Here is a 144,179-nt window from a genome sequence, read left to right as displayed (position 1 = left end):
GTGGGTGAGGGGGAACAGCAGGGAAGGGACCAGGGGCTTTCTCCCTAAGCTCCTAAATTCCAAAGTTACTTTTGAAAATGGGACTTAGGCACTTTTAAAAAAATGACCTGGAGTTCTTATGGTCTGAGCATCTTCTTTTCTGTCTTTCCTCTGTTTCTACTGAACGGTCAGCCTCAGCACTGCTTCTTTCTGAACCTCCTCCCTCTCCCATTCTATGTGTGATGTTTTGGTGACCACCCAGACCAGTAAGTGGTTCTGTCACCTGTTGCCCTGTAACCTTGCAGGCCTTAATTCTGTGCATGGTTCAGTAGCTTGGTTCTGTAGTGTATGGTTCAGGAGCCTGACTGCAAGAATAAGGTCTCAGCCTGGCTCTCATCACCCTAATTACACCTTAAAAGGTGACACCAAGAGGCCTTTCAGTCCAGAGTCTCCCAAAATATGTCCTCCCTGAGTTCCTACTATGGGAAACTTATAGACTCATAGACTTTAAGGTCAGAAGGGACCATTATAATCATCTAGTCCGAACTCCTGCACAAAGCAGGCCACAGAATCTTACCCAGCTTGGATCATTCCCCTCTGGTTTGTCACCCCACAAGTGTGAAACCAGCCCCCCCAGATACCAGCTTACTTTGGTGCACACACTCCATGCAGTTTGCACACCAGAGAACTGCTTGGGAAGAAAATAAACAAAGTTTATTTAATAGAAAACAACCACAGATTCAAAGATGAGACAGTAAAGGAAGCAAACCTACTCAAGTTACACAGAAAATAAACAAAGTCGCAACCTCAGTCTTTACACTTTCAAATTAGATAAAATCTCTTATCTTAAAACAGTTTCCCATTGTACCACCTGGCTAAGGGGGGGATCTAGCTTTCACAGACAGCCTCCACCTGGACAGTCGCCCTCAAGTTCAGGATAAAAAAAACTCTGTTCCAAGCCTCTTTTTAAATGGTGGTTTTCGTTTCTTTTCTTCCCCTCCTCCTCCCCCGCTTCCCCCAACACACACACCATATTGACTAATGGTTATTCAGATTGGTGAAATTCCCTCTTGACTTGATGCTGGGGGGGGGGGGGGGGAGGGGATTTTTTTTGCAACTGTAGGTTATCTCAATGTCTTTCTATTAACTCTAATGGTCAACCATTGTCCTTTCCCTACAATGGATAATTAGGTTGTGTAAACAACTGGCTTGGAAAGTACCCTCCCTGCTTGATTGCTTCACCACCCTGATGTGGGGTGTAGTTGACTTGGCCCCACAGATTGAGCACAGTTTTATATATATTCAAATTCATAACCATAGTCTGTATATTTCATAATGAGCATCAAGTTCAGAACATTACAAGCTCTCATAAAAGATCTTACTCGATATATTTTATAATACAATAACACCGTATGCAATCAGTTGATTTTACCTGCTTATTTTTTGGGTAAACCTTCTGTTTTTCCCTTGTGGTGCCTTGACCCAGCTTGTTACACAGCCCCTTGTGAGTTTGATGCTGGAGTTTTGGCCACAACATAAGGTTCACCTCTGCTCCCTTTTTTTGGATAGGGTGTTGGCTATTTTGTTCTGCAACCCCTCCGCACGTTTAATCTCCACATCCTACTCCTACAAAGCTATGTTGCAGCATAGCAAGGTGGAGTTGTTTCCTTTTATTCTGTGGAGCCATACTAATAGTGAGTAGTCTGTTAACAACTGGAACCACCTATTGAACAGGTAGGGTCTGGGTTGCTTTACAGCCCACAGTATAGCATAACATTCCTTTCTTATTATGCAATACTTCTGCTTAGTGGGATAGTTTTTTGCTGAGAAATGCCATGGGGTGTTTCTTGTTATCTTATTCCATCCCCCTCAGATTTAATTACATCTCAAATGACCACCCTAAACCCATAGGTTAGGGGACATCTTTCTCCCTCCTTGACATCTATACTTCTCTCAGTGCTTGTTTCCCATTCTTTTCTGGGTAGCATGAATTTGCCCGTGCTTTTATCACCCAGAGTCTTCCTCATTCCAGAGCAGCTCTAGCACCGTCACATAACAGCCATGCCTAGTTTTCCTGTTCCTAGTGGCGTTCTGGCTCACAGCACCTTTTAGTACCAGTGTCTTACCACACCTGGCAGTCTTCCCTGCTGCCAACAGAGTTCTGGCCCACAGCATTTCCTAGCTGTACCAGTGACTCCCTGCTCCCAGAAGATTCTGGGTCACAGCACCTTCAGCTGTGCCACAAACATACTCAGCACTTGCCAAGGTAGAAAGTGAGTTCATTCCCTTGACAACTGAGTCTGGCCATGGCAGGCTTGTGTCTGAGTCCTCAGGGTTTAATCCTGTTATATAATAATGTTGGTGTCGGCGACAATAACTTCCCACATTACCACCAGCAGAATCTCAGAACAAGCTTAAAGTCCACAATGACTCAGGCTACAGACTGAATGAGGGGGTCAACCGCATCCACATCTGTTTGTCTGCTAGCTCTTGATCAGGCATATCCTTATGTCCTTCCTTCCTGGGTCCCTGGGCCTGCCTTGACCCTCTTCTGTTCAAGCTGCCTGTGTTTGTCCTGCTCGGCAAGCTTTTTGTGGCACCAGCTCTGCCCCCTCTCTGTGACGTCAAGCCTCCAGCTCCATCCATCCATCTCTCCTCCTCGAGCAGTCTTCTCCTCTCCAGATCACCACCTACCTTGTGACATTGGGGAGCTTTGTGCTGTGCAGCTATGGTGCAGATCCCTGATGCTATAGCTTGTCCCCAAGCATAAGGTCTCACCCTAGTTCTCATCAGCTTAGTTACTCCTAGTATAGTGACACCAACAGCCCTTCCAGTCCTGAGTATCCCCAAATACATCCTCTCTGAGTTCCTAACTACCAGACACGTGGACCGTTCTGCTCTGCTCTGCTTCATTACCCCTAAAGGCATGGCACCAGTCCCTCAGATACCAGCTTACATTGGCATATACACTCCATACAGTTTGCAGCGAACTGCTTGGGATGAAAATAAGCAAAAAGTTTATTTAACAGAAAAAGCACAGAGTCAAAGATGAAATAGTAAAGGAAGCAAAGATACCCAAATTACACGGAAAACAAACATAGATGCAACTTCACACTTTATACTTTCAAATTAGACAATGGATAATTATTTGAAGCACGTTTCTTCTGAACAACTGGCTTGGGAAGTGCGCCTGCCTGCTTGACCACTCTATTGTGAGGTGTAGTTGAAGTTGACCCACAGATTAAGAGCCCCGTTTTCTATATATATAAATTCAGAATCATAGTCTGTATGGATATTTCATAGTGAGCATCAAAGTCAGAATATTAAAGCTTTCATAAAAGACATTGATATATTTATAGTACAATTAGTTGATTTAACTGCTTATTTGTTGGGTTTAAACCTTCTGTTCTCTCCTTGGGGTTGCTGGAGGCTGATTATCAAACCCTATCCATGATTACAACCTTTTCTCTGGTCTAACAATGCACCAAACCTCTCCTGCCTCCTCTTCCCACTCCTTGCAATTCTACCCTCACATCTTCTTGCTCTTGCAGGTCTCTGGGTACGTCTACACTACGGGATTATTCCGATTTTACATAAACCGGTTTAGTAAAACAGATTGTATAAAATCGAGTGCACGCGGCCACACTAAGCACATTAAATCGGTGGTGTGCGTCCACGGTCCGAGGCTAGCATCGATTTCTGGAGCGTTGCACTGTATTCCGTAGCTATCCCATAGTTCCCGCAGTCTCCCCCACCCCTTGGAATTCTGGGTTGAGATCCCAGTGCCTGATGGGGCAAAAATCATTGTCGCGGGTGGTTCTGGGTAAATGTCGTCAGTCATTTCTTCCTCCAGGGAAGCAACGGCAGACAATCATTTCGCGCCCTTTTTCCCTGGATTGCCCTGACAGACGCCATATCATGGCAACCATGGAGCCTGTTTTGCCTCTTGTCACTGTCACCGTATGTGTACTAGATGCCGCTGACAGAGGCGATTCAGCAGCGCTACACAGCAGCATTCATTTGCTTTTGCATGATAGCAGAGATGGTTATCAGTCATTCTGTACCATCTACCATGCCATTGTAAATTGGCAATGAGATGACGGTTACCAGTCCTTTTGTGCTGCACCATCTGCTGCTGTCATAGGTGCCCCTGGCTGAGATCGGCCGGGGGCGCCAAAGACAAAAATGGGAATGACTCCCCAAGTCAATCCCTCCTTTCTGGTATCTAAAAATAGAATCAGTCCTGCCTAGAATATGGGGCAAGTGTACTAGAGAACCAGTGTATCAGAGAACCAGAGAGCACACCCGCTCCGTGTCAGATCCCGCAGTAATGATGAGCTGCATGCCATTCACAGGGGGTGCCCCTGCAACAACCCCACCTGTTGATTCCCTCCTCCCCCAGCCTTCCTGGGCTACCGTTGCAGTGTCCCCCATTTGTGTGATGAAGTAATAAAGAATGCAGGAATAAGAAACAGTGACTTGTTAATGAGATATGAGGGGAAGGCAGCCTCCAGCTGCTATGATAGTCCAGACAGGACATTAAGCAGTGTGGGGGAGAGGAGCCCAGCATCCCGCTGCTATGATAGTCCAGACAGAACAGAATCTTTTCTTTACACATAAAAGGCAGGGGCTGATGGAGCTCAGCCCCCTGTTGCTATGATGAAGATGGTTACCAGCCGTACTGTACCATCTACTGGGAATGATCAGGAGTTTTTTACCCAGGCGCCCCCAGCCGACCTCACCGGAGGCCAGCCAGGAGCACTCACGGGCTGATGATGGGGACAGATACCAGTCCTTTTGTACTGCACCATCTGCTACAAGGCTGATGATGACGATGGATATCAGCCATATTGTACCATCAGCCACCCATGAGGGGGGGCGAGGATGCTGCCGTTGACTGCTGCAGTATCGCGTCTATCAGCAGCATTCAGTAAACATAGGGTGACATTTAAAAGAGTCAAGAGAGGATTTTTTTCCCTTTTACTTCTGGGGCTGGGTGAGGGGGGTAAATTGACGAGCTATGCCCTGAACCACCGCGGACAATGTGTTTGACACTACAGGCATTGGGAGCTCAGCCAAGAATGCAAATGCTTTTCGGAGACTGCAGGAACTGTGGGATAGCTTGAGTCCTCAGTCCCCCCTCCCTCCCTCCATGAGCGTCCATTTGTTTCTTTGGCTTTCCGTTACGTTTGTCACGCAGCAGAGTGCTGAGTCCCTGCTGTGGCCTCTTTCTGGAGATTTTTTAAAAATGCTTTGGAAATTCGACTTCTGTAATGGAGCTCTGATAGAACAGATTTGCCTGCCCATACAGCGATCACATCCGTACGGTCCATGCTGGAGCTCTTTTTGGATTTTGATTTCGGACTGCATCGCCACCCGTGCTGATCGGAGCTCCACACTAGGCAAACAGGAAATGATATTCAAAAGTTCGCGGGGCTTTTCCTGTCTACCTGGCCACTGCATCCGAGTTCTGATTGCTGTCCAGAGTGGTCAGTGGTGCACTGTGGGATACCGCCCGGAGGCCAATACCGTCGATTTGCGGCCACACTAACCCTAATCCGATATGGTAATACCAATATTAGCGCTACTCCTCTCGTTGGGGAGGAGTACAGAAACCGGTTTAAAGAGCCCTTTATATCGATATAAAGGGCCTCTTAGTATGGAGGGGTGTGGCGTTAAATCAGTTTAACGCTCCTAAAACCGGTTTAAACACATAGTGTAGACCAGGCCTCTGTGTTCCCTGCTCTTTTCTAAGCTGTAGGGGATGACTTAGCACTCTATGGAAGGCTAAATGGGAACTATCTCCCCCTGGGCCTACTATCTTTTATACTGCACCTCCATGCCTGACCTACTTGCACCTGAAAAGACCTAGGTTCCCTTTGCCCAATTATTAATATATATATGTTGTCCTTCTTAGTGCTTATTCTTTCTGGCTAGGCTAACAACCCCTTTGGACACAGCTATCCACCCAGCAAGAACATGCTCAAAGAAAAGATCCACTTCTCTTTGTCCCAGAAAAAGTGTCCATCTCTTGTTTATTCTCCGTAAAGTGGTAGTCCTAGAGATTAAGGCTAGTAGGAACTGCCAGATCATCTAATCTGACCTCTGTATATCACAGGACACCAACACCACCTGCACACTAAGCCGCACAGCCCCAATTAATTTTATTTAACATTTGCATATTCATTGAGCCAAGCAATAGCATTCTCAGTGTCCAAGTAGAACTGTCTGAGTACACCTCTGAATTTGGATGGTGGACACTCCTTGACAATGTGTATCATTGTTTGATCTGTGCTGCAGCTTGGATTGTCTCAAAGACCCCAACAGTGCGGGGCTGGAATTGGTTAAGAAGGGCCCACTGATGATGTGGCAGGTTGAAGCTGGGCAGGTGAGCAGTAGGGTCTGTGACAAGGAAGGAACTGATTGGTGGTTGATGTTAAGCGCCAGTCTTCCTGCCACAAGGACTGTACTGTCATGTCCTGGTGGCAGCCTCAACCACAGTGGGTGTCATGATGAAAGATGTGTAGCTGAACAAGGGCAAGCTTGGTTTGGCATGCAGCTTCTCATGGAGCTTGCCAGCTGCAGTTTCCCTACTGATGTAAGGGGGAGCAATGTGGCTCAGAACTGGAAACCATGGAAGATGAGTTGGTCGGAGAGTTCTTGTGATGACTTGCATTGTTGAGTTTCACGTCAACAAATCTGGTGTGTGCTGAGTGACTCCATGCTGGCATACAATACTCTGGGTGGCAATGGATCAACATTCTCATCACACCTCCTGTCAGTACCTAGCACAGTCTGGGAAAGCTAATGATCCTCCTAGCAAACTGAATTCTGGTAGCTCATGCTTGGAGAATCCCAGTAGCACTGCTTCTGGTAACCCTAATGTGCAATCCCACGGCTTTCATACCTGACAACGTTGAGGGTTTGTTGATAGCTAACCCCAACTAGAACACGATATTACAGCTTGACTATTATGTGCCACAGGAAGAGACTAGACTGAACCAGTGCACCAGTGCCTGAGAGACCCATAGTGGCAGGAAATTATTAAGTGAGATACACCCAGATAATCCTGGCAAGTGACTGCATGCTGCAGAGGAAGTTGTAAAAAACCCTGTGGTCACTGCCAATTGGAGCTGGGAGAAAATTCCTTCTGACCCAACATGTGGCCAGCAGTTAGACCCTGAGCCTGTGAGGGTTGAACCAAACCCTGAAAGGCGGGGGCGGGGTGGGGGTGGTGTACTCCATGCCACAGCAGGGCTCTGGCTGTCTGGGTCCAATGTCCCATCTCCAACCAGGGCCATCCCTGATGCTTCAGAGGAAGATGATTTCGGAGAGCTCTTGGGAGGCGACCGGGTCATGTCCAGCCATTTACAAGTTTCCTCCCAGGGCTTCTATAAAAGGGGGTGGGGTGGGGGGCTGTGCAAAGGAGAGGAACGGATGGGTGCGCCGGCTCCTGGGAGCAGGGCGCAGCCAGAGGGCGCCGGAGTGGCTGCCTAGGGGCTTCGGGACTCTGCGCTCGCCCCTCCGGGCGCCTCCGGCAGGGCCCCCCAGCCCGCGAGCGGCGACTCCCACCTGCCGCAGCCCGTGCGGCTCAGCCGGAGGGGCGGGCGCTGGGCTGGCCCAGCAGGGTGCAGCCCGGCCCAGCCGGTTACATGGGCGGGGCCGGGGGGAAGGTGACTCAGGGCTCCCCCTCCCAGTGGGGAGCGTGTGTGTGTGGCCGGCGCCGCTGCCACTAGCGCTTGCTGGCTGCCGGGCAGGTGCGGTCCGCGCTCGGGTCTCGCCGCTGGTGAGTGGCCGCGGGGGCTCCGGGCAACTTCCCGGAAACTTTCGGGCCGGGGCGTGAGGCTGGGTCGCCAAGGGCGGGGGAAGGTGGCTGGGCTGGGGGGCAGGCAGGGTGCGGAGGAGGGAGGCTGGGGAAGGGGGATCTTAGGGGCTGCGGTGGGGAAGGGAGTTAGGGGCTGCGGGGGGTGGCAGGTCTAATGGGTGGGGGGTTTGGGGAAAAACGCTGCTCGTTTCCCATCCCCCTTCAGGCTTTGGGCGAGGTGAGACCCACGTCCGGCTCCGGGAAGAGGGGCGGGGGCGCTGCAGCCACTCAGCTGACTCCGCCCGTTGCCCGGGCCCCGCTCTAACAAATGGTTGCTGACTGATGGGATTAAAGCCTCAGCGGCTGCAGGCTGGACGTAAGGGACAAAAAGGTGTTTCTAGGCTGACCTACAAAGGCGCGGCAGCATGGCTGCCTGCAGCTAAAATCGCCTCCCCGGGGAATGCGCGCTTGTTTCCCTGTCCGGGAGGGCAGGAGAGGAGAGACAGGTGCAGGGGGTGTGTTTGTTCTCGGTTCAGTTTCAGGTCGCAAGCCCTCCTCCCCGCTGAGTAATGTGTGACTTTCACTGGAACTGAGCAGAGCTCTTTCCTGAGAGAATCCGTCCCACTCCTACCCGGTACTGGTCTGAATTCTTCATATCTCTTTCCATTCCCTCACGCTCCTACGGCACTTGTGCTCATGAAGTTGGTATAAACTGTGGGTTGGGCTTGCTTGACAATATCCCTAACTCATTCTCTTTCCTCCAAACTGCTGCGTGCATTGAGATAATAAGCCCAACTTGCAGAACAAGTCATGCCGAGGATGGAAGAGGGGAACAGAACACATTTGTATTGTGCAAGAGACTGCATCAGTGGCTTTATCTGCTGGGAAATGTGTGGCTGGCTTTTAAAAACTCCACACCCTGCCCAAAGAGAGAGAGACTCAAGGGAGGGACTGTAGATTCAAGACTCCTCAATAGGCTAAAATGGGGAGGGAAGAAGAGGATGTCGGGATGGTTAAGGTACTGAGAGTCTGTACACTTGGATTTGCTGTAGACTTTGTCTGATGCTGTTGGACAAATCACTTAGTGCAGGGGAAAGGAGGCAGAGAAGCTAACATAGGACTAACTAGATCAGGGCTTGAAAAATATACTTGACACTTAATAGACTGAGGACTCTACCTATTAGTTAGACCAGACTTCTCTATATGGGGGAATTAAAATGAATTAACTAAAGGTATAAAGTTAATTGGCATACATTAAAGTGAAATGGCCTTAATCCAAGGAATATTAAGGCTATGTCTACACTTAAAATGTTATAATGGTATATTTGCACCGCTTCAGCATAGACACTACCTACACCAACAGGAGGGGAGTACTTGAGAGGCGGTAGCTAGGTTGATGAGAAGAATTATTCTGTTGACATAGCAGTGTCAGCACTAGGTGTTAGGTTGGCTTAACTAGGCTGCTCGGAGCTGTGGATTTTTCATATCCCTGAGTTACACAGTTAAACTGACTTATTTTTCTAGTGTATGTCAGACCTAAGCTACAGCAAACTAATGCCATTTCACTTCTGAATTAGTGCGCACATGGGAGTTTAATGCACTTTAACTTTTGACAGCTAACTTTGCACCTTTAGTTTATTTGTATTAACTTTCCTGAGTGTCCCTGTATAGACAAATCCAGGGTCTAAAACTGAAACCTGTGCCTGCTATGCTCCTCCAAGGCTGCATCCATTGCAACAGAAAGGAATAAAACAATTGTATGTTATTTCATTGTACCATTGTCAATCAAGCTTATATTGAATGCTTACGTTTTATTAGTACAGTAGGGCAGGTTGAATAGCAGGAAATGCATGGAATGTATTTCAAAAATTCCTTTGGTATTAATCTACTAATTATAGCTGGTTAAATGCTAGTCAGCAAGTAAGGTAGCTGCATACCACAAAGTATTAATCAAGGTAGTCAACAAGTATCAGTAAAAGTAACTAAATAGATTTTTTTTCCTAAGCACTATGTGACCAGCTCTACTTAGTACATTTCCCTGATTTTTATTTTTTTTTCTTATCACCTTTTCCTTCTTGGCTTCACTCTACTCTTTTTGCTACAGTAATCTATTGTATTTGCTTTTGTGAGTTGTCTTCAGTGTCTTTCCTTCTTTTTTCCCCTTGCTCCATTACTATATTTTTTCATCTCTTATCTTTCTTTTCTTCTTTCAAACCTTCTTTCTGTGCACCACTTCCTTTCTCTAACTTACCTAATCACTCCTGCTCATCTCCATTTGTGCACTCACACACAGGATTTTGAAATTTGCCTAAAAGCCAGAGAACGAACTATATGAGCCTAGGGTGACCAGACATCCCAATAAAATTGGGACCGTCCTGATATTTAGGCGTTTGTCCCGTGTCCTGACCGATCTTTGGTTGGGACGCAATTCATCCCGATATTTCACTCTGCTGGCAGCACTGTTTTTTTGTTTTTTGTTTTTGTTTTTGCTCTGCCAGCGGACCCCCTCCCCGCCCCCCCACCATGTGTCCCGATATTTTCTTCCTCTCATCTGGTCACCGTAATCAGCCATAGATTGATACAGAGTGTGGGGGTGGGGAGGAGAAACAGCAGAGATGAAGTCTGTGCGATTAGGGTGACCAGACAGCAAATGTGAAAAATCGGGACGGGGTTGGGGGTAATAGGAGCCTATATAAGAAAAAGACCCCAAAATCAGGACTGTCCCTGTAAAAACAGGACATCTGGTCACCCTAGAGCCGATGCCCTTTCTATGTGTAGGAAGCAGCGGAGTGCTGGGATCCTTACCCTGAACTTTGCTTAGGTACTCTCAGGGGCGGCTCCAGGCCCCAGCATGCCAAGCGCATGCTTGGGGCGGCATGCCACGGGGGGCGCTCTGCCAGTCGCCGGGAGGGCGGCAGGCAGGCAGCCTTCGGCGGCGTGCCTGCGGAGGGTCCGCTGGTCCCGCGGCTTCGGTGGAGCCGCGGGACCAGTGGACCCTCCGCAGGCACGCCTGCAGGAGGTCCACCGGAGCCGCAGGACCGGCGATGGGCAGAGCGCCCCCCGCGGCATGCCGCCGTGCTTGGGGCAGCAAAATGTCTAGAGCCACCCCTGGGTACTCTAACTTTCATATCAGCCTCCAGAGCTAGTAGGTGCCTGATAAATTTACAGCCTCTCTATTCAACTCTACAAAAAACGGGAGAAGGACCAAGGTGTCTCATAGGGTTTCCCCCATCCCTGAGCCCATTAAATGATTTGGAGGTGGGGTTTTTCACTGTCTTACACCTCCTCCTGGCTACTGCAATGAGAAGGGAGGTTCTGCTACTCTACCTTTCCCACTCAGCTTTAACAGCTGCTCTAGTCTGCTATTGCTGGAAGTCCTCTCTCTCTCTCTCTCTCTCCCCTCTCTGTTTTAAAGCTGCAGCAGAGTAGAATTGATATTAAAATTTGTCAGTTTTACTACGGTGGGGATCTGAAAAACAGTGAAAACTGACAACACTGAAGTTTTCACCCACAAAAGCTTATGCTCCAATATGTCTGTTAGTCTATAAGGTGCCACAGGACTGTGTCACTTTTTACAGATCCAAACTAACATGGCTACCCCTCTGATACTGTTGTTATGAAACAGATCTAAAATATGTCCAAGTCTCATTATTATTTTACATTTAACGTTAATAGTTTCTGTCAAGTTTTTTAAATAAAATCATTTTGTGTCACTTAAAAACTAAGTTATTCTGCATTCCCTTACAGCCCTGGAAATCAGAACGTGACATCATTGTACTTGTGCATGAGGAGGGGAAAGTGAAACTGACCAGCCAACTTACTTTTATTGTCCAAACTTGAGTGTGATTAAAAAAAGGTAAATGCAACATTAATGGTGAAAATTAAACTTTAATTTTTTAGTATTATTGGATTATTGAAATAAATAAGATAATTTATTTTGTAAAACTCATGTTTCTTTTGAACAAGAAAATAGAAGCCAAGAAAGGTAATACAAGACAACTTTATTTTGCATATTCTCTGTCATGCATGCTGTACTCAAAGTGCTTTACGGAACTGAATGATATAATAGTTAAATAACAAAGGGGGAGAAAAATTGAGGTAAAATCCAAGAATAATAGAGATTATTTAAGATAATACAAAACCTGCAGTTTTTCATCCAGATCATGCCACTAGTCTGTCTGAATGCTGTCGTCTTGTTTGAGCATTCTTTGGTTTCAGAATATAACTTTACCTGCTGCAGAGGTAGTATTGTTTTACTAAAATCATGTTTAATATAGTAAAAGCTGTTCTGTGTGCACTGCTGGAGTATATCTGGAATGGGATTTTATTAGTTTCATATGCTGATGCAACTTTGTTAGCTACATCTTGGCTGCTTATGAAGATGAAGGTCAAACATGGGCTAAGATACATGCACATTTTAAGTGATATTAATGTTTTTTTAATGGAAAATGACCATTATGTTTTAAGGCCTGTAACTAGCAAAGCTTAGTTTTGTTCTGCTCTGAAAAGCAGCTCTGTAAAAATAGCATTGATTTTCAATTATCTTAATTTTCTTGTAATTGTGCTCAGAATACCAACGGGTTGAATTTCAGTGGGATTTGGGTGCCTAACTTGCTTAGGCTCCTCTGAGGATCCCCAGCAAGATATTCATTTAAATGCCACTGAAGCAAACACAAGGTATGGTCTCTCTTCAGGTACTATTACTCATAATAAAGGTTATCCAGGCCAATGAATCCCTTGGTTCCAACTTTGCAGCCCTATGGTTCTCATTACGATAACTGTTCAAACTCAGGTGTCAGTGAATGGAACTCAGTGAACTGTTCTGATGATTCACAAGAAGGAGTGGAATGAAGACTATGCAGAGCTAATGCAGTTAACAAAAGTACAAAGCAGTAAAAATGTACCTTTTTTTTAATTTAAAAAAACAAAAAAAAACCCCAACCAACCAAAAAAAAACCCTGTCTCCTCTGTGGAAACAATGCTACCATTACTGCACATTAGTTTAACTTTCCCTCAACTTGTCAGGAGTGCTGGAAGCTCCTGAGAAGTGTGTGTGTGGGGGGGCTCACCGGTGCCTGAACCGTGGCCCCCCACACCCTCGTTCTGCTTTTCCCCCCAGGGCGCTGCCCACTGCTTACTCCTCTCTGCCCCACCCTGTTGCTCACCCTTAAGGCAGGAAAAAATTAATGGGGACATGGCCTTCTAGTCCTCCCTCATCCCGCCTGCCTGGTCTGGCCCCTCTGCACTTGAGAGGAGCTCTTTGTAATGGCTCTATAGATTTTTACACTGATTTTACACTCAGGTTTGCTATGTCTGCAAATCACTTGACAGTGGTCATGCAGCTCATGTAATATGACTGCTACTTTGTCCTCCTCTTACCTCTTATGTTTTGTCCATTTGTTTTATAGGTGTGTATTATTGGGGCAGGCACTATCTTTCTTATGTGTGTACACTACCTAATAAAATGAGACCTTGATCCCTGATAGGGATCTCGAGGCACTACTAGAAAATAAATGATTCTGAAAAACCAGAGAATAGATGCGTTGAGTGAGGTTATAATCTTGCAAGGTTTATGTATATGCTTAACACCTGCATTGAAGTGAATAGGGCTACTCACAGTGCATACAATTAAATATATATGTGAGTCGTTGCAGGACCGGGACTTAAGAAAATACTACTTTTTGTTAGTCTTTAAGGTGCCTTCTTTTTGCGGATACAGACTAACACGGCTGCTACTCTGAAAACTACTTTTACCATTACTGTTTACTGTACTCTATGAATATCTCCAAGACAAGAACACAGCTACATTGAAGAATTCCCTCCCTGTTACTCTTGTCTTCTAACAGAAGAAAGGAACAAGCAGTCCCCATTGCAAGGTCTGAAACACCAAGGATTGATTTGTTGTTGACTTGGCAATAACTTGGATTATAAAGTGAAAATCCAAAAATGTCTTAAACTAATGCCAGATTAATTTGATTTAGTATTTTAATGCGTTCTTTTTTGGCTTGGATATATTCCATGTTGGAGCCCTCCATTTGCTTGTGTTCATATTTTTTTCTCTCTAAGAATTAATCTTCATGTAAGTGAATTTTTAGATTTTATTTTATTTATTTTATTTATTTTTGTCTTGTCACTTGGAGAATGAAAAAATGAAAGTGTTTGTAAGTGGCCAGAATTGATGCTTTGTGACTTGTAACTGTTAGGAATACAGGACACCCAATTAAAAAAAGATCTTGAAATATTACCATTGGAGCTGGTTGGGAGAGGGGGGGAGGGATATTTTTCATGAAAAAGTTTGTGGAAAAACTTATCCCTACTTTTTGTTAAAGTTTGAAATACATTTTCCACCCTCTAATGTGCATTTATACACTTCACGCAGCCCTTAGTCAGCCATCACCTTTTTTCAGCCATTTTTCCTGTTTTCTTTTCTTAAACAAGCTTTGCCTATTGGAAAGGTGCTAGCGCAAACATCAAAATATGGGGTTACAGTTAAGACCTGCTAATTTTTATGCTGTCTGACATGTATTTGTTCCATCCCAAGGGTGCTGTGAATAGGTCATTGGTAATTATGTGGGAACAATGATAGTGTATTTTTAAGGTGAATATTGAAAATTGAATGCTGAAAATATTTTTCAAGTTGAACTCCTTTTAAAGTGCACTTTACTCTAATCATTGGATGATTCTGCCTTAAGGATTGACAAGACTGCATGTTGCTCTCTTCTGAGCAAATATTCTGAGTAATGGTATAAAGCTGCTTTAGATTCTCTTGTGGAGCTATTAATGATTGAAAATACATTGCCAAAGTTACGTTCTGTACCTTGATTTTTACAATGTTCATAAGGAATATTGGTTGGTTTGAGATACCACATTGGAGCTGGATCCTGTGTGAGTTTAATAAACGGATTTTTTTATTATTATTAAGGCCAAAAATTGTATTCTCAGCCTGCTTCTGCTGAAATTAATGCCTTAGGTCACTTAAATTTATATTAATGTATCAATAAGACAGAGCCTTTTATTCCATATAAAACTAGTTAAAAAAAAGTCTGCTTAGGTTTAAATTTTATTAAACTTTTTTCCTTTGAGACATAATATTACTGGTAGGAGAATCTTGGAAATCACTTAATGTATATCTTTGGTGTATTTGACATGTTCTTAATTGTAGCAGTCATTTAAAAATAAACTCTGGTCTTGAATCCCTTAGCACGTCAATGGCAGAGGAGAGCAGTCTTCATGGGATACATTGTTGAATAGCTTTGCAGTTACATTATGTGTGTGTAAAGACAAACTTCCCTCCCTGAGAGTTGGAGGGAAGCTCTGTTTTTCTAGTTGGAGGGAAAAACTTCAGTCTTCTTTCTCCCTATCCCCTTTGCCAGCTGCTGGGAAGCGGTGTATGTGGGGAGTTCTTACATCCCATTTCACTGAATTTGCAAGTGAAATATGTACTGTAGGACACCAATTATGACATGGGCTCTAGCAATTGTCGGCATTCTCTAAAAGTATCTAGAATCCTGAAGGAGCCCCTGTAAGCTCTTTGCAACAAGCTTTCTTTTTTTTCCTTTTAGTATTCTTTTTCCCCTACTATAAAAAAGATGCTCACGCTGCACAAATAATAATGCTTGAAAATGGGAAGATCTTTCTGGATCTGAGTCACTCAGGCCAGAAGAGATGAATTTGTTGCCACAGGTCCTTTTTTTAATGAGAAGGCATGGAGATTACATATTTTATATCCCAAAATATAAGAATTTCTGTACTTTGCAAAGCAGTACAGTTTCTATTACCTTGATTTGACAGTGAAGAAACTGGCAATTACTTGGACAGTCATACTGTATAGCCGAATGGATAGACTGGACTGGGATTCAGGAGACCTGGGTTCTGTTCCTGGCTCTGCCACTTGCTGTTATGTGACCTTGAGCAAGTCACTTCACCTCTCTCTACCTCAGTTTCCCTATTTAAAAAATGGAGATGATGATATGGACCTCAGTGAACTGCTTTGAGATCTACTGATGAAAAGCACAATGTCAGAGTGAGTTAGTTGTTAAAATATCTATTACAAACTGTGAACTGATACTAGACTTGTGTTCATGTTTGCCTTGAAAATACTTTTTTCAGTCTTGGGAAAGAGAGCTGTGGGTTTTTTGTTGTTGTTGGTTGTTTTTGTGTTTTTGTTTTTAAATTTTCTTCTAGATACTTCAGTAGGTGGATGGTTTTTTCACTAATGTAGTTCAGAAGTCTCCTTTTTGCAATGGCTAATATTTTTGGGCTTATGCTTTAGATTAATAGATTCCAAGGCCTCCTCTGAAGTTGTCTTGCAGTGATGTAGTGACCAGAGCAATAGCTGTTACCATGCTCAGAAGCTTCACATTGGAGTAAAATGATGAAGGCAGTGGTGCCATTCTTGGTTCAGACAGTCCTGTGTAGAGAGGCAGTGTTGCCTAGTGGTTAGACAACTGGACTGGGACTTGGGAAACCTGGGTTCACTTGCTCAGTGACCCTGGGCAAGTAACTTTCTGTGCCTCAGTTTCCCCGCATGTAAAATAAGGATACTGACCTCCTTTGTAAAGCACTGAGGTTTGTGGATGAAAAGTTGTATATAAGAGGTAGATGCTGTATATGATAGTGAAAACCTGATAATTAAAATAAAGTATCTTGACAAATTCTTTGTCTTCCACTGTATTAGAAAGATTCTAGTGTTTGCCTCTTTGCCCCACCTGATCACTGGTGATTAGACCAGTGCTTCTCAAACTCCCTTGGGGAGCTCTGAAGGGGTCATGGGGGAGCCACAAGTGGCTGGGGTAAAATTTAATCCATACACCTGTTTCTGTTCTTTTCTAAATATGAGGCTATTAAACTAGGCTTAAAAATCACCTGCATCTTATCCATGGGTCTGAGCCTTATGCTGCTGCTGGGGCTGGGAGGCTCTCTGTGCCCTCTGTTCCTGCAGGGGACCTTCAGCAGAGAGGCTTCCTGCAGGAGGAAACATTCAGCAGGAAGGTTTTCTGCTAAAAGCCCCCTGCTGGAGCGAAAGGACAAGAACGTTTCCAGTGGCAGCACGAGCACTAGCAGACATGGCAGGTTCCTTATGTGTGGATTTTTGTGTCTTGATACTATGGCAGAAAATACACAGCCAAACTTGTCATTTGTGAAGTATGAGGCCAGGGAAACTACAGAGACATTTAGAAACCAAACACCTGGACTTTTTAAATGAGAACTCTGATGGCTTTTCCTTCAGAAACAAAAAGAGTTTAAAAGTGGCAATAAGTCATGTCTAAAGACAAGCCTTAAAAGCATCTTATGTTGTGGTCAAGCAAATTGAAAAAGGCAAACAAACCCTCACTATTGATGAGATCCTAATTTCAGTGGCAATAGGTATGTAGAATGATGACTGGGAAATGAGCAGCTATGGCACTGGAAACCATTCCTGTTGCAAATAGGAGCACTGTTGACCTTGCAGAAAATGAGTAGAATGTGTTTGAGAGCCAATATTTTGCACTGCAGCTTGATGATTTCACAGATCTAGCCAACCTGGTTCAGCTTCTGTGTTACCTGATATTTGTCAAAGAAGGTACAGTCACTGAAACACTTGTATTTGGCAAAGCAATCCGAGTCCAAACAGCCGGTGAAGAAATATTCAAGATCCTTGATAAATTCATAGTGGATGAAGGTCTGCGTATTTGGGGCTACACACTGTAGGGGCAGTAACCATGACCTGAAAGAACAGTGGGGTTTGTGAGTGAAGAAAAGAGTCAGCAGCAATTTGGAAACATTGCATGGTTTATTGCTAAGCTGTGGTATCAAATAAATTGCATCCTGAAGTACATAAGGCCCTGGATTGTTGTTAATGTTATAAAATCTCAGGTAGTGAATACACATTTTCAGTGTGCTTCCAGCCAACCCAGAGTCTGGCTTTTCAGCAATGATTTCTGTGAAAACTAAACATAAAAATGGTTTAAACTTGGGAAAACAATTTAAACTCCAGCAATATCAGATTCAACCAAACATTACAAAACTATGCATTTCGAAACAGGCCCATTCTTCTCACTAGAATCTTAGACTATATCTGAACATGCAAAAAAATCCATGTTCTCAAATTATAGTCTAAAACCCTGGATTAGATTAGAATATATGATTATATTACATGCAGTTTAATATTATAATAGTAATTGAATAGTCAGAAAAACTCGTATCCTTCTTGAATCTAGTGTCCTGAACTCTCGACTCTAGTGACGTGAGTCCATTTAAAAAAAAAAGAAAAGAAAAAGTATTTGGTTGTAGGGCATCACTCAAGATTTAAAATATCTGTTGTGGAATCGCAGTGTCGTAACAAATTAGGGAACAGTGGGATTAACCATACTTAAACACTTGCCCAGCAGGCTCTGTTTCTACCACGTTGATATTTTTACTGAATGTATTTGATTTCAACAATATAGACTTGTATTGCAGTGCCCAATACCAACTTAAGTGTGTCCTCTCATCAAGGATATGTGTTTTGGAAATATAGCAGTTGTCTGTAATATTCTGATAGCATGACATATCCATCTCCTGGTATACTTTATTTGGATGAATTTCTTGAGCTATCTGTGCTTGTCCATCTTGGGGGATGGGGAAGGGAAATAACAGTGCAGTATATCCTAGGAAATGCAGTGTTTCTGTGTGGCCAGATCTACCAGGTTTGTCCTTGTATTATGTTAATCTAAATTGATCTGTTTAAACTGTGGAAACATAGACACAGTCCTTTTGTGGCATTTAAGTGCTTAGCAAGAGCATAAAAATTTAAATTCCAACTGTGTGCTCTTGAGGATTGTATTATGAAATGGAAAATATCCGATACCTTTCTCTGATTCATATCTACACTAAATATAATTTATTACTGCATAGTTTGTCCTGTTAGTTCATTAACAGTTGCATACAGTCATGCATGCATATATAATATAATATATTTTCCTTTTGGTACACCTACTTTTTGTTCTCTAGAAAGCCCTTCCCCCTCCTCAACACCATCTATTTTGCATTTTGCTTTAAACTAACCACTGCATATTGATTGACCATGATAGCAGGCATTGTTGTTTACAGTTGAATTAATATAGTGAGAACCAGTTTTTTAAAATGTAATATTGTTTTACATTTTACATGCTCAAGTCAGGTTGCAGCTTTGTTTTGTGAAGCAAAAACTTTCTCCCTTGAGCACATACGGTACCTTGTATAATGCCTGAATTCGTGGTAGGCTTGGCTGTATTCTGATCCTGAAAATACATTCCTCTGCTTCACTTCTCCTGCAAAAAGACTCATGTGCATGCACAATTCTGTACTTCAAACATTTGTAACTTTAAAACTACTGAACTGATTTTATTCACATGTGAGTGGACTTCAGTACATGAGATCACAAAGCAAGCGAAGTTGGATTCAAATGGAGTGATCAGAATGTCATTATGATTGGAACATATGGGCAAAGTGCATGATCTTTGTTTTTTAACTCCCAGAATTAAACTACTTCTGATCAAACTGGCATGGAAAAAATCATTTGGAGTGAAACCAAACATGGAAAATTTCAGTCCCAAAAGAATTGTTCAAGGAAGTTATGAGCGTCTGGGGAAAATAATGGACAGGGAATGTTTGACTAGAACCAGGAACTCAATCTGAATTTTCTAGCTGGGAAGAAATATAACTTAAAGTTTACCTTCTGTGACTGTATAACATCAGCCATGAGATTGCATTTGTTTAGGTTTTTTTCCAGTTGATTCTATTTTAGTTACAGTGCATTCACTAGACATACAGCTCTATGCACAACTTGATCTGATTGTGAGATGTAGTGATAATGCATGTCAAATGTGGCTAGGGGAGAGGATTTAGTAGAGAACTGGCTGAGGGCCCTTGTCTTCAGGCTGACTAGATGCACCAGTCATGTCAAGGCAATCTTGATCTGTATTTCAACTTTTGATGTTCCAGTTCTGTGCTCCCTGTAACCAACTCCGAGCATCTTCACAGAACTCTTTGAGCAGTGGGGTAATGGGTCTTTAGTGACTATGCCTTATTGACATTTCACCTTCCTAAAGATGAGAAGTGAGTTTTGTTCGTTCAGGAAGGTCTAGCAATGGTGAACTCAAGTTTAACTCAGCAGAATCCTGCTCAGTTTCTTAATTGTTTTTTATTAGAAATAAATAGAGACGAGCATAAACATGCCATAGACTAACATTAATAAATATCACTAGGTGGGCTAGAAAGTTTCTAGTGTTGCACTTTCTCAAAATCCTATAAAGAACTTGTCTTGATCTCTGCCATCTCTGTCCAGCTACCAGTGTAGCTGAACTGATGCAATGGCCTAGGCCCCAGTGTAGACAAACTAAGCTGTTAATTTGCGCTGCTGCTTAACCCAGGTTGAAGTCAGCATAAGCTGAATTGGTGCAAATCATAGTTTATAACACTTTACCCTGTTTACATTTGGTTTAGACTGTGAAGCTGCAGTGGTTGCTGGCCACCAATGGTTGTAAGTGGGTCAAATCCACATTGCAGACAAGGTCTTTACATAGTCACTTATAATTTCTCTCACGTGGGTGTTGGCATCTGTTTCTGACTCTGCATCTGCCTCCTCCATCCCAAGAGATTCCGTCTTTTTTATGGCAATTGTATTTTTGTTTGTTTGTTTTTGTTCTCCCTACAGCTGCTACTCATCCTATATCTTGGCAGCTACAGAGAGTTCTTACACATTACATAACCTTCCCCAAAACCAGTTTATGAAGATTTATGGCATGATTTTTAGAAGTGCTGGGTACCCAGAGATCCCATTGACATTAGTGAAATTTGTGGGTACAAGATAGTTTTGAAAATTAAGCCATTAGTCTTTACCCCATCATAGGAATCACTGATAGTAATCTCTGCTCATAGGTGTATCCCAGGTTTGCATATCTCTCACTGTTTGGCTTGTAAGGAATGCAGCACCCTTGTAGTAACAACTTGAAGACTATCTCTTTCATTCTTCTGCTAAATGATGAGTAAACAGAAACTAAGGATTCCGCCTGTTCTCAATAACAAACAGTTCTTGCTGTTGTATTGATTGGATGTACTCAAAGATGTAATTAGTCACCTATTTACTACCATAACACTTAATCATTTTAGGTGGAAGGTTTTTTAATGGACTTTTGTTCATTTATAAGCAACCAAATCAAAAAATCCTCTAAAATTATTAAACATGCTCTAAATAAAAGCAATTCTAACAAAAATACCTAGAAATCAAAAGTTAAAGGAATATCAGTTTTGGAGAAATTCCTTCCTCTTTTGCGTTGAGTGTTTCTCTATCTGGATTTTTCCCATAACTCTCTGGATAATACCAAATGTGCTTCTTGGATAAGGGGGGGTGGGGTCAGGTGCGATAAACTCATACAGGAGGAAGAGATGGAGAATAGAAAAGGTCAGTCTCTGATGTTTACTTCACTGGCTAGTTGTTTGGACAAATCAATCATATTCAGGACCTCTAGTCTCAGAATCACAGCTCTGCTGCCCATTTTGGGATGACATTAGGCAGTCGTCTAGTTTCTTTCCACAAGTTCTCACACCAGTGCAGTGTTTAGCTGCCATGTTGATTACAGTGGCTCTGTGGCAGGGAGCTGGAAGTCCTGGGGTCTCCAGTGGCCCAGCAGGTAAGCTGGTGGGAAACCATGCAGGTTTCTGTCAAAGCACTGTCTGTATTTCATTTAGAGTTTGTTGGAACCACACTGAAACACTCTGGTTTTGATGAATTGGCATTTTCAGATGAAAAACTGTTCTGGGAAAAGTCCTGACCTGCTCTAGTTATGACTCTTAATTGCAAATCATTTAATTTAGAAGTAAGCCTGGAGTTCTTCAGTTCTCCTGAGTGCTTGGCTACACTAGTGGGGGGAGGCCATGGAAGCACTCTGAGATAAAATTTGTTGTTGTCTTTCCTCTCTTAGCTTTACTTTTTCTACACTTAACTAAGTTAACCAGAACTAAAAAATGTAACTGAAGAGACACTAGCCAACTTGGCCAAGAGTTGAAATATTCCAGAATTAGAAAAAAGACGATCAGAGGGAAAACTGAACTCTTCTCAATAAAACCAGCAGTTACAGCCAGCACCCAATTGAAATTTAGAACCAGTTACATAGTACAAATAATACATATGGCTAGTCTACATATTGCAGATAATCTGCATTTGTGTGCTCTGTGACGAGGTGATAATGCAGTTAAAAATAGAACATGCATCCGACGAAGTGGGTATTCACCCACAAAAGCTCATGCTCCAATACGTCTGTTAGTCTATAAGATGCCACAGGACTCTTTGCTGCTGTTAAAAATAGTGTTACTACTTGACCTTGTAAGACAGAAAGGTGAAGTTAATATTTTTTGCGTAATGTTGAGAATGTTTGAAGTGTCTAGATTTAATTGCCTTTTGACCTTTGTCCTTTGCATATGACTATGCTCTTTCGTTGAAGTGACACTGTCAACATCAGAATTTGCACCTGTGTCATAACACTTAAGTATTATTGCTGCCCTTAGGCCCTGATCTTGTAATCAACGTGGGTAGACCCTTGTGGTTTTGCAAAAGCCATTGAATTCTGTTGGGCTCTATCTGGGCCCATGTGGGTCTGCAGGATCAGGGCATCGGATTCTAAATTCTCAAGAACAGAGAAAGCATCTTTCATTTTGTATGGCATTGAACACATTGAGGCACTGATCCTTGTTAGGGCCTTTAAACACTATGGTAATACAAATATTTGACATTGAAAGAGATGATAAAAGTGTGTGTCTGCTTTGAATAGTAAGTTTTGCTGCTTGTTTTGCTGATCTTTCACTCAACAGAGCAGAGGAATTCCCACCCCCCCAACAATTGGATTGTAAAAAAGCCCAAACATTTATCATGGGGATGCAAATATTTGTGTTTAAATTCCCTTGGTGGGGTATTTTTAATTTATTTAAAAAAAGATATATTTTTAGTAGCCCTTTTCCACTAAATGTTATGTAGGGGGAATAAAGGAGGATAAAGAATGACAAATATTTTTCACGTGGGTTATTTAAATAAAGAATGTCAGAAATTCTTAGCTAATGCTTTTTAAAAAGGGAGCAATCTATGCATGCCAATGATTCTAATTACAGTAATCTTTGCTAAGTTTCATCGTGCTAATTGAACTATAATAATTGCACTTAGATGGGAACTTCCATCAGAAGATGACCTCCTAACTAAGGTTTGCTTTGCCATTTGTAGCTTGTTCAGGTCATGTATGTACATTTTACTTACTGGTTTGAACAACTGTGATCATATTATTCACAGAGATGATTTTTTAATTTTTTTTTGTAAAGGTGTTTCACACTTAAGATACTAATCTATGCTTAACAAAGCAAACCGAGAGCCTTATTAATATTCTTATTAGAAGAACATAAATACACACAAATCTGATAAGCAAATAGCTCGTGCTATATTTGCAACCAATACCACCTTTGATATATTGAATTTTCAAATCTCTGTGTAAAAAAATTGCAGTTCTGCTAACAAGTAGTAAACAAGTACAAGACATAGACTTCAGTAATTTTGAACTGAAAATGGGGTGAAAGTGAAGAACTAGCAACATATACAGAAAAATCAATTTTAAATAAAACTCCCAATGCTTTAATTTTTAAAAAGTAATTATTTTATCCTTTCTTCTAAAGCACTATACAGACATTTCTCTTATTCCTAAAATTCATTAGTAAATTCTGATGTAATTAGCACCTTTTAAGGTGTAGAATAGATCCAGTTATCAATTAATTAAATAGCCTTATTAAAAATAAACTTACATTTTGAGATCAAGATATAAGGTTTATATCTATGGCATAAGTTGTAAAAGATAACTCATAAGATAATTTAAGTGTGACTTATATTACAGTAATTATGCACTGACTACTATCTCAGTACCCTTCATGCTGTATATGCAGGCTGCTGTCATAGGGCTATTGTGCACATGTATTCTGCTGCCTGTGATAGCAACACAGAGCACTAATGTTACACAAGCCTCATCTTCACTGCTTTAAAATAAAAAAGTTTTATTACCTTGGGGTAACTAGTGGGTCTGAGCTATCCTGAGGTAAAGACTAGGCACTTTACTTGTAGTAAAACTAAAGTTGAGGTCAACCCCTGCATGGGATAGAGAGCTGGTTACCTTGAATACCTTTTAAAATAGAAAAGACAGGCAAATTAGTGCCACATAAGGCTCAATAATAAAAAGGTGGTGTCATGCTAGCAATTTTTGTAGTATCAGGCAGGGAGTGCAATTCCTACATAAGAAGCTTTAGAGAAAATCATTGTGTAGGAGTTGCTCCCTTGCCTCCAGCTAGCCAGCTTTACAGAGCTCTGAAAATATCTGCTGATAGCTTTGGCTGTACTGCTAAAATATCACAATTACACTGGGTTTTAGGCCACGAAAGCTTATGCCCAAATAAATTTGTTAGTCTCTAAGGTGCCATAAGGACTCCTCATTCTTTTTGCTGATACAGACTAACACGGCTACCACTCTGAAATTGGACACAGACTAGTTAAAAAACGGAAGAGGCAGTAATCTGAGGTGGTTTTTTTCTTATTTTCATTCAACAGTTAGCAAGTCGTCCATTGGCAGCTTAGAAGTGATACATACGTGCAAACTGATTTTTCTGTGAAGATTTAGTCTTTTGAATATAGTGTTAATGTATTTTTTCTACCTCATACTGTAGCATCTCTTTGTAATATCTCCCACCTGTTCCAGCAATTTTAAGTTTACTGCTGGGTAAAACTTCTTCAGCTTTGCTTTGAAGTCTATAACACTGAAAGATTTTGCTCCAATCTCATGCTACTTGATCTGACCTTCAGATTACCCATTCCTATTATTCCTGATGATTGCTAGGCTTTTCCTGTGCACCCAAATTATCTCACCTCTTGTCCTAGCATCACCTTTTGGGAATGGGTATTATACTGGCCTGTGCCTTTTGACCAGGAGATGCAGGCCAGGTACTTCTTGCCCAAACTTCTGTTCCTTACTAAAGGTCAGAAGTTGATTTACCTCTTGTTTTTTACCATTACTCTCATTGGTTATCTCTAGTGACTGCCTAGCTCCAAAGTCACCTTTAAAATAACCATTACCTTATTTAAAAAATCTAGAGAGAAATTAAAGCTACGCATTATGAAATCTAAGGTCTACCTAAAAGCCTTTCTAAATTTAAGCAAAAGAATATTTGGATGTTTTTGAGCTCTAAACCTCTTGCACTGCTGCCAGATGTGTTCGTTCTCTCTCTCCCTGACCTATTCATAGTTCGTCTTGATGTTGAATCCGCATTGCAATCCAATTTCCATTCAAACTCATTTCTGCCATGTAATTTTAATTCACAGTCTTGGTTTCATTGCTATCATTATATGAAATTCACTGTGTTTCAACTCCTCCAACAATAAGTGATCACTAGTAGCCTAGGCAGACAATGATTTCCTTTCCCTTGACCTTGTAATACTACAGAGAATCCCTTGAATCTGGGTAGGTAGTTACGATCTGATAAAATTGAGTTGTTTTAGCCCTTTAACCTGCAAGGTGGTTTGCTGACCTTGTTTGACTCGTTAAGGAAAATGTAACTCTCTGTTTCAGTCCCAATGTTATATTTTGTTAATTACAATTTTTCATGTGATATGACATCTTAAACTCAGCCAATTACCATTTCTCGACATCTGGGTCAACCCTAGTTGCTCAACCATTTAGCAGCTCACCCACCTGCTGCTGAACAGTTTCTTCCTTTCTTCTGCTCTGGAGCTGAGCCCACCCTCTGGGCAGCTGGCTGCTCTCCAACTGGCCTCTCCTTCCCTTCTGGAGAGTAGTTGAATTGTCAGGCTGCTGCCTTCCAAATAGCTAAGCAGCTGCTCTGGAGTCACATCCCTGCCTGTTTGCTAGGCTAGAAACAAAGTGGACTTTGAATGAGAGGAGCCCTGGTTCAGTCTCTCCCCCAGGGATCCCAGCAGCGTTGAGTTCTACCCAAGTGTTTTTAAATTATGGAACAGAGGGAAGGACAGAGTTCAATCCAGCATTGCGGGAGGGCCAGGGCCAGGAAAGAGACACTTTGCCATTGGAATGGACTGAAGAGGGTGGGAAAGATGTTTTCATCCACTGCACGTTCGTTGTATAGGTGAGAGGGTATATATTAAAAGCACTCTGAGGTTGATGTTTCCAGGTTAAAAAAACCAAACCCTTGCTCTTAGCTGCAGTGTTTAGCAGGCATATAAAAGACCATTTGAATCTAGACACGCTATTTCACTAGCTCCCAACACATAACTAAAACAGTGTTGACAAGATGAATATAAATGATGTGTGCGCTTACAATGCAATTGTTGGAATGAGAGGTGTTTGTATTAGTGCAAAAATAATACTGTATAAATGGCAACCACTTTGGCAGCGGCAGCTGTTTCCCAAGTGCTATGGCTTCTTAAGTTCCCATTTAAAGTAATTGAAATCTTTGTTAATTTACTAAAATGTTATACGAATTAATGACTGTCAGTGAATCTGTGTTGCAATAAAGTTTCTATTTCCATTGTGTCAGATAGCCTATGGATATGCTAAGAATTCAGTATGCATGAGTGACTTTTTTTTCCTTTCTTTCTTTAAGGCATTGCTAAATTTAAATGTACTGTGATTTTGAGTAACATATTTTTATGTTTGTTTAAACCATGTTCATTGGGTACCAAAAAAGATAGCATTTGGTTTAATAGAAGCACAAATAGTTATCTGCCATATTACTAACGCAGGTATCCTTCACTTGCCTATTAATATAGTGCTCATATAAAATGGAAATGGATGAGTAGTCACTTAAGCTTTTTAATAATTTTAATTAATGTAAATAGTATAAAAGTATTTGCAATTCTTCTCTCTTCCCTCCCTACCCCCCCGAGAGAGAAAAAACAAGAACACACACAAATTTGTGTTTTTTACTAGAGTCTTTAAGAATTTTGTAGTGGGCTCAGTGCTTCAGAAGCAGGGCCGCCCAGAGGATTCAGGGGGCCTGGGGCAAAGCAATTTTGGGGGCCCCTTCCATAAAAAAAAAAATTACAATACTATATTCTCATGGGGGGGCCCCTGTGGGGCCCGGTGCAAATTGCCCCACTTGCTTCCCCCCCCCCATGGACGGCCCTGGGAAAAATAAACCTTCTGCATCTCGGCACAAATCCAGTTTTGAGAACTTCTTTACAAGGTGTCACTGGTTCTCAGCATCAGCTAGTGCTAAAAGGCACTAAAGCTCATTAAAACGATTGGACAAATATGTGCCGTCAAAACTGTTTCTGGATTGAAAACTATGGGTTTTTAAAAAGCAGAAAAAAATCACGGACAATGTTTGCTTTCCTTTAAAATTTGTTGTGCTTTTTTTAATTGAAAAGCTGAAATTAGTCTGCCATAACCTGAATATGGTTTGGGGTTTCAGAAGTGTGTGGCCAAATATCTGCTGCTTGCTGTGTTTGATTGTTTAAAGAAACAATAAAAAAAATTCTGCTTAAAAAAAAATCCAAAACTTTTTGAACCCACCTCAGCTTGTGACCAAACGCCTGAGCCCATCCAGTCAGAGATTTTTCCAGGTTTCTGATACTCTGCTGGCTTCCTTGACTCATATCTGTCTCCATAACTTTGGGTTCATTTAGGTTAGAATATAAGAACAGCCATACTGGGTCAAACCAAAGGTCCATCCAGCCCAGTATCCTGTCTACCGACAATGGCCAATGCCAAGTGCCCCAGAGGGAGTAAACCTAACAGGTAATGATCAAGTGATCTCTCTCCTGCCGTCCATCTCCACCCTCTGACAAACAGAAGCTAGGGACACCATTCCTTACCCATCCTGGCTAATAGACATTGATGGACTTAACCTCCATGCATTTATCTGTTTCCTAGAGACTGGCTCCATGGGGTCCCTCACAAACTGGAGACGGTTACTGTGGGTTTGTCTTTAGTATAGCTTATGTACATACTCCACAAACTGCGCATTTGAGCTTGTTCCAAATCTGGGATGAGCCTATGTTGTGAAAACTGAAATGCTCAAAATAGCACATGCATGTGAATGGACATAGGGTGTTAAAATTACATTACCCCTCAGGGGGTCATGAGGTTATTACTGGGGGCTGCGAGCTGTCAGCCTCCACCTCAATCCCTGCTTTGCCTCCAGCATTTATAATAGTGTTAAATATATAAAAAAGTGTTTTCAATTTATATGGGGGGGGGTCACACTCACAGGTTTGCTATGTGAAAGGGGTCACCAGTACAAAAGTTTGAGAACCACTGAATTAACCTCTCTGGAGCCTCAGGAAATGTAGGGGGGGGTCTCCCTTGGTAGGGTTGGGAAGGGGGTAGGTGGTGTAGGATATTGCTCTTATCATGTGATCCCTCCCCCAGTGGCTAATTTTAAATGAAGCTACCCTCCCCTGACATGAATCTCCCTATGGCACTGAAATAAAATATAGACTATAATTTGGCATTTTGAGAAGTGAAAGGGATGGTAGCCCTAATGGAAAAGCTAACAGCTTGGCTCTTCTGCAAGCCTCAAACTGCTGAATGAGCTTTAGGGTAGGGAAGGCTGTGCCTCCCAAACAGCCTGGCCCTGCCCCCATCCGAACCCCACCCACTTTCTGCCCCCAACTGCCTGCCCCCTCAGAATCCCTGACCCATCCTGCTCCTTGCCCCCTCACCGTCCTCTAGAGACCCTCCACTACCACCCCAGGACCCAACCCCTGCTCCCTGTCCCCTGACTGCCCCGACCCCTATTCACTCCCCCCCCGCTGAGTCCTGACAGACCCCTGGAACGCCCACAATCCAACCCTCCCGTTCCCTGTCCCCTGACCGCCCCCCCCAACCTCTGCCCCCTCCCTGTCCCCAGGACTCCCTGCCCCTTAGCCAACCCCCCCCCAGCCCTGGCCCCTTACCCCAGGCTCCCCTCTCACCCGGAGCCTCAGCGCATCCAGGAGCTTTGCTTAACAGCTGCAGTGTGTCTCCGGCGGGGCCTGAGCTCTGTCCCGCTCAGAGCCGCGTGGTCAGGGGGCGGGGCTGGGAGTTCCACGCTAAGCTCAGCTCCCTCCACTCAGCCTGGAGCTCACAGCCCCGCCCCCTCACCACGCGGCTCTGAGTGGGGCCAGGCTCAGGGGCCCTGCCAGAGCCACACTGCAGCTGTCTGGGACGCTGCTGGATGGGCTGAGGCTCTGGGAGATGGGGCCGGGGAGGGAGCCTCCGTCATGCTCGTGGGGGCCCCTGCGGAGCCCGGGGCCTGGGGCAAATTGCCCCACTTGCCCCCCCCTCTGGGCGGCCCTGTTCAGAAGAGATAGGGTTTGTGTTGGGTGTTGCTGTACCCAGCAAAACTACAGACAAGACAGCAGGGATGTTCACATTTTGTAATGTGTCTCTGGTAGGAAAATTCTGTTCCCTTGCCTGGGTAGCCAGTGCCAAAGAGGAAGAAACCATTGTTCTTCCTCCTTTGTGAGGAGTAGGAAGAAGATGGCTTTTACCCCTTACCACTTTCATGTCCCTATCCTTCTCATAATGGTCACCTTTATAATAGTATAGAATGCTTTGTAAAACATCGTACTTCTTAAAAGATTGAGAACAGAGCATACTGATCTGAAAATATATGCACTTTGTGAATGTGTTGGACATGATAGAATTCTAGGTAAGATGAACTCAAACCTGATTGTGTGTATAGATGTATGTGCATGTATTACAATTGTGAATGAATGCAGCAGTTGGGGCTTGGTGAGAGCAGCTACAATTGTGGAGGATGTACATATAGTAGTTTGCTGAGGGCAGCAGATGCTTATGCTTGACCTGTAATGTAGTAAGGGGAATCTTCACTTGGTTCTATCCCCTGGTGTATATCACATTTGTTTTTTGGTTAGGGTTTTGTACTGTTCTGTCCACATAAGCAAACCATATTTACATAAGTGGAGCAATATGCTTAGAGTCACAGTGCACTGTAGATGTCATATAAATATTAAGAGCCTAGTAGAGATCAATGGTGGCGGTAGAATTTACCTAATAATTGACTGATCTACACATGCAGACAAAAGCAAAACTGTGACATTTAGTGGTGTTCGGTGAGATGAGTCTTGAGTTTAAAAGATTTACACGCTCTGAACTATCTCTGCAGTTCTCCATATACAAGTTATTTGCCTGGGAGACTAAATTGACATCAGAGTTCAGTTCAGCGCTACAATAGAATGTTACTTTTGTGAACTCAGCAGTATGATGAACAGCCTTTCCTAGGGATTTGTGAGACAATCCTCTGCTTTGTAGTCTCTCTGTGTGTCTTTTTTGTTTTGCTTTTTTGGGGTGAGCAGTTGGGAGTCAGTCTAACTATATAATTATGATCAGTGGCTCAGTACAGTACGTGGTTTACAGCAATATGCAGAACTTTTACCCTGATGACTATTTTTGTTGGTTTGTCTAGAAATGAGAAGGAAAAATATCTTCACCGTGTCTTCTTTAAAGTGATCTCCAATATTAGACTGATAATCTCTGTTGCCAGTAACAACAGTCTTGTTGGGTCTGCATTCATGTTACAGATGCATCCAAAGAATAAGCTTGCAGGATCTTTAAGGTGCAAGAAATATCTAATGTATAATGTCTTAGAGCATGTCCGCACAGTGAAAGCTGTGTACAGCTAGCCTGTTCGAGCTAGCTTGAATCTAGCACAGAGTACAATAGCTTCAGTGCAGGTCATACAAGCCTGGCATGGATTCTGGGTGCATATTCAACTGTCTAGCCCACTCTGGAGTCCATGCTGTGCTGTCTTTGCTGCTATCATTACCTGTGCTACCTGGATTCAAGCTAGCTTGGGTAGGCTAGCCCATGCGCAGCTTCTACTGCATAGATGTACTCTCTCAAATGGCTGCTATGAATAAATAAGGCATTTACACAATTAAATATCATTACACTTATTTTTAGACATTTTTATTAAATGTTACTTATGTAACTGTAAATAAACATGGCACTTTAAAAAGATAGATTAAAATAATCACTGCACCAAAGATGACACTAAAGAACATGGACAAGAAAAAGATAAGACGTGATATTGGTCAGTGATTCTGGAAAGGGTAGATTATGGAGAGATTTGGGGAGGAGGAGAAGGCAGAGGGGGTATTTCTGGGCTTTTGAGGAGAAATTTGCAAAGGGAGAATTCTTGCGAAACAAGAAATTTGAGGTAGTTTTATGCATAGGAAGCAATGTGATAGAAGATACAAAGCTGGAAGTGCAAAGAAGAGTAAGCCAGCAGTATGAGAAGAGTTGAGAGGAAGGTATGTTGTAAGGTCTCTGGGGGAAGGGATGTGTCAGTTCTGCTTCCTGTGATGAAGAACCTAGCATGCTTCCAGGTGCTCAAAAATCAATATTGGTTATGAGGAACTGGGAGGAAAATTAAAGCAGAGATGTAGACGGAAGTGACATTTTGTAGGACATTGAAGGAGGGGGCAGAGGTATGAGAGGAAACCAGTAAAGAGTGATTTGAGACAGGGTCAGAGTGATGGCAGAGAAATCACTTTCAGAAGTGGCACTCAGCATAGTCTAGAGAATTTTAATAAACTTTTCTCTTTGTATTTCAATTATTTTCTGAAAGCAAGGTGCATTCTCATTGGTTGATATAACCATTAAAACATGTTGATTTACAACGAAATAGAGCCTTTATACAAGATTTGGTATATCTTTTTGCTAAGTGGGCATGTGTACTATAACTATTACATAATTGCTTAAATGTAAGTTTTGCTGCTTTTTCCACTTCCAGTCAATTTCTCAACTTTGAATGAATTAGTCCTAAAGAAGAAAATCATGTTTCTGTGCCTTCAGAAGAGGTTACTTCTGTCAAAAGCTGGTTTAGCCATCTAACAAACTCTGGTTCCAGGTGCTTAGCTAGTGATTTCCATCAGTTCAGGGGTGTGACTTTCTTTAAAACAACATCAGCAAACATGTACTGCTTGAATGGTTCACCTCCAGTCCTGAAATGTATTATGATTGATGGATGATTATTAGATTGCCATGTCATAGCAGCATCTTCTGTAACAATGAGGCATCTATCCCGGTACTTTGGGTTGAGAATATTGAGAAAAAGAGGTGGAGTATGTGCTTGATCCATCTGCTGCTTAACTGCCTGCAATTTAATGTTGTTGTTGGGTAACTCTTGAATGGTCTGGCAATTCTTTTGAAATTTCAGCAGCAACAGCAGTAATCTTTCTGCAGTTTGTCCAAGGCTATGGAAATAAGTTTCAGTATATTCATTGTCCTCTTCTACATTTCTCTTTACTCCAGTGTTTGACTACTTTGGCTGTGATAATTTCATCTGTTTTGTCATGATTTTTTTCACAGCTTATCAGAATAGGCCAGTTCTTAATAAATAGCTCAAAACGGTCAGCCACTGAATTCCATCATACGTCTTTGGAAGAGAATTAGTTTGCATCTTCCTGTTCTATACAGTGAAGCAAAGTGGTTGTTACCAGAAGTATTTAGCAATTTCAGTATTTTTCTTTATTCATGGAGTTGTACTGAAGAGGTCTTTGTCTAAAATATGCATCAAATGAGCACTGTGCCCATATGTTGTAAGTTTCAGGTTTCCCTTTGTTACCTTATTCTAGATTTCTTCTCATCTTTGCTACATTTGCAGCTTTGTCTGTGACAAAGCTACACACTTGACACTTGAATTTTTGTTTAGTTTGTTACAGCTTTTACTGCAGCTGCTTTTAAGTATTCTGTATGGGCATCTCCAGATATACACCTCTACCCTGATATAACGCGACCTGATATAACACGAATTTAGATATAACGTGGTAAAGCAGTGCTGGGGGGGGGGCGCTGCACACTTTGGTGGATCAAAGCAAGTTCAATATAACACAGTTTCACCTATAACGTGGTAAGATTTTTTTATTTTGGTTCCCGAGGACAGCGTTATGTCAGGGTGGAGATGTATCAATTGTTTCTGTAAGATAGACAACCCCATCTTCTGCTGTTACACAAGCACTTATTATTGGATCGTTGTGTACATTGCTCTACCCATCAAGACTCCTATTAATAAATTTCCTATCATTGGGGTTTTTTGTACACTGTTCAATTTCCTTATCAGACACTGTATCCAGCAACCTTCCAGCAATGTCTACTTCACTGGGTGGAGTGTAATCTGGTTGTAATGACTGAATAATGTCCAAGAGGGGGAAGGAGGAGAAGCAGGAGTGGGATCACAGATGCGGGCAAGGCTCCTGCATGTGTCCTGTTCTTTCATTTTGAAAACGTGGTCATCCTACCCAGGTGGGCTCTATGGATAATCCTGATGAGATAGCTGATGGTGTCTTCTGGAAGCAGAGGCCTGGTTCCAACAACTGTGATGAGTTTGCCAGACTGTTGCACCCAGTACACAGCCCCTAGATCCCCTACAGGATCAAGCTCTTAATACAGTGTATGATCTATAGTACTATACTTAAGAAAATTTGACCTCTGAAGTTAGATGTTTTTTCCCTTATTATTTCTTTATATAGAAAAGCAGCCTTTAATTCAGTCTTTTGTTAGAGGCTTATGAATTCAGAATATTTATTTTTTATTTAAATGTTTTAAGAGCTGCTTATAAATTTAGGTCTTAGCATATTTTGTAGTAAATTCAGATTTTCTTTTTAAACAGGTTTTTTTTTTAAAGGAAATACTTTTTATAATTTAACTAACAGAATAAAAAAACTCCAATTTTAAATAAAATCAGATTCCTTTTCCTCCCCGCCCAGAAAAAAAAAATTGATTTTTATGTACCCTGGTTTGGATGCGTATTTGCACACTGCCTTTCTCCAGATGTATAGAAATCTATCTATAGTCTAACATTTTAAATTAATATAGTTTGTGTGTGAATGATTCTCCTGCCTCATTCTGACTTAGTTTTAATGCAATTCTGCTGATAGTAGAGATCTTTTTAGGAGAGCCATTCTGTACACACAGTTTCTGAAGTTTTAAATCCTTAGCAAATCAACTTTTGTAATTGCAAAAAAACTTAGTTTTAATGGTGCTAATCCCAGGACAGAATCTTGCAGTTAAAACAGTGATTAAATCTGCATTGGCAGACTGTAATTTACATACTAGTTATAAATGCACATCTAAATGAAGTGTGGGGAGGTACCAGCTCCTCTCCTGCCATCTCTTACATCTTCATTTTCCAGCTGGCAAATGTATGGGAGTAATTTTGCAACTCTGCTCTCATAGCATCATTGTGTTAGATTTTAAAATGAAGACTGTGATAAGTGTGAGTAAGATCACCTGCTCCTCATTATTCTCTTACCTGTAATGATTAACCACCACATGGATTCTTCAGCTGTAGAGCCTTGTGGCATTGTAACACTTCGGTATGCGGAGATTAACAAATAATATGGTTGTATTAGCTGAATAGGTTACAAGTTGCATCAAGCAGAGTATAATGCAGTTAGCTAAGTAATGCTTACTAGTCTAATTAATATTCAGTGTACTGCTGACTTTCCCTCTTACATTCTTTTCAGGGCTGCCTTTGAAAATCTTCCACCAAGAATACTTGATCTTTGCCAGCATAGATTAAAAAAAGTTTGTTTGTTTGTTTTTGCAGGAGAAGTCATAATATCCACTTATCCCAATGAAAATGGCCTTTAGCAATTTGACATCAAAAGCTGCACTGCTTTATGATGGATGGATTAAACATGCCGGTGAGTCAATAAATCTTAATGTCCACTAACTTTAAGGCTTTTCAACAGATGTGGAGCTGTGTTAAGCATAATTTTGTATTGCTAACTTAAAATAGCATTGTCTTCCTCTAATGGCACCTAAGTTGTCAAGCTAAATGTTCACATGCCTAACTGTAAAGAAAAGTAGTATAATGTCATGCAGACTTTAGAGGTGTAACTTTTTTGCAATTACAAAAGTTGATTTGCTAAGGATTTAAAACTTCAGAAACTGTGTGTACAGAATGGCTCTCCTAAAAAGATCTCTACTATCAGCAGAATTGTACTTTACATTTTGAAATTGTACTGGGACAGTCTAAAACTTTAATTTTATTTAATTATAAATGGAGTTACATTTTCTTAGTTAACTGAATAAAAGTATTCTGTTACAAAGTGATGTATTTTGCTCTTCCTGGTACTAAAGTAGCAAGTGAAAGAAAATGTAAACTTTGATTTCTCGTTGTATGTTGAAAACTCCTGTAAGTGATTCACTGCATCAAGTTCCTGTTTTGAAAGGGAGTATTCATACTCTAACAAAGTTCAGGAATAAGTATATAAATCATTCTGTGGTTTACTGTGAAAGTTTTATAGTGCTGTATATCTGCTTAGTTTATCTGCTTAGTTCCTCTTCTGAACTTGTATGTGTTGAATGTCCTGGCTTTTCATAATTCCATAGCTATGGAATTAGATGCAGGCAATGGAAAATACTATGGCTGTAAAGCATATGTTGCCTTGAACTGGACAAATATGGTGAAATCTGAACTGAAATTCACTGTAAATATGAATGGCTGAAAGATGCTGTACATCTGGGACTGGGACGAATGAGTTCAGATTAATACCATAGCTGAAAGCTTTTTCCCCATCATCAGTGGGAATTGGGCACAGCTGGTGCCAGGGGGGAAGTTAAAAGTGAATGGAGATGCTAGCCCAGAGGAAAGCTCTGATGGACCAGAGGAGGAGGATGAATCTCCAGAAGCAGATGATGAGGATGAGAACAAGGAGTTGATAAGGGCAATGTAGGCAGAGCAGCTGTAAGACTACAGACCTGGAGTGGGAGAAACTTCATTTGGAGCCAGGGGTGTCATAGTGAGGAGTTCTTCAGCCTAAAAATACACCATGAAGTGAAGATGCAAATACCGCACCAAGAGAACCTAATAGCCTGGTAAGCTAACATGGAAGCTTCTCATCTAACACTCTGACTTCTGCAGTGTTAAGATAGCAGCCTTATGCAGGATTTTGGGTGGGTTAGTGGAGACTTCTAATTCTCTTTTGAGTAGTAAGGTTTTAAGAGTGTATACGGTTTGTCAGGTTCTGATTGTGTGTATTGAAATTTAAAACTGCTTTTTTAGGAAACAAGACCAAATAAAATACTTGAGCTCTTTAACAAGTGGTTGTGTGGGTCCCAGAAGGAAATGACAGAGACAAGGTCTCCGTGCTAATGTTGTATGCTGCTTGTGTTAGGGTTTTGTTCTGCTGCCCATCACTGGAATAGAGGTACACTAAGGAGTTAATTGATCCCAGGAGGAGTTGCATTTAATTGAGGTGCTATTTTTGACCCATAAACACATTACATAGTTGGGTTTTGGACGGATTACCTGAAAGCCACTTCTCTCCTTGTGCAGCATCATAGCAGCTAGGATCAGATAAGTGCTCAAGATAACCGCTCTTTGGTTAAAATGGAATGGATCTGGTGGCAGGGCACTCTTGCTGAAGAATCCTTGACTGGAACTTGAGTTGCTCACCCCATAGCCTGCCAGAGCTTGGATATGGTGTCTTGCATCATGATGTGATGAAGACATTTGTTCTCCCCGGCAGGGGCAGAGGGATTATTGGGAAGGAGCTGGTGGAGTGGGTGAAAGGGAGTGGCTTGTTGTGAGGGTGTGGTGATCCTCTTACAGTTCTGATTACTTGCCGTGTGTGTGTGTGTGTGTGTGTGTGTTTATAGTGCCTAGAGCACTTGACTAATGCTTTGTAAATGTGAGCAAATAAATTGGAGAATTGAGCAGTTCTTTTAAAACATTGCAACAGTAAGTTGAAGGTCTGGATTTGTGACTCCACCCCAGTAATATGACAGCAAGCCACAAAAGCAGCAGAATACTAATTCAGAAGCCACGTTGGTATTGTTAAAAAACCTAACAACCCGCCCCAAAAGGTAATTGGTAAAAGCAGGGGTCCAAAACAACTAACCAAGTCACTACACTTCCTAGTGAAGAAGAAATAGTCAAGCCTTCCAGATCCCCATGATGACCCAGAATTTAAAAAAGATGATGTCACTGTCAAAGGCTTGAATGTAGCTCCAGCCGATGTCAATGAGGGAAACGGGGCTTGTATGGAGCAACTCTAGACACAGCACGTAACATCCTTGTAAGCTACCTGGGGAGGGATTCACAGCATTTTCTCCATATGGATAATTTTAATGTGAATTCTCCATTTACCATGCAGACTCAACTCTGGGCCCACCAATCCCTGCACAAAACCAGATATTTCTGAGAGAGGGGTGGGGACAACTTTCAGGAATTGCAAGATTTAACAGGCACTATGTTATGGCTCTACAAGTGGTAGGTAGTGGGTCAAATCATCTGGTTAAAACTTCCAGGTTTAAAGCCATTCTCCAAACTAGTAAACCAAGTATGATTAAACACAAGAAGGGACAAAGTTCTTAAAAATAGGGGCTTTTCCCAATTTGAAGTTCTTTAAGAATGGTCACATTTTCCCAGAAGAGTTTAATTTCACTCATATGCAGCCTGGATCAGTTGCTTGCAAGACCTCTTCCTTTTTTTGCTTGTGAACTACATTGTCTTGTGACAATGCATACTTTCCATGGGGTGGAGATTGATGCAAGTGGGGGGCATCAGATCCAATCTAGGACATGTGTCTGAATGGATGTTGGAGGAGTATGATGATATGACACACACTTTTCTCAGCGTGAAAACTCTGCTTCCAAAGTTTTTGTCAAAACTTGGGCTCCAATTGACAACATCCAATAACTGGAGTTTTCATACCAAAGACATCCAGCGAACAACCTTGAAAGTCACTCCATAGCCAGATTAATTGGAAGCCCTGCAGTCTCCCACTAACCAAAACCTTTGCTGGGAAGACTCAGTCGCACCAATAGTGGGCATCAAAAATGTCTTAGAAGGAACGCTACAAATATCATATGTGCAGCGGATCTAACTCTCAGTGCCAGTTGAGTTTAAGGGGTAACTTGAGTGAAACAAACTCCATAGACCAAGGGGGAGAGGGAATGTGAACTCTGCTTACCATCTATGGATGAATAAATCTGCAAAGTATACCTGTTAATAGATTTCTGTTGGTTTTTATCTTGGCGAGGGAGGAGTATGTGAAGGATGACTCTATCTGGGCAAATAACTTTAGAATTACATGAGAGTCTGCTAGGCAAGGTTTGCTTAGCCAGCATGCCCAGAATTTTCTTCAAGGTGTGGACAGAGAATTGCCTGACAATGCATATGAGATTGGAAGTGGGGAATTAAGCAATATCCTTTACAGATAGTCATTATTAGTGTGTGGGACAGAACAGGCAGTTGTACCTGAGGATGATGTGGTGTGCCATAAAGGCGAGCACATGTGTAAACTTTAATTGTAAGACTTTTGTGCCTGGTTAGTGGTGCAATTTATAGTATTAGTGTAGTTGAGTTAATATTAACATTTTTCTCTACATTGCCAATAAAATGTCCTTTTTTTAATTTGAGTTGAACGTGAAGACTTAAATTGAGAATAAATCACTGCCAGGTGATGAATGGAAAGAAACTGACCTCTGGTCTCCAGAGATTATGTGGTCAAGGGCAGCAGTGGCTTTAATCACTTACCTTGAGTGGTATTCCAAAGAATCTGGCAAGGACCAATGTTGGTTTATGAAGAGGCTAACAACCCTGGAGCTACTAAATCTTGTTAAAGCAAGTTATAAAAACCCGAAGCTAATAGTGATTCTAAAACCTGAGCAGTGAAAGCAGAAACAATTTAAGAAAAGAATTTAATCAAGAATTTAACAAAAGAATATCCTTGATGTTAAGTTAATGTAGATGTAAAAAGCATTATAACCTGTGGATTTTTTTTTTCTCTTCTAGATCCAAGAGTGGAAGGTTTCCTACTCATGTCTTCACCTGTGCCACAGACTATTATCATTGGAGCCTATATTTATTTTGTCACTTCTTTGGGACCAAAACTCATGGAAAACCGAAAACCTTTTGAACTCAGGCAGATAATGGCATTTTACAATTTTGGTGTGGTAGCCCTTTCAGTGTATATGACTTATGAAGTAAGTATTTCTCTATAATTACTTGTTTAACCTTTTTCTTCAGCTAGCTCAGCTACTATTATGTAATTTTTTGGATACTGCAATTGTGACAATTAGCATAATAGATGAGAGAGAACCTCCTCAAGAAAAATCATTTGGCATTTTTCTTAGGACAAAGTATAGAAATTTAACAATGACTGTAAATGAAAGTTAAACACACAGTCAAGAGGGTGACTGCATATTTTATATTAGACCATAATAGAACACTTTAAAACAGTGGTCCTCAAACTTTTGTACTGGTGACTGTTATATCCTTGGGGGCAGCTGGTTTAGGAAGAAATCACTTGAGGCCAGACAGCAGACAGCTAACAAAACCACCATTTTATTTACAGACTCAGAGAACTCACTCAGCTGGCTGAAGCTGGCTGAGCTATCCCCTAATAATCTAACTCAGTTACCATAGGAACCAAAAACCATGACAACCAAATACACAACATATTCCTCCCCCCCTAATAAGAACATCCCCTAAATAAAACACACACTAGACTAGAGAAGGAGGGTAGACTGCCTCCATTCCCGGCTAAACCCTGGGGATTATTTTGCCCCATAACCATGGGTTCGCCCTAGCTAAAGATCCAGCCGATGAGGAGGCCTTCTGTCTCTAGGTGGATTACGGCGAACTTCTGGTGTTGTTGCACCCGAAAGTACCATGGGCTCAGGGTCCGCAGCACGAACGGGTGAGGAGGTGGTATCAGCTCGTGCTGGGCAAAGGGGCATCTCAGCCGCCGGCAGTAATGGAGGAGGACAGTCAGGAATAGGTGATTCGTGATTCGGTGTCTCACCGGAAGAGGTGAAGTCAGATCCCTCAATTGCAGATGTGTCCTGAGGACTGGCATGACCTGGCAACAGCTGATCTACATGTCGCCGCCAGGTAAGATTCTCTGCAGTCCGGACTGTGTAGGAAACAGGTCCTGTTTGAGTGATGACTGTGGCCGGGACCCATTTAGCTCTGGAAGTATAATTCTGAGCCAAAACTGGCTGTCCCAGGCTAAAGGTTCGGTCTTTTGCTCTGGGTGCCCGGCTGATGACTTGATATTGCTGCTGATGTTGCACAGTTTGTCTGGGTTCAGAAGGTTTCAGCAGATCAAAGCAAGTGCGCAGCTGTCGTCCCATCATTAGAAAGGCCGGAGATGCCTGGGTCGTAGCATGAGATGTGTTTCAGTAGGAAAGTAAGAAGGTATCCAGACGCTTTTGAATGGAGTGTTGTCCCCTTGCTGATTTCAAAGCGTTTTTCATTGTCTGCACAAATCTTTCAGCTAATCCATTGGTGGATGGATGATATGGTGCTGACGTGATGTGGTGTATCCCATTTGCCTTCATAAAATTTTGAAACTCCTGAGAGACAAACTGCGGTCCTTTGTCGCTCACAAGTTGTTCTGGCAGACCAAAACGACTAGAGTCCTCATAGTTTTTGGATAGTATTCTCTGCAGAAGTGGACTGCATTATAGAGACTTCTGGCCATTTAGAATGGGCATCTATTGCCACCAAGAACATGCTTCCTTCAAGGGGGCCAGCAAAGTCAACGTGAATACGTTGCCACGGGTTTTCAGGCCAGTCCCATGGGTGTAGGGGTGCCCACTGGGGTGCATTCCTCACACCCTGACATGACATACAAGCCTTTGCCTTCTCTTCAATAGCACTGTCCAATCCAGGCCACCAAAAATAGCTTCGTGCAATTTCCTTCATGCGCACTATTCCACAGTGACCAGAATGTAGCTGTTCTAACAGCTGTGATCTCAGTGGTGGTGGAATAATGACATGTCTCCCCCACAACAAACAACCAGATTGGACCGATAACTCCGTCCTTCTGGACATGTAGGGAACAAGGTCAGATGAGACCGGAGAGGTTTGTCGAGATTTTCCATGCATCACCATGTCCATAACTTGGGACAATACTGGGTCAACGCGGGTTGCCTTCTTTATCTGAGTAGCAGTGATAGGTGTATTCTCTATCTGTTCAAAGTAGAAGATTTCCTTTTGGGCACTATCTTGATGTTTGACCGGCAAAGGCAACCTTGAGAGGCCATCTGCATTGCCGTGCAGAGTGGATTTCCGATATTTGATTTCATATGTGTGTGCTGAAAGTAACAATGCCCAACGTTGCATACGACTAGCAGCTAATGGGGGAATACCTGGGTAGGGTCCAAAAATTGACGTCAGAGGTCGATGGTCTGTGAGAAAAGTAAACTTTCGCCCAAACAGGTACTGATGAAACTTCCGAATTCCAAAAACAATTCCTAATGCCTCACGTTCGATTTGGGCGTAGTTAGTTTCTGCTTTGCTTAGAGTGCGTGAAGCAAAAGCAATAGGTCTCTCTTCTCCCGAAGGCATAATGTGTGACACGACTGCTCCCACTCCATAAGGGGAGGCATCGCAGGCCAATTGTAGGGGGTAAGGATGGATCAAAGTGCGTTAGAACTTCAGAATTTAGCAATGCATCCTTAGCTTTGTTAAATGCAACATCACAGGCTTCAGTCCACTTCCAGGCCTTGTTCTGCCCAAGGAGCTCATGAAGTGGTTTTAGCAGTGTGGCTAACTGTAAGATGAACTTTCCATAGTAGTTCAGTAGTCCTAGAAACGAGCGCAGCTGGCTTACATTTCGAGGTGGGGGAGCCTCCACAATAGCTTTAACTTTGGCAGGGGCCTTATGAAGACCTGCAGAATCAATGATGTGTCCCAAATATTCAACAGAGGGCTTGAAGAATTCACACTTGTCTTTGCGAACTCGTAGACCATACTCTTCCAGTCTTTGTAGGGTAGCCTCTAAATTCTTTAAGTGATCCTCTTCATTTCTTCCAGTGACCAGGATATCATCCAGATAGCACTGAACTCCTGACAAGCCACACAAGATCTGGTCCATAGCCCCTCTGGAACAGGGCGGGAGCAGATGTTATTCCGAAGGGTAGGCGGCAGTATCGATAAAGCCCCTTATGAGTCACAACAGTCAACAGCTCTTGGGACTTTTCATCGACGTGCATCTGTAAATATGCTTGACTCAGATCAATCTTACTGAACTTTTGTCCCCCAGCCAGGCCTGCGAAGAGGTCATCGATGCGGGGAAGTGGGTATTGCTCTGCACACAACATTGGGTTGACAGTGACTTTAAAATCACCGCAAATCCGGAGAGAGCCATCTTTTTCGCTATTGGAACGATAGGAGTGGCCCATGAGCTATGGGTAACTGGTATTAGGACTCCATTGGTGACCAGGCGCTCCAGGTCTGCTTCAACTTTTGGCCTGATGGCATATGGCACAGTTCGGGCTTTCAGATATTTTGGTGGACTGTCAGGTTTAATGTTCAATGTCACAGTGATTCCCTTCATACTTCCCAAATCATCTCCAAAAACAGCAGCATGTTTCCTTAGTATAGGGGTTAGACTGGTTTCTTCTTTAGTCATCCGGTGCACTTCTGCCCAGTTCAGTTGAATCTTCCCAAGCCAAGACCTACCCATTAAGGCTGGGTAGTTACCTCTCACCACAAACAGTGGCAATTTAGCCACCTGTCCATTGAGCTCCACCTTAACATCAATAGTGCCCAGCATAGGCACAGCTTCTCCCGTATACGTCTTCAGAACAGTTTTTGTTGCCTTAAGCGGAAGATGCTGTAGCTTTTCTTTATACAGTCTCGGAGATCAGTGAGACGGCTGCACCGGTGTCCAGTTCCATGCGTATACGTTTGCCATCCAATAACGGGGTTACCCAGTATTCATGTGAGCCCACTGCCAAAGACAAAACATGCAGTGGCACTTTCTCTTGCGCTGAGGTGTCACCTTGATCATCCTGGGTCTGCTTTAGGGTATGCAAGGTTCCTCTTTTTGTTGGCCAGACCACAGGCCTCCTTTTCTTTTGTTTACAGGCACACTCAATGTGTCCCTTTTTGCCACAGTGTCGACACACCAGATCCTTACACCAGCATTCTGATGCCTGGTGACCCGGCTTACCACAGCGGTAACATTCTTGACTCTGCACCGTTTTGTGGGTCAGTTCTTGTGACACTTTTTGCACCCTAGGGGATGCACCGATGTATTGCGCCTCCCTTGTAGCCAGTTCCATGGAGACAGCAATATCAACAGCCTTCTGTAAGGTAAGCTGAGCCTCTGTCAGTAGGCGCTTCTGTATAGCTTCACTGTAGAGGCCACACACTAACCTGTCACGCAGGGCATCATTTAACATCTCTTTAAATTCACAGTGTTCTGCTAGCTTTTTTAAAATGGCTACAAATTGTACAACTGTTTCATCTTCCTTTTGGTCTCTTTTGTGGAACCTATATCTTTCAGCAATTACCAGTGGTTTTGGGGAGAAATGGGACCCCAGGATTTCCACAATGTCACTGTAAGATTTAGTCTCAGGCTTAACAGGGTGTAGTAAGCTGCGTAGCAGGGAGTAGGTTTTAGCCCCTACAACACTTAAGAATATTGGCACCTTCTTTGTTTCTGTAATGTCATTTGCAATACCAAAAAGCTCAAAACGCTCAGTATACACATGCCACTGCTCTATATTCTCATCAAAAGGTTCCAGTGGCCTGGTCAGAGTAGCCATGATTTTAGTTTCACTTTCACAGTCAGTGCAAACAAGCAGTATTTTTATTTGTGTTTTGTACCTTGACTTCTACTTCCTTCTGTTACTGGAGCAGCACCAGGATCCCATCCATCGTCACCACTTGTTATATCCTTGGGGGCAGCCGGTTTAGGAAGAAATCACTTGAGGCCAGACAGCAGACAGCTAACAAAACCACCATTTTATTTACAGACTCAGAGAACTCACTCAACCGGCTGAAGCTGGCTGAGCTATCCCATAATAATCTAACTCAGTTACCATAGGAACCAAAAACCATGACAACCAAATACACAACAGTGACCTCTTTTACATAACAAGCCACTGAATGTGACCCCCACCCCTTTATAAATTAAAAACACCTTTTTAAAATATATTTAATGCCAATATAAATGCTGGAGGCAAAGCAGGGTTTGGAGTGGAGGCTGACATCTCACGACCCTCCCTGTAATAACCTTGTGACCCCTGAGGGGTCCCAACCCCCCAGTTTGAGAACCCTTGATTTAAAACCTGGAAAGTATTTAGATTTTTAGTTTTTGAACTTCTTTGGGTGAAGAAGGTAGAACTAGACTGGCAGGTTGCATGCTTTGTTTATAGTCTTACTTTTTGTGGCTGTCACATGATAGAATAAATTGAGATTTTCCACACTGCACAGGGAATGTTTAAGTGCAAGATCCTCTTCAATTAGTTTTTGGTTTTCAAATTGCACAATCACACTTTCCTAATGTTGTAAATGATCCTTTTATTTACAAAATTTAGTCTAGGGTCTCAATCCATATAAAACAAGGTTTTTAGAATAATCAATAAAACCTTTCCTAGAAGAGTTCTGGGGTGTTTGACTTGTGGCTCAGCAAAAAGCTAGGCTTTTTAGGAGAAAAGAACATTTTTATTAGACAGTGATTAAGTGAGATGCACTGGGTTTAATGACCGAGAAAATACATTTCTACATGTGCATGGTGTGCACCTACAAATAGTCAATTAGAGTTAACTCTCTCACACTTAAAGAAATGCCAGTTTAAAGAGACTAAACTGGGACAGTTAACCAGTGTGGCTACTCAGCAATACTACAAGCAGCTGCCTGATAGTTTTCTACAACTGGCCAGCTGAAAGAATACTATTGTGGTAGCTATTTTCATCTTTGGCATACTGGTTATGGAATTTTTCAGATACTGCTGCCAAATTGGCTGTACGTCAGTTAACCCAGTTCCCATAACCTTCATGATGTGTTAGACTGAGCTTTTGCTTTTAAAAACAGTGCTCCGAAGTCTTTACGTTTATCTTTCAAAAATAAACTGATAATGTTGGCTAATAATTGTTGTGCCAAATACCATAAATGCAAAGAAGGTTGAAAAGCATGCTTCCACAGATCTTGTTAGGGTTGTCCTGTTTTTAGGCGTATTTTAAAAAATAAACACTGCCTCTTTCACTTTTGACGCCAACATGATATTTGATTTGCCTATCATTAAGCCTTTATTTAAAATGTCACAAAAGAATGCATAGATACTGTATACCAGATTGAATTAATTCTTTTCCTCACTGGCTATAAGCCATTTTGTGGGTGTGTTTGGTATTATGTTCACTTACAATGTTTGAAATCCTGTTGGTTTCAGCGTCTGGTTTGTTAAATGGGTAATCTTTTACTTGTCTTATTCAAGTCATGTTTGATTGAAACTACAACTCTTCACCTACCAGGAAAACTTGGTATTTTCCTATTATACATGCATGGATAATTATGATTAATTAATGAATATTCATTCAACACAAGTGGAGTTTTTATAGTATTGGCTGGGATTCAGGGGGTTAGGAAGAGAGAAGACACGAATAAAGTGTAATATTTACAGTGCTGCTCTTAGCTGAGTTTTAATGTAGTAATAGGAGGAGTATTGGATGCGACACGTTACACTGATACTGTACATCTGCATGTGATCTCAAGACCGCTCCCCATATCTTCTGACAGTTATAGTCTAACTTGTCTCACAAAGTAAATAAATATTTTTGACAAGAACTTGAGATACTTGTGGTACCAAATAAAAGAAGTCCAGCGCTGATTTTTCTGTAGCCTCAAGCCCCTTCTGTTGGCTACAGACAACCAAACTCACTAAAACAGTTGCTGAAACAGAGGTTGTATGCATATAAACTGAAGTTCAGCTGGATGTTGTAAATGGAGGGGGGGAAACCCACGGCAGAACATTATTTACTTTGATAAAAACTTTTTTGGATTTTTGGATTGCCTTTTTTTTTTTTTTTGTGGGTCCCCTATTATGAACTTGTTGCAAATAGATCTCAGAAACTATGTGCAGTTCAACCTAGCATGTGATTGGCCAAAATCATTAAGTGCATGGGGGACATCTGACAAATGTACAAATTGCAGTTCAAATTCTATGTGGACATAGTAACTTTTGGATGCTAATTCTTGTTACTAGGATTTCCTCATCATGGTGTGATATTATTTTATTACACTGTTGGCCAGTCACAAGTACATGCTAAACAGGCTAAATTGTAATACAAAGACTTAATTAGCTGAATTCCCTGGTCCTGCATGTACTGTATTTCCATTTGTAGAAAATCTGTGAAGAACTGAGTTACTTAACTTCTAAATAATAAAAATGTGGTTCTGTGTTAGTACTTGACTCGTTAAAAGTATCTTATGTATCGAAATGCCTGGATTCAATACCAATACTCACTTTTTTGGGGGGATAGTTTTTGTTTCAATCACCTGCTTCCCATAGTGAGAAGAGAGACACTGATCTAATGTCTGTTCGGGGGAGCAGCTATTTCTTCTCCTGTGGCACTGAGGCTTAGGAGCACTGACGTGGATATAGTTGGCGTTCTCATCCATATTGTCAAGTTATGAGATTCAAATCTCTCTACAGTGCTACAGTTTAATAGTGTTGCCATCCTACATTGAGGTAGATAACGGCTGACAAGCTGACTGAATGCACAGGCTTTTTTTTAATCATTATGTGATTATTAAGGTCAACTGAAATTTAATGAATTTTCTCAAGTGATAAAGTAAATCTTTCCTCTCCCCCTTCTCCTTGTTACAGTTTCTTATGTCTGGTTGGGCCACAGGTTATTCGTTTCGATGTGACCTTGTTGACTACTCCAGGTCACCTACAGCTCTGAGAGTAAGTAACCAAATGAAGCTAATTGTTATGCTACATTAACTTTTTATATTTTTGGAATGCTTTTAATGAAAATGCCTTGATGCATAATGAAGAGCACATAAGTGACTATAAAGGGTGATGAAAGGGATGTTGGCAGCAACATGTGCTAGCAGGGTGGATTGATTTAAATCAGTGACTTAAATCACCAATTGGAAACCTTGATTTAAATCTTCAATATTAATCAACTTTTCTATTGTTCTTCAGTTCTTTTCTAAAGAAAGGTACATTTTCATTGCTTCATATAACCCTTCAAACATGTTGATTTGCAACGAAATAGAACCTTTATGCTAGATTTGGTATATCTTTTTCTATCTAGGAGTACATACATTTGTAAACAAAACAAGCCCTTAATACAATACATGATATATTGTGCTATATTTATAAAGCTTGACCTCAAAATCAAATATCTTTCCCCAGATTGTTTCTTTTTATGGAAAAGCAGCTTTTAACTCAAAGGTTTTGATAGAGACTCATGGATTCAGCATATTTATATAATTTCTTTAAACATTTGAATAAAAAAATAAAGTGTAGACTTGACATACCTTGTGTGACATTCAGATTTCATTAAAATGGTTTATTTTATTTATATATATATCCAGTGTGTTTGCTTATTCAGTTCAACATTTTAAAGTTCCCTGAGGCTGAAAAGGCATTTGTTTTGCTTCCTTATTTTTAAAGAAAAGAAACAAAAATTAGACTGATGTTCTAATGACTTCATTAGACTTGACCCTGTGTATTTTTTGGATTTTTTTTTTTTTAGATGGTTCGGACTTGTTGGCTGTACTACTTCTCCAAATTCATTGAATTATTAGACACTGTAAGTATGTAGTGACCCAACCTGGTAAATACTGTGATCTCCATAGAGAAAAAAGGACATTAGAGTTTATAGCAGTTGGATCATACAGTAGCTTTACTCTGTTTGCTCACTAATCAGACCTCATCTATTCAATCAACAGAATCTGTTAGTAAAGGATAACAGTGAGAGCGGAGAAATATTTCAGGCTTTTCTATACCACAAACTTTTAAGCATATCTCCCCATTAGTTACAATGGGAAGTCTCTAAAAATGATAGCATGCTATGGCTCTTTCAAACTATCCTGGGAAGTACTCAGTTAGGGTAGATTGGCTGGAAACAAGTGCCGGTTATGCTTCAAGTCTTCCTTCATTTCTTCCCCCAACAACTTTCCCTCCTGTTTCTCAAACATTGGCAGTTGGGGGGGTTTGGCACAGCCAACTGTACCCACCTGCCTCAATTTAAAGTACCCATCCTGGCAGTCATGAGAAGTTACACAACGTTAACCTGACACTCTGGACTGTTTCTAAGGCCCAACTAACTAGATCTCAGATCTCCTGTTGGAGGGACCAGGAATGCTGGAAATGGAAGTTGAGTGACCTCCCTCTCTTTTCTACTATCTACTGACTGGTGATCTTCAATTGGTCCTGGATCTGAAAAGTTATTTTCTTCATCTGAATCCTTCTAGTTGTATAGTTGCCCTTGTGCCTTCTTGTTTATTTAGGTACATATATCTCAGCTTCTTTTCAGTTTGATTGTGAAAGTTTAATTGCTTGAAACTTTGGCAACACACTTTGGTGTTACTATTGTGCTGCTTAATTTACTATTTCTAGCCACATGAAAACAGTCGTGTATGCAGGGCCGGCTCCAGACCCCAGCGCGCCAAGCGCGCGCTTGGGGCAGCGGCAGGCGGCTCCGGTGGACCTCCCGCAGGCATGTCTGCGGAGGGTCCGCTGGTCCCGCGGCTCCGGTGGAGCATCCACAGGCACGTCTGCGGGAGGTTCACCGCAGCCGCGGGACCGGCGACCGCCAGAGCGCCCCCCCGTGGCATGCCACCGTGCTTGGGGCAGCGGAAATCCTAGAGCCGCCCCTGCGTGTATGCATGTTTTCTCTGTCCCATGTGACCACTCTATTCCCCTCTTTCTGGGTGCCATCTTCTACCTGCTCTTGCCATCCGACTCTACTCTTCTCATTCCCACATTTATTCCAATCTATTGTATTCTACTTTTAGAATGGTTTTGCCCTTTGCTCCCTTAACAGTTTTCCTTGGCAGACTGATGGACATTTACTATGGCAGCACTATGTCCATAGAGAATATCCACCTTCAACCCTCTCAATACTATCCCACCTTCCTTTTCACATCTTTGGGCAGTTATTGTCTCTGTAGTGCTTTTAACATGTCAAGTGCTAGATAGTCTGTCTGTCTTTAGTTACATGATGGTTCTGATTTAATCTTTTCTGCCTTCTGTGTACCTTTTCTGTGCCTTAAAGTCAGATCTTTAAATCATCCTGTCTTTTCAGTTGCCTCCAATACTCATCTCAACCTGTTATACTCAGAACTTCAAGAGGTCTAAAATACACTGGCTGGACAGTTCAGTCCTGGAATTGGGGCCATCTTTCCTGCATCCTCCATTACCTTCACTGGCTTCATAGCCATCCCTGAATGTATTAAAAGTGCCTTTCAGGACTCTGTAGATTTATTTAATTCCACCCTCTGATTTCATATCCACCTCTTCATCCTCCACACTCTCATTTTCAGGTCGTGGACTCTTAAGTTACTTCCCAGTAATTGGCCACCATAAAATGGGTGTCACTTTCTTTTAGATTGCTGCATCTGGAATTGACTTCCTCACTAAATATGTTGAAAACCACACTTCTCTTGCTTTCAATTCTTTCTAAACCTTGCCTATGAGCTTGCCAATTTTGCACTTAATGTTTTATTCATACATCTTAAGGGCTTTAAAAAGGTGAAGTACCATTATAACCCTTATACAGATCAGAAATTGAAGCATGGGAGGGGTACCGGGGCCTGATTTTCAGACCCTCACTACAATGACAAAACACTGAACCAGTATGAATATATTTTTGGAAATATCTTATAGACAGTTTTTTGTACTACAGTAACTCCTCACTTAACATTGTAGTTATGTTCCTGAAAAATGTGACTTTAAGTGAAATAATGTTAAGTGAATCCAATTTCCCCATAAGAATTAATGTAAGGGGGGGGGGGGGCGCTAGGTTCCAGGGGAAATTTTTTTTTCCATTCAAAAGGTATTATATACATTTTAAACAAGCAATTTAATACAGGTACTGTATAAGCTTTAAACAGTTTTAAAGAAACAATATAATACGAGAATCACCATTGCTGAGCATGAAGCTTGGTTTAGGTGTTGGAGTCAGAGAGTGGAAGAGGAGGGATTGTCCGGCTGGTCCTCTTGCTGTTCTTGCAAGCACAGGCACTGACCCTGCCGGGGGCAGGGAGCTTAACCCTCTGCTCATCCACTCCACCCCTTCCTCCAAGCCTCCACCCTTGACCCGCCTCTTCTCCCCCCCCACCTCCTCCTTCTTTACTTCGCATGCTATGTCCTCGCTCCTTCCCCCCTCCCTTCTGAATGCTGCAAGCCAGTTGATTGCCGCGGGCAGGAGGCGGAGGGAGGGAGGGGAAGGCGCTGATCTGCAGGGTCTGCTGACAGGCGAGAGGTGCTGGAGGGAGGGGAGGCCATAGGGAGGTTGCCAGTTGTGGAGAAAGCAGGCAGCCAAACAACATAATAGTGGAGCATTGCACAACTTTAAATGAGCCGGTTCTCTAATTGCTTAGCAATGAAACAACGTTAACCAGGATGACTTTAGGTGAGGAGTTACTGTACTGTGGATGAAGAGTCCTCAAAGGAGAGGTGGTTGTAGTCTAGTGGCTTGAGCATGGAGCTAGGAGTTGAGACATCTGAACTGATGATCAGAAATGCTGATCTTCTGCAGCTTGCATTATTTGTAATAGAAGTTTAGATTATTCAGTGCCTTTGAAAATCAGCCCCTCAATCTGTCACTCAATTTCCACATACATAAAATGAACATAAGTGCAAAGAATTTTAATGTACTGTGTTGAGCAACCTACGTTTGTGCATACAACTAACTGCAAACTACTTTCACATGTGACTTTTCTAATCTCTTATTCTTAAAACTATTTCAGATCTTTTTTGTTCTGCGAAAGAAAGAGGGCCAGATTACATTCCTGCATGTCTTGCATCACTCAATCATGCCATGGACCTGGTGGTTCGGAGTCAAATTTGCTGCAGGTAGTCAAGATAGCAAAAATTATACTATATGTGTTGTAGTAAAACCTCCATACTCTATAAATGAAAAACATGTTCAAATGGACACTGTCAATTTAAAAAAAAATCACTTGGTCATAATTTGTATCTACTAGAGTTACAAGCAGTGCCCAAAGATTACTGTACCTGAACTAGATTATAAGGGAGGGTGAAATCTTCCATTTGGCAACACATTGTGTATAGTCATTTTCCTCTCTTGCTGGGGGTGGAGGTGGGGGGCAGCTAGGGGCAGGGGGATGGTATACCAATGGGGAGGCTGTGGTTTGTAAAACCCAGCAGGGGAATTATGGGGCAGGTACTTTATTACTGAAACTACTACAAAAAATAATTGAGTAGATTTCATGTTGACATTGTCCCTTGGAACACACAAATCTAATCAGACGAGAGAGTTTTTTTTTTCCTCATCATTCTTTCTCTCTATAGCCTTAATTTTATTTAGAAATTATTCTAGTTTTTGTTGCAGTTATTTCTGACTGGCCTTTGGGAGCAGAACTGTAGCCAGAGATAATGCTGTAACTTTTCCAGAGCTAGTTAGATATAGTGATATCTGCCTGTGGAGGGCCAGCAACTTAAAAGATAGCATCCAAATGTTTGGAAACTGGGAAAACCACCTGCTGTTTTTCCCTCATCTCGGTCTTTATACTCTGTTACCTTAACCTTATAAATCCCTCCGCTCGCATCAACAATCTCTCCACAGAGCAGAAATGACAAAAATCCAGAGAGATCCTTGCATCAGAAGCTTGTAGAATGCATGGTCTTTCTAACCTGGCGCTTTACGGTGTAACGGACTTAAGGCTGCATCTTGAGCTAGGAGCATGGTTCCCCAGCTCACATATGTATACCTGCAGTAGCTTGATGAACGCTAGTGCACATATAAATTGTAACCTTACTGCGGCCAGACATGCAGTGTCAGGCATGGCTTGCCATGAAGAGTATAAGCATCCTGAAAATAGTGGGTACATGCTAGCTAAGTTGTGCTGCTGCCCATTGTACCACAGCGATGCTACTATTTATACTTGTGCCAGCTTTCATCAAGCTACTGCAAATGTGTACGTGAGCTGGGGAATCATACCCCTTGCTTGTAGTGTAGACATAGCCTGCAACCTGCAGAGCGAATTCAAGCCTATTAGAACTCCTGGTGGGGGATTTTATTCCTGGTGGGGGTGTCTGGAAGGGGTTACTAGTTGAAAAATCAGTGGAGACAACAGAAGTACTTGTCTGGGCATAGTTTCCTTTTCTGTAACATTTCACCCATCTTCCTTGACATTGTTTTTTTTCCCACAGCTTTGATGCTTAATTGAAGGAGAGAACCTTTGCCTACCTAATCCCTCCTGTGTATATTAGTTGCATGCATACAAAAATATATCCTGAAAGAGGTACAAAAGCTTTGCATGGATTCCATGGAAAGTTGTCTAATGTGCAGTTAGCTAATGAAGGAGACTGCTATATTTTCACTGTGTTTGAGTCCAATTTCTAATATATAAAGAAACTCTCATGTTTTGAACTGCATCCATTTCCCCAAATCAGTGGTACTGTAGTACTAAAATTGGAGTTACCTTCCTCCGTTTTCAGACCATTTTAGATCTGTTAATATAAAACACATTAATCTGGTATCCCCAGCACTTAACAGTACCTCCCCTCAAAAAGATTACATTACCCATACTGTTAATTTCCTGCCCTTTAGCTGGGCTTCAGAATGGTGTACCAGCTGTGTACTTGTTCCATGACAAGGCATCTCAGACTTAAATCTCCTATGTGGTAATCTGGCAAATGCTTTCCACAAAGTGAGAGATCCATTTACTGACTCAAGTCAAATATTCCCTCATGTAATCTTAGAGTATTGTTTCTTTCTCAAAGCTTTATTGCCTATCTTTTAAACTAATCTTTCCAAATGTTCTCTTTGATGCCTTAAAATAAATTCCAAGAATTTCAGTACAATTGATGTTTATCTTGTATTTCATTTCCTAATTATTTTTTCCTTTTAAATAATATTAGGTTGTCTACTGCCCAGCCCTCTGACCTTGTTCTTAGTCCAAATCATCCAAATAAGTTTGTAAAGAGATGGGGATCTTCTTCTTATGACCTGACAGAGAATTGGAGACCATTTTTATGCAGTGCAGTCACTTTCTTGTGTAACAGTATTTTTGTAATGTTGCCTAGGTAGCTTTTTTCTAATGTACGGTAACTCATTTTGAAGCTTCTTCCATGAATTTTCATTATGCAGCCTAAAAAAGTAAATAAATTAGTCTCAGAAAAGCAGTCAAATTGTTTGGGAATATGTGACCTAGAAACACAACATTTTAGAGAGAATTTTCAATTAAAACTGATGATGGTCATCAGTGGAAGGGGAAAGCTCCACTAACTGCTCTAATCATTAATAAAGGAAACATTTATTTTTAAAATTAGGGCTAGTTGAAACTGTTTTTGATACATAATTGGGCTTTCAACCAAATTATTTTTTTTGCTAAAAGTTTTTTCATGGATTTTCTCTCCGTCTCTCTATAAACCATTTTTTGACCAGCTATATTTAAAACTCAATTCACTTCTTAAATATTACTACTATGGCCAAGATAATTTAACCCTATTGGAAACTGAGCAGGAGAGAGGGTTCTGAAGAAGGAAATATCTGCATGGTTCCCCTCAATGACGAGTTCCTTCATTATCATTCCATTTAATGGGTTTGGTCCCAAGCTTGAGGGTTGCATGGGCGGTTAAGGTCACATATCTTGAGGTCCCACACCTCTGCCCCTTGGGTCTTCCCTGGTCCTGGGAACATGGATCCTCGAACTGTCCCCAGAGAGTGACTCAAAAGAATAGAGAGTAGAGCCTTGAGCTGTAGTACCTTTACTGGGAACCTCTAAGGGCTAGAGGTAGGATTGCTATATAGTTTCGGCCCCTGGACTCATGAAAAGCCAATCACAGGATCTAGGAAAGAGGTAGAGCAGGAGGGGTGATGTCGCAGAGGTGTTTGAGCCCCCTTCATGTAACACACTAACAAAAAACTTGTTTGCATTCAGTTAGACTAATTACACTTTTATTACAGCTTTGGAAAACTGACTTACAAACATTGCAGCATTTTACTAGGGTGTTGGCTAAAATAGTTACATAAGCATTTGCTGAGAAGAAAGGGAACTGCTGAAATCTTTCAGAGTTGGCGACTACAGAGCTTAACTTGAATCTTTGTGTTTTATGTGCTAGTGAAAGTCGGAGACCCCTCCACACAGAGCCTCATGCTTTTATCTAGTTTTCTACTTAATTAACACAAGGCAAAAACCTTGCTTGGTAGCTAGACACGGGATTGTTTTTTTAGGATCACTGGTGTAACAATCTTTTATTATTCTACAGGTGGGTTAGGAACATTCCATGCTCTGTTAAACTGCATTGTGCACGTCATCATGTACAGCTACTATGGGCTCTGTTCATTGGGACCAGCCTATTATAAATACTTGTGGTGGAAAAAACACATGACCTCTATACAGCTTGTGAGTATTCTCTGAGCCAGACTTTTTGCAGTCAGTCAAGTTGTTTGTGAGTAAGTTCTTAATGTCACTTCTATGAACGTGGTTAAGAATTATTTTTACTAGGGCACAAAAGAGTTTTACCTTAATTTTTTAACTGAGTTCAGTAGAAATCATGAGACCAGTCAACTGTGTAAATAAAATCTGTTGAACTGATTTCTGGAGGTTCTGAGAACCCACAGTTATCTTTGAAGTCAGTGGGAGTTGTAGGTATTCAGTGTATTTAATTGCTTTGTACTCTAAGTGTAATGATAAAGAACTGTTTGTCCATTTAAGAATTATTGGAGTATGAACTCTCACTAGAAACAAAGTGTGTGTTTGTTTTTAAAAAGAAATTTGCAAAACAGTATTAAATTAAGAAATAGTTCTTGTAACCCTTTTTTTTTTTTTAAAAGATTTATCTTCCTTTAAAGTAAGGTAAAGATTTGGGTCTACAGAAGCTGATATCATCTCTTTAATTTGGATTTGGCCTTATTAAGAAACAACTGAATTATCTGAAGCATTTTTATCATAGCTATTGTAATTGAGCATTACGATTTTCATATGACAATCTTTCTTAAAAAACCCTTCTAAATTCTGTGCTTCAATATAGTGTGGCCCTGAGTTCTCCAAATAAATTGTAGTGTGGAAAGGGGAAAGCAAGGGAATTTTTAAATTTTTTTTAAACCATTATCAATGTGGTTACCTTTTAAATTTCTTTGGCTGCCATTTTGTTTTAATATACTTTAGACGTGCTACCATTTTTGTTTCCTCTCTAAACTAAACTAAACAGATGTAATCCCTAACTATCAAAATCTTCTATAGGAAGAGAAGTTTGTTTATGCCTCTGCTCAATGGCCTAATACTTTTAGTTTACCACATTATTATGCAAGTAGTCAATGGAACTAGTCAACTTTAAGGGGTGGCAAAATCAATCCCTCTGAGAATGTGCCACCTTGAAAATAGCTCCAGCCAGGCCTTTCCCTCCTTCCTTGGTCTCCCTGATATAGATCTACTCTCCTATCCTTGTACTATGATGATGTTTATAACTTAAAAAAAAAAAAGTTACTTCATCAAAAAAACCTCTCTCCCTGGCCAAGTAGGAGAGTGGAGTTTTGCAGGACTACACAAATCCTATTTCTCACCAACCTTCTCTTTTTGTGTGTGCGCACATTATGATGACCGCTATTTAAACTTCTCTCTAGTAATCTTTACATTTTTTAAAACCATACTGTATAACTGAGCATATTTTTCCTTGTCTGTTTCCTCCAGGTTCAGTTTCTTATGGTTACAGTTCACATAGGACAAATCTACTTTATGGATGATTGTCCATATCAGTATCCAGTTTTCATATTCGTTATTTGGCTCTATGGTTCTATGTTTTTAATCCTGTTTCTCCACTTCTGGTATCATGCTTACACCAGGGGACAGAGACCACCAAAGACTATGAAAAACGGAATCAGCAAAAGCAAAGATCACTGAAGCAATGTCTCATCTATATAAATGTGTACATCTCAGATCAGTAATTTGTACTACTTGACAATCAAGATATTTAGGTGCGCACTACACTGTGTACATTTTACATGTTTTTCCAAAACAGAGCTTGTATTTTTACAATAAGTTATTTGGGTTTCTGATGTTGGGGGGAGGGGTAATTTTCTGATTAAAGATTTGCAGGTTTTCAGTGACTTGCTGCACATATCTAGAGAAATTTTCTCTTTGTGCCTAGAAGAAATGACTATTTAATTGCATTCTTACAGGTGAGATGCATATAAATAAAAATCTTCTTTAAGAAAAATGTGTATGATAAGTACAGAATACTTTGAGCACTACAAAAAGGTATAAAGAGCATTCATTTTAACTGAAATCATAAACTGTTGAAATTGTAGTTTAATTTTGTTGAGATAACCATGAAAAAATCATTGTTACATGCATAATTTATAGACTAAAACACATTGTTAATATAGTTAATACCTGTAAACATTCATATTTTTTGTACAAAATGTACCATATTAAATAATGTAAGTTAAATAAAACCATGGCAGATTAGTGTGTTTAAAACACAAAGATGGATTTTTGAATTATAAAGTCTTTTACTAAAATGATTTAAGTTAATGTTTTTTACTTAATTGAACATTATAATCACAAAAACTCTTTTGATTTAACATCGTCAAAAAAAGTGATTTGATTCATTGAAGTAGAATAACAATCTTACATCATACTATTCAAAATTGTCTGTAGCTGTATTTTGATATCAGCAAACAGGAATGTTTACTGGAAAAAATATCACGCAATTCAACAACCAAAACCGTATTACATTTTAAGAATAGGTTTTGTGTAAAAATACAAATGGCAGTTTCATTATTTTGCTGTATTCTTTCTCCTTTCCACTGCCTGTGGAAATGAACGGTGCCTAATGAGAAATTGTTTTGTAAAATTCATGGCTAAGTTTCTCTGTTAATAGCAGAAGTGCCTTGTTTTTGCCATGTGGTACTAAATGAACTGTTCAAAGAGACTGCAAACTACACAGATTTATGGAGAGGGAGAAGGGGCAGATAAAGGTGTACTAGTTAACTCCAGACTATGCAGAATGAACTGATAAGGGACTGGTCAGAGGGACATGTCAGCTGGCTTAGTAGCAATTTATAGGACCTAGAGCTATATGCAGATAGTATCTCTCTGCTTCTGTGAAATGGTCAAAGAATGACTGTATTATGCAGAACTAAGCTAAAATATATTCTGCCTTGAGATGCACACAATACAGCATTGATTGATTTTGTTTTTGTGATAACTCACTAGTGATGGGCTGAAATCTATCTTGTACTCAGTTCTGATCTGCTGGAGTTGTGATGTTCTCTAAAATGTGTCTTCTGACCCACCCCTTTTTGTATTTGTGGTTGAAGAACTCCAAAAAGGCATGTTTTGTTGTTATATGTACAGGATTACCAGAATAGTGTTGCAAGTGACTTCTTATAAAATAACAATCTGAGTCTTCCTTACTGAACTAATAAACACAGATTTGCTTCTTGTTTTTCCACCTTGTTAAATGTTAAAGTGGCATATGGGGACGTGGTTGCTGTTTGAAGACTATTAGACATATATTTCTAATACTGTTTTCTTGTAACAAAATAGATCACACTGCTGCAATGCTTAGTTTGAATTTCTTCTTTAATTTTCTTAATCTGTGTTTAAGACTTAATACCCCCCAATGAGCTGTCTTTTGATAACATGATTAAAGAACTAAGATTTATACCTATCATCTTCCAGCATATAATGATTAATATCTTAAATGAGTGTTTTATAACTCATATTTCCAAACTTGCTGGGTGAGTGAAGTTTGATTTTTACTGTTTTGGTGGATTTCTTTTTTAGATGAATTGGCAAACAAATCTTGGAGAAGACCAAGATACACCCTTGTGCTAGCATTGCCCATCTTTCTATGAGAGTAATGTATGTACAATCACTATTTACATGGAATACCAGGTTTCCAAAAATTACTCCTCATGCCTGGTAATTTCTAGAAAACATTTTCAGGAGGTGATGGAGGTAGGGAAAGGGAAATGAAACTACATTTTCCTTCTGTGTAGGTGGGCTGAGGAGAGGCTGCTACTGCTTAGTTTTCTTACAGTAAAAGCACTGCTGTTCTAACAGACCTCTGAAGAGCAAACATTCTCTACTTCAGTAATTCCTTATCCACATACTAGATTATTTTTCCACATCTTATGTGGCCAGGCCAGACTTTTGTAGTCAGCCCTCTTTTGCCCCATGAATCCTTATTTAACCAGCAAACAAAAGAATAGGTAAACATCCAGAAATAGGTCAGCAACACTCTTTAATTAAAACAATTCTATACATCACTACTCACCTTTATCTCCATCATAGTATACACGCCTAGCTCATCCCCACGCAAGAGAAAGAGCAACTTTAGTTTCACAAGTCCTTTGACCTACTTCTCTCCACCTCAATGTTGTTGGAAAGTAAACATCTGGGTTGGTAACAGTTGAAGGGGAACTAATCCTTTCAGAGGGGTGGTCCTGATTCATCTGTAGGTCTATATGCATGTGTAGTATGTTGTAATCATTTAAGTACCACCAAATTATTCTCAAATTCATTACCTTGCACAAAACCTTTGGCCACTCAAAACCAGAGCGCCTAATGCAGCACTTTTAGTCACTCCTCTTTAATAACTAGAGGCTTCTCCCTAAGGCTAATACATTTTTGTATAAAATGAATCAGTTTGTCTCTGTGCCCAAACCATGCATGGAAAAACTCAGACCCACTCTCTATGTTTTAGGTCAGAATAAGTGGGTAGAGAAAATGGAACAATCAGTATGAATGGGTGTCTACAGATACTGAGGGAAATTGGTTTGAGTCTCATTTCAGAGGTTTAGCTGAGGTATTAGAGCCCTCTGCTGGATGTTTCCTGAAAACTCAGTGCTCACTGTCTGTATTACATAGTGTACATGACGCCTTCACTTTATAAAATAGTGGCTAAGTTCACAAAGCAAGTTTAATGTTTTTATTGGGACAGATGCTTTCTAGACATATATGAAGACCAAGCTCCGGTGCTGAAGCGTTTACAAACTTACCTAGATAATATCCAAATAGGGAAGTGAGAGAAAGAACAAGTAAAACAATCCTGTTCATTAATGAAGCTAAGCAAGGCATGTTTTAGGGTTTATTGGCCTCCTGGAAGAAAGGTGTTACTGAGAGCAATTTAGAAGAGAGGGTGAAGGCATAGAGGGCAGTAAATTAGTTCTAGTTTAAATATGACTCAGACAATGGGGAGAAAATCATTGAAAGGAGTTTGGCTGGTGAGGGAAGATTATTTTGGACAGCTCCGGGGTAGAAAGGTGGATGTCTGGGAGGCCAGAGCTGGCTACCTGTAATAGAAGTATTAGGAAAAAGTGACCAAGAAAAATATTTGTTTGAAAAGATGGGCAGGGGCGAAATCAGCAAGAATTTGTAGATGCCATGTTATCCTTAAACAGTCAGTTTCCCATTGCCAAGATTATCAGCTGTAGCAAACTTTTCACAAGACTGAAAATTCTCTACTATAGCGTGCACCAGTGGTAGCTCAAAAGTGGCTCTATGGTGTGTGCACCCATTAATTTTCTTAAAGTATAATCAGAGAATTTTAATGTAGCTTTAGTATCATTAAGAAAAAAGTTACTATTCTTCTGGCTGGGAAAACAAACAAACAAAAAAGCCCCCTCAAGCACTAGTCTATAAGTCATTTCCTTGTGAGAGCCAAATTCAATTTTAAATTTTGGTCCGTAAGCCATGCCTATAACAGAGCCATATACTACCCTTTCTTCACAATATATAGTACTGTTACCAATGAGATTTGGACATGTACTACTTGAAGGTACAAATATTATAGTAACAAATGTCAGTAAAATTTCCTGTTTGTCAGCATTACTGAGTGAGGGAAAAATGGTATCAACCACCTTTAGGAGCACGGCTGTATAAATATTTAAATAGTCAGTGTGTCAGAGAGAATAACTCTACAGCCTGACAGGTCACCCATGGCAGGAGGGGAGACAGGCCAGGTCCAGTCCCCCTACTCCAGTGATTCTATTTAGTTATACACATTGGAACAGCTTCAACAGGGATGCTGTGGGAGCTGTGCATCAGAACAGCCCATAGTTCAATGATTAGAACACTCAACTGAGATGTGTGGGAGACCCATCTTCAAACCTTTTCTCCCCAGCAGCAGGCAGAGAGGGAAATTGAACCTGAGTTTCCTACAATCCAGATGAGTGCTCTAACCACTGAGTTAAAAGTTATGAGGTGGCAGCAGCACCCCTGCCTCCTCTGGCAGCCAGCTTGTGAGTGAGACCCAGGCCTGAAAGCAGCTTCTGAGCACACCTACTGGACTGGGTCTCACAGGTGAGCTAGGTGCTCCTTAGCCTATCTGGCCTGGGTTCGTGGATAACACAAGGACTTAGGTGTGAGATAGACATCTGGATGCTCAGAATGAGTCAGCAGCGCATATGCCCAGGGGCAGAAACTTAGGGTATCTCAACATAGCAATAAAAAAAACCAATGGTAGAGGCTCATAGCCCAGATCTGCAGACTTGGCTCATGCTATGGTGCTAAAAATAGCTGTGTGGAGGTTTGAGCTCAGGCTGTGAACTCCATCCCCCTCTGAGACGTCTGAGCCTGAACATCTTCACAGCTATTTTGAGTGCCATAGCATGAGCCCTTCAAGCCCAACTCTGTAGACCTAGGCTCTGAGACTCGCTGCTCCGGTTTTCTGCTTGCTGTATAGTGTCTGTTACAGCTGTCCCCCTGCTGCACTTTTTTTTCTCCCTCTCCTTTCTGCTTGTTCTGTGTGGCCACCCCTCCCCGCCATGGGCTAACAAAAGTCACAGCCTGGCCCTGCTCATGGAAATGGCTTGTGCAGACTAACTGGAGCCATTGCTCTGCTCAGGGAGGGGGGCTTTTGGCTCCTTTGTCCAGACCTGGGCTCGCTGTAGGGTGCTGTGCCCAGGTATGCAAGACCTAAAATGGCCAAATAGCTGAGCATATGAGTCATGCCTGTGGCTTAGAACTTGCCCGGACATGTCTGTGCTCACCTGAAGTCTTCTCTCCTCCCCTGTAAGAAGGGGAACCAATCAAAGTTACTGGCGGGAAACTGCCTAAGTTTGCCTTTATAACCAGACATTTTCTGATCAGACCTCAGAAAGGTTCCTGCATTGCTGTCTGGTCTGATCAGCCAGGGGTTCTGGAGGGTCCTTTCTCCGCTCTTGTTTTATTTTTGAGCGTACACCCGTTTTTTAACTCCCCTCCCACGAACAACGAATTTTGCCTGGAGATCTCCTGATTATTGTAAGTGAATTGAGTCCTCTCTGTGTCCTCTGATGCTGAAACTGCTGTGCTTGCTGCTGTCCTGGGGATTGGTAAGAACTCCCTCTTGCAAACTCCCCCTGTCCTGGCTGCTGGCTTTCCCCAGCAGACAGACCCAAGCTAATTCCTTGGTCTGTATCTGTAATCTGCTTCTAGCTTGCAGCCGCCCCACTGCTGCAGCCACCACTGGGCACACACCACTCTGTCCTCTGAAACTACCCTTAGCATAAGGTGCACCCATTAGGTTAGGTTTAGCCTTTAGTTTAGATAAATTGTAATTTCATTTTGCATAGCTGTGGTTAAGTTAGGTTTAGCATTGTACTCTAAGTTAGGCTTAGAGAATTGTTGCATTGTGTTTTGTTACTTGCTAATTTGTGTAGTCTTGGTTAAGTTAGATCATAGATAAGATTTTGCTGTGTTCTGTATAATTGTGATTAAGTCCGTCTTCCCACTGTCAGCCCCCCCGCCCCCAGGCTTCCCCAGCCACTTACAGTCTGTTTGTTCTTTGTGTCTCCCTAAATTTAAATCTCCCTCCACCCCATACTCTCTCTCTTTTAATTCCTTCCCTCATGTGTTCACCCTGCTCCTACTGCTGCCAAAGCTGAATTGTATTGCTAAAGTCTAGCATAAAACCCCATTGGTTACTTTTTCTCTCTGATACAGTGGTGTAAATGTAGAATGTGAGGTGTGACACATTTTTACCTAGAACTGTTTGCTACTTAACATATTTTATCCATAACTGTTAGTTGGTTATATGCTGCTGTGACACACCCTGTACATAGAAAATTGTTAGCTACCTGTTACATCATATATTTCTGTTACCCACTGTATTGTATCCTACTGTATTGTACCCCACTATTGAAACCCCCTATACTGTTCACCAAAAGAAACCCCTCCCCAACTGTCTACCTTAAACCCCATACCCCTCACTATTGAATTTTCCCTGTTTTTGCATTTTCTTAATCAAGTTTACTTTGCACCCCACCAGTGCAGTAATTGTCCCCCAAGATCCCCTACCTGCTGGCAGGGACATATAGATGTAGCCATAGGCACCTAGGGAACTTTTACAGTAGAAATTTAGGTGCTGAGTGAGTTTACGCATCTACAGTGCTAGGCAGCAGCTGCATGGTGTTTTGTGGATCACAGTGGTGCCTAAAACTGGGACTTAGGTGTGTAGATACCTCTGTGGATCTGGGCCTTACTGGAGTTAGCCTTCACTGGAGGCACGTTTCCAGGTTCCTGCAAATGATTCACATGTTAGGTTGGGCTTGCTAAGCAGATGGCCTGGAGACACAGCAACCAGTAGAAAGTAGAAGCAACAGCTATACACAGCCATTCAGCTAACCACCTATGGACATATTCCTACACCCACATATTTCCATATCCCCCCACATCTTTTTCCCTTGGTTTCCCTCACCTATCCTCTACCAGCCTGTTGCCGGCACAGAATGCCTGAGGCAGCAAACAGTGGTGGTTCGTTGCCCGGTGTGCGCTGCACTAATTAACACACCAGGGTGGAGAAGCAAACCAAGTTTATTTGAGCCCAAATAAGGTGCAAGGGAGACATAGCAATCTCAAATCCTGCGCGCCGATACAAGCCGTTTTTCTCTTCTTATACATGATTTCAGCTAAGCATTCCCATTACCCCCCACACTCCTCCCCCTCCTGTCTATTCCCATGTAGCAAATACACTTTGCAATAGCAATTACATTAAGCAGTTAAGTCATACTTGGCAGTAAACAAATCATCTCGTTAGTGACTCTCTCTTGACCGGTTATTTTGTTTTCCTCCCTTTGATTCGTTATCCTGCCTTCCCTTCCTCCTCTTCAGCCAGGTGCAAGCAGGCCTTATAATTGCCTCCTGGTATCAGTGTTGCACTGATAACTAGCTGAGGTCGATTAAAGTTTAGCTTGGGGCCCTCTAGGCATGCGTAGAATAACTTTGGTTCATTCAGGCCTAATACAGATGCCTGATGCCACCAACAAGCCCCTCCACCATCCCTCCGTTATCACTAGTTCTACTCAGACTCTCCCCTAAGCCCAGCTGCCCTGGTTCTTGCCCTGGATAGCCTTGCTGCTGCTCCTAAAATACCCTTTGGCACTCACTCACCAACAGCAGCTGCCATGTTTTGTGCTGTTCCTTGTCCTACCCCTGGCCCTGCTTGGAGAAAATTGTATTGACTTGAAGCTGAAGTTTATGATCCTATACAAATTTGATGATGAGCCAATTTGCATAAAATGTCACATGGAGTTGCATGAAGCTTGGCAGTGATAGTGATATTTACAGTGCTGGTTCTAGCTAGAACCAGCATTGTAAATACCTCTCATGAACTCTAGGTGCCTGAGAGCCTGGCCTCTTTCTGTAACTACTTCTTTTAGATAAAGACACTTCTCTAGGCTGCTGCCTGCTGAAAGTGGAGACTTCCTATTCTCTCTCTTACATTTCTCCCTGTGGTGGTCATATTAACTCGTGCTCTCCTCCACGCCTCTCCTAAGGAGGCAGCAGGTGCTATACTGCTCTCCTAGGCCTTATCTAGATTAGGATAAAATCAGGGGTGAAAGTGGGCTGGTATGGTGCAGGAGATAGGGGTACAGGGATCCCCTGAGTTCACCAAAAGAACATCTTGTAAGGTCTCTACTTAAAGTCTGTGTCACACTGATCATCATAATCACTGCAAAATATATGTAGGGGTGTTGTGTAAGGAATTATGTATATCTACTGTGACAGGACAAGGCCAGATGGCTATAGAGAAGTAGTGGGAGATAGATATATTAGCCCCTGGCTAAACAAATCCCTGGTACCAGGATAAGTAAATGGCAGCTGCTCCAGGTCAATTAAGATACCTAGGGCCAATTAAGAGCTTTCCAGAGGGCAGGGAGGATGCTAGGTTGATTGGGACACCTGAAGCCAATCAGGGGCTGGCTGAAACTAATTAAAAGCCTCCTAGTTAATCAGGTGGGTGTGCATGTCAGGAGCTGAGAGAGCAAGTTGTGCTGTTGGAGAGACTGGGCTGTTCACACCATACTAGGCACAAGGAAGGAGACCCTGAGATAAGGGTGAAGTAGAGCTTGGGGAAGTAGCCCAGGGAATTGTACGTGTCCTGTTCCTTAAAGGTCAGCTACCATAGCTGATACTATTAGGGTTCCTGGGCTGGAGCCTGGAGTAGAGGGTGGGTCTGGGCTCTCCCCCCTTTGTCCCCTGATTAATCACTGAGACTGGGAGACAACAGGTTTCCACGTCAGTGTGTTGCTCTTTTAAGACTTCTAAAAGCATGCGCCAAACCTTGTCCCACTCAGATTTTGGAAGGCACTTCAGATTCTTAAACCATAGGTTGAGTGCTGTAGCTATTTTTAGAAATCTCACATCAGTACCTTCCTTGCGTTTTGTCAAATCTGCTGTGAAAGTGTTCTTAAAATGACATGTGCTGGGTCTTCATCCAAGATGGCTATAACATGAAATATATGCAGAATGTGGATAAAACAGAGCAGGAGACATACAATTCTCCCTCCAAGGACTACAGTCACGTTAAACTGATGCTTGGTTTTTTTTTTCCCCCATCAGCATGGAAGCATGTCCTCTAGAATGGTGGCCAAAGCATGGAAGGGGCATACGAATATTTAGCATATCTGGCACATGAAAACCTTCCAAAAATATTTAATAAATTTCAGTATTCTACTGTTAAGTGTAATTAATCGCTATTAATTTTGAGTTAACTGTGTGAGTTACCTGCAAATAATTGACAGCCCTAATTTAAACCAAATACGAGTGTTCCTAGTTCTCTCAGCATTCCATGAACAATTCAGACTGATTTGAGCATAAAGTAAGGTTCGACTTGGGAACTTCTGTGGTTTTTTTGTTTGTTTGTTTTTTGTTTTAATAGTTTGTTTTTTTTAATTGTATGGCTATATGGATCCTAGTGTTTGATTTCTGCGACACAGCACATTTTCAAAAACAGGATATATATGAGATGACCACTTGTTTGCATTTGGTGCCCACCTACATGACTGGGGAATGCCAAACAAATGCTGTTTGTGCTCAAATTACAAGTTTTTCCAAGGGCAAAATTGTGGGTTCAGATATAAAGGGGCCTGATTCTCTGTTGAATTACTCTGCTTTTACTGGGGTGTAATTCCATTCATTTAGTTCCAGTAGAGTTACACCAACTTGAAACTGAAGTAACACAATGGTGACTCAAGAACTTGGTGAGAACTTTTTGAAAATTCAGCCAATTGAGCATAAACTCACATGCCACAGAGGCCCATGAGCATTTGTGAAATTACTAAGGAAAAGTGGTAATTCTCATTATTAGCTCTGACATTAAACAGACAAACTGTCTCATTGTGCACCTTTGTTCATAATCCTGCTCTAGGAGAGAAGTGTATAATCCTTGATCATAAAGTAAATCACCTGATACCATTTCAAATTTGCAGACTCAAAACTTAAAATCCCTGTAAAGTTTGAGATCAGTGTAAATTACTCTTTTGAAAACTTAAATGCTTTATTTGAAGTTTGTAGAGAATATTAATATTGTAAAACAAGTATATTACATGTATCGCCAATGAGCTTTTTGACTAAATGCCATGTGCTTTGTAAGTGCCTTGCTACTTAGTTTATATAAAAGTAGAGTTATGTGGTGTGTGGGGTTTTTTTTTTTTATATTGATGAGATGTGTATGTATTACTAATGTGTGAAGTCTCATAATTGCTGTGGCACAGATTTTCAGTTAGATAAAATGTACTGGTAAAATGTTAGGTTTTGAATATGGGTACTTGTGTGTGTGACATCTCATGTGTCACAGAATTACCAGTGTGAGATCATTTCTGCAGGGCTCCTGTAATGTAAAATGTAGCAGTACATCACTGGTAATAACTGGGGAGAAGAGAAAATGCTAGTTAATATGGGCTGAAGCTGTTTCCTAGAAGACAAAACATGACAAACACATACAAAAGGGGAAAGAAAAGAACAGTAAACATAGCACATGAAGCTTTCTTCTCTGGTGTTGACTTTCACTTGCAACCTCTCTGCTGGAAAAACACAGGCACAGCCTTTCAGCCTTGCCAAAACCTGGCAAACTTGTTCCAGCGAGGGGCTGTGTAGGGCAATGTTTTGCTTGGCTTTCTGGTCACAGGCTCACTGCAGTATTGTAAAATATGTAGTGTTGGCTAGCTGAGCCAGACTTTTATTAGACAGAAGGAAAAAGGAGCGGGATAAGAAGTAGAAATCAGATGTGGGGGTGGGGAGGAAACTTGGTGGGGCGGGGAGAGGAGAATAAAGTCTCACATTCCAGCAAGCATAGGTGACTGGTGAAAATGTTCTTGAGGGACTGAATGAAACTTAATAGCAACTGTACTCAGGTACATGTTGTGACATTCAGAATTGTGTGATTCTAACAGCAGTGGTTTTGGTGTATAATAGTGTATATATTCAAGCTGCAAATAGAAACATTGCTTGTTTACTGTATACAACATTTGGCCACCAGCCAGTGGCCACTCTCTTTATCTTGTGTTTAGTCCACTTACATCGGTAATAAAACACATCATCAAGAACACAAATAAAAACCTTGCTCTTACCTTCTGATTCCAGTAGAAGTTGTCTGTTTCCCTTGAAAGCATACATTTTCACAGCTTCTGAAGAATCAATGTTTTTAGCGATAGCCAAAGCTGAAAACCTTTCCTGGCTCATTGTTCTCAAGTATGTTTTAATTCGATGCATTGCCGAGAAGGATGGTTGAGACTTTACTGAGCCAACATACAGTGAAGAGCTAACTGAACCAGTTTACAGAAATTGGGGTACTCTGAGGCTGTTAGCTTGGTTCTCTTCTCAGATTTTCTAACGTTACACCTTGTCCATGAGATTCAGTATCTGTATGTGCAATCTACATTTTGGATTTTTGCTAAACTGGCATTGATTGCTATGATCTTCCCACAGATTTCCAGCACCTTGTCAATTGTAGGAGGTTCACAAGTCAGAATGGCATTTACACTTCTGGCAAGCTCTATTGTTTCCTCAGAAAACCTTCTTTTAATTTCCCTGTTAATTGGGGAAAAAAGTTGTTGGCACCACTTTAGCTTCTGTGGTTCAGCTGGAAGGTGTTTTCTTGCTCCACTGCTTGAGTACACAATGAAGTTGCTTGGTTTTAAATTTTACCCTGGTCACCAAACACTTTTTGTCTTCCTCTCCCTTGATTGAAATTCCAACATTTTCAGCATTTTGCAAGATATCGTTCCAAACACGATTCCATGATTTCTCATTTCTCATGTTTTCCAAACTTGTGGTGGGGCTGTTAAGTACTTTTCCTGCTCAGGGGAGTGTGGCCTTTTTGGCTTGCAGGGCCTTGTGTGTGATTTGATGATCAAAAAATAATAGATGTGATTTTAAAATCTGTCTTTTACACTTGTTGCAGTAAACCACTCACTTCAACAAAACTTCAGTTACTTCCAGGCTGGATGAGCTTGTTTAGATATTGGATGATAGTATGAAATTAGAACAACTACCATGAAAGCTAAGTCAAACTTCAGAAAAAGAGCATCACTTGCATTTTGAAGTTATTACATGGAGGAGAAAAAGCCATTTGATAACATCCTTACTGAAACGGTAGAACATATGGAATTAACACAGGGCATTACCATTTTACCACACACCTACTAGTCAGAGCTGATATGAAAAATGTGTCGGTGGGGAGGCTCTACTAGCAAGATCTAAGACACTGTGATGAAAAGTCCAGTGCTCACCACTGACACTAGCTCCTGGAAAGGGATATAGATAGAGCCCTACCAAACTCATGGCCCATTTTGGTCAATTTCATGGTCATAGGATTTTAAAAATCTTAGATTTAAATTGCTGAAATCATGAAATTTCATGGTGGTGTATCTGTAGGGTCCTGACGTAAAAAGGAGTTGCTGGGGGGAGGGGGTTGCAAGGCTAGTGTAAGGAGGTTGCAGTACTGCAACGTCTCTACTTCTGCACTGTCTTCAGATCTGGGTGGCCACAGAGTGGCAGCTGCTGGCCAGGAGCCCAGGTCTGAAGGCAGAGTCACTGCCAGCACCAACGCAGAAGTAAACATGGCTTAGTATGGTATTGCCACCCTTACTTCTGCATTGCTGCCTTCAGAGCTGAGCCCTTGGTCAGCCGCTGCCACTCTCTGACCACCCACCTCTGAAGGCAGTGCAGAAGTAAGGGTCACAACACCATGACCCCCCCCCTAAAATAACCTTACAATCTCCTTTTGGGTCAGGACTCTCAGTTTGAGAAATGCTGCATAGTATAGAGTAAAAGCACACAAGACGACATTTCATGATGGGAGGCCAGATTTCATGCTCTGTGATGCATTTTTCACGGCTGTGAATTTGGCAGGATCTGAGAATCTTAGCATGGTGCTGCCCTGGAACACTGCATATGTGTCCATCTTTTACATATTTCATATCACCCTATGTCTAGTGGGTGTCTGCTAAGTTTGAAACAACACCCCTTAGCTGCTGGATGAGAGAATCTTTCTTGTACTACTGCCATATGGTGTCCAAGATGCTGTCAGTAGAGGGCATCTCCACACCACTATATCTCTCCCCCTACCTTCCAGGCTAGCGGTGAATATCTCCAGTGTTCTATTCCTGTTTCAGCCATTTAAAAAAAAAAAAAGTCTATCTTATCCCTCCCACGCCACAAATAGCTCCAGTACCTACCTCTCCTGTCACATACACGGAGTTTCCTTTCTATGTCTGTCACCGAGAAGCATTCCCAGACCAGTTCCTTTCATGCATACCAGGTTCTTCTTTTCTTTACAGCACTCCATCATTGCCTTCTCAGGGCAGAATATATTAGACCTGGCTCCTTTCTCCTTGCAGTTCCTTGCCGCCTAGTCCCACATACACTCCCTTATCTTCCTCACACACTCCCTTGTTCACACTCTCTCTGATTGTGTGATTGGATATTACACAGCTTGGAAGTTCATACAAGTGGTAACTTGCAAAGGTTACAAAACTTAAAAGGCTATGTTAACAATAACTGAAGTTAGAGTCAGCAGATCTCACAATCGCATTTGAGCAGAGGCTTTACATAACCATCTGCAATCAAGATGAAAATCAGTGAAGACAAGTGCAAAGTACTACACTTAGGAAGGAAAAATCAAATGCACAACTACAAAATGGGGAATAACTGGCTAGACAGTACTACTGCAGAAAAGGATCTGGGGATAATAATGGATCACAAACTGAATATGAGCTAACCATGTGATGCAATGGCAAAAAAGACAAATATTCTGAGGTGTATTAACAAGAGCATCCTATATAAACTACGGGAGGTAATTGGCCCATTCTACTGGGCACTGGTGAGGCCTCAACTGGAGTAAGGTGTCCAATTCTAGGTGCCACACTTCAGCTAAGATGTGGACAAACTGGAGAGAGGTAGCAGTGGAACCTTAACAGCCTTCAAATATGTTAAGGGCTGCTACAAAGAGGACAGTGTCCAGTTGTACTCCATGTCCACTGAAGATAGGTCAAGAAACAATGGGTTTAATCTACAGCATTTAGGTAAGTGTCACCATGTAAGCCACCACTACTCCCTGGCTCAAAGCACATGCTGCCACATTCAGGCTCAGTCAAGGAGGTTTGTTTATTTAGTTTTTTTATAACAAAACTAACAGAAGGCAGTCTTAACTCATTACCCAGGCTTCAGGGCCACCCCTCCCAGGGGACTCTGGTACTCTAGCTCCTGGCAGCTTCCTCACCTCTGCCAGCTCTGCTCCTCTCTTGAAGCTGCAGCCACAGGATTGTTTCCTTGAGCTCCTGGCCACCTTGCTCCAGGGACCCACCACCAGCATTCGCTCTACTCCAACGTGACTTTGCTCCCCAGCCCTCTTTAATTAGCTGGATTAGGGTCAGCTGTTCCAGTGCAGAGGCACTAGGTTCAGTCTGTCCCCAGAGAGCAGTTACCCTATGACTGTTGGCTATTACAAAAAACTTTCTATCAGGATAGTTACTTACTAGAGTAGGCTACTAAGGGAAGTTGTGGAATCCCCATCATTGGAGGTTTTTAAGAACAGGTTGGACAAACAGCTGTCAGGGAGGGTCTAGGTTTACTTGGTTCTGCGTTAGGAGGAGGGGGCTAGACCTTTCCAGCCCTATATTTCTATCATTCTCTGTTCCCATGTTGGGGTGTATATACCCCACATTGGGATAGAACTGGGTTAAGCAGTTTTGGGCTCCCACACCACTGCAAAGCCTGCACTAGCTAGAAGAGGAGTTTAAAAGAGAGCCAGGCAGCTCAGTTAGGGGAAGTAGCACAGAAGCTAGTGGAATAGCCCAATAGCTCATGTGCAAGCATACAGCAGAAGCCCTTGCTCCAGGAAAAGTGGGTTCACAAGCAGCAGCTACCCCTGATCCCAGAGCAGGGATTCCTTTATCCCTAAGGATTAAGGAAGCCTTCATTTGGATTTAGTACTGCCATCATGCCCTGGGAAAGTAAGTAGTAGGAAGTGTCCCAGAGAGACAGCCTTGGAGCACCCCGGGTGCTTGATATTGCTGCCACTTGTAGAGCCCTTGGTCAGTGCCTAGTGGAGAGGGAGGACCCAGGTTCCTCTGGCAAACCTCTCTCATGAACAAGAACAAACCCTTCTCCAAACTACGGGGGAATACAGATGTTGTGAGATCTGAGGCAAGGGCACGCAGCCCACAGGAACTTGGAGGTAGGCTGAAGTCTTTGTTTTGGGGGGGACATTGGCCATCTATATCTTGTTGGATTCTGTTACTCTGGAAGGGAGTCGACTCAGTTGGGGACCTGGCTGTAGGGCCAAGTTATTCCCTATGGGAAGAGTAATTGCCACAGAGCTGGAGTGAGCGCTGGCAAGGGATACACAAGACACGGGAGAGCTGGGACTCAGTGACCTAAGTGCTACACAGCACAACAGTAAGTCATTATATATTTATATAAATGCACTGTTGATAGAATTGTGGATCACCCAATGCTTGGCAGAGTGGTAAATAATGATGAGGAGAGAGCAGTCTTACAGAGAGATCTGGAGTCAAATAAAACATGTTTAGGAACAAGAAATACAGGCCACACCTACCAAATGGGAGACTAGAAAACAGTGACTCTGAAAAGGATTTAGGGGTCTGTGACTTAGGTCACTGGGACCCAGCTCTCCCCTGTCTCGCGTATCACCAATCACAGGAGGATAAGAATGGCTACCTATCTCATATGTAAATTAAGCAGGGTGGAATCAGAAATAATGGAAGCCCCATTTACATAGAAATCATACACATGCATAGGAAGCCCACAGGAAGGGAAGAACATCATGAGGTCATTCTACCTCTTGCAACAAGTTAATTGAACTTTGGAAGATACAAGGAAGGGCAGGAACCATCTTTGGTATCCATTACTAGACAGGCACAAGAGGCCAGAGCTCTTGCAACCTGAGAGAGATGGGTCCTTCAACCAAGTGGGGGTTGAAGTCTCTAGAACTGAATATAGGTGAGAAACCTGAGTAGGCAAAGTTCTTTCACACAGGAAGACAAGGGAAGCCAACACCTTTGTACTTTTGTGGAAGATCTTGACTGAGGGAAAGTCAGCCATGGCTGGGAAGAAGAAGGTTTCTCTCACCAGTCAATCTTGAATAAAGCCTGTATCTTCCTAGATTAAGTTGCAAACTCTTAGAAGTGTATTTTGTTTTACTTGTAACTCTATCTTCATTCCTTATACTTGAATTCACTTAATTATGTATATATTCGTTAACAAATTTATTTCATTTTTACAATAAACCAGCTCAGTGCTGTTCTTCAAGGGAAGGCTGTATTTACTCAGTTAGCTTAATAAGCTGTGGCGTATTTTTGTGTCTTTAGAGCAGAGGTGGGCAAACTATGGGCCACATCTGTTCTGCCTGGCCCTTGATCTCCCAGCTGGGGAGGTTAGCCCCCAGCCCAGCCCCTCCCCTGCAGTCAGGCCACTGCACAGGCAGTGCTGTGGGCAGTGGGGCTGCGTGCTCCTGCAGGGCAGTGAGGCAGCATGTCTGGCTCTGGCTGGGAGGCACAGCTACCAAACATGCTGCTCTGAGCGACATGGTAAGGGGGCTGGGGGGTTGGATAAGGGGTGGGGGATCCCAGGGTGCATTCAGGGGACAGGGAGTGGGGGGGGGTTGGATGGGGCAGAGGTTCTGGGTGTGTGTGTGTGTGTGCATGGAGGGGAGGGGTTGGATAAGTGTAGGAGTCCTGGGGGGGTCTGTTAGGGGATGGAGGAGTGAGGCTAGGGGATGGGGGAGGAGTTGGATGAGTCAGGGGTTCTGAGGAAGGCAGTCAGGGGGTGGGGGACAGGCTGTCTGTGGAGTCACAGCCTTCCCTACCCAGCCCTCCATACAGTTTTGCAACCCCGATGTGGCCCTTGGGCCAAAAAGTTTGCCCACCCCTGCTTTAGAGGAACAAATCCACCAAATTGTATCTCTGAACTGCCCAGGAGAGAGCTGGATGTTGCAGAGCACATGGTTTTGGAAAAATCGGGGACTGGGATTATGTCAGGATCACACAGCAAGTAGTAACCAAGGCTGGTAGAAGCCAGAGTGGGGCTGTAGACAGGCTGCTGGGGTCAGAGCTGCTGAACCAGGGCTGTGAGCACACAGACACACTCAGGGGGTGCAACCTGCATGCTGGTAGGCTGGTTGTGAGCAGCCCAGATTGGGAGCTACAACAGCAAAGCATTGGGAGGCACCCAAATTACAGGGCAGACAGTGACAACCCTTCATGGTCTGGATTGAACCTCAGAATGTGATGATACATCATCTTGCTTCTTTCCAAACTCAAAGGAAACATTTATTGAAACTTTCTGAATCATTAGTAACAATTTGACCATCTCCATCTGGTAATGTGCTTATATCCCTACACCATTTCTAGAACTTCTTTAGTTCCTAATATTCTTTTTAAAAAAAACAAAACAAAAAAACCAAACCCTTTTTATTGTGCTTAGCCCTCCCAGCTATGGATTTTTCCCTGTCTTCCCTTCGCTTTCCTTATCGCTTTTCTACACTTCATAACTTCTAATTTCTATTGATTGCTACCTATCTCTAAATTGCCTACTCCACTTCAACACTGAATCAGGATGGACTTTTAACCCAAGTTTTCCTTTCTTGATTGTGGAATCTTTGTCCATCCAATAAACTCTACTTAAAGAACTCCAAGTTTCTCTCTACTTTTTTCTCTCCCAATTGACATCACTCATAATTTTCCTCATCTTGGTCCCTACCCAAACACCAACATCTAGTCCAGTGATTGATTAATCTCCCGTAATGAGGATCAACATAGCATTCCCTAATGTTGGATACAGTACCTTCTACAGTAGACTTTTTTTTAATAACTGGACTGAAGTTTTATTACTGGCAGTGTGAGACCTCTAGCATATGTCCCCCAAATCCATCTTTCCCCATAACATCATGATTTCTTTAACACCTTACTCATCTGTCTGCAACAAGGCACTCATGCTGTGGGCATGCCACCTCACACCTCTTCTACCCACTTTTTTCCTGAAGAGGTTATAGTGAATGGTTTCAGTCATGCCAAGTATAAGTATATATCAGCTTGAAAAAGAGGTGACTCAGGGGGGATATGATAGAGATATGGAAAATCATAAGTGGTATAGAGAAAGTAAATGTTGTTTACTCCTCCTAATACAAGAACAAGGAGCCACCAAATGAAATTAATAGGTAGCAGGTTTAAAACAAACACAATGTATTCTTTGCACAATGCAGTGTCAGCCTCTGGAACTCCTTGCCAGAGGGTGTTGTGAAGTCCAATAGTATAAGGGGGTTCAAAAGGGAGCTAGATAGATTCATGGAAGATAGATCCATCAACAGCTATTAGCCAGGATGGGCAGGAATAGTGTCCCTAGCCTCTGTTTGCTAGAAGCTGGCACTGGGTGACAGGGCATGGATCACTTAATAACCTGTCTGTTCATTTCCTTTGGGGCACCTGCCATTGGCCACTGTCAGAGGACTGGATACTGGGCTGGATGGATCTTTGGTCTGACCCAGTATGGCTCTTTTTATGTTATGTTTTTCCTCATCAAGGAGAATTTGATTCCTTTCATTACCCAGACTGCTAGCATTGATATATAAGCAATTGAAAAACTTCTCCTCTTGGCATTCTTTGCCACATCAATACAATTTGTTCTATAATGCTTTGAGGTTGAGGTTTTGCCTCCTTAACACTCTCCCACTGTGTTTGTTAGTAATTTAATACCCTCCTAGCTGCTCCAGCTAATCTCTAGTTAAGAAACTTCACCCCCCTACTTGTGAGGGGTGACCTGAGACTGACCTTGAAATATACAGCCAGTCAAAACTCAGCTCTTTGTGTTTATTTAATTAATCATGAAGAATTTTAAATTTGATCACCTTCAATCACATTAATTTGATATTTCCAAAAAGTAATCTTACACTGATGTATTTAAATAATTTTGACCATTGAATAAGGAGCTAGGAACCACTACTAAGGAGCTGGCACCATGAATAATGTACTGGGAATAAGGAACTAACTTCAGCCTCATTTGTTTTAAGTTATGGTAACACTTTACAAACTTTTGTCCATTTCCCCACAGTTAGGCTCACAAGTCGGGTAAATTTGTAGGCCCAGTTATAATAGACCCACCAGGAACAGCCAAGCACATGTTATATCAGACACTGACAAAAACTAACATAGATAGAACAGGCAACGTGTGAGCAGCTGTTAGCACCTTTCTAACCTGGGTGAGACAAGGGGAGGCTATGTCGTTTCGGAGGGCGAGGGCAGTGTGCTTCTAACCGGGGGTAAATTAAAATACCCTTACCAGAAAACTCAGCAACGGGGCTTCTAACTCAGCTGAGCGGCTTGAGTTCACTCCTGCTCCGCCTTCAGCGCGAGCTGCTCCCTCCGGGCTCCACTTGTACTTGGGACAGTGCACGGCTACGTGTGACGTGTTGTGCCGTAACCCCCCTCTTATGCATAGCGCCCCCTCCCACTACACTCCCCCCCGGCTGCCCAGGCGTTGTGCTGGGAGCCAAGGCGATGCATGGGTCCCTACGTCCTGCCCTTGCCCCTCCAATCAGGGAGCGATGCGGTGTCACGTGCTCCCTCTGCAGCCCAATGAGGGGGCAGCACCGTGGGGGCCCTAATTCAAACTCTTCTTCGGCTCCGCCTTCTCTTGTGTATTGTCGGGTTTCCGTGGAGACAGCGGGGCCTACCGGGCCATGGAGCCGCGACTGGTGGGCCCCGGGCCCTACCGGGCAACCCGGCTGGTAAGTGCCCGGCCGGGTCCCGCAGCGTCTGGTCGTGCCAGGGCATCGAGCTCGGCACAGCCCCCCTCGCAGCTGCGCTCCGGCCTCGCGCCCCCCAGTGCGCCTGCCTCGGACCGCTCCCCAGAGCCCCCCGATCCCGCCGCCCCCCCCGAGCGGTCCCCCGAGCCCCCCCGGCCCCACCGAGCGGCTCCCGGAGACTGGCCTCCCGGCCTCGTCCCCGCCCCCCTGCCTCCGAGTGGTCACCGGAGACTGGCCCCCCCAGCCTCGTGCCCCCCGGCCTCGCCCCCTCCCCCGCGAGCGGTCCCTGGAGACTGGCCCTCCGATCTCGCGCTCCCCGGCCTCGCCCCCATCCCCCTGCCCCCGAGCGGCTCCCGGAACCCCCTGTCTGGCCCCCCAAGGGGTACCCGGAGCCCCCCCCCCAGCGTTCCGCAGTTGCAGATACCTCCTGAGAGAGCTCCCCACCCCCAGTCCTTCGGTCTGGTCCCCGAAGCCCTCTCTAGTCCCCCTCCCCCGTCTGCCTCTTTCCCTCTCTAGTCTGTCTTCAGTCGCCCCGCTTCTGCCATATCTTGGCCACCTCCCCACCAGTTCAAGGGCTGCTATTTGGAGTCTCCTTGGTCCCTTCCTCTACCTGGAGCCTTATTTCTGCCCCCTGCTATCCCAGCCCCCAAAAGGCATCTCAGGGCTAGCTGGATCATAGCCCAGTAACTTCACCTCCTGGCACTGAGCCCCAAAATACTGACACACACTTAGAGAGTCCTGTAGCACCTTATAGACTAACAGACGTATTGGAGCATGAGCTTTCGTGGGTGAATACCCACTTCGTCAGATGCTAGGTCAATGGAGGAGTTCTTCCAACATTGTGGAATCTATGCTGGGGGTTAGGTCAGTTTAACTGTTACACAGTTGCATCCGATGAAGTGGGTATTCACCCACGAAAGCTCATGCTCCAATACGTCTGTTAGTCTATAAGGTGCCACAGGATTCTTTGCTGCTTCTACAGATCCAGACTAACACGGCTACCCCTCTGATACTTGACACACACTTGTACACTCACACCCTGCTTTGCTGCCTAGATCACAGCCCATACCCGTTCCTCTTCCACGGGATCTGTTGGACTGTGAGCTCTTACAGGAGAGAAAAGGAAGTGACACGAAGAAGGATGTTCAAGGTTTTATAAGAGCAGATGGGCATGTGACCTATAGTGAGCTCTTCCTTATGCACAAATTTACACCAGTTTAACTAAGGCTGTCTATAGCAACACAACTGCAGTGCTGCAGCTATGCTGCTGTAGTGCTTCAGTGTGGACACTCGCTACAGTGATCGAAGTCGCTTTAGTTAATCCACCTCCCTGAGAGGTAGTAGCTAGGTCAATGGAGTAGTTTTTCCAACATTGCGGAGTCTATGATGGGGGTTAGGTCAGTTTAACTGTTACACAGGCGTGTGGGTTTTTCACACCCCTATGTGACGTAGCTTGGTCAACCTAACTTTTTAGTGTAGACCTGGCCTTAGGGCTAGTGTACACTACAGCAACTGAAGGAACACAGAGTCTGTCACTGTAGTAGCTCACCTCCCCCAGGACATAGTAGCGAGGGTGATAGAAGAATTTCTATGTTGCGGGGTTTAGGTGGGCATAGCTGTGGTGCTCAGGACTTTTGATGACCCAAGTGTCATAGCTACGTCACTCAAAGTTTTAAGTGTAGACCAGGCCTAAAAATGCGTGTGTGTCTGTGTGTGTGTGTGTGTGTTTGTTTTAAACTGATTTACTTAAACCGGTGCAAATGCCTCTGCTCCTATTTCAGTTTAAGGGCCGTTTATATTGATTTTAGTTTAAGCCTGACTGGAATAAATCACTCTGAAAGTGAGTGCCTTCATAGGCTTTTACATTAGTTTCACTACATGGATTTTTAAACTAATTTTAAGTTAAGCTGGTGTAGCTTTCTCATGTAGTTGTACCCTAAGGTATAACTTTCAGAATGTATTAAATGAGGAGTTGATAGAGAATATTTGTTAAATAGAGCGTGGAGTAAACTATGTTCAGCAGATTTATTTAACTTGCTTGGGCCATGGCATTGGAGATGTAGCAGTGTAAGTATTTTTCATTCTGTCTAGTGGTTTTAGTCTTCAGGCTAACAACAAAACTTTGGCAATAGTTGTGACATGATTGATAACTTCAGTATCTGAATATTTGCAGTTTTATTTTGTATCCATTAAAACCAATGCCTGCAAAATGCTCTAACTGTATTGGTATTGATTTCATATACATCATTTCACCCTTAAAGATTATTTTTAGAGCTCCTGTAATTGTATCTTTCTCTCCCCCAACCCCCTCTTTTCCAGTGGAATGAGACCATTGAACTCTTTCGTGAAGGGATGCCATTACGGAGGCATCGTAGTCTTTTCAAAAACTATGAGTGTTGCTTCAAAGCCTCAGAGGCAGTAGACTGGTTACATGAGCTGCTCAGATGTAACCAAAACTTTGGCCCAGAAGTGACACGTAATCAAACAATTCAGCTGCTTAAAAAATTTCTGAAAAATCATGTTATTGAAGATATCAAAGGACGATGGGGCAAGGAAGACTTTGAGGACGACAGTCATTTATATAGGTAAATCATTGTATGATGTATCCTGGGTGAATTTTTAGTTCTTGTGAAAGTAAGGGATTAATGACATTAGTTAGGGGTTTTGCAAACCCACTTACTTTGTGCATCTTCTTATCTCTAAGCATGCTCACCAGTTATCTTTTTATTACAGTTCTGCTCTTCAGTAGACCCAGACATACTATGTTATTCTAATATTGGGAATGTTACTTGAAGCACCCTTGTATCTGAAGTTTTATTTTTTTTGAGCAACATATATAAAAACAGTTTCTAGTCACTCCCAAATAATCAGTAGTATACAAATTTGTTTTTTTGCTTACTGTGACCAATATTTTTACTAAATAAATCAAAACATACACTAAAGTCCCCAACCAACTAATGCTTATGCATGTGATTAATTATACATGCTTGAGTACTTCCCCTGGTGGACTCCTGACTACACTTCTAGAAAGTTTTGGTCCTCATTTGTCATGGGCATCTGGGAAAATCAACACCAGAGAGAACTCCATTGAGTTTCTTCTGGGTCTCTTTCTACCTCTTGGCCTTCAGCCCCCTAAATTCCTTACTCTGCTCTGATGTTCAGGAGCTTCTGCAGGGGCCATTTTTTCCAGCACCTTAGGGAGAGAAGAGACAGGTACTTTCTGAATCCGAATCCTTCTTGCACTGTTAGATATCGCTTAGCATGTGAACAAGACTCCACCATCCCTGTTTATCCTGAATTGCTCTTTGTGTGGCCTCTTTATTAAGTCCCATAAGTTTTCCCTTTCTGATTAGTGTTCAATGGAGGGATTCTTTTAGTTGATCCATTTATGTGTTCCTCCAGCAGCCCAATAGCATACCAGCCCTGGTAGTTGTTCTGGCTTCATTCCTAAGCCATGTACCAAATATTTTTATTGTCTTTTTTGGATAACTTTAGACATAGAGGGTTGATGAACTCTGATTTTCAGCATTTGTTACAAATTCATTCCATTTATTACCTTGTATTTTCCTAAGGCATTTGCTTTTGAAGGCATTTTGATGTCTGTCTGTACCTTTCATGGGCTTTCAGCTTTCACATTCATGTGGTAAGATGGAAGTAACATTGGAATTGAAGGTTTGTAGTTTGGGTGGATTTTCAATGACCAGTTCTTGTTTAAACTAGAAAATGCAGCTGCAAGCTTGCTCATCATGATATTATTTCCTTCTGGAAACCCCCCATTGACTTCCATTCCTGGCAAGGTGTGTGAATTAATTCACTTCTTGTATTGCTTTGCCTTGTAAAGTAATGCTTGAGTGGGAGTTTCTGGAGTTCTTATTACACTTGTTTTTTCATAACTGATTAGTAACTTTGTCGTCTTTGCTATGCTGGACAGACTTGCAGTCCCTGGTTGCATGTTAGTAGAACTGTGGCTTAGAAGAGCTACTACCGTCCAAACACTGGGTAAAACTCAAATAAGCCTGGAGACTATTTATTGTTGGGTTAAAAAGAAATGTAGGTCATTAAAAATCACCCTTTCATTGAGACCATTTAGGAGGATGGGACAATTTTTTTTTAAATTCCCGTCATTGAGGCCCACTTCCTTAGCTACTTAAATTAATAACCATGGATTTATCTCTAGGAAATATCAAAGTGTCTATTTGTTGTGTGGAAGGGCTGAGATTACTCAGTGTGGACAGCTGTTCCTTGGTCCTGGTTTGAAATCATACCAAGAGATAAATAATATACAGATCCCATATTTTGATTGTTTACAAATAAAATATTTTATTGTGACATTTGGATATAAGACTGCTCTATCTTGACCTTTAACCACATTTGAGGAGCTCCAGAGCAAACTGGAAGATCACAAAACATTTAATTTCTAAGACGTATATAATTTTGGTTGAAAAAGATGTTGATAGGAAAATAACGCAGATGAAAAGATTGGAGAGGGGTTTGGACAAATTGATCTAGATGTGCAGGTCTCTATAAGGCAAAGGGGATATACATCTTCAATTAGCTTAGCTCAAAAATGAAATTTTTATAAATTACTGTGTAGATGGCATTTGACTCCAGTTAAGATGCATCATATTTTTTCTACTAGGGATGCACTCTGTTTGAGGGATTGCAGGGAAAGGGGAACATACACCTCTACCCTGATATAACACAAATTCGGATATAATGCGGTAAAGCAGCGCTCCAAGGGGGCGTGCTGTGGCAGATCAAAGCAAGTTCAACATAACATGGTTTCACCTATAGCGTGGTCAGATTTTTTTGGCTCCCGAGGACAGCGTTATATTGGGATAGAGGTGTACTTGCACATGTGGTGGTTGTGTCTAGGAATTAGATGGTTTGGGGAGGAAATTATTAAAGAGATTCATCTTATAGCAAAATGCCATCTTCTGAGAGATCCCCTGACCAGTTTCCTTAATGCTCCAGTAAGGTTCTACATTTTAAACAGAAATGACAAATTAATTTCTTTTTTTATTGTTAGCAGCAAGACTTTGTATTGGAAAATTTTTATTGGTGTACCAATGCCCAGCAGGATTCCATCTAACTCTGGACCTCCAGAGCTTGGTCACCATCTCTGGGGGGAAAAAAAGTTCTGGATGAAAACACCTTCCAAATTGCGCTCTTTCTTTCTTCCACCCACCACTCCCTCTCTCCCATGGTAATGCTATATTATCTGGTCAGCCTGAAGGACACCTACTTTCATGCCTCAATTTATCTCTGGCATTGACAGTCCTTCCCTTTGACTTAGGAGAATATTTCAGTTTGTCTCCCTCTTCTTCCCACTTTTACTTTTCAGGCTTCCACCAAGACCCTGGTAGTATTGCAAGGGCATATATCTATACCCTTATTTTGACAATGTTCTCATCCATGCCTTCTCTGAGTCCCAGGAGATTCACTCTCAGGACAGTGTTCTTCAGTATTTTTGTTTCCATGGCTTCCTGATGAATCTGCAAAGCTCTCTCCCCTACCCTGGTAATACTGCACCAGGGAGTGGTGGTATATATTTAAATTTGGCAAAGCAGATTGGGAGCCCTGTTCCAGGTTCTTATTTCCTCTCTTGTCTTGGTAAAGGCTATTTTTCATTTGCCAGGCCATTTCATAACCTGTGTGGACATAGTCTCTTGGGCTTGCTGCTTGCCTTCACCTTGTTGGTTTGGTCAGGTCCTCTCCTTCACTAGTCCTTCTCAAACTCCCTGCTAAGCTCCACTCAATCTCCTTGTGTAATGCTGGTGCCTTGTAGTGCAGTTCATTTCAGGATCAAGGAAAAGCTGATAGCAGGAGATGAAAAGGGATACTGGAGGGAGAGGAAGACAGATCAGGATCTCACATGTATCAGGCTGGAGTCCTTGCTAGTGCAGCGCTGATGGTCAAAAGTTGCCCCCACTTGGTGTCATGATGAAAATCCTTCTATTATGTAAAAGCAGCAAAGAATCCTGTGGCACCTTATAGACTAAGACGTTTTGCAGCATGAGCTTTCGTGGGTGAATACCCACTTCTTTGGATGCAAGCCGAAGAAGTGGGTATTCACCCACGAAAGCTCATGCTGCAAAACGTCTGTTAGTCTATAAGGTGCCACAGGATTCTTTGCTGCTTTTACAGATCCAGACTAACACGGCTACCCCTCTGATACTTCTATTATGTGTGCAGTTGGGGGAGGAAAGAAAGGAACTTCTACCACCAAGTCTTTTTTTTTTTTTTTAAAGGGCCCCCAATAGAGGCGATCGGCAGATTTGTCCATCCTTTTCTTATTTTGTCCACCAATTAGACCTAATTTTTTAAGCACCAAGTTTGGTCCATTGATTTCCGAGTCCCCATCTCCTCTTGTTTACTAGTCATATCTTAAAAGTCCTTGAGTAGTATCAGTAGAGCCTCTCTGTTTTTAAATTAATTGTCTTTTTTGTCTCCTCCTTACATCTTTTCTTAAACAGTCTTTTATAAGATCAGTGTGACAATTCATTAACCTTTACCTACTTTTCACCTGTTAGGCTCATAATTAAAGTAAGCCTGCTAGGTCCCAATTATTACATCATTATCAGTCAGGGGTCACCAAATGAAATTAATAGGCAGCAGCAATGTTCCCTCTAATTTTTTCCACCCATGTGTGGAATGAATTTTGTTATGTGCACCAATGTGTGCAGATGTGCGCCGCCAGTAGAAACAAAAAACCTAGCTATAATATATATTTTTAAAAAGTTACCATAGGGATAATTACTCCAGCCAGGAGAGGTTAGGCATTTTAGAAGTCACTACTCAAAGAGTTAAATTTAAGTGTAAGAGAGAAATAAAATTTATGAAATGCATAAACCAGTCAAAAAATAAAATAGCACTTTGAAAGAATAAAATTACAGAGAATACTTTTGGAATGCACATATATCAAGAAGTAACAACACAAATATGTGTTGGGCGGTGAGTGTGAAAGACTTTGTGTGTGTGTGTGTGAGACAGATGTGTCTCTCCCATCCCCACCGCAGCCCTGAGAGGAGAGGTGCCTCTCCCGGCCTCAGCCAGAGTTGAGAGGCGCCTCTCCTGGCTCCTATCTCATAGTGCTGGAAGGGACCCTGAAAGGTTATCGAGTCCAGCTCCCTGCCTTCACTAGCAGGACCAAGTACTGATTTTGCCCCAGATCCCTAAGTGGCCCCCTCAAGGATTGAGCTCACAACCCTGGGTTTAGCAGGCTAATGCTCAAACCACAGAGCTCTCCCTCCATTTGGAGGTTGGGGAGAGAGGCGCCTCTTCTTACTCCGCCCACCCCCCAAGCCTGCCAAACCCATATCACCTCACCCCACAGCCCCTACCCTCCACATTCTTCACGCTCACCTGTGTGCTGCCTGCCCGGCTGGTGCGCAGCCCTTGATGGCCTCGTGTGTGGCCACGAAGGCGTGCATCTTAGAGGGAACACAGCAGGTTTAAAACAAACATAAGAAAGTACTGAACTTCTTCACACAACACACAGTCAATCTGAGGAACTTGTTGTCAGGGGATGTTGTGAAGGCCAAAACTATAATCGGGATAAAAAAATTAGATAAGTTCATGGAGGATAGGTCCATCAGTGGCTATTAGCCAAGATGGTCAGGGACACAACTCTACACTCTGGGTGTTACCAAGGCTCTGACGGCCAGATGCTGGGACTGGATGACAGGAGATGGATCACTTGATAATTGCCTTGTTCTGTTCAATCCCTCTGAAGGCTCTGGCATTGGCCACTATTGGAAGACAGGACACTGGGCTAGATGGACCATTGGTCTGACCCAGTATGGCTATTCTTATGTACTGATGAACTTGGAATACTTTTTATTTTAAAGTATGCAGTAAGATTGTGACTTCTTCACAGCTTGTTTCTTCTTATTGCATGAAAACTCAGTTATACTGAGAAATGTCTTTTCTACATTGTATCTTATAATATACATGATAATGGTTCAGGTTAACTAACACTGCATGTTTCAATGTATAACTATATTGATCGATCCATGTTATAGTTAGATCCATGTTATAGTTGCATGGATACAAAAATGTGGATCCGCATCTGATCCACAAGAATCAACTTGTATCCAACCCGTGATCCACAGTCTCTCTTCTATTTGCATCTGCACAGTACCTGCAGCAGCACACTATCTCACAGTGCCTTTATGGCTTAATAATTGTGCATACTATTATTATTGTTGATTGATGTTTAAAACAACAACAAACAATCTTATTATACAACAGGCATCAGAACAAATAGCCTTTTACATTAAAAATAATAAAATGTCTCCAGTCAATATTGCTCAAAATCACAAACTGAACTATAAAATAAGTCTCCTGCCTATTTAGATCGATTTATAAAGTCATCACCCTTAGCACTCAGTAAGCCCAGTTTCTTTGCACCAGCCACTATACTATCACAGGGCTACAGTATTTAATTTTTGCCACAGCTTCCTAGGATTGAGCCTTGGCACCTCTCAGCTTGGCACGTCATCCTCCTAGAGGGGTTGTGAGGAGCAATGACAGGTGCTCTGTGATTCCATGAGTTTCCCCATGTGGGTGCAGGAGGGGGGTGCAAAGTTTAGGAGTGAAGGGAGCACAGGAGGGAGGGTGTAGGGTCACAAGAGGGGGGTGAAGGTGCTCTCTGGCTGGCTGCCCAAACACTGCTTAATTTGTGCTGTATCAGGTCAGTTGGAGAAGGAGGCAGCTGTTTCTTCAAAGTAAGTCAGTATGGCTTCCCTCTCTGACCTGATATGACAATGAAGTCAGGAAAGGTTTTCTAAATTGCTTGGCTGCTTAAACTGTGGCAATAGGAGCATATGTGATTTTACTTCCTGTCTTGATCTATCACTTCCCCTTTCTCTGTATATGAAGGGTGAGGGAATATGGGATCTGGAAGGTGGGAAAGGCAGCCTCATAGTCTGAGATTCAGACAGTTGTTTCACTGCCTTTTGAGACCCTATATTTAGAACTCTGCATAGATACAAAATTTGTATTTGTGTCCGATCTGCAAAAATGGTCCACGGATATAAAGTGGATATCTATGCATTTGCAGGGCTCTCGTTATAGTATCACTTTAACATGTGACAGAAGTATATACAAATACTCTTGTAACAAACTAATCTCCACTCAACTCATTTCTTAATTAACTGTAATTTATCTTGTGACATTTTGTGACCTAAGCATTTTTCCCTGTTGAAAAGACCTTCTTTTGAGTGCTGAAAATTGTCCTTTCACATTCATGTCCTCTTTTCAAATATCTTAAAGCAGTTTTGATTCTGTCTGTAGTTGGATTTTTTTTAAACAAGATTACAAGTCTCCTTGATAAATGCAATTCTGTTGATATAGTACACTTGGATTCTCCAAGGCATTTGACTTGGTACATCATGGCATTCTGATTAAAAAAAATCTTGCATTATATGGATTTAATAGTGGACACATTAGAGGGATTAAAAACTGGCTTGCTGACAAATCTCAGTGTCAATGAGGGGGCCATTTCTAGAAGGCTTTCTACTTGGTCCAACAGTTTTTTTTTTTTTTAAAACTTTTTTTATCAGCTATCTAGATGATGGTATAAAATCTTTGCTGATAAAGTGGGCGCATGATACTGATTAGTGGAATTGTAAAGGAGGACAGATTACTGTAGCAGAGTGATCTGAATCACCTGGCAAAATGGTCACAATCTAACAAAATGCATTTTTAGTACAGCTAAATGCAAGGTAATATATCTGGGAATCAAGAATTCAGGTTATACTTAAGGGCGCAAGACGCTGTATTAGAAAGGAGTGACTCATGGCTTGTCTTCACTACAGCACTAAATCGGTACTGCTGGATCGATGCAGCGGCATTGATTTAGTGGGTCTGGTGAAGACGCTATAAATTGACAGGAGAGCGTCTCCTGCTCACATAGCGCAGTGTAGGTACTGTGTTAAGTCAATGTAAGTTACATCACTCAGGGGGATGGGTTTTTTTACACCCCTGAGTAATGTAACTTACCTCGACTTAAGCAGTAGTGTAGACAAGGCCTCAGAGAAAAACTTGTAGAAAATTGCCTTAGCATGAGTTCCCAGTGTGGTGTCATGGCAAAAAGGACTAATCTGATTCTTGCATGTATAGAGGGGAATATCAAGTAGAAGAAGGGAATTGATATTTTGTCTCAGTATGCAGCATTGGTAAGATTGCTGCTAGGATACTATGTGCTGATCTGGTGTCTGGGCTTCAAGAAGGATGTGGAAATGCTGGAGAGAGTTCAAAGGAGGGGCCACAAAAATGATCCTAGAGCTGGAAAACATATGATTTGAGGCTTAAGGAGTTCAACTTATTCAGCTTATTGGGGGGAAAAAAAAATTTGAGAGGTTACCACATTGCTATGTTTTAGGTACTTACACATGGAAAACATTTTGGTAGTGAGGGGTTTTAAATCTTGCTGACAGAGGCATAAGAAAAATTAATGTCTAGAAGCTGAACAAATTTAGTCTTGAAATAAGATGCAATTTCCTAATTATTAGGGCAATCAGACATTGGAAAACCTTACCAGTGGAAGTGGTACAATCAATTGGAGTCTTTTGGGTGGTTGTGGTGGTATGTCTACACTGCAGTTAAACACTTGGGGCCTCAGGCTACAGAGCTGTAAAATTGTGGTGTAGATGTTAAGGCTGGAGCCCAAGAAGAGTGGGTGGAGAGTCACAGAACCTGGACTCCAGCTGTAGCCTAAAATTTTGCACTGCAATTTTACAGCCCCATAGCCCAAGCCAGAGTCATCTGACATGAGCCAGCTGGGGGTGTTGAATTGTAGACATACCCTTAGACAAGATTAGGAATCTTTTAAAAAGATAAACTCTAATGCATTTTCTAGGGGAAATTCCTCAGCCTGTGTGTGCAAGCAGTTGAGCCAGATAGTCGTGATGGTCTCCTCTGGCCTTGGAATCTGTAACTCTATGAATCCCCCAGTTCATCTCCTTCCTTCCTGAGCCTCCTCTTCATGGGGAGTACAGGAATGCTTGCATGGCCCTCAGCATGCTCATAACCCTTGCAGCATTGCATTAAAGACCATGACTGTCAAGTTTTATACTTCAGGGCTTCAACTGGCCACCTGCACTGGGCAGGAAGGAATTTTATTTCCTGCAATTGACCAGATATACTCAGAATTATTCATCAGATTTGGGGTTGGGGAGAGATTTTTCTCAGGTCAGATTGGCAGGGACCTTGGATTTTTTCCACCTTCCCCTGTAGCATGGGGCGCGGATCACCTGGCTAGGGTAGGGGTAGTCAATAGGTGGACTGAGGGCCAAATCCGGACTGCCAGATGTTTTTTTAATTGACCCCAAAGTCTTTTTATGTAGTACTTATTATTATTTTATTATTTATTATTTTTCTGTGGACTCTGGACCTTGACTATACCTTGACCAAGAAATTTGGACCTTTAAAAAAATAAATTAATTACCCTTGTGCGATAGTCATCTGGTCATATCTCAGTTAATCAATTCCATGCCATTGTGAATGCCTCGGTGATTGATGGCAACTTAGTTTGTCCTGTTTTCTGCTTGTGATACACAACAACTTAGTCTCCCAAGGACTGAAATGCTTTGCTCTAACTAAAGTCTTTGGGCTCAATATAGGGGTATTTGGGTGAAATGTGATGGCTTGTGATATGTGGTAGGTCAGCCTAGTTCAGGGGTTCTCAAACTGGGGGTGCAGACCTCTCGGGGGTTGCGAGGTTATTACATGGGGGGTTGCAAGATGTCAGCCTCCACCTCAAACCCCATTTTGCTTCCAGCATTTATAATGGTGTTAAATATATAAAAAAGTGTTTTTATTTTATATGGGGGCGGGTGCACTCAGAGGCTTGCTATGTGAAAGGGGTCACCAGTACAAAAGTTTGAGAACTACTGGCCTAGTTAAACTAATGATCCCTTCTAGCCTTAAACTCTGTGAAATATTGATGGCACTCTCTTGGCTCTAGTGGGTATTCAGTTCTTATCCTTAAGTGCCCAATATATTTTGTGTTTTCTGCTTAATATTTGCAGAGAGGAAAGTCAGCTAGGCAATTTTTGAGTGAAATCAAGAATTTTGCATGATTTCTTCTTGAATAGACACAATCTTTCTTCAAATATGCTTGATATTTTTTTTGACTTGTTTTAAGCCATTTATGACTGTGGAGTTTGGATTTCAAGTACCCAACCATGCTCTAAACCAACTTTAGCTTTCCATCTTTATTTTTCAGTATATTTAATATCCTGGGAGCTCCCTCTGGTGGACTTGTCTTAATGCTGCTTTGCAACTATATATCTTCAGCTATAATGGTGTAGGTAGGGGTGAAAAAGAGGTGGATGTACCGATGTTCCTTTTTTTAATTGAATCAACAAATACTACACAAATTTGGGGGGCAGTATTCACTTTTATACTTTTTATATAAACTGTTAAATCGATCCTTTTTGTGGTGACTTTCAGTGATACAGTATGTAAGACCATTATGGAAAGATGTAAAGGGTAGTCTTCCATTTCTGTTTTATAGGAGTGGAGAAAATAAGTGAGTAAACTCTGACTAAAACTTCTAGGCACATGGTCAAATCCCTAAATTGCTCATGAAATTAAGCCACCAAAAATATGAATATTAAGTACAGCCTAATGCAAGAGAATACTTATCTTTCTGTATTGGCAAATACCCTATGGTTTATACATCAGTATGTCCTCACTGGTTGGCACAACTTGAGGCTTCAGTGCTGTTGGGTGTAATATTTCAGTGTGGTGTATAAAAGCATTGACACCTATAGGTTTTGCAGTTTCTGGAATCTGGGAAGTTGCATTTAAAGCTGCTCAGAAAAAAGACCAGCACCTCAGATAGATGGCTGGCTGGCATCTGGGAGGATTGTGGCAGCCCTTTCACTACTGGTGGCAGTGTGGCTGGCACTGTTCCCAGTCATCACTTCAGCCATAAACTGCTCTGGGGTGTTGTTTCCCTCTTTCCCACCCCTTCCCCCACCCAATACTCTCAGCTGAAGGCTTCACTAGCCCCAAAGGTCAGCCTTGGTTTGTTGTATCTAGGGTGCTTTCTATGAATATCGGTAATTAATCAGATTAACCATAACCATCTCAAAGCCTGCGGTGATCCGTCTGTTGGTTCCACGACCCCAACGGGTGACTTTGCCGAAAGCTGATCTCAGTGCTATCAGGAGGAAGTGAACAAGCCCACTAGTACCTCTTACTGTGAGAGAGATATGATAGCCTACTTTATCCTCCTTCCAGTGGGGAAGAGGTTAGAACTGGGGTGTGACAATCTTCCCTCACTGTACAAAATGCTGGTACCATTGTTTATTCATTGATAGAGCCAACTCCTGGCAGTCTGTTTCATTTCCTCATAGCCAGTGCTTCTGCCTATTGATCACTCTTCCTGAATCTATGGCTTCAGCAGGGAGGGCAGCAGGGACTATAGGAAGGGCAGAAGTGGGATTGCTGAAACAATGGATGAAATGGAGGTTCCTTGGAAGAAAGGAGGGAGAGAATTAGACAAAGACAGTAAGAAAAGTACTGCAGGCATGGTAATTTAAAACTCTAAAAATGATGTAGTAGCTGAAATACCAAAATGTTACATTAGTAGTGAGGGTATTAACTATATTGCTTGTAAGACATACAACTAGAGTTGTGAAATTTGTGTGGAGGAGGCTTTTGTTGTCTGTAGTGAGAGTTGGTGCCCTTCTTCGGATACTGCTAAACCAAGGGTAGGCAACCTATGGCACGCGTGCCAAAGGCAGCACACATGCTGATTTTCAGTGGCACTCACACTGCCCGGGTCCTGGCCACTGGCCCAGGGAGCTTTGCATTTTAATTTAATTTTAAATGAAGCTGCTTAAACATTTTAAAAACCTTATTTACTTTACATACAACCATAGTTTAGTTATATATTGTAGACTTATAGAAAGAGACCTTCTAAAAAAGGTTAAAATGTATTACTGGCACGCAAAACCTTAAATTAGAGTGAATAAATGAAGACTCAGCACATCACTTCTGAAAGGTTGCCGACCCCTGTGCTAAACCATCCCTGCCAAGGCTTTGCTATGTCTCTGGATCATAAAGATTCTTTTGAAGAGGGATTCTGGTGATGGTGGTTGTGACGTTAAACCCCATATTCTTCACGGAAATATGGTTGTGATGTGAATATGGTATGACTAAGAAATACTTTATGCAAGATGGCTTATGTAAGGTATCATTGGAAAGGTTATAGATTAATAGATTCATAGACTCTAGGACTGGAAGGGACCTCGAGAGGTCATCGAGTCCAGTCCCCTGCCCTCACGGCAGGACCAAATACTGTCTAGACCATCCCTGATAGACATTTATCTAACCTACTCTTAAATATCTCCAGAAATGGAGATTCCACAACCTCCCTAGGCAATTTATTCCAGTGTTTAACCACCCTGACAGTTAGGAACTTTTTCCTAATGTCCAACATAAATCTCCCTTGCTGCAGTTTAAGCCCATTGCTTCTTGTTCTATCATTAGAGGCTAAGGTGAACAAGTTTTCTCCCTCCTCCTGATGACACTCTTTTAGATATCTGAAAACTGCTATCATGTCCCCTCCCAGTCTTCTCTTTTCCAAACTAAACACACCCAATTCTTTCAGCCTTCCTTCGTAGGTCATGTTCTCAAGACCTTTAATCATTCTTGTTGCTCTTCCCTGGACCCTCTCCAATTTCTACACATCTTTCTTGAAATGTGGTGCCCAGAACTGGACACAATACTCCAGTTGAGGCCTAACCAGCGCAGAGTAGAACGGAAGAATGACTTCTCGTATCTTGCTCACAACACACTTGTTAATGCATCCTAGAACCATGTTTGCTTTTTTTGCAACAGCATCACACTGTTGACCCATATTTAGCTTGTGGTCCACTATAACCTCTAGATCCCTTTCTGCCGTTCTCCTTCCTAGACAGTCTCTTCCCATTTTGTATGTGTGAAACTGATTGTTCCTTCCTAAGTGGAGCACTTTGCATTTGTTTTTATTAAACTTCATCCGGTTTACCTCAGACTATTTCTCCAATTTGTCCAGATCATTTTGAATTATGACCCTGTCCTCCAAAGCAGTTGCAATCCCTCCCAGTTTGGTATCGTCCGCAAACTTAATAAGCGTACTTTCTATGCCAACATCTAAATCGTTGATGAAGATATTGAACAGAGCCGGTCCCAAAACAGACCCCTGCAGAACCCCACTTGTTATACCTTTCCAGCAGGATTGGGAACCATTAATAACTACTCTGAGTATGGTTATCCAGCCAGTTATGCACCCACCTTATAGTAGCCCCATCTAAATTGTATTTGCATAGTTTATCGATAAGAATATCATGCAAGACCGTATCAAATGCCTTACTAAAGTCTAGGTATACCACATCCACTGTTTCTCCCTTATCCACAAGACTCGTTATCCTATCAAAGAAAGCTATCAGATTGGTTTGACACGATTTGTTCTTTACAAATCCATGCTGGCTATTCCCTATCACCTTACCACCTTCCAAGTGTTTGCAAATGATTTCCTTAATTACTTGCTCCATTATCTTCCCTGGCACAGAAGTTAAACTAACTGGTCTGTAGTTTCCTGGGTTGTTTTTATTTCCCTTTTTATAGATGGGCACTATATTTGCCCTTTTCCAGTCTTCTGGAATCTCTCCTGTTTCCCATGATTTTCCAAAGATAATAGCTAGAGGCTCAGATACCTCCTCTATTAGCTCCTTGAGTATTCTAGGATGCATTTCATCAGGCCCTGGTGACTTGCAGGCATCTAACTTTTCTAAGTGATTTTTAACTTGTTCTTTTTTTATTTTATCTTCTAAACCTACCCTCTTCCCATAAGCATTCACTATGTTAGGCATTCCTTCAGACTTCTCAGTGAAGACTGAAACAAAGCAGTCATTAAGCTCTCTGCCATTTCCAAGCTTCCTGTTACTGTTTCTCCCTCCTCACTGAGCAGTGGGCCTACCCTGTCCTTGGTCTTCCTCTTGCTTCTAATGTATTGATAAAAAGTCGTCTTGTTTCCCTTTATTCCCATAGCTAGTTTGAGCTCATTTTGTGCCTTTTGCCTTTTTAATCTTGCCCCTGCATTCCTGTGTTGTTTGCCTATATTCATCCTTTGTAATCTGACCTAGTTTCCATTTTTTATATGACTCCTTATTATTTTTTAGATCATGACTTACTGAATGTGTTTATCCAATTTGTATGCATGTATCATTTTTGTATCTGAAGCTGGGAATATTGACCATGTCTCTGTATTTCAAATGTGCTACACTGGATGAAGCCAAACGATGTTAGTGGCTTATTAAAGAAATGCTTCCGAGCAAGTGGGGGGAAGATTTAAAAGAGGGATAATGACAACATGAAGGGTCCTTACTCTCCCTACAACAACACACCTGAAATACCTGAGGAAAAAAGACAGAACAGTGAGAATTGATGGTCCCACGCTAAGATCTTTAGCCTGTGTATGAAAACCTGGGAGAGCCAAGGCAACTTGTGCCTTAAGAATCTGCCAGCCTGTTTATCACTCAGGACGAGAATTTGTTAATTTGTATCTTTCCTATCTAATGTGTTAAGCTCAGTCTGTGGCTTTTGTTTATTGATGAAGGTAATCTGCTTTATTCTTTTTGCAATCTCTTTAACCACTTAAAATTCACCTTTTATAGTTAATAAACTTATTTCTTATTTATAATAAAACCCAGTTTATGTAATTTCTACCTGGGAGGGCAAGAAGTCATGCACATCTCTCTTCACATTGAGGAAGAGGTTGGATTTTTATGAGCTTGTGCTGTGCAGATTTTTCTACACAGTGCAAGACAAACACAAAATAATACTATCTCCCAAAAGGGGTGTGCACGTGAGTGCTGAGCAAGTCCTCTCACACAGAACTGACTTCAGTCTGTGATTGCAGCGGTGTGTGCGTGTGAAAATCCCTTTGAAAATCAATGAAAATGTTTGATCAGTTGGGGAGAGGGTAGTGAATTTTGGGGAAAATTTCTCAGTCCCTCTAGTTAGGCCTGCCCCCTACAGGAGGGGGACATTTTAAGTTCTTTGTTAGCTGGCACTTCTGTGGAAGCTTCCTCTTGGTTGTAGGGACTGTGCATGGGCAGTCAGGCTTAATGATTAGTCAGGTTCCAAGCCAAAGGTGAGAGCCAGAGTCAGATGTCAAGCCCGGGGTCAAAGTGTTGGGTAGGATGTAGGAGCAGGGACCTGGAGTGAGGCACGTACCAGGAATAGATGGGAGTCTGGGTTAGGGTGACCAGATGAGAGGAAGAAAATATCGGGACACATGGGAGGGGGTGGTGTCCACCGGCAGAGTGCAAAAAAACCCAAACAAACAAACCCCAGTGCTACTGGCGGAGCAAAATATTGGGATGAATTTTATCCCGACCAAAGATCGGTCAGGACGCGGGACAAACACCTAAATATCAGGACAGTCCCGATTTTATCGGGACGTCTGGTCACCCTAGTCTGGGTTAAGAAGGACAAGAACCAGAAACAGCCAGAGAGGCAGGAAAGCAGGGCTCAGGAATCATGTAGATAGGCAGAGTCTATAGTAGCAGCCAGCCAGGGATTCCTTTAGTTGCTCGTGCAACTTCCTGTGACTCATTCTGGTTTAAATAGAGCTTTCCAGCTAATTGGTGGTGCTGGATGTTTCTCCCAGTGAGGAACTTTGAGGGTGGGAACCGTTATGAGCTAGCGCTTCTCTGGCTCCCTTCTCTAGTTATTCAGGTGAGCTGCTAGGCGGTGGCCATGTGCTGAGCACTGCCTGGGGACCTGTAGGCCTGGGTTCAAGCCCATGATCCCTCACATTAGCTGGAGACAGACAGGGTCCAGTTCCTTACCTACGCTGGCCAGGGAATTGAGTCCCCAGTTCCTAGGGACTCTTGAGTTAGCCCTTCTGGGGGTTGTAGGCCCATATTAACTCCACCCCCTGCCTCTGAGAGTACTCCCAATTCTGTCCTAAGATAATGGGATAGGCCAGTGTCGATACCAGCCCCGATACCAGCCCCACTACCAGGATCATAAGAACAGCCATAGTGGGTCAGACCAAAGGTCCGTCTAGCCCAGTATCTGGTCTTCCGACAGTGGCCAATGCCAGATGCCTCAGAGGGAATGAACAGAACAGGTAATCATCAAGTGATCCATCCCCTGGCAAACAGAGGCTAGGGACATCATTCCTGCCCATCCTGGCTAATAACCATTGATGGACCTATCCTCCGTGAACTGATCCAGTTCTTTTTTTGAACCCTGTTATCGTCCTGTTATAGTCTTCACAACATCCTCTGGCAAGGTGTTCCACAGGTTGACTGTACATTGTGTGAAGCAATATTTCCTTTTGTTTGTTTTTAAACCTGCCTATTAATTTCACTTGGTGACCCCTAGTTCTTGTGCTATGAGGAGTAAATAACACTTTCTCCACACCAGTCATGATTTTATAGACCTCAATCATATCCCCCCTTAGTCATCTCTTTTCCGAGCTGAAAAGTCCCAGTCTTGTTAATCTTTCCTCATATGGCAGCCGTTCCCTACCCCTAATCACTTTTGTTGCTCTTTTCTTTTCTCAATTCCAATATATCTTTTTTTGAGATGGGGCGACCACATCTACACTCAGTACTCAAGATGAGGGCATACCATAGATGTATATAGAAGCAATATGATATTTTCTGTATTATCTATCCCTTTCTTAATGATTCCCAACATTCTGTTCGCTTTTTTGACTGCCGCTGCACATTGAGTGGATGTTTTTCAGAGAATTGTCCACAATGACTCCAAGATCTCTCTTTCTGGGGTGGTAACAGCTAATTTAGGACCCCATCATTTTATATGTATAGTTGAGATTATGTTTTCCAATGTGCATTACTTTTCATTTATCAACATTGAACTTCAGCTGCCTTTTTGTTGCCCACTCAACCAGTTTGTGTATTCCCCTACAGTTAATTGTGCATGAAAACTAGGATAGTGCTCAATACCTTCACAAATACATTGTAAGAAAACAGTTTCTCTCAAGGTTCGGGACCACACCTGGAATCCACCAGGCTCATCACCTCTGTCCCATTTACACTGATAGGGACAGTTAGTTTAGCTGGTGTTATCTTATGGGCTTGGCTTTCCACCATGGGGGCATTCATGATACAGGTGTCATGGCTGCCCATATGAAAAGTAGACTCCCACAGCTTGCCAGGTGGACTGTAGCCCATGGCCTAATGCCTGAGGTAGCCTCTCCCTGTGCAGTTCACCTGCTCCCACTCTGTGTTTTTCCTGGCAAGAGGACTTCAGGTTCATCTGAGTCTGGGCCTAGAGTGTCTGGATTTTCCAATGGGGACCAGCCTGGGGCCCTTAGAGGCTGGTCCCTCAGGTCTGGAACCAGGCCATCAGGCCTCTGATCCTTCCAGTTAGGTTCTCTTTCAACTCGAGAGCTGCCTTTTTATCTTAGGTGGCCCGCATGTGACATCAATGAAGCTTCTGCAGTCAGATGGTACTCCATAAGTTGGACTGCATTGGCAATGGTCTCTGCTCAGTGTTTAAATACCTAATCCTGACCCCCGAGGTGGGAGTATATGGGTGAATTGTACCACCAAGATGAGCTCAGCAATTTGGACCCCAGTCTAAGTCTCTGGGTTCAATGATTGAGAGACTTTTGTTGGCAATCTCTGGGCCACTACTTGGAGCCTGGCTGCCTGCAGGTATTCTCCTCACCGAACCCACAGTTAAAAGGTCTCCACTGTGATATCAAGGTAGTCCAGTATAGCTGCTTTCTCCTGGGTGTAGTCTTGTGCTGCTGCTGAGTTTAGCCCATGGTACATAACCTGTGCTGGCCTGGTCAGTAAGGTGCTAACAAGATGGCCCACTGCTCGGGTGGCTACTGGGCTGCCTTTGCCTGTTTCTTGAATGTCCTCAGGAACATGTCCAAGTTATTGCGAATCTCATTGGCACAGCCACACCTCCAAGGGCTGTCAGTCAGGCCCTAGAGGCTACATCAGAGCCACTATCTGTTGGACCAACTGCTGCTGCTGTTGTGCCCCTAAGTCCTGGACTAGCTGTTGCTGATGGGCAGCCATCTGTTGCAGGAGCTGCTTCTGCTGGACCCACTGTTGCTGGTTCTTGGTCATTCATTTTAGAAGATGTTCCAAATCCATGTCATGTCACATCTTTAGGCCTACTGTATTTGGCAGTCCCGGTCACTCAAGCCTCCCCCAGGAGTAAGAAGATAATGCCCCTATTCTTCATCACATTGTCACCAGGCTCCTTCCCTGGAGTGCCCCCTGGACTAGGCCCCTGCACTCACCAAGGCCTCTGCTTTGCAGTGCTGGGCATTCCATCACACTAGTCTAGTTGTAAGGGACTTGTCCTCTGTCTGAGCCCTGGACAGTCTGCCCCTTCCGGGGTTGTCAATGAACACAAAAAAGAAACACAAATGAATAGTCCTGCCGTCTGAAGAAAGAGCACCATACCAAACATGTTCCTGTTAAGCTGTGGTCCCATAGATTAATATAGGGAAAATAGTCCCCTCAAATAGCTGGATCAGCATCAAGCCCTCTCTTCCTCTAGGGAGGTGCTGCTGGGCAGTGGTCATCTGAAACGCTCTTGCCTTCAGTCAACCCTTTCTCCAGGAGCTGGAGACTGGAGCTCTGCTCTCCTTTCTGGTCTGCCACCAACAATACTATCTCTTTCCCTTTTAAGTTCCTCCAAATCTGACATTTCTTACAGGTGTGGTGGAATGGGGCTACCTAAACCCATATTAGCTCATTAACCCTGTGTTGCCCAGAGTGGATCGCTTTTTTGTATTAGCTACAGCTTTCTCCTTACCCAGAAGGAGTTGGAATCTAGACTTTCTTCCTGAATGCTTCAAGTTTCTCCAGCTCTTCTACCCTCAGGAGAAAGTCCTCCACAGAGAATTAGTCTTACCTCCTAGGCTCTTTTTACATGAGTTTCATATTTTAAGATTTGATTTTATTTGATCATTATTGTAACAAGCCTTTTTTAAATTCAGATTTCCAGATGTTATGAACAGCTCATTGTTTAGTTGCATGGTTGTGACACAAGTAGTAAATCATAATTGACTTAATTTATTATTTTTCTTTAATCTTTGTGTTTTGAAAGTAAAACACATCCAGACTGGATGAGTAGGCACCTTTCCCAAGCTGCCGTAAAACAAAGTGCATACACTATAGCAGGAGTGGGCAAACTTTTTGGCCTGAGGGCCACATCTGGGAATGGAAATTGTATGGTGGGTCATGAAAACTCATGAAATTGGGAGCTAGAGTGCAGGAGGGGCTGAGAGCTCTGGCTGGGGGTGCAGGCTCCAGGCAGCACTTACCTCAAGCAGCTCCCGGAAGCAGCAGCGTGTCCCCTCTCCAGCTCCTACACAGAGGCGCAGCCAGGCGGCTCTGCACACTGCCCCGTCTGCAGGCACCGCCCCTTCAGCTCCCATTGGCCATGGTTCCCGGTCAATGGGAGCTGCGGAGCCCCTTGGCTGACCCTATGGATAGGAGCCGGAGGGGGGGACATGCTGCTGCTTCTGGGAGCTGCGTGGAGCAACAGCACACACATAGCGGAGCAAGCCCCTGGCTGAAGTGCTGGAGCGGGGCACGTCCCGGACCCTGCTCCCCGGCAGGAGCTCGAGGGCCGGATTAAAACGTCTGAAAGGCCGGACGTGGCCCCACATCATCTCTATATAGGTGCACGTAACAAAATTAATGAGGCGGGGGTGGGGCTGATGGGTTCGGAGTGTGGGAGGGGGCTCAGGACTGGGACAGAGGATTGGGGTGCAGGGGGGGGTGAGGGCTCTGGTTGGGTGTGCAGGCTCTGGGGTGGGGCCAAAGTTGAGGGGCTCAGGGCTGAAGCAGAGGGTTGGAGTGCACGAGGGGGTGAGCGCTCTGGGTGGGAGTGCGGGCTCTAGGGTGGGGCTGGGGATGAGGGTTTGGGGTGCAGGCTGCCCTGGGGCCACAGCAGGGGGAGAGGACTCCCCCCAGTTCTCTCTCCCCATAGCAGCACTTGGGCTGGAGGGGAAAGGTACCTCTCCCCACCGTGGCAGCTCCGAGGCTGGGGCCATGGGATAGGCACCTCTCTGCTGGCTGTGGCAGGTCTGGGGCTGGGCTGGGTTGGAGCGCCTCTTCTCAACCTGTGGCAGGTTTGGGCCGGGGCTGGGTAGGGACACCTCTTCTCCATCTATGGCAGGTCTTGGTCTTGGACTGAACACTGTTAAATACATGATTAGCCTCTTGTTATGGATCATTTCCATTGATCTATATCTGGTTTCACTGCACAGTTTAATTAAAGCTGTCTGGAACAAGCCTGTTCCCTAAATGGGTTGTGGCCAGGGGAGGGGCCCCTCTTCCCCGGCTGCGGCAGGTCTGTCCAGTCCGTGACAGTCCGCTGCTTCGGGATTCCTGTCCCTCAGTGGTGGCCCAGAGGAGTAGGAGCAGCTGTGGTCTCCTTTCTGTCCCCTCCTCCCTCCCGTCACTGCCAGGCAGCCGGTGGCTGCTGCCTGCCAGTGACAGAGGGTGGAGGCAGAAAGAGGAGGCATTTGCCAGCCGGCTGAGAGGAGTGAATAGGTGTGGGAGGAAGGAGGAAGCAGGGAGAAGTCCTGGGCTGACGGGCTTAGAAGAGCGGAGGGGAGGGGCCGGAGAGTAGAGGAGCCAGCGCTGTGGCCGCAGGGCCACAGCATAAGTGAAGTGGAGGGCTGGGCCAGCAGGACCCCTGCTGAGCATGGGCCTGGTGCCATTATAAACCTGGTATTGTCCAGGCTGGGTTGGGGCGCCTGTCCCCGCCATGGCAGCTCCAGGGCTGGGGGAGAGGCATCTCTCTCAGCTGCAGCTCTGAATGCTTGCACTGTGCTTAATAGGCTGCTGCACAGCTTAGAGGGAACTTAGGTCATCAGCAGCTGCATCTGAGCATCTGGGTTATCTTAGCTCAGGTGTGAGCAGCCACTGCAAGGTCACACTCAAGTTACCGTGTTCTGACTGGTGCTTCGTTGATCTATGTGGATCACTGGGAACATAATCCATGGTTCTTTGTACTGCTGTATGATGAGCTGCTCTGATTGTTTCCCAGTGAATTGTGGGAAAACTTGTTTTTCCTTCTGGGAACACAGAGGGATTTGGGAAATCATTGGAGGACTGTCAGCATTCAAATGACTTGCCTTGTGTCCTCACTGCAAAGGGAGTGGGTTACCAGCTCACGTGAAATCCTTTTAGACAGTAGCCCAGCGAGTCTCAAACTTTTTTACTGGTGACCCCTTCCACATAGCAAGCCTCTGAGTGTGACCCTCCCATCAATTAAAAATATTTTTATATATTTAACACCATTATAAATGCTGGAGGCAAAGCAGGGTTTGGGGTAAGAGGCTTGCAACCACCTATGTAAGAACCATGTGACTGCCTGAGGGGTCCTGAACCCCTGCTCTAGCCCCAGATAGCCAGCTAGCGAGCTCATGATGAAAGCACCACTAACCTAGAGAGAAAGTGTTTGGTATGTGAATGAGAAGGATCTGAGGGGTAACATCCAAGGAGGAGCCCAAATTATCTCTTCAGTGAAGATGTAATCTAAGAGGTCCAAATGAGTGACAACCCACCTGATTCAGTGAGAAAGCAGAATCCACTTAAACATTTCCTAGCAGGATCAACATCTCCTAATGTGGAGAAGTAATCAGACATACCAGATGTATATATGCGCACCCACATATTAAGTAGTATAGAAAGACACAGGTTGAAAATAGTAAATACACCTCTACCTTGATATAATGCTGTCCCCAGGAGTCAAAAAATCTTACCGTGTTATAGGTGAAACCGTCTTATATCGAATTTGCTTTGATCCACCAGAGTGCGCAGCCCCGCCCCCCCGGAGCACTGCTTTACTGCGTTATATCAAATTTGTGTTATATTGGGTTGCGTTATATCAGGGTAGAGGTGTATAAAAGTGCACAATATTTAGAAGCTTTTTTTGAAGTGTTATCGTTAATGTTATTTAGGTTTCCTCCTTCTTCACCACTGAAACCATATCCAACAAGGCCTCCATATAGAAAGGAAGTAATTAAAATTCCAGACTGGAATGTTCCTGAAGCAGGCACTTCCCAAGAACACATCCCAGTAAAGCCTCTCATGATGGTAAGATTTCTTGTTTCCAGTTTCTAAAATATTGGATATTCTGAAAGGAAAATAAAGGGATAAAATAAACTAGCGATCTCTTCTTTTTTGATGTATAGTGTTTGGCTGAAGAAAAATTAAAAGAAATAAAGATTTTTGCTATGTTGAGTTTTTGCTTAGAGTAAGCCATTGTTCTTTCATTTTTAATTATTGTTCATTGGTTGTTTTGATTTTCTCTCTCAAATGGGTTGCTTTCTCATTTGATTATTTTTATGTTCACAAATTACATTAAATTCTGTATTTGGTAAATTCTGTAAAGGATAAATTCATAAATTTGAGAGGGTTCAGAGAAGAGCTACAAGAATGATTAAAGGAGTAGAAAACATGCCTTATAGTGATAGACTCAAAGAGCTCAATCTTTTTAGCTTAACAAAGAGGGCTGAGTCCATAAGTATCTACATTGTAAGCAAATAGTTAATAATGAGCTCTTCAGTCTAGCAGAGAAAGGTATAACACGATCCAATGGCTTTAAGTTGAAGCTAGACAAATTCAGACTGGAAATATGGCATACATTTTTTACAGTGAGAGTAATTAACCATTGTAACAATTTACCAGGGTTGTGGTGAATTCTCTGTCACTGACCATTTTAAAATAAAGAGTGGATTTTTTTCTAAATGAGATGCTAGGAATTATTTTGTGGAAGTTCTATGTCCTGTGTTATACAGGACACAATGGTCCCTTCTTTCTGGCTTTGGAATGTATGAATCTATATATTTGGCATTTAATTTACGTACCAATGTATTGTAAAACAACAACAAATTTGCTTCATTCCAGGATAAAATGGTCATTGTATTGGAATCGTATTGCATGATTGTTTCACTTGAATGTTGCACATGGTCTCTACCAGTTTTTTTAACTCTCATAAAGCTACAGTTTTTATGGCTTCCACGTACTCACAATAAATGTTACTCCTGGGGGAATTCTGCACCACTGTGAAATGCAGAATTTTGCATAATTCTTTGTTTTCCCCAAATAATTTCTGTCCGCAATTAGGGGCCGCTGGACTCTGCGGATCCCAGCTCGCAGTGAGTCAAGCACCCAGACTGGCTGGGTTGGAGGCTGCACGCTCTTTGATCCTCATTCTCCCAGGGATGGGAGAGGGTGTGGGAGACCCAGCCAGCTCTGGCAAAGGAAGAGGAAGGAAGGGCAAAGGAAGGGCAGCTCTGGCAAAGGAAAGACAGGGCTGTACCACACCATGTCACCTGGTGGGACAGTAAAGAATTTGTGGGGGGAGTAAAGGCTTTGGGGATCCTGGTGTCTGAGCCAGGGGCTGTCCTGCAGCTGGGCTCCGGGGGGGATGGGAGTGCAGGTGTCTGAGCTCTGGGGGCCACACACAGCTCCTTCCAGTACCCTCCAACTGGAACCGGGTTGTTGTAGGGGTTTCTTTAACTCTCTACTCTTGGGGGAAATCTTTGTTGCTGTTGTCTGTATTATTGATATACTTGTTGACAGGTATCTTGAAATAAATTACCAAAATAATTGAAAGTGGAGTGATTATATTATGTTTTGATAAATAAAATATGCAGAATTTTCCAGAATTTTCAAATATTATGCACAGAATTTTTAGGCGCAGAATTTCCCCCATGAGTAAAATGTGCTGTAGTTATAGAGAAAGGTTGTGTTGGATTGTTTTGCTGTGTGAACTTGGAGGATATTTCTGTTTTAATCCTTACCTGATTCCAGCATTTCCCAGACTGCCTTCCCCACCCCACATCATAAACATGAAACCAATTGTGCTCCTGCCTGCATCCCTGACATATGTTGTTTAAAGGCCTGAGCATTTTAATTTATACATCTTCATATCACCAACCCTCCTCTGGGCTAATCCTGTGTGTTTGTTAAGCACACGCTCCCCATGCACTCTTTGGAAATAGGTGTAGATTTTGATCATATGAAAATGTCTTTCTTACGTGCTTTGATCAGTGAAATTGTTAACACTTGATATTTCAACTATTGTTGGCATCTAAATGATCATCCTTTGAAATTAATGGCACAGTTCAGACCTCAGAGCTATTGTTTCAGGATTTTGTAAACACAGTCAGAGATCTCTGCTATTTTTAGCATGTTAGTTCAGGCAGAGTTAGCAGGTGTACATCTACTCAAGCTGGAAATTACTTCTCCCAGCTGCAGTGCAAACATAGCCAAAAAGCTAAGAGAGTTCAACCAATGCAGTGTGGCCATGGCAGTGCAGGCTAGCTGCCCAAGCACAGCCCTGCTTGAGATCCTAGGTACATACACTTCTTCTACCCCGATATAACGCGGTCCTTGGGAGACAAAAAATCTCACCGTGTTGTAGGTGAGACCGTGTTATATCAAACTTGCTTTAGGCCCCCCCTGTTCCTTGTTCCCTGACGGCCCCCTCCAGAGGCCCCCAACCCCCCTGCTCCCTGTCCCCTGACTGCTCTGATCCCTATCCACACCCCACGCCCCCTGACAGGCACTCACCGGCAGCGGCGGGAAGCGGAGCAGCCCAGCCCCAGTCCACTCCACCCTTCCAGCTCCCAGCTGCGGCACTCCGCTTCCTGCCGTTGGTGAGTGCAGAGAGGTTGGGGAAAGGATGGCCCCCCCCGCACTCACCTGTAGCGAGAAGTGGCGCAACGTGGCCCCAGCCTGCTCTGCTTTCCTTGCCCCCGCCCCAGCCGTGCTGCTGGGGGGCTGCTGGGGAAAGGCCCTGCACTCAACTGTGGCAGGAAGCGGAGCGCCGCGGCTGGGAGCTGGTGGAGTGGGCTGGGGCCGGGCTGCTCCGCTTCCACCACTGCTGGTGGGTGCAGGAGGATCCCTTCCCTCAAACCCCCTCCCCCTAGTAACACAGCTGGGACCGGGATGAGGGAAGCAGAGCGGACTGCTCCCAGCCCCCTGCTAATCCCCTGGGCCACTCTGGAACTGTGGGCCCCCCAAAAGTGCCCTCCTACAGCTTCTGCCCCCCAGACTCTGAGGGGGGGGTGCCCCTGACCATCCCCAAGACCGTCTGCCCCTTATCGAACCCCTCAGCCCCTGAGCAGAGCTTTACTGTGTTGTATGTGAACCCGCGTTATATCGGGTCGCGTTATATCGGGGTAGCCGTGTAATACTTACTGTTCATGGATTTTATGACCATTTGTTAATGTTCATAAAATGCTTGGCAGAGGAAGCATGCCACACTATGCAAATGCTATACTATTTTATCATTGAAAAAATCGATAGGTAAAGGAATGTGCTCCTTTTTTTCTTTTGTAATCCAGAATTCTGAAATGTGGTTCAAACGTCACAGTATAGCAATAGGAGAAGTACCAGCTTGCAGACTTGTGCACCGCCAAGAATTAACACAGGCAAATATAGAAGAGATATGGAAATCCATGATGCTATCACAGTAAGTGTATTTGTGAGTCCTCCACCTTTAGGCTAATGTGTATACTAGGTAATAGTCTCACCTTCTCTGCTACTTCTCATAATGTCACCCATTCTTTACTGCTATACTGCCATTAGGCCTATGCTTGCTAGACTAATTAGACTTACTTATTATTTGACTATCAGCCTGTGATTTGTGAATAATCTTTTGTATTTAGCAGCTTTAACAATTCCTCTTTCTATGACAGTATATAGCTAATTTTTCTGTTTGGGGTTGTGTTGTGTTGTGTAGTGTGGTGGAATCTTTTTCCTCCCTTCTCTTTCCACAATGGTAAAATTCAAACAGCTCTTCTGGGAGCATGAAATCCTAAAAATCTTTAATAAGTGCAGTATTTAGTTTGAGGACACAGGAAATGGAAGATCTGATCAGCTGGATGAAAACAATTCTACAGGCTTCCTACATATAGAAATAAGCTGTAACATTTTAACAGTGAGAGTAATTAACCATTGGAACAGTTTATCACTGGCAATGTTATAATCAGTATTGGATTTTTCTTTTTAAAATGATATGCTCTAGTTCAGTAATCCCCAAACTTTTTTTACCTTGCGCCCTCCTTACACCTGTCTGCACCCTGTGCCCCACAGGAGCTGAGGGTGGGGGGCCAGCTGGGGTTGGACAGAGGTATAGGGACTGCGGCTGGGGCCACAGCTGGGGCTGGGGGCCAGGCCCTGGGTGCGGGGCCAGGAGCAAAGCTGAATGGCGCTCCCTCCCTGCCCTCCATGGGGCTGGCCCGGGCCCCAGCTATGCCCCCCAAACTTTCCTCAGCACCCCCCTAGGGGGTGTGCACCCCACAGTTTGGGGACCTCTGCTCTAGTTCAAAAGGAATTATTCTGGAGATATTCTATGGCCTGTCTTATATAGGAGTTCAGACTAGATGATCACAGTGGTCCCTTCTGACCTTGGAATCTATTAATCAATATTCTATTATAGGTAATCCAACATTTAATATCCTGCACAATGTAGGGGGCTGTCTATTTTGTATGTGTATACTTTTTCCCCTCTGATTAAAAAAATACACTGGCTGTTTGACAACGCAGGTAGAACCTAACTGATAATGTTTACAGTGTAAACTGTTAAAATGGCATGTTATTTTTATAAAATGAACTGGATCTACATCAGTGAAATGTGCAGAATGAAAATATGAATGATCAAATAATGTACTTGAAACTGCCTCAAGCTTCCACACCCCAAAGACGACAAAAACAAACAGAAAGGAATTGATCTGAACAAGTGAATGGTTCCCCATTTCAGTTTGTGTTTTAATATATACAAAAATCAGATGATGTAAACTATTTATTTTAACAGTTTGCAAAAAGTTTTGGGCCTGGATTCTGTGGATGAAGTATTGGATACAAAACTTGTGAACCCAAAGCATATCATCCACAATGTGTACAATGTCAATAAACAGGGCATCGTCATTTTGGAAGACAAAACAAGTGAGTGGGCTGGAGATTTTTATTATGTTTTTAAACCTTCCTATCTTGATTATAGCTCTTCTAAGTGATTTTTTTTCTTTTAAGGCTGTATTGTTGGCTGTCTTGGGGTCTTTTAAGGCTTGTCTACACAAGAAAGTTTTTTTGCTTTAACTACACCTGTGCTGTTAAAGTGGAAATCCTTCCCCTAGTGTGGACACATTTATACCGATAGAAAAGTGCTTATACTAGTATCGATTATTCCAGTTCAGGAAGCGAAATAGGCTATGTTCATATAAGGCACCTTTATATCAGTGTAACTGCATCCACATTAGGGCTTATACCAGTATAAATATATTGGTTAAAAAGACAACCCTAACCAGCGTCTTTATACTGGTATATCTTTTCTTGTTGACCAGGATTAAGTCAGCTTTTGAAGAGCCCTACCAGTGTGAATCAGTCTTTGTTTTTTGCCCTGATCTATCCACAGGGCAAAAAACAGTTCAAGGTTTCGAGATGCAAAGGTACTTGAGAGTAAAAGTGGAAGATTTTGTCACTAACACATTTTCATTCATCAAGGTCAGGGCTCCCTCATCCTTCTCCCTTCACTCTAGGTGTCAGGAGTTTATGCCTTTTCCTACTGTCACATCAGTCCCCTATAGTACTTGGGCTTCCCTCTGAAGCTCCTGGCATTGGCCACTGTTGGAAGACAGGATACTGGGCTAGATGGACCTTTGGTCTGACCCAGTATGGCCGTTCTTACGTTCTTATAATGTCTCTGAAGCATTAAGACAGTATATTCTTAAATCTTCCACAATTTCCCTGTTTTCAACTGAAACCTCCAGCCAAACCTTGTATTTTAAAATTACTGTTAAAAATATATATTTTGATGTACTGGGGGAAATGTCTCAATTGAAATGTAGATATGTTTGCCACTGATTCATAAACTACTTTATTGCATGTTTCTCTATAAGATTGGAGTAGTATAACTGGTATAAAATTTGGCCAATGGCATCTAAGACAGTGTGTGTCCCTGGAGTAACCCAATCAACAGTATTTTAAGGTGTTGGAGAACTGTAATCCAAAGTCTTTCAGTAAATGTGATTTAAACTTCTGTTGTATTATGCCAGACTGTTAATGTATTAACTGTTCTAAATTCTCATCTCTTCTCCACAACCCCACTTCTGAGCAGAAGAGCTACCTCATTGGGTACTGTCAGCAATGAAGTGTCTAGCAAATTGTAAGTATATAAACAAATTCTAATAAAAACAAAATTGAAGTAACTCCTATCTCACTTCACCAAATTCATTTTAGTTAAAGGGTCAGAATTATGTCCTCCGATTCATATCCTAGCAAGTAGAGATGAAAAGATCTTTAGGGTCATCTGGTAAATACTCTTGCCAATGCAACATATTTCCTGGAGTATATGAAGCTGTTTTGCTTTTAACTATTTGGCTTTCATTTGACAAAACCTTTTTAGGCATGTGGCATATATATATATATATATATATATATATATAATATATAATAATAATAAAAAAATGTTGTTATAGCAGGTGTTTATGCATACTGAGATTCAGGAACCATGTTATTCATGGATGGCTCAGCCCCTAGTAAACTAAAGCAGCAGTTGGAGTGAAAATAAATCAAGTTTAAAAAACAAAACAAAACAAAACAAAAAAAAAACCAACCTGACCAAGATGGTGATGGTGATTGTTAAATGCTCAGGGAGAATAGGGAAGCTACAGAAACAGAAATCGCAATAATAATGGGGGATTTCCACTATCCCTATATTGGCTGAATATATATCACATCAGGATGGGATGCAGAGATAAAATTTCTAGACACTGTTAATGACTGCTTCTTGCAACAGCTAGTCCTAGAACCCACAAGGGAAGAGGCAATTCTTGTTTTGGTCCTAAGTGGAGCTCAGCATCTGGTCCAAGAGGTGAAAGTAGTGGAATCGCTCAGTAATAGTGACAATAATGCAATTAATTCAACATACTTGTAGGGTGGAAAATACCAAAGAAATCCAGCACTCTAGCATTTAACTTCAAAAAGGGGAACAACACAAAAATGAGGAAGCTAGTTAATTGGAAATTAAAGAGAACAGTCCCAAAAGTGAAATGCCTATAAACTGCATGGGAATTATTTAAAAACACCATAAAAGAGGCTAAAATAAAATGTATGCCCCAAATCAAAAATAAATAAATTACATAAACAATAAGAGGACCAAAAAGAAAAAAAGCGCCATGGCTAAACAATAGAGAAAAAGTGGTCAGAGACAAAAAAGCATTCTTTAAAAATTGGAAGTCAAATCCTACGAAGGAAAATAGCACAAACTCTGGCAAGTCAAGTGTAAAAGTATAATTAGGCAGGCCAAAAAGGAATTTGAAGAGCAACTAGCAAAAGACAGAAGAGTGAACAGCAAAAAATGTTTTAAGGACATCAGAAGCCGAAGCCTGCCAAACAGTCGGAGCAGCCACTAGACGATCAAGGAAGACAAGGCCATTGCAGAGAAGCTAAATGAATTCTTTGCATCAGTCTTCACTGCAAAGAATGTGAGGGGGATTCCTGCCTCACAGCCATTCTTTTTAGGTACCCCCTTTATGCCGGCTGAACATCTGAGCTATATCAGGAAGATAGAGAAGCAGATAAGAAAGGATATGTGCTGTGAAATCCTCCCTTCCTCTGTGGCCTCTTGACCGTGAACATGGCTTGGAGAAGCCTTATGACCTGACCATGAAAAAGGACCGAGATTGGAGAGAGTAGTTGATGCAGGAGAGGAAAAAGGACTGAGAGGTTCATTTGTAAATGCACCAGGACACCATGACTTTGTTCAGGTAACAAACTCAGATGTTGCAAAGCATTATTGACCTATGTGCCCAAAGATTCATGATTCAGTAGCCTTTCCAAAATCATGGTTGGTGCTCCCTACACACCCAACATAAAAGATGACAACATGGTGTACATCCTTACCCCATTACTCCACACCAGCAGACAACAAGGAGAACCATAGCTATACACCAACTGTGAAAATCCCAGGATCAGCCACAATGCTTTATGCTGAAATAATTTTTATGTATATGAACATAAATGTTCATTGTTTGCTTGTGTTTTTTTTTTAACTGGGGGTTTTAAAGGTTGGTTTATCCTGTTAGCGTTGCTTAAAGGTTTGTACCTTATATGTTTGCACTTTAATTTTGTTGCCTGTTTTCTGCACACAATAAAGTTTGTTTTTGTTTTTGGAAACTTACTGTATATTAGCTTATACCAAGCATTATAGATGCATTACAGAATTTGATAATAGGAGGCAATAACTGACCTGTATTTAAGCTTTGTTACAAGACAGACTATTTCATAAAAGTGTCACACAACTTTTCCTTGTCTGACAAAATATTTTTTTAAGGCTTCCCTCATGTATAGCTGTTGGCTCTTCTAATAGCCCTTGTGTCTGGCTATTTAAATTCAGCAGGCGGCTGGTCCACCTTGCCCCTCCATCCTTGTGGTAGTTTTCCCCCTTCACTTCACAGCAGTATTTAACATGCAGCTATACTGCTGGTCATGTTTTCCTCACTGAGATCCAATCTAGTGAGTAAAAAATGCCACTGACCCTTCAGTCTACCAAAGGCACATTCAGTAACTATTCTGCATTAGCTGAGCTGGTAGTTGAATCTTTCTCTGGTGTATCAAGGTATTCTTTGTATGGCTTCATGAGACAGGGGAGCAAGGAGTAGGCTGGGTCCCTCAGAATCACTATTGGCATTTCAATATCACTAACGTGAATGTGCTTGCTAGGGAAGAATGTCTCTGCTTGCAGCTTTTTGGAAAAGTTCTGTGTTCTTAGTGATGTGAGCATCATGTGCTTTCCCTGACAGCTCACAGTGATATCAGTGAAATGTCCATGGTCATCCACTTGTGTTTGTACAACCACAGAAAAGGATCCCTTTCTCTTGATCTGCTCGCTGGCAAGGTGGGCCCATGCCAGAATAGGGCTGTGCTTGCCATCTATTGCCCCATTGCCGTTTGGAACCCCATGGCTGCAAATCTTATCTACCATTTCCTGCACATTTTTGAGAGTCAGTGTCCTGTGCAGCAGCGTACACTTCATAGCCCTATACACTTGGATGACAACAGCCTCCAATGTGGATTTTCCAACTCCAAACTGATTGCTATCACTCACTAGCCAATCTGGCATTGCAAGCTTCCGGAACGTGATCACCTTTTGCTTCTCCACTGTCAACGCAGCTCTTATTTTGGTGTCCCTGCGGTGGAGGTCTGGAGTGAGCTTGGCATGCAGATCCAGAAATGTGGACTTTGTCGCATCCCAAACCTGCCTTACAATGTGATTCCACTAATCAGTGCTTGTTTCTTGGGCTCAGAAGCAGTGATTCACTGTGAGGAGCTGCTCCATGAATGCCGTCAGCAACCTGGCATTTTATTTGCTGTGTCCATCAGCATCCAGTTGTTGTTGTGCTTGAACATCTCCATATTTTCCTCATTGCATACTCAGTTGTAGCAGTACTCATTTAAGTTCTGCAAATACAGGAGAATCATGTGTCCTGTATTAGCAATGGTCGTTATAACTGCACTGAGGTCTGCAGGATCCATGCTTCTTCCAGAGAGATGGCAGAAACCAAAAAGCGGTGTGTAGGACTCTGGAAGTTTTTTTTTTTTAAAAGGTGCATAAATGATGGGATGGAGAAAGTGGCATAGATGGAAACTTAACCCCTAGCTGCCAGAAATTGCTGGTATCCCACAAAATACTGTGGAAAATGTCCTGCAAGACACAGAGCTGGATGGCAGCATATGGGAGGGCATACTAGGATATGCTGCATTTTACATCAGTGCAACCATTTGGGGTGAGTATTCACAAGCGCCAGTGCAAGAAGCCAAGTTGGTGCTTGCACAAAGGTCGGTGGCGTATGCTGATGTAACTTGCGTCAACTGAACTTTATAGTGTAGACATGGCCTTAGTTTGGTAAAGTTATAAGCAACAGAAAATGAGGGGATTATGATTAGGAGTGTACTAAATTGCAAAGAAATCACATTTTTCATGGGTTGGTCACCACATAAATAGCAAATTTTGCGAATGTGTTATGCCATGACCAACCCATGAAAAATGTGTGCTTTCTTAGCAGCATTTCTCAAACTGGGGGTAGTAATTCAAAAGGGGGTTGGAAGCCTATCGTAGGGGGGTTGAGGTATTGCCACCCATACTTCTGGGCTGCCTTCAGAGCTGGGTGCCTGGCCAGCAGCCGCCACTCTACACTCTGCCTTCAGAGCTGGGATTTCACAGGGGAGACCAAATTTCATGGTCAGGGATGTGATATTCAAGACAACGAATTTGGTAGACCCTTAATTATAAGTGTTAGGCAAGCTGAGCTACAGGATGGCTTTATGGCTCTGTCTATAATATATATATGAGGTTTGATGACCATCTTTTTAATATATTTTTTGAAAGCAGAATATCTTGTTTTGAAAGTGGTACTTTGTAATGAATACTATGTAGGATGCTGACAGTTTGTATGGATGACGTGTCTGAGGTTCAGATTTAGTGACAGCTGTGGTAATTACTTAGTCATTGTAACCCATCAAGGATCATTTAAATGTCTGTCAGTTCACTGTTTGAGAACTAAGGCTTAGAAAAGTCTTCTGCTTTGAATGTGTGTGTACTGATTGCTAAAGTGTTTCTAGCCATGGAGAGTAACAAAACATTGAATCTTAAAGCAGGGAACGTTACCTATTGTAGTAAAATATGTTTGCTATGTGTCTGAATATTACCCATCTAGATGTTTCAGTACCTTCATAAAAAAAACTTTAAAAGCAGAATTGGTATTTTTACCTCTGATGTGGTTCCTTTTCCTAGCAAAGACTAAGAAGCCATTCTGAATCCCATATTTTTGCAGATGTCTGTCATAAGCAGTCCCTGTTTGTATTTTCAAGAAGCACTACTACAGCCAACTAAATTTAGTGAAGAAAATATCAACTTTTTGTTTTCTGTTTCTTAAATCCGATAATTTCCCCCCCTCCATTTCAGTTAATTGGCTGTAATAGTACCTGAAAGTTCAAACAGAAACTGCATATGTCATCTGCAAAAGCCTGGGAGAGGAAACCACAGCCGAGGTACAGATATGAACTGTGCTTTAACTTTTGTGTGTGAAACTACTGAGTGCGTTTACATAGGTAACAGCTATTAATGAATTTATTTTGAAAATAAAAATCATATCACTTGCAGTTAGATGATACTGATTAATGTCTTGCTCTTTCCTTCAATTCCAGAATGATCTTAGTAAGCTATGTCTACACTAGCACTTACGTTGATATAACTTACTGTGGAGATTAATGGAAGAAGGAGGCACACATCAGAGCCCTAGGGGGACTCACGTTAGGACCCTAGTGGGACTCTGGGTGATCGCTACTTCCCACCATCCTACACAGATGTAATGAGGTTGAGTAGTGTCCGCAAAAGAGAAACTAAAACAACTAATTATTCCTCAAGAAAGGTTTTTAATGAGTTATGACTATAAAGGCAACACAGACAGAATGTGCCTAATGACTTTACGTGTATTGTAACCATCACCAACCAACACAAGTTCATATCATATGGAATACTGATACATTAATCAACTATAGTTTACTAATTTTAACCTCCCTGTTAAATAAGTTAACAACTTATAAACTTTTACTGACTTTTATGATAAACTTGATGGTAACTTATACTGAAGACAGGCACAGTGACTTGTAAAGCCACTATGATTTATAAACTAACTTCACCAGTACTGTACCTGCTTTCAGCAAGGCACAAAACATATATATTTACTACTACTATTTTTAAACAATTTACTAATAAACTTAACCTACATTATTAATGCAGACTTAAGATTAACCAGCTCGAGCATAACCAGACCTTTATTAGTTCAAATCTCACCCTGCATTCTTCCAAAGATACATTACCTTCAGTTGACCATTTCCTGCGCTGGCCAGGCACAGTCAGTCAGTGAAGCGCAAGAACCTTTGGTTCAGGGGGTGTATGTGAGCCTGACAAAGAGTGATTTCTTTTAGGGGTGTGTATGTGTGTGTGTGTGTGTGTACACACACACCCACACCCACACACACTTCTGCATCTTATTTATACAGTATTTGCAGGCCGTGCTTCAAAACAAGTCAACCAATCAAGGTGGCCAAATATTCTAGGGTGGCATTTGCAGTTGTTTTGAACTAATGAACTGTGCACCTATGCCCAGCTCATCTCTTCTCTATGCGGTTAATTATGGTCAGTTTGCTAGACTCAAAAATGCTCGAATCAGCTTAAAGAGGTGTCTGGTTGCAGAGCATAGTAACCACAAGCCTGTATCAATCTTTACAAAGTTTCCTTCTTAGTCTATAAAGCTTCCTAGATAGATTATGCTTATGCTTGCAGGATTAAGCATTAAGCAGGATTAACCTGCCTGGTGCGAAGGTTGCGGATCTCTCGAGGCATCTAGATAGACTTATGTGTAGTGCTGGGGAGGAGCCGGTGGTCGTGGTACATGTAGGTACCAATGACATAGGGAAGGGTAGGAGAGATGTCCTGGAAGCCAAATTTAGGCTGCTAGGGAAGAGACTGAAATCCAGGACCTCTATGGTGGCATTTTCAGAAATGCTCCCAGTTCCACGCGCAGGGCCAGGTAGGCAGGCAGAGCTTCAGAGTCTCAATGCGTGGATGAGACGATGGTGTAGAGAGGAGGGGTTCACGTTCATTAGGAACTGGGGAAACTTCTGGGATGGGAGGAGCCTATACAGGAGAGATGGGCTCCACCTAAACCAAAGTGGAACCAGACTGCTGGCGCTAAACATTAAAAAGATTGTAGAGCAGTTTTTAAACTAGGAGATGGGGGAAAGCCGACTGCTGCAGAGGAGCATGTGGATCGGACACAGACTTCTCTTAGGGGAGAGTCTGATGATAGAGAATCTCCAGGTTATAGTCAGGAGCAGAGGACTGAAAAGTATAATGTAAGGGCCGGATCAGATGATAAACAGTCACATAAAAAAGAATCTGGCACATCAGAAAAAGGCAGGCTAATAAACAGGGACAAGTTTTTAAAGTGCTTGTACACAAATGCCAGAAGTCTAAATAATAAGATGAATGAACTAGAGTGCCTTGTGATAAAGGAGGATATAGATATAATAGGCATCACAGAAACCTGGTGGACTGAGACCAATCAATGGGACACAATCATTCCGGGGTACAAAATATATCGGAAGGAGAGAACAGGTCGTGCAGGGGGAGGAGTGGCACTATATGTGAAAGAAAGTGTAGATTCAAATGAAGTAAAAATCTTAAGCGAATCCACATGTTCCATAGAGTCTCTATGGATAGAAATTTCATGCTCTAGTAAAAATATAACATTAGGGATCTATTATCGACCACCTGACCAGGACAGTAATAGTGATGATGAAATGCTAAGGGAAATTAGAGAGGCTATCAAAATGAAGAACCCAATAATAGTGGGGGATTTCAATTATCCCCATATTGACTGGGAACATTTCACTTCAGGACGAAATGCAGAGATAAAATTTCTCGATACTTTAAATGACTGCTTCATGGAGCAGCTGGTACGGGAACCCACAAGGGGAGAGGCAACTCTAGATTTAATCCTGAGTGGAGCGCAGGAGCTGGTCCAAGAGGTAACTATAGCAGGACCGCTTGGAAATAGTGACCATAATACAATAGCATTCAACATCCCTGTGGTGGGAAGAACACCTCAACTGCCCAACACTGTGGCATTTAATTTCAAAAGGGGGAACTATACAAAAATGAGGGGGTTAGTTAGACAAAAGTTAAAAGGTACAGTGACTAAAGTGAAATCCCTGCAAGTTGCATGGGCCCTTTTTAAAGACACCATAATAGAGGCCCAACTTCAATGTATACCCCAAATTAAGAAAAACAGTAAAAGAACTAAAAAAGAGCCACCATGGCTTAACAACCATGTAAAAGAAGCAGTGAGAGATAAAAAGACTTCCTTTAAGAAGTGGAAGTCAAATCCTAGTGAGGCAAATAGAAAGGAGCACAAACACTGCCAACTTAAGTGCAAGAGTGTAATAAGAAAAGCCAAAGAGGAGTTTGAAGAACGGCTAGCCAAAAACTCCAAAGGTAATAACAAAATGTTTTTTAAGTACATCAGAAGCAGGAAGCCTGCTAAACAACCAGTGGGGCCCCTTGATGATCAAAATACAAAAGGAGCGCTTAAAGACGATAAAGTCATTGCAGAGAAACTAAATGGATTCTTTGCTTCAGTCTTCACGGCTGAGGATGTTAGGGAGATTCCCAAACCTGAGCTGGCTTTTGTAGGTGACAAATCTGAGGAACTGTCACAGATTGAAGTGTCACTAGAGGAGGTTTTGGAATTAATTGATAAACTCAACATTAACAAGTCACCGGGACCAGATGGCATTCACCCAAGAGTTCTGAAAGAACTCAAATGTGAAGTTGCGGAACTATTAACTAAGGTTTGTAACCTGTCCTTTAAATCGGCTTCGGTACCCAATGACTGGAAGTTAGCTAATGTAACGCCAATATTTAAAAAGGGCTCTAGGGGTGATCCCGGCAATTACAGACCGGTAAGTCTAACGTCGGTACCGGGCAAATTAGTTGAAACAATAGTAAAGAATAAAATTGTCAGACACATAGAAAAACATAAACTCTTGAGCAATAGTCAACATGGTTTCTGTAAAGGGAAATCATGTCTTACTAATCTATTAGAGTTCTTTGAAGGGGTCAACAAACATGTGGACAAGGGGGATCAAGTGGACATAGTATACTTAGATTTCCAGAAAGCCTTTGACAAGGTCCCTCACCAAAGGCTCTTACGTAAATTAAGCTGTCATGGGATAAAAGGGAAGGTCCTTTCATGGATTGAGAACTGGTTAAAGGACAGGGAACAAAGGGTAGGAATTAATGGTAAATTCTCAGAATGGAGAGGGGTAACTAGTGGTGTTCCCCAAGGGTCAGTCCTCGGACCAATCCTATTCAATTTATTCATAAATGATCTGGAGAAAGGGGTAAACAGTGAGGTGGCCAAGTTTGCAGATGATACTAAACTGCTCAAGATAGTTAAGACCAAAGCAGATTGTGAAGAACTTCAAAAAGATCTCACAAAACTAAGTGATTGGGCAACAAAATGGCAAATGAAATTTAATGTGGATAAATGTAAAGTAATGCACATTGGAAAAAATAACCCCAACTATACATACAACATGATGGGGGCTAATTTAGCTACAACGAGTCAGGAAAAAGATCTTGGCGTCATCGTGGATAGTTCTCTGAAGATGTCCACGCAGTGTGCAGAGGCAGTCAAAAAAGCAAACAGGATGTTAGGAATCATTAAAAAGGGGATAGAGAATAAGACTGAGAATATATTATTGCCCTTATATAAATCCATGGTATGCCCACATCTCGAATACTGTGTACAGATGTGGTCTCCTCACCTCAAAAAAGATATTCTAGCACTAGAAAAGGTTCAGAAAAGGGCAACTAAAATGATTAGGGGTTTAGAGAGGGTCCCATACGAGGAAAGATTAAAGAGGCTAGGACTCTTCAGCTTGGAAAAGAGAAGACTAAGGGGGGACATGATAGAGATATATAAAATCATGAGTGATGTTGAGAAAGTGGATAAGGAAAAGTTATTTACTTATTCCCATAATACAAGAACTAGGGGTCACCAAATGAAATTAATAGGCAGCAGGTTTAAAACAAATAAAAGGAAGTTCTTCTTCACACAGCACACAGTCAACTTGTGGAACTCCTTACCTGAGGAGGTTGTGAAGGCTAGGACTATAACAATGTTTAAAAGGGGACTGGATAAATTCATGGTGGCTAAGTCCATAAATGGCTATTAGCCAGGATGGGTAAGAATGGTGTCCCTAGCCTCTGTTCGTCAGAGGATGGAGATGGATGGCAGGAGAGAGATCATTTGATCATTGCCTGTTAGGTTCACTCCCTCTGGGGCACCTGGCATTGGCCACTGTCGGTAGACAGATACTGGGCTAGATGGACCTTTGGTCTGACCCGGTACGGCCTTTCTTATGTTCTTATGTTCTTATTATACTGTACTCGCTTCTTACAGCTTCCGGAAGTTTGAGGCCTAACAGTACTTAGCCTGACACTACTTGACAAGGCTTATGCACATTAATCACGCATACGTTGTTCAGAGGTGTGAAAAAAACACACCCCGAGTGACATAAGTTACACTGTGTCAAGTATCAGAGGGGTAGCCGTGTTAGTCTGTATCTGTAAAAGCAGCAAAGAATCCTGTGGCACCTTATAGACTAACAGACGTTTTGCAGCATGAGTTTTCGTGGGTGAATACCCACTTCTTCAGATGCAAGACATAAGTGGGTATTCACCCACGAAAGCTCATGCTGCAAAATGTCTGTTAGTCTATAAGGTGCCACAGGATTCTTTGCTGCTTTTATAAGTTACACTGAAGAACACGCTGATTTGGACAGTGCTATGTCGAAGGGAGAGCGTCTCCTGCCAACATAGCTACCGCTGCTTGTTGGAGGTGGTTTAGTTATGTCAACGGGAGAGCTCTCTCTTGATGGTATAGAGCAGTTACATGGGTGATTTTACAGGGGCGCAGCTGCATTGGCCATAGTTAGTATTCCTATGAACACCTAGTATTCGGAGATAAATGCTTATACTATCTGAAACCTAATTAAGTAACAACTTCAAACATTCATCTCTCATTGCATAGCATTCTAGTACTACTGCATTTCAAACAAGGGATGTAAAACTTGAGTAATATTTTGATTAAAAGAAGGTATTGTGTACAGCAGTGGTTCTCAGCTAGGGGTCTGAGGCCCACTGGGGGCTGCAAGCAGGTTTCAGGGTGTCCACCAAGCAGGGCTGGTGTTAAACTCGCTGGGGCTGAAGCCCACTGCATGGGGCTGAAGCCCGGGAGCCCTGAGCCCTCCCACCTAGGACTGAAGTCGAAGCCTGAGCAACGTAGCTTCCTGGGGGCCCCAGGCAATTGCACTGCTTGCTACCCCCTAATGCTGGCAGTGGCTTTTATATGCAGAAAACTAGTTGTGGCACAGGTGGGCTGTGGAGTTTTTTATAGTGTGTTGGAAAAATCTTAAACGCCTGGTGTACAGCAGTAAATAGCAAGGAGTGGACTCATTTTAAGGACAGTAAGAACTGTGTGGGTATTTTTATCGTGTATTATGTCTGTTTTCACTAGATTAGTTGCAATGTGTGTAACTACTACTTTGAATAATTAGTTTACATTTTTCCCTTTTGAAACTTTCCTTGTATTGGCTAGAAATGAAAATAGATAACCCTGTTTGTGATTTCATTTCTTCTCTTAGGGCCCAGTTGTTCAGATTTGAAGCAACCTTCGTACATAGGATTTGAAAGAGATGTCTTCAAAACGATAGCAGACTACTATGGCCATATGAAGGAACCTCTACTCACATTTCATCTTTTTGATGTTTTTGTCAGTGTGTTAGGTAAGTTGGCTTGTAATATAATAAATAGAAGAATTGTGAACAATTGTGACTCTTCCCCCACATTGCCACAAATTATCTAACTTTTATAAGGATTTAACAAGTCTCTCAATTTTTTTTACCTGTTCCTTCCACTGTAACTATAAATAGAATATTCTAATATGTAAATATATTTTGATAACTAAGACAACACAGTACAATTGTTGCATACCTTAAGTCGTGTTATGAGGCTGAAGGTCTTGGACCAGGTTTTTAAAGGTATTGAGGTGTAGTTCCAGTCAGCACTGCAAGGTCTGAATGACTTAGATAGCTAAATCTTATTTTCAAAAGGGACTCAGCTCTTAAGTTCTATTATTGACTTTCTCTCTGTGCACTCTGTATACATTTTATTCTTGCATGCTTTTACTAGCTATTATTAAATTATCTGTTTAAAAAATCCTATTCAATTAAAATCTTTCCCTGTTCTTTCACATACTTTTTATTTGCATGTTACTTTCCATTGTACATTGCATTTCACTTCACACAGCATTGACAGGGTTTTATTTCACAGCTGCAGTAATCTTCACAAATAGAATACAAAAAAAAAACCCACTTCACCTATAGCAATGTTTATGTGAAAATGAAAAAAGTTTTGCACATTTTCAGTTAAAAGTGGCTTATGCATTTTTGAAAATAAGATTTAGGCAGTACTGAAAATTTTTACTCCAAGAGCATAAACATTAGTAGCTGGCCTTTGGTGAATCTGTGTTCTATATGTAACATTGAGGAGGTTTCATTTCCATCTTCTAAAGAGAACCTGATCCGTAGTAAAACACAATGATTATGTAGCATAAGAAAAATGCTGTCTTGTGGCAGAAATTTATAGTGTGGTTTTTAAAAGTTTATTAGGAATATTGTTTTCTACCAATAATGGTACTGGAGCCAATCTTAAAGCTTATTATTACTAAGGATATCTGAATAAATAGGCTTCAAACCTTATGCCTCCTGCAGAAAGCCCATGCCTGTGAGTTACCCGCACTCCAGCTGTCTAAAATGCTTGGGTGAGACTTGCATATGAGATCAATGTCAGATCTGCCGCCAGTTCAGCCTGCATATGAAGGAGGACTGGGAGGCCAGTTTCAAGTCACTCCTGATGGAAGTGGTGCTCAGACTGGCTTCGGAGCTAAGCTGGTCAGACTTGGCACAGTACCTTTGGTGTCGATACGGAGTGCTTCTCTTGCTGCATGGGACTCTGGGCACCATTCCCCATCACCGGTGCTGAGAAAGAAGCATAAGAAGCAGTGGTGCAAGAGAGGGCATTCCCTGTATCTAAGAGAGGACAAGCACAGGGAGTGGAGTGCAACCTGGGTCTGGCCACTCTTCTGCTCCTGCTCTGCAGATTGCACCATCAACTCTGCCCTGTTGGCAGGCTCCATTGAGTCTGCTGTGGGACCAGCTGTTGGCACTAGGGAACATTGTGGCACCAGCAGGATCGTGGTGCCATCCACTGTGGAGGCATTCGTTGTGGTCAAGGACTTACTGGCACTTTCGGTACCACCATCGCTGGCAGTGCAAGAGTCGGCACCAGTGGTGAGGGTGAACAGAAGGAAGCATGCTGCCTTGAGCCCTCATTCAATACTGGAGCCCTTGTTACCATCTAGAGCAGGGGTTGGCAATCTGCGGCACAATTTTTTTAATGGCACGCTGCCGCCTGCTGGGGTCTCGGCACCACTCAGTCCCCCCGCCCACAGCTCTCTCCTGCGGGGGCAGGAGGCAGAAGCTTGGTTCTGTCGGCAGCCAAGCTCCCCCCTCCCCGGCTCTTCCCCCAGCGTGCTGCTTTCCTGCCCCCACCTCTTCTCTTCCTTGTGCTGATCAGCTGATCGCCCTGGGGAGGAGGAGAAGCAGAGCCGCAGTGTGCTTGCTGTTCTGGAGAGGAGGCAGAGAAGAGGCGGGGATGGGGCTTTGGGGAAAGGGGGGGAATCAGGGCATATCCCCTCCAGCCCCCTGCCATGAGCCGCTCCTGGCAAGGGGTTGGGAGCACCCCCCAGAGCTGAGTTCCCCAGCCCTCTGCCTTGACCCCTGCACCTCCCCACAACCCCAACCCTGACTTCTGCACCCCCCACACATACCCAGCCATCCCACACCCCATGCCCTGACTCTTGCACCCCTCCACATCCCCACCGCCACCCTGAGCATCAAACGGGAGCTCCTGCACACACCGCCCCACATTCCCACCTGCAACCCTCGCACCAAATGAGAGCTGTCCCTGGTAAGCGCTCCACACCCAAACCTCCTGCCCCAACCCTGAGCCTCCTCCCTCATTCTAGCTCCTGGCCAGACACCCTCCCTAGATTGCTCCTTCATCCCCAACCCTGTGCTCAGTGCACTCCCACCCTCAGCTCAGTGCAGAGAGAGAGGAAGAGAATGGGCTCGAACCAGGGAGAAGGTAGGTACCCTCTCTATGTGGGCAGGGCCAGGACCCCAGACCAGCAGTGGGCTGAGCGGGGCTGGCAGCCGGGACCCCAGCTGGCAGGAGCCGGCAGACAGAACCCCAGACCAGCAGTAGGCTGAGCGGGCCAGTGGCATAAGATCAGCTTTTTAATTTAATTTTAAATGAAGCTTCTTAAACATTTTGAAAACCTTGTTTACTTTACATACAATAGTTTAGTTATATATTATAGACTTAGAGAGAGAGACCTTTTAAAAAACGTTAAAATGTATTACTGGCACACAAAACCTTAAGTTAAAGTGAATTAGTGAAGACTCAGCACACCACTTCTGAAAGGTTGCCGACCCCTGATCTAGAGAGAAGCTGGCCCTGCTGATGTCGACATGGGCTTCCCTGCTTCAGCACCAATCCCTGGATACTCTGCACTGGCCCTTGGAGCTGATGCGTACCGCACCTCCGTGGTTCCCGAAGATGACTCATCATCAGCGTCTGAGGCAGAGTTGTGCACCCAGCAGAGGGGCCATTACCAGTGCCTCACCAGACTGCCCTACGTGGTGGTGGATCACAGTGTGGGGATTCCTACCAGACCAGTGGGCAGTGGCCCGTGCAAATGCAATGGCCTTTTTGGAACCCTTGGGATTTTCCGCCAAGGCCTGGCCCTCCTCCTAGCTATTCCTACTCTGTGGTGTCAGAATGACTCTTCTGTCATACCGAGCAGTGCCCGACCCAGACTTCTGAGCCCAGTACTGAGCCCATCCTCAGGAGCTGGAATTGCGGGTTCCAGTCTGTGCAGAAGGAAAGAAGGCGGGCCCACTGCCCTTGGGGTCTCTATTGTTATTGTTCTGTAGAAAGCAAGCACGTTGCTTGTAACTTGAAAAGATAACCTTTTTTTCCTCTTCAGTTGATAATGTTTCAGTTGAACAGAAAATCAAGGAAAATTGCATTTGCAGAAACACATGGAAAAATCAGTTTGCAGTTAGCCATTACAATCACAGAGAGACAGGAGGTTCACTCATTGCAATTCCTGAAAAGATGAACATTATCCAGAAATTATTCCTTTGTTTTTGTGGGATTTTCTTTTATTAGGAAGAAAGATGTGGCTAAACTTGAAGATGTTGTGCAGGATAATTTTCAAACTACAGAGGAGCTAAGGTCCCAAGCTACAGTGATCTTTATGCACTGCTTAAATTTACATTCTGCGTAATTCAGTGATTGTTTTCATAGGGATTCTTCTCTACCTAGTTGGTATTATTTAATCACCAGTGATAAAAGCATGCTGTGACTTAACCCAGCGAGACACTTTTTGAGTTGTGTGCGCACCAATGTAACAATGTGCCAAATAAGCAATTTTTGTGCTTTAAAGATTTATCTTTGATGTGTTAACTTGGAATCATATTTAAAGGTGGGGGGAAGAGGGTAGCTTTGGTGTTGCATGAATACATTTGCCATTGAGCTTAGCAAAAACTATTTTCAGTAAAGTGAAATTGGGTGATCAGTACTGTAATTTATCTTGAATATTCTGGTGTCAATTTTGGGTTCTATGCTTGGACTAGGAGTAATGTAATAGTAGATTTCTTTGGTTGTCTTTGTTTTATTAGCAAATAACTTTTACGTAATGCAGTGTGCAGAGTTTTTCAATGCAAATTTGGAGTGCATGTGTTCTCTTCTTTCTGATCCTTCCTTCTAAAAGAAATTCTTAAATAAGTTCAGGAGGACTATCAGAAAATCATCTTACCAGGCAATATATTTGTGGCTATAGAGTCGTCCCTTCAGTTCTTATACCTCTCTTAATTAGGTGAATGTGTAATTGTTTTTTATTTCCCTTCTTTGAACCTTAGAAATATAATATAAAAAGGTCTGATTCACTGCAGAGTTAACAAGGTCTGAACATCTGGGTTATCCTAGTCTGCAAAGCCATACTTGAGTTAATGGATCCTTGTTGATACTGTGATTAAGTGTGTGTCTGTGTGTGTGTGTGGTGTGCGCTAAGACTTCTGGGAGCATGTCTCATGCTTCTTACTGCTGCAGTAAGATAACCCACTAATTCTTTCTCAGTGAATTGTAGAAGATCTTGTCTATCCTTCTGGTCATATGGAGGGGGGAATTGTGGGAAGATATTGGGGGACTATCAGCATCCTGCATCTCACTGCAAAGGTGGTGAGTTACTAGGGTGACCAGACAGCAAATGTGAAAAATCAGGATGGGGTTAATAGGAGCCTATATTTAAAAAAAGACCCAAAAATCGGGACTGTCCCTATAAAATTGGGACATCTGATCACCCTATGGGTTACCAGCTCATGTGAAAGTGGCACCCAAGCTCTAGCCCATAGCCCTATGCAAGCTATGGGATTGAAAGAATCAGTAAACCTGGGTGAGAGGCTTTTGCGTGTGGGATTAGGGTAACACCCAAGTAAGAATTCAGAATAACTCTGCAATGAAGATATACCTAAGGAGAGAAGATGTAGACTATTGATTCTTTGTAAGTATCTGTTCGATTCTTTTTTGTAAGTATTATTAATTTGGTAGTACTATGCATATCTCTGGTACGGCAATTTAAATTTCCAAATTGGCTCTGTGTGAAGAGCTCCTCTTAATTTGACCCCAAATGTTAGGTTAGAGCACCTTCTCTGCTTCTCTCTTTTTGTGCCAGTTACACTTGGACTTTGTTTATGTTAGGTGCTTTACAAACATACATGAGGCATGGTCTCTGCCCTAATGGTTTTTCAGTCTAAGAACTTGTCTTTTAACTTCATCCCATATCTGCTAATGTTCTCAGTCTTATTTGCCTTTAGTCTCAGACAACTAGCCCTCATTCATGTCCCTGTCTTATACAAGCACTGTACCACTTATTCCAATGCACCAGAGTATAGACCCTTTTTGTCATCTGCATATAGATGCATAACAGGGAATATATAACCTGGAAAATTCCAGAATGGGTAGAGCTTGTCACTATATTACAGGATTTTAGATAGATTTCCCTAAACTGTTTAACAGCCTCATTTCCAGGAAACATTTATGCCATTTCTGGGTTCTCTTTCATAGTATCCAAGAACTCTCTCTCTTTTAGGAAGAATATATTCCACCCATGATCAATTTAGTTTTCTCAGTTCAAATGGTATACCTACATGCTCTGGGTTTTCAAGCTTGAGTTAAATTGTCAGAATCCAAGGATTGACTTCAGTAGGGGAAGGATTTCACCTATAGTCTGTTCTCTTCTGCGAGTTCCCTAATTCTTGTTCCTAAACCTGTTAACTATCCCCATGTAGTAAAGCAGAGTGGCTTTCCTCCAGTACAGAGGGGGTTAACTCCCCCTGGTGGGAACAGCTAACCCGGCCCACCCCCCCTTGCAGGAAGTGCAGGGACACAGGGCAGGGCAAGGCAGGAGAGATAAAGAGGCTAGGACTTTTCAGCTTGGAAAAGAGGAGACTAAGGGGGGATATGATAGAGGTATATAAAATCATGAGTGGTGTGGAGAAAGTGAATAAGGAAAAATTATTTACTTGTTCCCATAATATAAGAACTAGAGGCCACCAAATGAAATTAATAGGCAGCAGGTGTAAAACAAATAAAAGGAAGTTCTTCACACAGCGCACAGTCAATCTGTGGAACTCCCTGCCTGAGGAGGTTGTGAAGGCTAGGACTATAACAGGGTTTAAAAGAAAACTAGATACATTCATGGAGGTTAAGTCCATTAATGGCTATTAGCCAGGATGGGTAAGGAGTCGTGTCCCTAGCCTCTATCTGTCAGAGGGTGGAGATGGATGGCAGGAGAGAGATCACTTGATCATTACCTGTTAGGTTGACTACCTCTGGGGCACCTGGCATTGGCCACTGTTGGTAGACAGGATACTGGGCTGGATGGACCTTTGGTCTGACCCAATATGGCCATTCTTATGTAAATCTTGTTTAAACCAGGTCTGCTGCAGAAAAACAAAAAGGCCATTGAAGCACTTCGGGTTTCCTGTCTTCTGCTGCCTCCGGAAAATCGGAAAAAGCTGCAACTACTGATGAAGATGATGGCAAGGATCAGCCTCAACAAAGATCTGCCACCTCTTTGTGACACAGCTGGGACCAGAACACTGGTATGCATATTTCTAATATGAAAAACTTACCAAGGCTTATGAAACCTTGAAACAGCATAGATGAAAGATTCTTGTTAATACATACAAAATATAGTACATTTTGGAGATGATAGCAAACAAAGTTCAGTTGATTATTTCAACCCTGTAGATACTGATTGATGAGAGCACCATTTAGAAGTTGGAAGTTCTCCCTGTTTTCATAGAAATGGATAACAGTTGTGAGTTGTAGCCTAAATACTTGGTCTCCCACAGTATCAAATTTGTTTAAACTGAATAGGCTGCTGTACTTTGAGAATCTTTGGTGCCTTCAGGGTGAAATGTTGACAAACAATTTATTTGTAAAAGATTCTAGTGATATATAATTTTTGTATTCTAACAGTTGAGGAAAAACTCCATGGCTATGTTACTGCTGTTTGAAAGAACAATTAGGGGCCATTTAAAGATGATTATGGTTTTAATATAGAGTATCAGATACATAGAAGATGATGGTTTTGGCCATGAGGCTTTACTGCAGTAGAGTTCTTCAGGGAAGGGAAGGAATGGCTAGTTTCCCACTTCCCCAGATAGCAGGATTTTGGATGGGCTGCTCTAGAGGGAGGTAGTGTGTGTGGGAGGGATGGTGCCTCTAGTAATCTGCTTTCCTTCCCCCTTCACAGAAATTGCATCTGGGGGGATGGTGTGTGATGGGAGATGCTTCAGACACTGCCTTTTTCAGACATAGATTAAAGGTTAAAGAGAGGTTGTTGTATATACCGAGCCCAGAATTTGATTTCCTTAGTACTCATCCATTGGAAAATGTCTGCCAGACTCTCAATATTTTTGTTCACCACTCTGCTATAAAAATGTCGGTTTTAAGTGCCATTTTTATTAGATTTTGACAAAGCCATGGTTTATGCTCAGACCCTCTCTCCAACCTTGTTTCCCGTGTTTTGTTGCTGCCAACACCAATGACAGTAGAGGGCAAACAAGGAAGTACCGTAGGCAGTGCAAAGTCACATTGCCATTTGTTCCATTAGATATAAATGGCAGATTCCATGTGACAGAGAACCAAGAGGATAGTGAAAATGTGGCTTTCTTGCCTTTAAGAGTATATTGCAAATAAAAGCACAAAAGAAAATTAATCAAGTCCCTTTCACTGTAAAATGAAACCAGAGTGCATGCACCTATTTGTTTTTTAGCCATTAAGAATTTAATTTAACTATACATGATAACTTGATTAAAATCTCCTAAGTGCCATTATTTTTAGCAGTGTAATCTATCCTATGTGTGTACTCTATACAGTGTTTTAATGTAGCAGATGACAAGTTAGTCTGTTGCATGTGGCAGAGAAGTAGAACTCCATTTGTCTGCTGTGCTAACAATGGCAAGTAATGACTGGAAAATAGACAAAAGATTATTGCAATTAATTATTACAATTATTACAACTAATGTAGCTTGCACCTGTGTCTAACCAGCTGTGGTAGTTTGGGTCCAGAGCTGCATGAAAATGAGCTGGACAGCTTTCTGAAATCTAGTTAGAATTACAGAAACATTTTCTTTATTTAATAATAAGGAAATCCAGATAACCTTGTGACTTTGCACTACATAATAGTCCATGATTTATTATAATGAAGTACTACTTTTATTTTCTATTTGGTTTGATATCCCACGTGCAATGGCTATCTTTTCAAGTTTTAAGAATAACAGAGTTTATTTCCAATAGTTTAGGTCTGAACTAAAGGCTAGACTATGTAACTGCACCACTGGAATCTAACATAGTGCAAACAATACAGTCATCAGTCTGGTTTAACAGTTTCACTTACACCACTATTTAAAGAAGTATTGTGTATTGGAAACATGTTGCTGCTGTTGAAGTCTGCACTTCAACACTATTTACAATTTTTCCTGCAAACAGGGAAAAATGTATACAATGTTGTTTCCTTATTTTTATTCCAGATGGTTCAAGCGTTTTCTCATTGCATCCTCTGCTCTAGAGATGAAGTGGATTTGGATGAACTGCTTGCTGCTAAACTAGTAACATTCCTGATGGACAATTGTCAAGAGATCTTGAATGTTCCTTCCTCCTTACAGACTATCATAGAGGAGCATGTAATACATCTCCGAAGAGTCCAGGTGGGGCTAATAGAAGTGTTTCTTCTGTCATCACATGAAATTTCTCCCTTCTGTTCCTAAAAATAAGACAAGTCTTATAGCTTTTGCTGTGTGTCTGATATCTTAGGTGTTGCATATAGCATGAATGAATTGCTGCTGTCAGCAACACGTTATAGACGTATATTTATACAAACACTAAGTAGATATCGGGTAGTTAAGGCAAAGTAATAGTGCAGGGGGAGACTATATACCCACTGCATGTCATGAAGCATTGCTTTTTTGTGGCTGACTAATGAAACATGGTCGGGGTGGGGATTTGCGACCTGACTTAAGGTAAAATTTTCAAAAGCTCCTAACTTACTTGAATTCCTAAATCCCAGTTGCATTAAAGAAAGTTTTTATCTAAAATTTAATTCAGTGACAAAACACCAACCTGCACATGGGGAAGGCTGGGGGTTGTAGCAGTGGCTGAGCTAGTGATTCATGACTTCAAGAAGAATAAAATGTTCTCCCTCATCTCCATGGAGATCCCAATTCTAAAAGGATGAAGAGGAAAACATATAGTAAAAAATCAGAGAAATATGAACCATAGTTATAGATAACATGTAAGCTATTTTCAGTTGTACTAAGATGAACCTTCTCGAGAAGGCACTCAGTCAATTAAATGAATCCTTAACTGCTTCTTCTGTCAGGGATTAAAATCCCTACCCACTTACTGCAGGTGAACTCTCAGAATGTATTCAGTCATACCTAACCTACAATACTAATTGCTATCTTGTTCACCTAGAGCCAGGAAGTATTTTTTCCAGTTTGGCAGGACAGAGGTCAACACAGATCCTCATTCAGAAACTCCAGCAGATGATCTAAATTTGCTGGCTCACAAATTTTGAAGCTTAAAGAGGAAACTTAATTATTTCCTTTTTCGCCTCCTGGGCTGGTTCTGCTTCAGAATTATGGGCTTAAAATATCATATAAAAGGAAAGCCTTTTGGAATTTCAAGGGATGTCTTCTCTTCTAACATGTCTGCCAGTATATTTATATTTAAAATATCTGGATTTTAGATGCCATAATCACAGTGTCACCCTTGTAATCTTGTGCAGGAAATTATTTTTAATTCTTTTTTTTAGTTCCTCCCAGAGAGAAGGTGTTTGACTCTTTGTTAAATCTGTTAAGGGAAGTCAAGCTTCACAATGACTTAGCATCACTCAACCTTTTTACGTTCAATAGTTCTTCATAATCCTAACTTCACTTTCCCATCAGTACTGGTTATTGGTGTTTCCTGCAATTCAGGAAAATTATTTTGCTATATAGAAAAATGAGATTCTTTGTCTCAAGACCTCAACCTTCCCTTAATAACCGTGCCCCTTGCACTAAAAGATTTGCATTACCCACTCTGCCATGTTCCCAACCTCACCCTTTACTCCAGCCCTCCCCAGGTATGGACGGTGGACAATATCCTCTTTGCCTTCTTCCAATTCTGCATGTATAGACATGAGTCTTAATGATCCTTCATTAGCCTTTGTGAGAGAGGATTTAGTTCCCCTGATAACTCCCAGTGCAGCTTCTGAGAATATCTGTAGGGGCATGTTCAGTTAGGCAAACCTTTGTGAGTCATTTGCCCCAAAACCATCAGGACAATTTATTCATACCGAAAGTACATAAAGGATCAGAAGGCTAGAACAATGGGGAGAAGCAAGGTCAACTCCTTCCTGGGGCTGTTTTACAAACCATTAGCTGACACTGTGTTGCTCTGACTTAGCAGAACCGCTCAACTGTTTGAGGTTTGTTTGTTTGTGTTTTACCCAAGTCATTCACTGATTATTTGAAGGTAGGATAGGAGGGAGTTTAATGTAGTCCACTCTTTGCTTTACTTATATTTTCTGACTGATTTTGTGACTAAATTTAAAATCATGATTTCAAAGTTCGAGTCCTTTTTGTGACTGATTTAGCCAGAGATAGATTTATCTTGTAAAATCTTCACAGTAACACACATGTGGAACTGCAGCCTTAAGTGTCACACTTTCTAATACTTTTCTGCTCTGTCTTTCAAAGCTTTGGTGTCCCTGAAGAGCTGTGAAGTTTGCTATTTTATAACACTGTAACATGCCGGCTGCTGTTAGATTAGTTTGGATTATGGTTTTGTTTACTCTGTTTCATAAATGAGTGGTTGAATGTTTTATTGTCAGTCATTTGGACTACATGCAAATCTTCCTCCCTCCCCCATACCAATACAGTTAGGTGTGTTTACTATGCCTATAGTGCCTTAGATTGTTTGAATAATCAATTACTATGTCGTCTTCTTTTTCTTTTGTATGGCTTGGGTAGGTAGCAACAACTACAAATTTAGATCTAAGTTTGATAGCCAGCACATTGCCACAGCAGTAAGCTGGTGAATGTCCTTCAGGCCCCTGGCAAAAGAATGAAGGAGACATTCATACGATGTGCTCTATCGTTTGTGCCTGCTGACTGCAGTTGCATACAGGTGTTTGCCTCATTTTCCATTTAAAGAGGGTTTGTCCACATCTCCCATGAGATGTCCTGATGTAATTCAATCTGCACCAGTCTTTCTGACATAAATCAAAACCTGATGGTTCCTCAACAGACCAATGATGAGCTGTTTGTTTTGAGCTGTCAAAGTGCTCCATGTGACTCTCCATTGAGCCTCCGCATCAAAGTTGGGTGTAAGGATCTTAATACGGTTCCATAGAGGGTTGCGGAATTTTAATCTAGTCTTTGGTGGGTTCTGCAAGTCATGGTGCAGTGGGATCCTCATATTTGCATTGACATGATTAAGAAAGTGAGATATCTGAGCAGCTCTTCTAATCTGTGGAGGCTGGATGTGCGATAGGATCAGGGGCCAATCAACTGGAGTAGATTTGAGCATCCCCGACACTATGCACATAGCATTATCGAGTTGATTGTCAAGGAGTTTAGTGTGAGTGCTATGAGACCACACTGGTGCACAATATTCAGCTGCAGAATATACCAAGGCAATTGTTGTGGTTCGTAAAGTCCCTGGACTGGAGCCCCAGGATGTTCCGGCCAGTTTTCTGACAAGTACAACACGGGACCTGACCTTATCTTGAGATGTTGTCAAAAGGTCAAACTCTGGTCCAGTGTAACGCCAAGATACTTTGGATTAGCTTCGTGGCTGATGCTCTCACCGCAGAACTGTACATCAAGTTTGGTATTAGCCATTTTATTGTTCAGATGAAAAGCAGTTACCATGGGTTTTTTTGCATTAGGCCTAAGTTTCCAGCATTGGAAATCAACCATTGTGCTACGATCTCGGGTTAGGGTGCAGCTGAACAGCTTGTATGCTGAACAGCTAGGTCACAAAACACAGGTCAGGGTGTGATCCGATGTCCACCTCGCAGACCAAAAAGATCCAGGTTGCTTCGGATCATAGAGCAGGTGGAGGTCTTCAAGGAAGGCCCATTCTGTGATCTGCTCCATGGCTGCGTCATTTGAGCAGTATCCCCAGTCTTCTTGTTGGCTGTTAAAGTCACCTATGTAAATGGCCGGATGAGGAAGGTAAGGTAAGATGGAATCAGGCCACATGATGTTAGGTGGCTTGTATATGTTTACTGTAATGATGTCCCTGATTCTAACCACATTGGAGCTCTCTTCCACTGGTCAATAAATCTTCCAAACTTCCACATCCTCTAATCCATTTCACATATACACTGCTAGTCCATGTTTTGGATGGTTGATGGCAGTGATTTTGGTGTAGCCATAGATTTTATGTCTGGCAGCTTTATCTTCTTCTTTCACGTGTTTGTCTTGGAGGGCCACAGTATCAATGTGATGGTCTTTTGATGGTCCTTGAGAGGTAATCCACTTTCCCCTGGACATCCCGTCTACATTAAATTGGTATATTCGGAGGACTGGCCCAACTGTTCTTTATTGGTCCTGAAAAGGGTGATTTGGGCAAGTATAATCATTGCTACGTTCACTGGGAGATCGGTAAAACAACGTCCAGTGGCCAATTGATGACATTGGTGTGCTGATGGATTTGCACAAAACGCAGAGCACAAAAACACCAGCACTTAACAGAAGCACCACGTGAAGGTTGTCATCTTGCTCCCAATTATTCTGTAATAATGTAGAACTGAGTAACAAGGAAAAAGTGTAAGATTAAATTCATTAATTTGGAGTAAATGCTTGTTTATCTAAATCTGCACAGCAAATTCTATTGTGGTGTTCTGCAACTGAGTTAAGATTGCAGGGTGTCCTACCTATGAAACTGTCCATGTTAAGATTCTGGGACATGTTTTGCATGGTTTCAAGGGTTTTTTTTTTTAGTGGTCATAATAGTACTCTGCCCCTCTCTGACATCTTTCAACCAAGGATCTCAGTCAACTTTCTAATCTTTGCTTTACAGGGATTTTGGGAAATATAATCCACCCCTCCCCACCAATGAAGTGGTGTTGGAAACAGTAGAGGACCAATCAAAGGGTTGTGGATTTCTGTGTGCACGCGCGCACTCGCTCTCTCCCCCCTTTTGGCAGACTTTGCAATTTCCCCATGGAGGGTGGTCTTGTATCCCTGGGGCAGTATGGAGGGGAGAGGGAGAAGCCACATAATAGCTGGTCACTCTCCTTCTGCCAGCTAGCTGCTTCTTGGTGCCATCCTCACTTACCCAGATCCTATCACTGCACTCTCCCTGCCTCTCCTCCACACTGTCTGTCTGTTTCCTAACACCTCTGTTTATTTACCTTCTTTCCACAGGTGTCAGGGTTCTCTCTCCTCCTCCTCCTGTCCTTAACTTATGATGAAGTGCTTTAGTGATTCTGTATTTCAACAAGAAATGGCCTGGGTGAACTGAAGCATCAACATGTTTCTTGATTTGATCAAGGTCACACAGTGGTCAGTGAATCACACAGGCCCTCTCTTTAATCAAGCCAATTTTTCCAAATTTATTCTTGAAATTAGTCCTTTCTTTCACCCTCTTTCTCCTTCAGATAAAATATGCAGACGCTGATACTGATACAACTCTTCCTGCTCCGTCATTCTGTCGCCAAATCAGTACAGATGAATTTGAATACCAAAGAGTAAATGGCTCTCAAGAACCACTGGCAGCTCTGTTGGAAGAAATTACAATGAATAAAGAAATATCTGTCAAAGACAAGAAGAAGAAGCTGAAGCAGGTAAAGAAAATTCTCAAAAATCATTGCTTGTGGTTTCTTTTCAACCTTGCGTATGTGAAGGATTTGATATATTTGCTTCTCATCTTTTACATCTGTATAAAGATCAGTTTCATAGTTGTTTAATCCTTGAGGATTAAGTCACAGTGAACTAAAGGCACATTAAATCCTGACTGAGAACATCCTTATGGCGGGGAGGGAGAGGAGGAAAGGGTGTCAACATACTTTTATGTATGCAAATTGACTTTGCACTTTTGGTTGATTTCCTTTTACTTTTCTGAATGTCCCTGGGTAGACATGGCTTTAGATTAATGAAGTTAAAAGATGGAAATGTTTTTCTGTGTAGTTTGAGATTTTGAGGCGTTTTCATAAAAAAAAGTATTGAATTTTAAGCTTCCGGTTCTCAAAAGGAAAAGGAGGCTGGCATTAAGACTTAAACTGTAGACACTCTCTTGTAGATGGAATAATTGTAGTTTATTTTTACTTTAATTTCTCACAGTAGGGGCTTTGCAGTAAAACACATCCTATTGGAAAAGACTACCAAGTTTTAAATGCATAGTTCTAGACTGCGTGGCACAGGAAAGCATATTTTTACTGACTTGTATAGCTGAGATTTGCTTTGTTTGTTTGTTTATTTTGTAAGTAGTTGAATTAGTAATGTCAAGCTTTTGCTGTGAAGTTTTGTTTAAACTGTATTTCTTCTTTTAGTTTCAGAAATCCTACCCTGAAGTGTATAAAGAACGATTTCCTACTCCTGAAAGCGAGGCAGTGCTGTTTCCGGAAAAAAATAAACAGAAACCACAACTGCTGATGTGGGCATTGAAAAAGCCTTTTCAACCATTTCAAAGAACCAGAAGTTTTCGAATGTAACATTTCTAGAGTCATTAGTGAACTGTATCTCAGTATATTAGTGATAGGATAGATCTTGTGCAAATGGAACCTAAACAGCATTTAACTACTGGAAAAACTTTAACTACTGAAACAGCGGGAAAAGGTTGTAATGGCAAAACATTTTGGAGGGGATGTTATATTGAACCATTATCAGTATTTTTGTCATTGGCTATTTTTAATGATTTGTTACTTTTAAGTACAAGATGGGTAATCATTCATAATGATTGATACGGAAAAAATTCTTTGCTTTTATACTTCTAGTTGTCATTTCAAGTCTTAGATGTATTTTTATGTGTATATTTCACTGTCTTGTTTGTCACTGGTCAACAGCATTTTTTCTGAAAAGGAGTATTATATTTGTTTATAGCTGGCATGCCGGAGGGATTAAAACATTGTACATACTTGAATGAACTTGAAACACTGGATCTTGTACTGAATTGCTGACTCTGTCTCAGGTAGTTGCCTTGATATATTTTATAATGCTGATTTCAACAGTGCCCTTTGTTTCCTCATTCACATGCTGCACTGGGGCCTGATCCAGCTCCTATTGAAGTTCCATTGACTTCATTGGTGCGTGGCCAGACCTTTGAAAACTCGCATGATCTTGCTAAATATAGCTGTACAAAATTAGTTACTAACAGGATGGAAGTTACACATTTTTATATGAAAATCAAATGCCTTATATTTTCTGTGAAAAGGGAGGTATTTACGGCAAGGTCAAAAATTAAATAAGAAGTATAGATTTTATTTTTAATGAGGATGCATTTGTTCTCAATAATGAATTCTACTGTTCTACTGTATACATTTTGGTTGTACTTGAACTGCAGCACTTCTAATGTTTTCAGTTATTAAAACAAAACTTTTTAAGGTAATTCTCTGGAGGCAGTGGGTTTCATCATAGCCTTCATATCTGTAATGAGCCACAGTTCTGAAACATTTCAGAGTGAAAGAGTTGAGTCTGAATCTCCACAGTGGACTCTATAGCAGGTTTGAGGGTGGTTTAAAAACCTTGATCAATTTCCCACTTTGAAGGAATATAAAATGGTTGGCTGTAATCTAGCCTTCACAACACTCTCTTGCTTTGCAAATGTGCTAATTAATCAAATTCATACCAGGATGTGCATTAAAAGGTTATTGGTTTAACAGAGTCAAAAAAAATTTTTTTCTGGCTTTGTGTTTTTGCTTCAACACTGTGATCCCACAAGCTCTCTTTCCCTTCTCCTTTGTCTCATGCATTAATCATTCTTGGACAGGAACTGAAACAACCACTCAGCTGACTTCCAAAGAGATAGGAAGATTTTATCATGAAAAGGCATGGTCACACATGGAGGAGAAAGGCCAGGATAAGAGAAGAATGGAAGACATGTTATGATTGGCACAATCTATATGAGGGCTGAAGGCCCGATCAATCAAGGTTATTTAGAGAGTGGACTTTCCCTGTCTGAAACAAAAATGTATCAATTTTAGCTCTAGTTAATCTTGTTTTACTATTCAAGCCTCTTGGAGTAATTTCTTCTCCTTCCCCATAAACTTGGACAGATTAACATGTAACGTTTTTAATTTGCCATATTCTCTAAAGCTTACATGCAAATGATGAACTTGGAAGATACAACTATAGTCTTCTATAAAATTTCCATTGGTCTGTTCTTCCCTCTTCAAATACTGAGTAATCCACTAAGTATAAGGCCCAAGCCCAGGTGATTATTCCACTTATCCAGTTGGACAGAATACTTTTCAGGGATAGTAGAAACACATTATAAGGGTTTGTGGGTAACCTTGGCGGAGCAGAAATCATTCCATATGTAATGTAGATGCCTTATTCCCTTGGCAGCAGGGATAGCTCTGTGCCATTGTCCTATGGGTTTTCTTATAGAGCTGTGTATTGCCCTGATTTTCCCCTTGGCATGAGCAGTCAGCCAATATTGAGGGCCTATCAGGTTGTTTCCATTAGAAAAAGAAAATGAGGTTAAACTTTATATAGCTTAAACTTCAGCTCATGCTTTGCTATGGTGGCCAGTACCGTGGCACGGTGGTTTCTGTTTCATTTATCCCTGTACAAAGGAACATGTACTAGTTCTTTCATTTATCCTGAATGCAGAGTGCTATTATTTGAGAGGTATGATGGACACAAAGAATATTCAAAGACAATTTCATCTACTTGGTAAATGTTATATGCCTCTTTATGGGCTAAGGGATTGTGTTATGGTTCCACAGGAAAGTTTTATGGGTTTCCTGCAGGAACTAAAATCACTGGAGGCAATTAATGCAAATCTGTAGGCTGGTAGCAAGCCTGGAGAAGCCTCTCCCCTTAGGGAAAATTGCACAGAGAGGTATGATGTGGTTTAAAAAAGCATAGCAAACAAAGAACTAAGAATCGTATGATGTGACCAGCCTGCCAGAGGAAGGGAGGTTACTCTCACCTAATTCACAAACTGACATGAGACTGTGATCCAGAGGGACTTAGCCTGCAAGACAACCTGAAATACTTTTAAGCCTGCCTCTCTATCCGTGAAAGATGATTGCCTGTTAAGTAAGACCTGCATATAAGCTGGTTTCAAGAAATATTTTCTCTGTAATGCTTTTGTTCTGAATAAATAGTACTTTGCTTTATGAAGGCTGGCTGGTCATTAGCTAATCTTGTCATTGCTCCTGAGAGAGCAGAGCTGTAGCTGGTGAACTATAACCAGACCTGAGGGTGTTCCCTGTGAATTGTAGGAGTCTGCAGCGTAAGGGCTTGGCTACACTTGCGAGTTACAGTGCATTAAAGCAGCCCTGGGCGCCCTAGCTCACTACCCGTCCACACTGGCAAGGCACATAGAGCACTCTGACTCCACGGCTAGAGCGCTCCTGGCACTCCACCTCGGTGAGAAGATTAACACTTGGTGCACATTGGATGAAACACCTAGGTGTCAGTGTGAATGAGGTGTTGCATTACTGCGCTCTGATCAGCCTCCAGAAATGTCCCATAATGCCCTTAAGTCAAGTGGCCACTCCTGTCATTGTTTTGGAATCACTGCATGCCGATATATGCCCTTTGGAAGCTCTGTTTCTGACAGCCGGCATGCTTATCTGCTCTGAGACAAAGCAACCATTACTGTGGAATGCTGTGTGTGAGAGAGAGGTCTGTTGCTGTCGGAACTTACAAGACAGCATGCTGACATGCTCTCAGCTCCCCAAAAACCCACTCTCTCTCTCCCCCCACATACACACTCCATTCCACCCCACCCCCTCATTTGAAAAGCATGTTGCAGCCACTTGCATGTGGGGATAGGTACCACAATGCACTGCTCTCTGTGGCCATTGCAAGAGCTGCTAATGTGACCACGCCAGTGCGCTTGCAGCTGTCAGTGTGGACAGATTGCAGCTCTTTTCCTACTATGCTCTACGAAGGCTGGTTTAACTCAAAGCGCTCTACATCTGCAAGTGTAGCCTGCCCTAAATCCCTGGTCAGGCAGGAGTGGATTGTATGATTCCATCCCAGGCAGGGTGACTGCTCAAGATCTGAGATGTGAGGTATCCCCAAGGAAACCACAGATCAGTCAAAGATTCAGTTACTGAGACACTTAGGACTTGTTTTCTGAAACTTGTTTCAGAAACAATTTTGCTTTTTAATCTCACAATAGTCTTAACAAGGCTTGGGCAAAGCACCACTTCCCACTCCTTTCCCAGTTTTTACTGGCTTTTCTCTTTTTTCCATCTTAAAGAAGGGAGTGTCAACAGCCTAACTGGCCATTTTTAAAAAATGAAATTGTTGCTGAGATAGATCGGCAGTGGTCTTCATCCTTCTTCTAAAGATCAATTTTACCATAAAGTATAAACTCCTTTTTATTACAGGTCATCTTTTTTTCTATCTGTAACCCATGCTAACACACTGGGCTCATTCTCCCACCTAGTGAGTAGATCACAGAGATTTATCTGCTACTGCCTCCAAGTTTATGGCACTGGTCCTTCAATTAAAGTATAGATTATGCTTTCAGATGGTTAGTTTAATCCCCACAGGCAACCCCTCCAGGGGTGTGAATGCACATGCATTTGCCAAATTAAAATATTTTGTACTGAACAGCTAAAGTGCTTTACGGTCCTTGCAATGTATGCCAGTATGTTACTATCTGTCAATTTGGATATGGGGATAGGGAAGCAGGAGTGTGCACTTTCCACAATGCAAAGTGATGGAGATGGGATGAGAATCCTAGGGAACCTGCTTCTGAACCTCATGCTCAAGTACTTGCCATTCACTTATTTCACATGAATTTTTAAAATGAACTCTTGCTGCTTTTTTGATTCTGACAAAAGAAGTGAGTTTCTATTCAAAATAAAGCTTTGTTGTGAAAATTAAATAACACAGACAAGGCCCCCCTTAACCGTCTGTCATGGGAAAGGAGCAGGATCATGTGCTTGTATCACCCAAGGATGATGAAGTATTTTTCATTCCATTTGTAATCAAGAAGGATGTTAAATGTCTACTAGGGATAAACAAATGTTTTAAAAAGAGCAGGCCTGGATAACTTGCACCCAAGAGTCTTAAAGGAGCTGACTGGGGAGTCCTGTGGCTTGCTAATGTTAATTTTTAATACATTTTGGAATACTAGGGAAATTTCAGAAGACTAGACGAGCACTAAAGTTATGCCACTATTCAAAATGGGTAAAGGGGGATGAGCCAGATCACTGACATCAATCCTGGGCAAAATAATGAAAAACCTGATATGAGAATGAATTAAAGGATAGGAATATAATTAATGCCAGTCAAGATGGCTTTATGGAAAACCAGACAAGCTGATAAAGGTGCCTGTAGAGATGTAATCTACTAGGACATTTGTAAAGCTTTTGACTTACTACTGCATGACATTGATTAAAAATTAGCACAATACAATATCAATAAAGCACACACACATTGATTAAGAAGTGGCCAACTCTCAAAAAGTAGTCATCAGTGGAATAAAACAGTAGGTGTTTCTAGTACTTTACAGGGATCGGTACTAGGCTGGATACTATTCAACATTTTCATCCATGATCCGGAAAGAAATATAATATCACTGCTGATACAATTTGCAAATGACACAAAGATTGGTGAAACTGTAAATGGTGAGGCTAGGGCAGGCATACAGAGCGATTGAGATTGCTGGTTAACTGGGTCCATTCAAATACAATGCATTTTAATACAGCCAAGTACAAAGTTATATACCTAGGAACAAGGAATCCAGGCATAACTACAGAATGTGGGGCTGTATTCTGGAAAACTGTCATGCTGAAAAGGATTTAGGGGTCATAGTGTACCAGCAACTCAACATGAGTTCCCAGTGTGATGCTGTGGCAAAAAGGTCTAATACAATCACTGCATGTGGAAACAGGAGTAGTGAGTAGGGGAAGGAAGGTGATTTTACCTCTGTATAGTATTAATGAGACTCATACTGGAATACTGCACTAAATGGTGTCAACATTTTAAAAAGAATGTTGAAAAATTGGAGAGTGCAGGAAAGAGCCACAAAAATGGGTGAAATTTAATGGAGTGTGATATACAAGAAGTCAGACTAAAAAAAATAAAAATGATTTAATGGTCCCTTCTGGCCTTAAACCGTGAATCTCCTCACATCAGGAACATAACTCTGTTCTAACTAATTTGTTTCACTTACAGAAGTTTAAGTTTGACAACAAACATCATTAAAAGTTTGGCTTGCTCTCCTATCCTGTAACAGGGACTGAGCAGGGAAATCCGCATGGGCCAGAAATACCTAGCTTATGTTCTACAGATTAAAACAATAACACCCTTGCAGGTATAGGAAAAGACAGGCCATCAGCTACAGCTAACAAGGCACAGGCGCTTCCCTCCCTACTCTAATTGTGGGGTAATGGAAGGCAGCTGTGCTCTTCCCAGGACTGTAGTCAGGCTAGCAGATAAGTCTTTTTGTTCTAATACAAGAGATCTCTACTGAGAAGGCAAGGGAAGGATAGAGACACTGAAGTATATTCTGCTGACTGGCTCCCAAATGCTAAGTATGTTTATTAATGTTTTCTTTGTTTTGCATTGGTTATGAACTTGATTGACACTTGGAAAGTGTGCCTTGGGGGCTAAGAACGTATTTAGTGTTTATCTGGGGTAATGTGTAACTACTCTGAGTAAATTTTCTATTCCAGACATCGGTTTCACTTAGACATCAAAAGTGATATGATGAATTGTCTCTTGTACCAGTATTAGCCTTGGGCCTCCTATGCTTCCTTTCTCATAGCTATGTTTTTTTTTTCCTGTATGATAATGATACTTAGATCTAGCACATGACTCTATAGAATTTTAGGATTAGTTTATAGTGAGAGAAGCTTCTTGAAATTCAGTTGCACTTCCTGACACTCCTTAATTTTTGGCAGGGGACTGTCTAGCCCCTGGAATCCCCTGCCTTAGGAGGCTGGAAAGATGGATTAAAAAAGCAACTGTGTGTGTGTTTTCTACCTGGTCTTTGCCTTCTGTTATCAAGATTTATTATGCAATTTTAATATTTAAATATAATGCTCATGCTTAGAGCAAACATTATTAAAAGCAGCTATCTTATGTTCTATCTTTACATTTAAATTGCAGAGGGAGGGTGAGTTGCTGGATAGTTCATTCTCTGATGAATATGTGTTTGTAAAGTATCAGAGGGATAGCCGTTTTAGTCTGGTTCTGTAAAAGCAGCAAAGAATCCTGTGGCACCTTATAGACTAACAGACGTTTTGCAGCATGCATCCGAAGAAGTGGGTATTCACCCACGAAAGCTCATGCTGCCAAACGGCTGTTAGTCTGTTAGTCTATAAGGTGCCACAGGATTCTTTGCTGCTTTATGTGTTTGTAGTGTCAGCTACAAAGAGATAGTAAGCAGCCTTGGTGATGGAACCTACATTAAATATCTGGGCTTTGAAAGGATCCTTCCTCCCCCGGCAATACACAAGTGTGTGTGTGTGGCCTCTGTTTTAGGAGTTCTTGTTTAATAATTCGTGATTCGGCTAGAGGTCAAAATCTTCCCAGTAGAGGTCAGCCTTGTGACATTATTCTACCTATATAACAGAAGGAAAAGAATGGGGACAGAGTTGTGTAGTTACTTGTAGTGCACTCTGTACAGATCTTACTTTATAAAATGAAACTGAAATTCCACACTCTTTGCCATATCAGAACTGGTCTGATATTACTGCTTTACAGTTACAGTATCTTCAAAACCCCCTCCCCCCCACCCAGTAAACTCTCCTTACATGGCACAGAAATGCCTATTGCTTGTTTAAACAAAAACAAACTGTATCTCTCAATATCCTGCCTATCAGCATAATAAACAAACATCCAGCTGCTGATTTGGTTGAACAGAACAGGGCTGTATTTCCAGTGTTACAGAACTGGCTGTGAAGCTAAATTTAAAAACAAAATCAAGAGTGAATACTAAAAAATAAACTGTTTAAATAGGGTTTTTTTGTTCTTTGAAATACCATCTTCAAACATTTCTACTTTATCAAAACATAGAGCGGCACTCCCATGTTTATAATGATACATTTAATTAACATATTTGTTTTATGTTCCTGGTTTGTGCCCTAGCATCACTCATAAGTTCAACAACACTCAGTATTCCCAAAGTTTTAATTGTAGAGTCACTTTCAGAGACACAACATAAACATGACACTTTTATTAGACTTCCTGCAAAAACATGGAGTTTTGTTTGTGATGATGGTAGAATTCCTCCACTCCTGCACTTGGCCTGGTCGCTGGTTACCTTGGACCGCTGAGTCCAGGACATAGTAACTTGGGGCTATACCCTGCAGTTTAAGGATATCCCTGCTTCCCGCCCCCCTGCTTCTCCATCCCTCTTCAGGGACCCCTCTCACGAGCAACTTCTGGTTCAGGAGGTTGACAAGCTCCTGCAGTTGGGGGCCGTGGACACAATTCCATGGGACATGGAAGGCAGAGGAGTCTACTCCTGTTACTTCCTAATCTCGAAGGCCAAGGTGGGGCTTCATACCCATCCTAGACCTACCTGGCCTCAAGTCTCTCATGAAATTGAAGTTCCACATGGTCTCCCTGGCCTCCATTATCCCCTCCCTGGATCCGGGACTTAGAGGATGCTTACTTCCATATCTCCATATTCCCAGGATGCAGACAGTTCCTGCATTTCATAGTGGCTGGGCGCCACTTCCAGCTCACAGTGCTACCCTTTGGCCTGTCCTTGCCCCCGCAGAGTGTTTACAAAATGAGTGGCACCAGTAACGGCTTACCTCAGACATCAGGGGGGTGAGGGTTGTCCAGATCTTTCTGTACCTCAATGACTGGCTCATCAGGGGCAGGTCTCTGGGTAAAGTGCGGAGAAGTCTTGATTTGGTACGCTCCACCTGCAATGACTTGGGCCTGTTAATAAACACAGAAAAGACCACCTTAATGCCAGTCCAGCATGAACCAGGGCCTTCCTTCCAGAAGCACGCTTTCAAGCCATGGTGGATCTCATTGCCCAAGTGACGAGACATCCCATTACCATGGCCCACACTTGCCTGCGGCTGATGGGCCACATGGCAGCGTGCATGTACATAGTCAGGCACACCTGGCTTTGTCTGCAATCTCTGCAAACATGGCTAGCAATGGTTTACATTCTCAGCAGGCACCCCCTGGACCGACTCTCGTCCTTGAACTGGTGGCTAGACCCCAAGTCAGTGCTGCAGGGGGTTCCCTTTGTGTCCCCATCACTGTTGCTCATCCTGGTCTCGGACGCATTGGATCTGGGCTGGGGAGCCCACCTGGATGAGCTCAGCACCCAAAGTCGCTGGATGCAGCACGACTTAACTCTTCATATCAACATCGGGGAGCTCAAGGCAGTGCACCTGTCAGGCATTTTTGCCTGACCTAAAAGGAAAGGCGGTGCAGGACCTCACGGACAACACAGCTGCGATGTATTCCATCAACAGGCAGGGCGCTGCCAGGTCCTCGGTCCTGTGTCAGGAGGCACTCATGTCCATTCCATTACCTGCCCTCCTGCCCCTCTGTCAGAGTTGTCGGCAAGAAGGAACTGAGAGGGCATGGGTTGGCAGCGCCTGATATACTGTGGTGTGAGTTATGAAAGGTAGGTAACTGTTTGTTTTTTCTCCCCAGATTAGGCAATTATGCCCCCCCCCAACCTTGGCAGATGACTTTAAACAGTTTCAAGAGCTGTTCAAGAGAGTCGCACAAAGCCAAGACATCCCGCTAGAGGAGGTAAAGACAAACTAGCACAAGCTGGTACAAATATTGCAACCCGCATCTACTTCCACGATTGCCCTTCCCATCAACCAGGCCCTCTTGGATCCAGTGGAGACAGTCTGGCAGACACCTGCTTCTATTCTGCCCATCTGCAAAAGAACAGATAGAATATATTACGTGCCATCCCAGGGAGAACACTATTTCTATTTGTGCACCTGCCTGCCAACTCTCTAGTTGTCAAGGCAGTAAATCATCATAACAAACAGCCACAATTCAGGGTTACACCCCATGACAAAGAACACAAAAGACTTGACTTGTTCGGACACAAAGTATATTCCTCTGGCACTCTTCAGTTTCGAGTGGCCAATTATTCAGCACTACTGGCCAAACGTGACTATGATAACTATGGGAAACTTGCCCAGTTCACATCTGAGCTCCCAAAGGAAAAATAGACACAATTCCAGGCCATTGTCAATGAGGGTCAGCTCATATCCAAAACAGCCCTTCAGGCAGCATTGGACACAGCAGACATGGCAGCCACAGCAGTAATAATGTGACGTGCCTCAGGGATATCAAAAAAATCCAGACAAAAGTAGAGGACTTACCTTTTGACAGGGAACAACTCTTCTATCAGAAGACAGATGAGGTGCTTCATTCAGTGAAGGACTTTTGGGTCACACTCCACACTTTAAGGACTTACATCCGCCCCTGCAAAGAGAAGGAGATACCAATCATATCAGAGACCTAGAGACTCCTCAAACAGGCAACGGCAACAGCAACGATATGATAACCAACACCAGCATCAACCATCACAACGCTGGCAAACACTTCAATCTCATGCGCCGACTTCTCAGTCAGCACCTCCAAAACCACAATTTTGAAAAGTTGGTCAAGGGTCTGAATGACCTCCCTCATGAAACGGCGCTCACGCCCAACCCCTCCCCAATTTTTGGCCATCTACTCTGGCCCTTTTACCACATCTGGGCCACATAACATCAGACCAATGGATGTTGGAAGTTATCAAGTCGGGATATACTAACCCCTTTACCTCCCGCCCACCTACCCTACTCACTTCCCCGTCCCTCTTCAGGGACCTTATTCTAGCACCTACTACAACAAGAAGTTGATCATCTTCTACAACTAGGTGCCATGGAACAAGTACCGCTACAATTCAGAGGGAAGGGATTCTATGCCCATTACTTCCTGACCCAGAAGAAGATCTGGGGATGGAGATCCATCCTGGATCTATGGAAGCTCAACAAGTTCATCAGATCCCAAAAGTTCAAGATGGTCATATTCGGTACGATACTACCAGCACTGCAACATGGCCTGTTTTTAAGCCTTATACCTCCAAGATGCTTATTTCCATATCGCCATTCATCTTGCTCACAGGAAATTTCTACGATTCATGGTAGGTCAAGAACACTTCCAATACAGAGTGCTACCATTTGGCCTATCCACAGTACCAACAGCCTTCTCCAAAACTCTAGTGATGGTAGCGACACATCTACGCAAACAGGGAATAATGATTTTCCCCTACCTGGACGATTGCCTTATCAAAGGCCCAACTCTACGAGACACAATTGATGCAGTTCAGTCCACTATCACACTATTCCAGGACTGGGTCTACAAATAAATGAATTGAAATCAACCATAAACCCAGTCCAAAACCTGGACTTTATCGGGGCACACCTCGACTCCATAGAAGCCAAGGCATCATTACTCCTTACCAGATTCAAAAACCTCACTAACCTCATCTCAGAGGTACAAGTCAGTTGTAGGATAGTGCAAGCCCAAACTTGACAATAACTAGGACACATGGCGGCCATGATGTTTGTGGTATGATGTGCAAGACCTTCCTGGTGGTCCAGTGGTTAGGATTTGGCACTTTCACTGCCATGGTCTGGGTTCAATTCCCAGTCAGGGAAAAGTGACTTTAAATCATAAACCGCTTCAGTTATTCTCCAAGACTATATGTAAATGTCCGCTGTTGGGGTTCGCCCCTCTCTGGGGCGGCTGGGAGTCGGGCCACCTCACTACACGAGTCCAGTGCACTGGCAAATTAGCCTGGTGGGGTAGGGAACAGCCAGGAGCTCAGGCCCTCAGGCAGGGGCTGAGCAAAGTGTCTCGTATTGGAAGCCCAGGCCCTAGGTCAGGGCTGGGCAACAACCAGTAGTTCAGGGCTCAGACCCTCAGTTCAGTAAGTTTAAGCCCAGGCTCCTGGGCCTGAGCGTTGGGGCGAGGGGGAGACTGCCACCCATGAGTGGGGTGGCAGGGGGACACAGGCCCGCCCACTCCTCTGCATCCCAGCCCGGGGACCTAACAGCGGCAGGCAGCCTGCTGCTGTACCAGTGGGGATCCTGGCTGCAACACACTGACATTGGCTCTGGGTGTGCTGCAGCCAGACTAGGGTCAGCTGCCCCCAGGCTACTTCTGACCTCCCCCTCTACCGGTACCTGTGTCTCAGCGGCGTCTTCCACAGCGTCCCACACCATGGGCTCCTCGGGATACTGAGCGAGAGGCAAACTGGGCATCTCCTTGGGGTCCCTTTGTACCAGTTGTCTTAGGGGCTTTTCCAGCGTCTGGTCGGCGTCCAGTCTCCACAGGTATGGCCAGTCCTCGGGTCGGTTGCAGGCAGCAGGAGTCTCCCCAGCAGGAGCTAGGGCATCAGCGTCTGGCCTCTCCAGCAGCCAGGCAGCTTCTGAGCCCTGGGGCTGGGCTTTTATACTTCCTGCCCTGTGCTTTGACCTCTGAGGGGCTGGCGCAGGCTCCAGTGACTCCGCCCACTTTGGCGTCCGTAAGGGCTCGTCCCTCTTTGGGGCAGCTGGGAGCCAGGCCGCCTCACTACACTACATATGGGATGCCTACCAGGTTGGTTAAGCACAGTATACATACCAAGCAAACACAATCTACAGAAATGGCTCACAGTTCCACCAAATGTCCTGAACTTATTACAATGGTGGACAAGACCACAAAATGTCTGTATGGGTATTCCTTTCCAACAGGAACCCCCGACAACAGTGATCATCACAGATGCCTCACTGATAGGCTGGGGTGCACACATGTGTCAACACACAATACAGGGAAAATGGTCTCCGGGAGACACTCAACTGCAAATCAATTTGCTAGAGGTATGTGCAGTCTGTAAGGCCTGCAAACATTTCCCACCTCCTATACAGAACAAATCCATTTGAATTATGACTGACAATATCACCTGCATGTTCTACATCAACAGGCATGGAGGAGCTCGCTCACATTCTTTATGCATAGAAGCCATGAGACTTTGGAATTGGTGCATAAAACACAACGTAAACATCTCAGTGTGTTACCTGCCAGGCTGTCAGAATGCGACAGCAGACATGCTCAGCCGGTACTTCTCTCAGGATCACAAATGGGAGATGAACGGAGAGGTCTCGAGTTCAGTCTTCAAACGGTGGGGCACTCCCACCATTGACCTGTTCGCATCCCCGATTAATCGTAAATGCATGATGTTCTGCTCAAGAGCAGGACTGGGACTACTGTCCTTAGGGGATGCCTTCCTCCTCAAATGGGAGGCACAACTCTTGTATGTTTTCACCGACACCAGTGATATCATGTGTGATACACAAGATACGAGCAGACAGGGCCAACGTTATCCTTATAGTCCCAACATGGCCCAGACAGGCTGTCAGGGTTCCCTCCCCTGACTCTGAACTATGGG

General features: G+C 42.5%; 2 protein-coding genes and 1 non-coding gene across 9 annotated transcripts; all 3 read left to right on the top strand.

Annotated features, from left to right (window-relative positions):
* Positions 1 to 7,666: 7,666 nt before the first annotated feature.
* ELOVL7 (ELOVL fatty acid elongase 7) lies at positions 7,667 to 57,964 on the top strand. 6 transcript variants are annotated; one of them, XM_045020574.1, is made up of 11 exons: positions 7,699 to 7,765; positions 8,010 to 8,159; positions 9,455 to 9,540; positions 11,531 to 11,639; positions 34,337 to 34,433; positions 38,534 to 38,724; positions 46,365 to 46,445; positions 47,245 to 47,301; positions 50,465 to 50,570; positions 53,952 to 54,088; positions 55,376 to 57,963. In XM_045020574.1, exons 5-11 carry the CDS (start codon positions 34,364 to 34,366, stop codon positions 55,583 to 55,585), a joined length of 852 nt encoding a protein of 283 aa, XP_044876509.1. In that variant the 5' UTR covers positions 7,699 to 7,765; positions 8,010 to 8,159; positions 9,455 to 9,540; positions 11,531 to 11,639; positions 34,337 to 34,363; the 3' UTR covers positions 55,586 to 57,963. The 6 variants fall into 6 exon arrangements, with proteins under 6 accessions (XP_044876507.1, XP_044876509.1, XP_044876510.1 ...); XM_045020575.1 differs by lacking the exon at positions 9,455 to 9,540; XM_045020577.1 differs by lacking the exons at positions 7,699 to 7,765; positions 8,010 to 8,159 and adding an exon at positions 8,185 to 8,417.
* A 17,101-nt stretch (positions 57,965 to 75,065) lies between these two features.
* On the top strand, positions 75,066 to 133,840 carry DEPDC1B (DEP domain containing 1B). Of its 2 annotated transcripts, XM_045020066.1 has the most exons (11): positions 75,066 to 75,200; positions 77,538 to 77,803; positions 99,202 to 99,337; positions 102,598 to 102,725; positions 104,070 to 104,200; positions 105,369 to 105,416; positions 116,528 to 116,668; positions 123,009 to 123,175; positions 125,111 to 125,287; positions 130,231 to 130,416; positions 131,122 to 133,840. In XM_045020066.1, the coding sequence occupies exons 1-11, from the start codon at positions 75,153 to 75,155 to the stop codon at positions 131,281 to 131,283; spliced, it is 1,590 nt and encodes a 529-aa protein (XP_044876001.1). In that variant the 5' UTR covers positions 75,066 to 75,152; the 3' UTR covers positions 131,284 to 133,840. The 2 variants fall into 2 exon arrangements, with proteins under 2 accessions (XP_044876001.1, XP_044876003.1); XM_045020068.1 differs by lacking the exon at positions 77,538 to 77,803 and having other exon boundaries at positions 75,078 to 75,200.
* Positions 133,841 to 142,335: 8,495 nt separating this feature from the next.
* On the top strand, positions 142,336 to 142,407 carry TRNAE-UUC. Its single transcript has one exon. It is a non-coding gene; the product is annotated as a tRNA-Glu (tRNA).
* Positions 142,408 to 144,179: the final 1,772 nt, after the last annotated feature.

Source organism: Mauremys mutica, chromosome 6, assembly GCF_020497125.1.
Source record: "Mauremys mutica isolate MM-2020 ecotype Southern chromosome 6, ASM2049712v1, whole genome shotgun sequence".
NCBI lineage: Eukaryota > Metazoa > Chordata > Testudines > Geoemydidae > Mauremys > Mauremys mutica.
Note: the sequence above shows the minus strand (reverse complement) of the source record. Positions and strands in the feature narration are given on the sequence as shown.

Bases quoted from the DNA above. Each gene is read 5' to 3' on its own strand.
- ELOVL7 (XM_045020572.1), top strand. From the start codon at position 34,364: ATGAAAATGGCCTTTAGCAATTTGACATCAAAAGCTGCACTGCTTTAT. The intron at 34,434-38,533 runs GTGAGTCAATAA...TTTCTCTTCTAG, and splicing joins TGGATGGATTAAACATGCCG to ATCCAAGAGTGGAAGGTTTC. The intron at 38,725-46,364 runs GTAAGTATTTCT...TCCTTGTTACAG, and splicing joins CAGTGTATATGACTTATGAA to TTTCTTATGTCTGGTTGGGC.
- DEPDC1B (XM_045020066.1), top strand. From the start codon at position 75,153: ATGGAGCCGCGACTGGTGGGCCCCGGGCCCTACCGGGCAACCCGGCTG. The intron at 99,338-102,597 runs GTAAGATTTCTT...TTTGTAATCCAG, and splicing joins CAGTAAAGCCTCTCATGATG to AATTCTGAAATGTGGTTCAA. The intron at 123,176-125,110 runs GTATGCATATTT...TTTTTATTCCAG, and splicing joins CAGCTGGGACCAGAACACTG to ATGGTTCAAGCGTTTTCTCA.